Source organism: Colias eurytheme, chromosome 31 (assembly GCF_061535395.1).
Source record: "Colias eurytheme isolate Ceu_HAF_F1 chromosome 31, ilColEury1 Martin Lab GWU primary, whole genome shotgun sequence".
In the NCBI taxonomy this organism is placed as follows: domain Eukaryota; kingdom Metazoa; phylum Arthropoda; class Insecta; order Lepidoptera; family Pieridae; genus Colias; species Colias eurytheme.
The window spans coordinates 4,673,001-4,797,636 of record NC_143010.1 but is presented as its reverse complement, the minus strand read 5'-3'; the positions used below and the strand labels follow the sequence as shown (position 1 = coordinate 4,797,636).

The 124,636-nt window shown below is 33.7% G+C and overlaps 7 protein-coding genes and 1 long non-coding RNA gene across 9 annotated transcripts; 6 read left to right on the top strand and 2 right to left on the bottom strand.

Annotated features, from left to right (window-relative positions):
* Positions 1-4,001: 4,001 nt before the first annotated feature.
* On the top strand, positions 4,002-36,737 carry LOC149895580 (monocarboxylate transporter 12-like). The gene is made up of 18 exons (XM_090118932.1): positions 4,002-4,284; positions 12,378-12,482; positions 12,999-13,124; positions 15,073-15,206; positions 15,708-15,898; positions 19,168-19,311; positions 20,447-20,513; positions 20,833-20,948; positions 22,632-22,754; positions 24,154-24,299; positions 25,089-25,164; positions 25,541-25,667; positions 26,121-26,264; positions 27,059-27,201; positions 27,922-28,027; positions 33,965-34,038; positions 34,793-34,939; positions 36,426-36,737. Exons 1-18 carry the CDS (start codon positions 4,252-4,254, stop codon positions 36,548-36,550), a joined length of 2,127 nt encoding a protein of 708 aa, XP_089975058.1. The 5' UTR covers positions 4,002-4,251; the 3' UTR covers positions 36,551-36,737.
* Positions 31,054-32,486, top strand: LOC149895581 (uncharacterized). Its single transcript, XR_016458481.1, has 3 exons — positions 31,054-31,518; positions 31,668-31,841; positions 32,182-32,486. It is a non-coding gene; the product is annotated as an uncharacterized LOC149895581 (long non-coding RNA).
* Positions 36,738-48,401: 11,664 nt separating the features above from the next.
* LOC149895578 (solute carrier family 2, facilitated glucose transporter member 1-like) lies at positions 48,402-85,602 on the top strand. Its single transcript, XM_090118706.1, has 12 exons — positions 48,402-48,611; positions 57,284-57,379; positions 57,867-58,027; positions 58,513-58,623; positions 71,679-71,766; positions 72,452-72,665; positions 73,203-73,261; positions 73,810-74,011; positions 74,856-74,992; positions 83,640-83,742; positions 83,999-84,099; positions 84,507-85,602. The coding sequence occupies exons 1-12, from the start codon at positions 48,606-48,608 to the stop codon at positions 84,642-84,644; spliced, it is 1,416 nt and encodes a 471-aa protein (XP_089974832.1). The 5' UTR covers positions 48,402-48,605; the 3' UTR covers positions 84,645-85,602.
* LOC149895579 (uncharacterized) lies at positions 79,001-80,226 on the bottom strand. The gene has a single exon (XM_090118803.1). It carries the CDS (start codon positions 80,224-80,226, stop codon positions 79,228-79,230), a length of 999 nt encoding a protein of 332 aa, XP_089974929.1. The 3' UTR covers positions 79,001-79,227.
* A 1,643-nt stretch (positions 85,603-87,245) lies between the features above and the next one.
* Positions 87,246-93,031, bottom strand: pn (exopolyphosphatase prune). Its single transcript, XM_090118879.1, has 7 exons — positions 92,824-93,031; positions 91,277-91,554; positions 90,345-90,637; positions 89,844-89,964; positions 89,422-89,551; positions 88,269-88,418; positions 87,246-87,970 (listed from the first exon to the last, which is right to left on the bottom strand). The coding sequence occupies exons 1-7, from the start codon at positions 92,857-92,859 to the stop codon at positions 87,815-87,817; spliced, it is 1,164 nt and encodes a 387-aa protein (XP_089975005.1). The 5' UTR covers positions 92,860-93,031; the 3' UTR covers positions 87,246-87,814.
* A 474-nt stretch (positions 93,032-93,505) lies between these two features.
* Positions 93,506-103,409, top strand: LOC149895576 (uncharacterized). The gene is made up of 11 exons (XM_090118958.1): positions 93,506-93,533; positions 93,868-94,053; positions 94,727-94,804; positions 95,198-95,245; positions 96,371-96,466; positions 97,324-97,397; positions 97,939-98,140; positions 99,673-99,834; positions 101,559-101,705; positions 102,312-102,461; positions 103,325-103,409. The coding sequence occupies exons 1-11, from the start codon at positions 93,506-93,508 to the stop codon at positions 103,354-103,356; spliced, it is 1,203 nt and encodes a 400-aa protein (XP_089975084.1). The 3' UTR covers positions 103,357-103,409.
* A 4,184-nt stretch (positions 103,410-107,593) lies between these two features.
* On the top strand, positions 107,594-115,158 carry LOC149895575 (uncharacterized). Its single transcript, XM_090118950.1, has 5 exons — positions 107,594-107,945; positions 109,158-109,339; positions 109,900-110,948; positions 113,156-114,251; positions 114,933-115,158. The coding sequence occupies exons 2-4, from the start codon at positions 109,165-109,167 to the stop codon at positions 114,248-114,250; spliced, it is 2,319 nt and encodes a 772-aa protein (XP_089975076.1). The 5' UTR covers positions 107,594-107,945; positions 109,158-109,164; the 3' UTR covers position 114,251; positions 114,933-115,158.
* A 942-nt stretch (positions 115,159-116,100) lies between these two features.
* Positions 116,101-122,446, top strand: LOC149895574 (uncharacterized). 2 transcript variants are annotated; one of them, XM_090118944.1, is made up of 4 exons: positions 116,101-116,369; positions 118,770-118,951; positions 119,291-120,333; positions 120,699-122,446. In XM_090118944.1, the coding sequence occupies exons 2-4, from the start codon at positions 118,777-118,779 to the stop codon at positions 122,343-122,345; spliced, it is 2,865 nt and encodes a 954-aa protein (XP_089975070.1). In that variant the 5' UTR covers positions 116,101-116,369; positions 118,770-118,776; the 3' UTR covers positions 122,346-122,446. The 2 variants fall into 2 exon arrangements, with proteins under 2 accessions (XP_089975070.1, XP_089975071.1); XM_090118945.1 differs by having other exon boundaries at positions 116,101-116,373; positions 118,774-118,951.
* Positions 122,447-124,636: the final 2,190 nt, after the last annotated feature.

Below are 124,636 nucleotides of genomic sequence, written 5' to 3'. Positions count from 1 at the left end.
AAAAATTTTAATTTTTTCTATTGTTTTCACTATGTCACATTAAACGGACACTGCCAATTATATGTACATGTTCGAACCGTCACATATAACGGACATTGCACATTATTCCTGCAACCGTGGTACATGAATACAATGCACATTTTCAACTCTGTAATTCAAAATTATTATCAAATTATAATTATGGACGGTCTAGAATAAGCTTTTCAAACATCTGTCTTAAAATGTTGGTTAAAACTTTAACGATATCGTTAAAAATAATGGATTTTAAAAAACGACACTACCAAAAATCACAGCCTAAGAATATGCTAAGAATTGGAATATAAATAGTATTACATAGCCTAAGAACTTATCTAATACACCAAGAAAGTCCTCTTCCCATTCCTTATATTGTACAGATTGAAATGTGTTTGCTTCATCGTATGCAAAGAAGTCGTATACCATGCCTGAAGTACCAAAACAAACAGGAAATTTAAATCGCTTTTTTTTGGATTCTTTGGCATATATTATATCCATTTTCTGTCAGTTTTTTAATTTGTAAGGTATTATTATTTTAATTTTTCAACATTGGGTGGTATTTCTGGTAAGTAACATCATGCTGTGGCTGAAGAACTACTGAGAAGTAGGGAAGATTCATCTCGCACTGCATGTAATGGCTGTAATTCTGCAGCAATAATATTTTGTTGATGGTAAAAATTCTGACTTTTTGGGTCTTAATTGTGTCTCAAATCAATATGTCGTATAATTCCGAAGGTATGGTGCTGGGGGTAAATGATTGACACTGTTATCATAGTGAAATCACTCCCGTAGGTATACATTTCCTTCAAAATCGTCATCTCAACTCAACGCCAGACTCTTCAGCTTCCGCCAGAGATAGGTAGGGAATTTTTTATTGATTGCCAAGTCATGTTCCTCTAAAACATATTAAAAATAGAGAAAAATATATCAAAATGATGATGTTGAAAATGGATGGCCTTATTGGCAACGTCCGTTACATAGGACATGTGAAGAATACCCTAGTATATACTCCAAGTTGTCAACGTCCGTTTTATGGGACATCGTATATAAACTAAGATTTGTATTCCAAATATTGTAAAATATGTAAAAATTATGTCAAAATACTATACTTACAATTGTATTCTAACTAATAATATAACATTATAAGCAAAACAGCCAAAATACTTACAGTTAATATCAATTTTATCAGGAGAGTCAAGAGATCCGTTTTTTGCAATTTTCAAATGGTCACCATTCGCGATTGTACTTCGCTTTGGTAAAAAAACCTGCATATACGCGAAGGATATTGCTAGTACCTTCCAAATATACCGATTAGCAAAGCTTAGGTCTGCTATAACAGCGCCAGCATGTGTGTAAATACTATGTCCTTTAAAACGGACGAAATCAATTTAAGGGTTAGGTTCGTGTTTTTTACTGTTTTCCGAATCGGTGGTAAATGTAAAAAAATATGTAATGACGATTCAAAAGTGCTTCTAGAAGAAGTCTAATTGAATAAATAAATGTTTGAGTTTCAGTTTAAAAACTCGGGGAAAAACCGTAGTGCGGTCTCAGCTTAAAAGTTTTGCTTTCTCATCTCTTTTCGATTAAGTAGTTTAAATTTGCATGCTGTTTATTAACAGTTAAACATACTATAAATTGTAAGTTATAACACCTAAAAATACCATGTTTAAATACAAATAAAGAATTTATTTATTTAGGGCCGATTTTTCAATGCTTGGATAAAACTTATTCGTCGAATAATGTATAAAACTACCATTTTAAAAACGTATTCTAATTGCCCGTATTTGACAGTTTACGTGATATTTTAATATCATCGTGTAGTACTTTATTGGACACTGCCATTTATAAAATAAATTGAATTGAAATTACTTTATTGGACGGATAAGTTTTATCCAAGCATTAAAAATCGGCCCTTATTTAAAAAAAACGACATATGAGGTAGATTTTCTCTATCTTTTGGGAATTTTTACCTATGGGATAAACTGAAACACTGAGAATAAGCAAAGCCTCAGTTGAGCGAATAAATATTGGAATTTTAAACGTTAGTTTCAAAATTGGATTTATTTATTTATTTATTTACATTCACATTTCATAAACAATTTACACATATAGTTAACTAGCTTCCGCCCGCGGCTTCGCCCGCGATTTCAAAGAAAATCCCGCATAGTTCCCGTTCCCGTGGGATTTCCGGGATTGCGTCATTTTCCCGGGATAAAAAGTAGCCTATGTCCTTTCTCGGGTATCAAAATATCTCCATACCAAATTTCATGAAAATTGGTTCAGTAGTTCAGGCGTGATTGAGTAACAGACAGACACACAGAGTTACTTTCGCATTTATAATATTAGTATGGATATCATAAATTAATTTGAAAAATTATACAATAAAATAGGAGGAACTCCGGTATCTGTGGTAGTAGGTATAAACTGTGCTACAGATACCGCCCACCCCTAAAATTAAACTAGAAATTAAGTATGCTATTTTTTTAATTTAAGATTAAAATTAAAATTACAGATTTAGGTTTCAACTAAGGTAATTTTTTATCGTGGTATTGTATAGTTAATGAACAATTTGTCATCGGCCTCCTTCAATTGAAATAAGTATACCATTCAAAATAGCTACCCTCCCAAACCTCCCAAACCAGCCCCCCTAGACTAGTGGCTTTCTATTAGCGTAAAGTTCAATAGAATAGTTATGAATGTATGAGATTGACCGTTGACGTAATCAATCGTCGTCGTCGTCGTAATCAAACGTCAATCTCATACATTCATAATCTAAGGGCGTATTCAGAAAGAAAGCTTGAAACTTATAAGCGCTTATCGACGCTTGTCATGTTCATATATTTTCCTGCGCAGGTTACCAGCGCTGACAAGCGCCGATAAGCGTTTATAAGCGCTTATAAGTTTCAAGCTTTCTTTCTGAATACGCCCTATTCTATTATCTATTCTCTTATCTATTCTTATTCTATTGAACTTTTCTAGCCACTTGTCTAGGGGGGCTGGTTCGATACCAATATTACAATTACCTAAGAAAATTGTATTGACGAAAGTAGCAAAGCTCTTTGCGCAGGACGTAGCGTTTGTCATTTTTAAAAACAACTGAATATTTTTTGATTTGCCAAGATATGTGATGGAGATTTTTTAGTCTTTATCTCTATGTTTATGCTTCTTGTTTATATTTAACGACTTTTTTAAACTCGATTTTACCCACTTTAAATAGACAGATTTAATTCAAACTTTGTACACTTATTAAGGATCGGTGAAAATACAATAATTACATGAATTTATCTTATAAGTGTGTTTATTTGTTTATTTTTAAACGAAGCACATATTTATTTGATTATAGCCAATAATATTATATTACTAGCTTTCCACCCGCAGCTTCGCCCGCGTAGTCAAAGAAAAACCCGCATAGTTCCCGTTCCCGTGGGATTTCCGGGATAAAACCTATCCTATTTCCCGAGTGAAAAGTAGCCTATGTCCTTTCTCGGGTATCAAAATATCTCTATACCAAATTTCATGCAAATTGGTTCAGTAGTTAAGGCGTGATTGAGTAACAGACAGACAGACAGAGTTACTTTTTTTTTACGCTGCAATAGGGGAGCGCTTGGCCACGATCTCGCCTGATGGTAAGCTGAGATGTTGCGTAAGATGGAGCGCGCTTCCCTAGAATGTACCTGTTCACTCTCCTCTTGAAGACCCCCATATTGTACTCATCGGGGAACACAGATTCAGGAAGCATGTTCCAGTCCCTAGCGGTTCGAATGAAGAATGACGCATTTATAATATTAAAGTATGGTTTAATTCTGCATAGGTAATTTAACAATAGTTGACTTGCATGTCAAATTACGCTCCTAGTTTCCTTGCCTTGCCATAAAAAGAAGAAGCATTAAACAACAGCCTAGTCTAGACAAGAAATTCTAGATTTTGTGGGAATGGTAACATTGATATTGATTTCTGCGACGCATGCGTATTTAGTGCTAAAATAGTCACTCGAAAGACTGTTGCGAGGCGATACGCTAAAAATTTATACATTTTGATATACGACCGCGATGTGTCCGTAATTTTTTACGTGTTTATTTGGAAATTGTAAGGAAAATCAAGTGAAAAACCTTTGAACAGTGTTAGTATTGTAGAACCAATGTTTCATACGGTTTTCACCGTATTCGGTAGAAAATTAGAGTCGACGGAATCGGAAGATCATATTTGTACTACGCCAGCTCCTCCTGATATTGAGAAATGTCTTTGCCCCGGGAATTCGTGTATAATAAGGTTGGTTATCTAATTCTACTATGGATAAAACCATAGATAAGTAATAGTTATATCCAAGAAGGTTATATATTCTATATACTTCCGGGGTCACTTCAGTTCATTTGGGTTGTCTCTTTCTGTGGTCGTTTAGGAAATTGATTCTTTTCTATATATTCTATAATGTTCTTGCTAACTATATATTTAAGAGACGGAGGTGCATGTATGTTTTTATCTTTTAAAGATCACTTTTTAATTTTTATATCAAGGTAAAATTATGCACCTGTGATGGGTTTAACGACACAATTTAATATGCAAGCTCTAATCGCTTCCAAGCGCTCAAGCCTTCTTCTTGTCTTAAAAATACATTTAACGGAAAATAAACAAGACAGAAAAGAAAAAACATTCACAGATAATTAATAATCTGTGTCATGATGCTATTATATAAAAATACGCTACAAAGAAAGCTTTTAGGAATGTCGGTTTCAAGTCAAAACTATAGGAAGAGCTATTTTCTATTCGCTACGGAAGTAAAATATTCAGTTTTTTTTTAATAATTCATGTGGGACTAGCTGTGCCCCGCGATTTTACCCGTATTGTTCCGTTCCTTTGGGTCTTAGCGTGATGATATATAGCCTATAATAGCCTTTCTCGATAAATGGGCTAACTAACATGTTTAGTCAGATACCAGCTACATATCTACATTTACTGATTTTTTGAGAGTGTATTGTCTTGATGCATTGTTGTAAATGTAAACAATAATTAATTTATTACGAACTTAATTATCACTACATAATATAAAACAAAGTCGCTTTCTCTGTCCCTTTGTATGCTTAAATCTTTAAAACTACGCAACGGATTTTAATGCGGTTTTTTTTAATAGATAAAGTGATTCAAGAGGAAGATTTAATATATGTATAATTTATTAGGTTTTAGACAAAGCGAGCGAAGCCGCGGGCGATAAGCTAGTTACTTAATAAAATATTAGAATAAGGACCAATATACCGTTTATTTCCCATATTTAATGTTTAGATGATGGAATATAATATGATACTCAAAAAATATTACGAAATATTAAACAAATACTTATTTATTTTATTTTATTTTATTACACTTATGGCTGATTTTTCAATCCTTGGTTAAAACTTATTCGTCGAATAATGTATAAAACTACCATTTTAAAAACGTATTCTAATTGCCCGTATTTGACAGTTTACGTGACATTTTAATATTATCGTGTAATACTTTATTGGACAGATAAGTTTTATCCAAGCATTGAAAAATCGGCCCTTAATTGTAATACAACCATTAAATAACAAAAAACAATAAAAAAGATACTCGTACCATACGAGAAGGACGTATTACATTTGGCGGCCTAATCACTAAGCAGTGATCTCTGCCAGGCAACCAAGCGGCTAAAAAGCGAAATATTTAATAATAATTTTTAATTGAGCTGTAATTAGAAAAATCATAAAAATAAAAAAGATTTATACACTGGTTTAATGCTCTAAGAGACTAAATGAATATTATATGCAACTATGTTATCATCACAAAAATAACAACATTTTTAACCAGAATATTCCAGTAACATAGATATTTATTATTTAACTTCAGCCCACGCCTTCAGTTGACGTAGTTCTTTGTTAAAAATAACTGATCTATACTAATATTATAAAGCTGAAGATTTTGTTTGTTTGAACGCGCTAATCTCAGGAATTACTGGTCCGATTTGAAAAAATCTTTCAGTGTTAGATAGCCCATTAATCGAGGAAGGCTATAGGCTATATATCATTACGCTAAGATCAACAGAAGCGGAGCCACGTGGGTGAAACCGCGGAGCACAGCTAGTATTAGATACTTAACTTCTGCCCACGCCGTCACTTGACGCAGTTCTTTGTTAAAAATAACTAATGGACGTATATACGCAAACCATGACCTATTTGCATAGCAAATTTTCTACTATAATCAGTATTTTTTTACTTAATCGAGCATAATTTACTGAGGAGCAACTAAAAAGAGCAACAAGCCAAATATCATTAAAATTCACTTGCAAATATCACATGTTGTCGAATTTTTTAGTTCTATGACAGTTGACACGCTTGTTTCCGAACGATGTTTTCCTTCACCAATTACATGATAATACATATATACCTAGATGGTGATAGATGCTGTGCATAACGTGCAGAAAAGCTGAAATAACTTATTTATTTATTGCATGCTCGTCTTATTGCACGCCTCATAAGCGAAGCGTTGAGGTGGGTACTAGGTACTGTCACTTCGCGCAAAACATCTGATTTTTCAAACTTAAAATGTCTTTATGTATCATACATTGCACTTGTAAGATAATACATACACACACATATTAAGAAAAAACACTATTTTTAACGTTCATGATATTTTTGATGTCATTTTTGTTATTTAAACTATAGTCCATTGAATGAATCCTTCCAAGGGGGGTCTAGAGTGCGTGAGTTAGTAACGTAAGATGTTTCTTCGGAAACATGTCAAGAGTCCCTAGGTAATAAACATACTAAAATCCCGGGCCACTAGGAGGAGCCCCGGAGTGGGGGGAGGGGGGAAATGGGTCCATTTTTTCATTTTTCGCTTAAATCTCAAAAACGGTACATGTTAGAGAAAAACTTTCAAGGAAAAGTTGAAAGGCCATAGAATTATCTACAAGTTGTACCTACATCATTTTTTCCTATATCCTACCGTTTCTGAGTTATGCGCAGTAAAACATGATTTTGGCTCAAACAATTTCCACATCAATCGATCAAAAAATATTTCTTTCTTCCAAAAAACTCAAATGTGCAACTTGTGACCGGTACTGATAGATTGCTCTTAATTAGGTCTATAATTGGTAAAATAAACACATTCCTCCATGGAAGCCTTTAGGAGGAATCGATTGTCAAAATATTATATTAGGGCAGTTTGAGTTACTGAACATGATCTTTTTATTTTTTTCTTCCAAAAAACTCAAAAGTGCAACTTGTGACCGGTACAGATAGATTGCTCATAATTAGGTCTATCATTGCTAAAAATACCAGATTCCACCACGGAGGCGTTTACGGGAAATTGTATTTTATCAGGGTAGTTACGATACATGAACTTTTTATTTTTTTTCTTCCAAAAAGCTCAAAAGTGCAACTTGTGACCGGTACAGATAGATTGCTCATAATTAGGTCTATCATTGATAAAAATAACAGATTCCACCATGGAGGCGTTTACGGGGAATTGAATTTTATTAGGGTAGTTAGTTAAAAAGTTCATGTATCGTAACTACCCTAATAAAATTCAATACCTCCTAAACGCCTCCATGGTGGAATCTGGTTTTTTTATCAATGATAGACCTAATTATGAGCAATCTATCTGTACCGGTCACAAGTTGCACTTTTGAGTTTTTTTGGAAGAAAAAAAATATAAAGTTCAAGTATCGTATCTACCCTAATAAAATTCAATTCCCCGTAAACGCCTCCGTGGTGGAATCTAGTATTTTTATCAATGATAGACCTTATTATGAGCAATCTATCTGTACCGGTCACAAGTTGCACTTTTGAGTTTTTTGGAAGAAAAAAATAAAAAGATCAAGTTCAGTAACTCAAACTACCCTAATATAGTATTTTGACAATCGATTCCTCCTAAAGGCTTCCATGGAGGAATGTGTTTATTTTACCAATTATAGACCTAATTAAGAGCAATCTAACAGTACCGGTCACAAGTTGCACTTTTGAGTTTTTTGGAAGAAAAAAATAAAAAGATCAAGTTCAGTAACTCAAACTACCCTAATATAGTATTTTGACAATCGATTCCTCCTAAAGGCTTCCATGGAGGAATGTGTTTATTTTACCAATTATAGACCTAATTAAGAGCAATCTATCAGTATCGGTCACAAGTTGCATTTTTGAGTTTTTTTGGAGAAAAAAAATAAAAAGTTCAAGTATCGTAACTACCCTAATAAAATTCAATTCCCTGTAAACGCCTCCGTGGTGGAATCGTGTTTTTTATCAATGATAGACCCAATTATGAGCAATCTATCTGTACCGGTCACAAGTTGCACTTTTGAGTTTTTTGGAAGAAAAAAATAAAAAGATCAAGTTCAGTAACTCAAACTACCATAATATAATATTTTGACAATCGATTCCTCCTAAAGTCTTCCATGGAGGAATGTGTTTATTTTACCAATTATAGACCTAATTAAGAGCAATCTATCAGTTTCGGTCACAAGTTGCACATTTGAGTTTTTTGGAAGAAAGAAATATTTTTTGATCGATTGATGTGGAAATTGTTTGAGCCAAAATCATGTTTTACTGCGTATAACTCAGAAACGGTAGGATATAGGAAAAAATGATATAGGTACAACTTGTAGATAATTCTATGGCCTTTCAACTTTTTCTTGAAAGTTTTTCTCTAACATGTACCGTTTTTGAGATTTAAGCGAAAAATGAAAAAATGGACCCATTTCCCCCCTCCCCCCACTCCGGGGCTCCTCCTAGTGGCCCGGGGTTTTAGTATGTTTATTAACTAGGGACTCTTGACATGTTTCCGAAGAAACATCTTACGTTACTAACTCACGCACTCTAGAACTTTTTATTCAATGGACTATAGTTAAAAAACAGTTTAAAAAAGTTCTGTCTTGGACGTCCGTGTGTCTGTATGTGCGGATCCTTTTTCTTGTTAACACGATAGCGACCGAAATACTTTACTAATCGATCTTTTTTTTTCTCTTACGCTTGAGTATGCTCAGGAATAGAACCCTTTCATTTTTCAGGGTCTGATTCGATGTGGTTTAATTGTTATTAAATAAACAAAAATAATAATTAATAAATATTTATTAAAAAAAAATTATGAGGCGTGCACTTTTGGATTTTCCAAATTATTTATTTATTATTATCGGCATACGCCAAATTATATTCTGATTCTCCTCCATCCATTACATGTATATTCTGATTCGCATCCTCGAGCTTTTGATTGAAGTCTTTAAAAATTAGATATTCTACGGCTTAACCCTGACTCCGAAGCTCTCTAAAACACACAAGTTTAAGATATTTGGTCTAGTTATTTCGATATTTATTTGTCGCCCTATTGATTCATTATTTATATCATTTTATCATTGAAATATTTATTACTATCTGCGCTTCGCGGTTTCACCCGCATGGCTCCGCTCCTGTTGGTCTTAGCGTGATGATATATTATAGCCTATAGCCTTCCTCGATAAATGGGCTATCTAACACCGAAAGAATTTTTCAAATCGCACCAGTAGTTCCTGAGATTAGCGCGTTCAAACAAACTCTTCAGCTTTATAAAATTAGTGGGTATAGATAAATCGATTGTATTACAAAATGCAATATACAAAAGATCTCTTCCAGACAACATAAGGAAATTATTTATATATAGGGTAGTTTGATAAATTGTCTAGTGACAGTTCTAGGAATAGAATGACTCACTGTGACTCATCACTAACTTCGTAACTGCAGAACTGTCCAATCAATATAGTTAATGCATTAGTTGTATCGTTTCCTTTGTCTTCCATATCTTTGTATCCGGAAAATAGATACTTTAATTTCATGTAAAACTGTAACAAATTTTTATCTACACTAATATGTATATGTATTAATTATAAAGCTGAAGAGTTTGTTTGTTTGACCGCGCTAATCACGGGAACTACTGCCCCGATTTGAAACATTCTTTCGGTGTTAGATAGCCCATTTATCGAGGAAGGCTATAGGCTATATATCATCTCGCTAAGACCAACAGGAGCGGAGCACTGCGGATAAAACCGCGGAGCAGACTTTATTTTTAAAAATGTATTATGGCCGTACTTTCGATATCAGTTTAAAGTTTTTTGATATTTGCAATAATTACGGAATAATCGCCTGTGTACACTTAACGATTACACCCTGTATATCTATTGATGTAGGTAGGTATGTGTTAAAATTTTCAACATGATTCAAGTTTACAAGTGCCATTTTTATTATTATAAAGAGGAAATGGTTTGTATGTATGTATGTATGGTTTTCACGTATAAATTACTGGACCAATTTTGATGATATTTGGCACAGATAATCTATAGACCCTGAGAAAGAACATAGGCTGCCTTTTATTGCGAAATATGTATCATGGGCGACGCCAGGGCGGACCGCTAGTACGTAAATAAATTGGTGTAGGTAGTTACCTATATAGTTAAGTTTTAAAATGAAAAATCGGCTTTTAACATAAAAAGGTTTCGTGTTCGAATAATTTATGAGTTGATTAACACCTTTGTGTCGCAAATTACGTAATTCATTGACCTACCACAAGGCGGTTCCGCCCGCCCTGCGTATCGATTGCATGAGCAAGGATGTATTGCAGTATTGATCTAAACCGGTTTCAACTAGTTATACATTATTGAAGTGAAACTTCTTTTATATCGGGATTGGAAAAAAAATAGTGTAACATTTTTTCGTTACGCGTGACATTTTTCCGTTACGCGCCATCTTTTTCTTATCCCTACCACGCGTGATTCGACGTATTTCTGTAAAGTTGCATATAGTAAATTATTTTTTGAAAAATAGTAGTGATGATAGCGACTAGCTTTCTGCGCGTGGCTTCGCCCGCTGTCTCTTAACATACCTATGCTATGTAACATATTATTATTATTCTTAAACCTTCCTTGAGAACCACTCTGTGTATTAAAATAATAATAAGTACCTAACTAAATCCATACTAATATTATAAATGCGAAAGTAACTCTGTCTGTCTGTCTGTTACTCAATCACGCCTTAACTACTGAACCAATTTGCATGAAATTTGGTATAGAGATATTTTGATACCCGAGAAAGGACATAGGATAGGTTTTATCCCGGAAATCCTACGGGAACGGGTTTTTCTTTGAAAACGCGGGCGAAGCCGCGGGCGGAAAGCTAGTAATGTTATAAAAACACGCTTTAAATCATGTGATTATTGTATTGCCACCGATCCTTGATAAGTGTACAAGGCTTGAATTAAATCTGTTTGTTTAGTGGGTCAAATTCCAGTCTAAACGAATCAGAACTTCCTGAGATTAGTTCTTTCAAACAAAAAAACTGCGTAGCTTCATTATATTAGTAGGTATAATTACTAGTATATTATTTATTATCTACTAGCTTTCCGCCCGCGGCTTCGCCCGCGTTTTCAGAGAAAAACCCGTTCCCGTAGGATTTCAGGGATAAAACCTATCCTATGTCCTTTCTTGGGTATCAAAATATATCTTTACCAAATTTCATGCAAATTTGTCAGTAGTTCAGGCGTGATTGTGTAACAGACAGACAGACAGAGTTACTTTCGCATTTATAATATTAGTATGGATGGCATTATAGTCTTCTTAAATCGGTACCAGGCGAGTGCAGTCACGGGTTTCAGTATGGCATAACTATCGATTTATTAAATTCAAACATTTATTTATTCAATAAGACTTCTTCTAGAAGCACTTTTGAATTGTCATATTTTTAACCATTTACCACCGATTCAGAAAGCAGTATCTATGGAGACGAACCGGCAAGAAACTCCATAGTGGCTCTTATTATTATTAATCTTCTTACTAGCTTTCCGCCCGCGGCTTCGCCCGCTTTCTCTAATACCTAATAAATTATATATCTACTAAAACCTTCCTCTTGAATTACTCTGTCTATTAAAACAATTCGCATCGAAATCCGTTGCGTAGTTTTAATGATAGCAGGGACAGCATACATATAGGGACATAGGGACAGAGAAAGTGGCCTTGTTTTATACTATGTTAGTGATTATTAAATATTTTTACCCCGTTTATAATAAGTATAAACTTATGTAACATTTCAGAAGCCTTATAAATTAACTTTAAGTTACGCAATGTGTTCGTGATTTGTTAATCTCACTTGAGAGTTAAGTTATTCAAGCTAAATTGTTGTTTCTTGTTGAACATAATTAAAAAGAATTGAAACTTCTTTAGGCGCGTTGAGAGTAAAATTTAAAGGTCCGTAAATGCCGTCACATCATGGAAGGCGACGATTCTGGTATCTTTGAATCTTGCCAAAATAGTTTCACTTCTGACACGTGTGCTTGGCAAACATGCTCTTTTTTTCAATAAAGATTTATTTATTTATTTGAATAATGATTTATTTCAGGAGTTGTCAAAACTCGAAGGCGGCATCCTTGGGTCGTCTGCGCCGCCGACGTCCGTCGCGCCTGTCTCCTGCTCGATTGACCTCCCTGGTGATGACATTACAGAGGTCAGTTACAAGGAAGATAATCCCAACTACGAGTATATTATAACTAGCTGCGCTCCGCGGTTTCACCCGCGTGTCTCCGCTTCTTGGTCTTAGCGTGATGAGTATAGCCTATAGCGTTCCTCGATAAATGGGCTATCTAACACCGAAATAATTTTTCAAATCGGACCAGTAGTTCCTGAGATTAGCGCGTTCAAACAAACAAACTTCAAAATATTAAGTATAGATTGCAAAAGCAACTCTGTCTGTCTGTCTTTTCTTTTCGCCTCAACCACTTGATTTATTAATCTATACCAATAACTAGCTGCTCCGCGCGGTTTCACCCCCGTGGCTCCACTCCTGTTGTAGCGTGATGATAAATAGCCTATAACCTTCCTCGATAAATGGGCTATCTAACACCGAAAGAATTTTTCAAATCGGACCAGTAGTTCCTGAGATTAGCGCGTTCAAACAAACAAACAAACTCTTCAGCTTTATAATATTAGTATAGATAAAATTGGAGTGTCTGTCGTGTTCCAGGCGGTACTATCACCAGACAAAGCGGGTTCCCTGCTATCCATCCAGTCTGCTCCACCAGAACAAAGCGATAGAATGGAACAGCGAGAGAGGCCAGTTAGTCTGCTTCTAGAGCTGCCGCTTGCGTCTGTAAGTATTGATAAAAAAAAAGTGTTTTCACTTCTCCGGGAGTGCCGGCAGAAGTGAAAACTTGATTATTAACGTTCAGCATGTTTGATATTTTGGAATGGTATCCGTCTTACGCATGGAATATAAGGGCTTAAAAAAAATCCGTCTTACGCTTTTTCGATCAGGCCACGTGTTCTGACGCGAGTTTAAGATTTTATACCCAACGCCGCTAAAGAAGTTTTCACTTCAAAAATGTGTGCGTGTACTAGTATACACACGTAAGAAGTGAAACTTCTTTATGACCTTATTTTTCAAAAAATAATTTACTATATGCAACTTTACAGAAATACGTCAATTCACGCGTGGTTGGGATAAGAAAAAGATGGCGCGTAACGGAAAAATGTCACGCGTAACGAAAAAATGTTACTCTAAATTTTTTTCCAACCCCGATAAAGAAGTTTCACATCAATAAAACATAACTGTTTTATACTCAACCACATTTTATATGTGTAGACATATTTTCCTCTCGTTTGATCAAGTTTGTAAGCGAGTTTTTTCCTTTAAAATTGATCAAAACGATTGATGGAATCAATGGATGAAAACTATAGTCATTTATTTATTTATTTATCTTTGCTCTGTGTCTGGGTGTTAATTATCACTTATAATACAACAAGAGCTTCAAAATTATCGGGTATTTTCCGATAGGTTCGTTGCAAACAAATGAAGGAGTCAAGTTTTTAGTCAAGATTAAAAAATCACGAGCGCGAAGCGCGAGTGATTTTTCCTGAAAAACTTGACGACTTTATTTGTTTGCAGGGAACCTTGATAGTCCGGGATACATCGCCCATTTTTGCAAGTGATTACTATCAAGCTAATTTTTCGTGAGTAGCTTTATTTTGATGAGATGCGCAATAATTTCATGTACAAAACTCTCGATTGTGGTAGCTACCAGAGGAAACAAGGATAAAATATTTTGATTTGATGGTTCTCAAATATTTATTACTAACTGAATGTTTTTTTTTGTTCAATCTCAAGATAATTATCTAAATTATTCGAAAAAATACTTGTCCTACAAAATCTATGGTTTGATCAAAGAGTCCCCCTTTCCAATGTGTATCGATAACGAAGTCATCATAAATGATTACTAACCAGCTGATTTTTTTATTTTCACTTATTTAATACTTATATAATTCAACAGACATATTGTCCTACAAATTGCGTAATAAATATTTGAGAACCGTCAAATCAAAAATTTTTATCCTTGTTACCTCTGTAAGCTACCACAATCGAGAGTTTCGTACATGAAATTATTGGGCATCTCATCAAAATAAAGCTACTCACGAAAAATTAGCTTGATAGTAATCACTTGCAAAAATGGGCGATGTATCCCGGACTATGAGGGAAATGCCAGATAATTTTGAAGCTCGTGTGGTATTCGGGAGATTATTTTTCCGTCCCAAATGTTGGCCAATAATTTCACAATTGAATTGAACCTGTCAGTTTGACGTCAACGACCAGAGAAAATTTTCAAAAAATTATCAGTATAATACCATGTAGGTTGTACCACGTGACGTCGAATGGTGCAATTATATTGGTCGATATTTGGGTCGGAAAAATAATCTATATAAATACCTATGTATTTAAAATTATATATACGTATGTTTATTATTTGCCATCGTTTCCATAAAACAAGCGAAAGCTTAGTATGGGATCTGATCGTGCCGTGTGTGATAGGTAATTGTCCTGTAATATTTATTATTATTTATATTTTGTAAAATTAAATTCTAATACTGACATGATTTAAAAGAGCAACTATGGAGTATCTTGCCGGTTCTTCTCCATAGATACTGCTTTCCGAATCGGTAATAAAATAATACAATATGTTATGACGATTCGAAAGTGCTTCTCGAAGAAGTCTAATTGAATAAATAAACGTTTGAGTTAAACACAAATGTTTATTTTATTACAGCAAGTAGGTGCATATCTCTCGGCCATGTCGCCAACAGAGCAAGAGGAGGACTCGTTGCTAACACTCTCGTCGGTGACGGCTCGGCCGCTGCTCGCCGTGTCCAGGAAGTTACGGCCGCAGAGCGATTCCTCTGAGTTAGTATTCATTTTGTTTATTTGTTTCATAACACAGGGTACAATAAGCTTTGAATACAATAAAAAGAAATTGCATATGAATGGGCACTTTATAAAGATACACTAGTTCCCAAAACTAGTCGTGTCGTGGGTTCGATTCCCACCCGGGGCTAATATTTGTGTGATGAACATAGATAGCTCTGTGTCTGGATGTTAAATATCTATATATAAGTATTTATTTAAAATTATATATGTATGTTTATCAGCCATTTGATTTCCATAACACAAGCGAAAGCTTAGGATCAGATCGTGCCGTGTGTGAAAATTGTCCAGAAATATTTATTTATGTTAAAGTGAAACTTTTATTAGTTATTACATCGTCTCAAACTTTTTGGTCTGTGTAGCGCATGTCGCGTGACGGTCGAACCGTACGATAATTATCGTACAAATACGATAATTTTGTGCCTAAGTTTCACTTTTACCGTGGTTTCATAAAACCACACAACATTTTTTTTTCTATAGCACATCACCTCCAGACGGCGGCTATGGCTGGGTGGTGGTGTTCGGCGCTTTCATGGTCCAGTTCTGGGTGGCTGGCCTCTTCAAGTCCTATGGAGTGCTGTATGTGGAGATCATGGAAACGTTCCCGGATTCATCTGAGAGCGTGGCTAGTTGGATACCGGCTGCTTTGTCTACGCTATGTTTGGCGCTGGGTGAGTATAAGCTGTGAATCACAATAAATTATTTTGAATTCAAATTCGAGTATGTTTTTTGTTTACACACACACACACACCCGCACCCGGGCACACGCGTACATACACTTGGAAGAAATGGCTCTGTCGCCATTCTGAGGTCGCCTATTGTGCAATTTACTGTATTTCATTATTATTAATCTCTGTAATTTGGTCTGTAAAGTTCTCATTCTTTCATTCATTCATTTATTCATTCATACGTTCTAGCGTATAATGTCTACGTATAAAATACATCTAAAATAAGAGCTAGCGCGCACGAGCAACTTTGTCTCCGCAACTATTTTGTCTCGGCAACTATTTTGTCTCTCCCACCTGTGGGCTAGTATGAAAGTGCGCGCACGTAGCGACGCAACTCCCCATACAAATTGATGGGAGAGACAAAATAGTTGCGGAGACAAAGTTGCTCGTGCGCGCTAGCTCTAATAAAGACACATTCGGATTCCTTTCAGTAATGGTTAATATGAATATGCTGCTATTAGAAAAATTAATAGGAGAGAGAACTTTCTCTCTCCTTCTACGTATAAATATCAGAATAAGAAATTACACGCATCAATCATATTAATAATAATAAATACACTTTATTCAGCACCATGTAAATACACGTAAAAAAAGAAACAGACAATATGATTATAAAGCTAAAAAGGCGGCCTTATCGCTACTAAGCGATTTCTACCAGGCAACCTATGGGTAGGATTTTTAATTATAAGAAAGAGGTGAAAACAATAGGTGGTGCAGCAATGAAAATGAATTACAGTATATATTTTAAACCATACAACTACTTATATTATAAATACATAGTAATAAATATAATTTAAGAATACCTACTTATACATTTTATACATATTAATATATACGTACACATAATAAACAATACATACAATACATAATATATATACCTATACAATACAATTATTAAATATAAGGATACTAACAATTTATTTGGGAGAAGAAATGGTTGAAAACTAAATTTTTAAATATGTTCAGCGATTTCGCACGTCTGATTTCAATTGGCAGAGCGTTCCAAAGAAGTATCGACTGTATATGGAAGGATTTGTGGTAAAATTTTGATTTATGGGGAGGAATTTTCAATAGCAAATTGCCAGTGCAGCGCAGATTTAAATCAACATTCGAACGAAATTCAAATTTTTCTTTAAGGTAGACAGGGGCTTGAGGATAGAAAAGGATTTTGTACAAAGATGTAAGTATATGCATGTTGCGACGTAGACGTATGGGTAACCATTTGAGCCTCATACGGTATTCTGTGACGTGATCATACTTGCGGAGGCCAAATACGAATCTTATACAAACATTTTGCAGCCGTTCAAGTTTGTCCAATTGCAATTCAGTAAGGTCAGTATAGCAAATATCGGAATAATCGAGGATGGGAAGGAGGAGGGACTGTGCAAGAGAAATTTTTGTTGGAATGGGTAAGAAATTCCGAATACGTCTTAACGAATGTGATGCAGCAAATACCTTCTTACTCAGTTCGTTAATTTGTTTGTGCCAAGATAAAGTGCGATCAAACATAACACCAAGATTTTTAACCGAATCACTTACCGGTATAATTGTGTTATCTACAGTAATAGGAGGAAGAATTGACCAGTCAATCCTCGAAATGAAACTGGGACTCCCGATGATAATAGATTGAGTCTTTGATGGATTGACTCCCAAACCGTAGGATCTACTCCAAGCTACTATCGAGGCAAGATCCTTATTCATCAATCGAATAGCAGATGGTAAATCTTCGAGAGTTGAACGAGTATAGATTTGGAGATCATCTGCATACATATGTGAGAGCGAAGTAAGGGAAACAGTGATATTATTAATAAATATGGAAAAGAGGAGAGGAGAAAGGACGCCACCTTGTGGAACGCCAGCAGTGATGCTTGACCAAGTTGAGAAAGTACTATCAACTTTGATTCGTTGCTGACGCCCCAGCAAGTAACTTTGAAACCACGCAATCACCGTTGGAGATATGTTAATGGAGCGAAGCAAGCTCACTAGGATATCAAAGTCTACAGTGTTGAACGCGTTACTGAAATCCAGTAAGGTAAGAATAGTGAGCTGCTTGTCATCGATTCCCGCTCGAATATCGTCAGTGATCTTAGTGAGTGCAGTAGCCGTACTATGCCCAGGACGGAAGCCAGATTGACAAGGATTTAAGATGGAGTTTTTGTTGAGGAAACGGGTTAACTGTTCGTGGACTAAACGTTCCAGTGCTTTGGATAAGAAAGGGAGGATGGAGATTGGACGATAATCGGAAAAGGATGCAGGATGGATTTTTTTAGGTAAGGGTAGAACGTCTGCATTTTTCCAGGCATCCGGAAATATGCCAGAGGAGATGGAAGAGTTAAATATGAAAGTTATTACAGGTGTAAGGATATCAATAATAGGAAGGATCATCATATTATTCATAGGATCATCATATTAATAATAGGAAGGATCATCATATTATTATAAGTAAAAAGGTAGGTACTTTTTTATTTCTTATGGCGCCGTTTCATTAGTAGATAGAGCCCGCATGCGGGGTGCGAGAGATTTCTGGAACGCGTGCCACAGGGCCAGCATTCGGGGAACCGTTTTCATTAGTCGATAGGGCCCGCATGCGGGGTGTAGGGAGAACCTCCATTAACCAAGCTGTATATTGACCGATGAATTTCATTGGTCGATATCACGGTCGGTATTAAGCATGCGGGGAACTTGTTTTCATTGGTTGTTATCTCGCCTGCGGGGACTCCCCGTATGCTGTATACCGAACGAGTTAACGACTAATGAAACGGCGCCATTATAGCTGTATACGTGGAACCTCGAAGGAAGGAAGTAGAAAATTTTTAAGCAGTTTCGACTGACTGTGGAATCGCTATTAGAAGATAATAAATAAAACAAATGGATAGGGAAATGGAAATTTTATTAACTATCTTTTCCTGTAAAATATCACGCCACGAACCAAGACAAAACAAATTATCGATTGTAGAGCACTATAATGCTTCGCTAATCAGTCTTACAATATTTCAATTTGATTTCTTCACTACATAGTATAAAACAAAGTCGCTTTTTCTGTCCCTATGTATGCTTAAATCTTTAAAACTACGCAATGGACTTTGATGCGGTTTTTTGTAATAGATAGAGTGATTCAAGAGGAAGGTTTTAGTATATAATTTATTAGGTTTTAGACAAAGCGGGCGAAGCCGCGGGCGGAAAACTAGTTAAATTATATGTTTTTATTCCAGCGCCTCTATCATCAGCCCTCTGCGAGAAATACTCATGTCGTCTGGTCGTGTTCATTGGTGGACTGTTCTGTGCTACCGGTCTGGCGCTGTCGTATTTCAGTACTGGGTTGTTGCATTTGTTGTTGAGTTTTGGAGTTATGACTGGTGAGTTTTTTTGAAGTGAAAACTTCTTTAGCGGCGTTGAGCACTTTTTCTGTAATGGGTATAAAATGTTAAACTCGCGTCAGGACACGTGACCTGATCGAAAAAGCGTAAGACGGATACCATTCCAAAATATCAAACATGCTCAACGTTAATAATCGAGTTTTCACTTCTGCCGGCACTCCCCCAGTGCAACCCGGCTTTTTTTTATAATTTTGCATAAGTGAAGTGAGAAGTCCCATGTCCCCAAGTGGGGTAAGGGGCAGATGTATTATTCATACATCTGTTTCACTGATCGATTTTTCTTTAGGGACAAGTAGGTGATCAGTCTTCTGTGTCCTGCCAGACCGAGACATTTTTTTTTCTTCGTCTCCACCGGGAATCGAACCCAGGACCCCTCGGTTCTACGCTCACGCGTCAAACACTGTACCAAGGAGGCGGTCAATAATAATTATGCATTAGCGATTGGCAAAAACTTTTACCTAACTACTTATCAAATGTTGCATTCAAAATAAAAAAAAAATATTTGATGATGTGTGCGTTAAACTGTCTTACCACAAAAAACTTTAGACAGGGTTTGATTTTAAGCGCGGGTTCTCTTTCTGGTTTTGTCGTATTTCACATAGACAATTATTAAAGTGACAGATCCCTGGCTTAAAGTTAGACTGTGTTTAAATTGTTTTGTGCTAAAGCTTTTTATGAAAACTTTGACGTTATGAAAAAATAATTATTTTAAATCAGTTCATTTCAGAATCTGTTCTAATTGAAGTCAACGTTCTATAAGCGCGTTGAGAGTAAAATTTCAAGGTCGCGTCATGGCAATACCGTCACGGCATGGAGTAAAGCGGCTATTTTGATATCTTGAAGTTTCACTTCTGACACGTGTGCTCGGCACACATGCTCTTTTTTCTTAATCATAAAAACTTTTGCCTACGTCATCAAATATTGTTTTGAATTTGAAAATTAAAACTTTTATGACAACTTTGACGTTAGCAAAAAATCATTTTTTTAATCTGTCTCTGATTTCTGAATTGGTTCTAATATTTTATTCATCACATACTTGTAACTTGTTGTTGGAAAATAAGTCTTACCTATTTGTAATAACGTATAAATTTAAATTGAATAAATATTTTTTCAGGTATTGGTGGCGGCCTCTCTACTACCCCGGGCATTGTGATCGTATCACAATATTTCGACAAACACCGGTAAGAATTCATATAACCAACGAATTATCGTAAGGAAAGACTATACGAATAGTCTTTATAAAAAATAACTTTTCATTGTACTTATTCAATTTTAAAAATATTCATAATGCATCCTCTTCGATTGAATTAAAAAAAATAGGATGAGATATTATTTGGCGCGTAAAATCTACCTTTCGCATAAGCTTTAATATTAAAAAAAAAAACATTTTTTTTGAAATAAGAATTGATCATCATCATATTTTTGAAAAGAATTGACTTCTATATTTTTAAAAATTTGCATCTGATACTTTGACGCAAGCAATTATGTTGTCTCTTTCAGAGCATTGGCGAATGGTATATGTGTGAGCGGGACGGCAGCTGGTAGCTTCGTTTTTCCGATGCTGATTGAGAAATTAGTTGATATGTACGGTTTGCATGGAACTGTGTTGCTATTGGGTAAGTCTATTCAAATTATTGTTTTTATGTTCTTTTTTAAATGCTATAATAAAAATAACAAATCATTTAAATAAAAATAAAGTTGAGAGAGATGGAACGAAGTTCTATGAGGGAGAGAGAGAGAGACAGACTGAGAAACATGCGCACAGTTACGCGCCGTACAGTTAGCAAAAAGTGTCATAACAACTTTTGGTCTTAATTCCGTCTAGCCCCCTTTCGTAATGCGCGATAATGAACTTCATTCCAATAAAAAATTGACAACATATTAATTATTAATACTTATTTATAACAAGAAAGTACTTCATTATTAAAATAAACAAAAAAACCTGAATTTGCAGGTATACGATTACGGTCTAAATCATTGAGATAATAGTACTACGTATGGAGGAGACACCACGAACAAAATCTGTGCGCCATTTTTTTTCTCTAACTAGGTTTTAAAAATTATTATCTAGTTAGGTACTTACCAATGAAAGTTATTCCTTTGCACTTTTCCGTATTATTTGTATTATTTGTGCAATATCGTAACACACACGAAGGCATATTTGATGCGTTTCACTTTAAAACAAATAAAAAATGAGCGTGCAGTTACGCCATATGGCGTATGTTGAGCGGAACATAAGTGATGTAGGCGGTGTCGTCTCCATATGTATATCTCAATGGTCTAAATTCACCTTTTTTCAACTTTGAATATATCCATAAGTTTTTGAAATGATAAAACATGAATTGTAATTTAATATTTATTGTACAATATTCAGAATAAGATGCTGTAATAACGAACACTAGTAATATCGACACGTCCTATACTACGTATGTTTGTAGGATGTGTCGATATTTATTAAAGACCTATTCAAACTAGAGCGATAGCGGATACCGCTCTAATCTGCATAAGCCTTAATCGAAGGAAACTGTTAATTTTATATTGTTTTTATTGAAGTGAAACTTCTTTATCGGGGCTGGAAAAAAATTTAGTGTAACATTTTTTCGTTACGCGTGACATTTTTCCGTTACGCGCTATCTTTTTCTTATCCCTACCACGCGTGACGTATTTCTGTAAAGTTGCATATAGTAAATTATTTTTTGAAAAATAAGCTCATAAAGAAGTTTCACTTCTTACGTGTGTACACTAACTAGTACACGCACACATTTTTTTAACGTGATAAGTGATAACGTTTTTAAAATCGTTTTAGTCGGGTGACATGTTCAGAAACTTGTGTCACACCAAAACCTCACGAGCGCGATCGCAGGTATAACGAGAGAGAGACGGACCGATCTCCCGTCTCATCTCGAGCGCTGCCACTGCATTATGTTATCACGTAAACATCTCGATCGTAAACCTACTTTACAAACAACCAATTTTTTTTTAATTTTCATGAAAAATGTTAAAAATTAGGATTATAAGGAAAACTATAAATTTTGACTATAATTTGCACTTTGCCTAGACTTTGTTGATGTGTGTATTTATCTATTTACTAGCTGTTCCGCGCGGTTTCACCCGCATTGCTCCGCTCCTGTTGGTCTTAGCGTGATGATATATAGCCTATAGCCTTCCTCGATAATAGTGCTATCTAACACCGAAATAATTTTTCAAATCGGACCAGTAGTTCCTGAGATTAGCGCGTTCAAACAAACTCTTCAGCTTTATAATATTAGTATAGATTAGTATAGATTTATCGTATCCAGGCGGAGGCATGCTCCACGTGTGCGTGGCGGCCACACTGTACCGGCCGCCGCCAGTGCCGCGTGCTACCACGCCCCCCACCACCACCACGGAGAGCACCACGCTGCTGCACGACGTGCAGGACGGTGAGTTTGGGTGAAGATGGGGATGAGGATGAGGATGGGGATGAGGATGAGGATGAGGATGAGAATTCAGTGATATTTTTTTAGATTTATAGCATGATATTTTTGTTGTTTCTGTAATACAGGGTGTCAAATATATTTGGTGTGATTTTTTTAGGATGATTTTAGTGTTTTAATGGACATCCTTTTTTTTGTTATACAGCGTGGTCAGTTTTTTAGTGTGATTTTTTTAAGTAACACCTATTTCGCGTCATGGCAATACCGTCACGCCATGGAGTAAGGTGACGATTTTGGTAGCTTTGAATCTGCTCAAAGTAGTTTCACTTCTGACACGTGTGCTCAGCTTTTTAGTATCTTTATATGTTTTTTTATATATAAGTATGTATGGTAAGTACTATGGCCACGCTGTACCTCCCCCCACCACCACGGAGAGCACCACGCTGCTGCACGATGTGCAGGACGGTGAGTGTATAGGGTGTTTTGTTATAAATTGGTTATACAGGCATTGAGTTACTATGTACTACGTACTAGAGAGGGCATCTCTACTACACTATTTGTAACACGAGTTAGAGTCAATCGTCTCAAACCAATTTATTTTTGTTGATGAACAATTTTATTGATATTTTTTTAATAAGATAAACAATATTTATTAGGCAGAATATCTACAAAGTGTATGACTCACTAGCCGCCCCGCGCCGCCATCATATTTTGTTCGTGGTGCCCTCTCTATACGTAGTAATAATACCTCAATATATACAGGGTGTTAAATATTTGGTATTACAATTACAATTTATTACAATGTACAATTAATATTCATGCAAAAATATATAAATATAAAAAGGCTACTAAAACAATTTATACAAGCCAATGTTTCCCTAGCTAGGTTACTGGGCAACCTGTGTTTAGGAGAAACAGCTTGAAATAAATTCACAAAAAGCCTCTTAGCAAGTACTCAATTATAAATTAAAATTAAAATTGGTTACAATAGAAAGTAAGAGAAAAAAATATGTATAAATTTTAGGTGTATAAGAGAATGCGGGTGTGCCGTATGAAACTGTATCGTATGACTGTATATAATTATTAAATTTTTTAGGATACCTACTTAACTATACAAGATGGTTAAGTCGTAGTAATTTTTTTTATTACACAGGGTGTTCAATATATTGTGTTTATGTGTGTTTTTTTAAAGGTACAGGATGCTAGCCTGTACAGTGTACATGCTGTTTTTAGGACAATTTTTTTCTGACAGCGTGGTTAGTTTTTGGTCGTTGTTTCTTTTGTTTTTTTCCTTTTTTATACTAACTTATATGCTTGAACAATTTGAATTCCGTCAGTAACAAACTTGTGTTGTCAACTGTATTGATAACAAACTCGCGAAAAATAATAAAATTTCGATTTTCAGGTAAAGCAGTCCCACTCAAAGACAACAGACTACAGAACTTATTCCAACCCGAACCAGAGTTGACGCTTAACCAAAAGAACGCCATGATAAATGAGGACAAACGGACAAACTTGCTGACGGAGATTATACATCCTAGCTTAATTGAGGTATTGTTATTTAACACTGAAAGAATGAAAAGAAAAATAATCTAGAAAAGAAAAATATCTACAATATGGGGGTCTTCAAGCGTAAAGTGAACAGGTACCTTCTAGGGAAGCGCGTTCCAGCATAGACCAAATCATCAGGTGAGATTGTGGTCAAGCGCTTCCCTATCGACAATAAAAAAAAAGCTTTTATTATAAGTTTAACCATCTATTTATGCTGTCATTTTTCTTTGCTAATAGACATTCTTAAAATAACGTAATGTTTTAATATTATTAAGCTATTGCATAGCTTTTATCGCGGGCCTTGAGCGCGGGGACCGAATCCAGAAATCCCGTAACGAAAAAACCTCACGCTCCCCACGGGGACGGGCGGAGGTGTGGCTTGAAGGCATAGCATGCAATAGCTTTACCGCGGCAGTCCCCGAGTGACACACTTTTTTTTTAAGCCAGTGGTTCGATTCCCACCCGGGGCAAATATTTGTGTGATGAACATTAATGTTTGCTCTGTGTCTGGGTGTTAATTATCTATACATATATTATACCTAAGATTATAAATTTAAAATTATATATATGTATGTTTATCAGCCATCTGCAGGTTTCCATAACACAAGCGAAAGCTTAGTATGGGATCAGATCGTTCCGTTTGCGAAAATTGGCCTGAAATATTTACGGTTTAAGACATTTATTTCTCAAAAAGATTACATTTGAATCACTTACAGAGAAATAATAATATAAATTATAAACATTTTTGCTCTCATTTATTTATTTTATAGCTTTTTATTTCTGTTTCAGGTTGCTCGACCGCCATTACCATGTCAAATGTCTGACTCCGAAGATTCCGAGGGCTTAGACGTTTTGGGGGTAGTTGGTAAGTGTAATATACAGGACCGTGTAATCCCGTATGTATTACTTTACTCTTTGGTGTAATCGTTAAGTGTGCACAGGCTATAATTTCGAAACTATTACAGCTCCCCTAGACAAGTGGCTTTCTATTAGCGTAAAGTTCGATAGAATAGATAATGAATGTATGAGATTGACGTTTGATTACGACGACGACGACGATTGATTACGTCAATCTCATATATTCATAATCTATTCTATCGAACTTTACGCTAATAGAAAGCCATTTGTCTAGGGGGGCGATATTGAAAAACTTTAAACTGATATCGAAAGTACTTTAAAGTTAGACTGTGTTTAAATTGTTTTGTGGTAATACCATATATTTTATTGTAATATAATTTCAGGATTACCTCGTGAAGTGGCCCGTCTCCGTTTACGACCAACACGCTCGTCGTCCATCTTGCATTCCGTTGAAGATCTATCCACTGACAGTACTTGTGTTTATAAAGCCAGTCGACGAAAGCTTAGCAGGTTTGTATACAGAGTGGAAATTTTCGATGGGCCCTGCAGGGAAAGTAAAGTGAAATAATGAATGAAAATAGTGAATAAAAAATGAAAAATTCCCGATTTTCAAAAAGATGAATTCTTAAAACTCAAGTTATACAACACAGTTATGGGTGTGCCCATAATTACTCATAACAAGCAACCCGCCCAACTTTGCCACCAGCACGTGAGCTATCGTTTAAGATTATGTTTTCATAGACAAAATGCTCACATTAGAGAAGCGGTATACGCTTGCTGCGCGAAGCTAGAGAAGAAAACACGGATTTTCAGAAAAATTTTAGCAAAAAAATTTTGACGTAATTTTGTTGTTTAAGTATTTTTTTACCTGATCAGTGTATGTAAAACTAAAAGTCCCTTCGCGCTTAGTATACTTACCAATAGTGGGACACCCTGTATAAACTATATTAATATATTTTACAGATCTCTATACATAAAACCGCCGTTGCCAAGTAGAATAATTCCCAACAAAATAGTGGAGCCGGAAGTGAAGAAAGACATAGAAGAGAAGAAAGAAGAGAACGTAGAAGAAGAAGTTAAGAGTGGATGTGTTGGGACTATATCCAGGTAATTAAATAGCTGATAGCTCTGGCTTCGTCTGCGATATAGGCAAATTTTAGAAATGCTATTTGGAAATAATATACATATAGTCGAGCCAATTTAATAGGCAACATTTGACGTCTATCAATTTTATCTTCGAAGAGAGGTAACCTGCTTAAAAAAATCGATTGTAAATTAATCGATACGGACTTGAAACATTTGTCAATCGAACTTGAAACACATGTCAATTTTAAAATTCATCAGGCGAATCCCTGTCCCAGTAATATACTTTCTTTCATAAATTGAAGGAGCAAAATAAGACAAGTATTAGTTTTCTAAAGACAAATAAAATTTGTTTAGTCTGGTGGACTACAGATTTTTTAGTTCAGTTTGTTTAGTTAATTTAATCTACTATATAAAAATAAGTCGGGTTTTCCTTCCTGACGCTATAACTCCAGAACGCACGAACCGATTTCCACGGTTTTGCATTCGTTGGAAAGGTCTCGGGCTCCGTGAGGTTTATAGCAAAGAAAAGGTGTCTCTAGGGGCGAAACGGAGTTCGCCGGGTTTGCTAGTGATATTAAAAAAAATCTTAAATAAATTGTGGCAAAGTATTTATATGAATTATTGAACAAATGAACGAAAGACCGATAGAAATAAATGTAATACTACCATATACTACTAAATATTTAGTGAGAAAATACACTGTTTCTTTGATTATCATCATTGTTATCTGTTGTACTATCCACTGTTTTTAATGTTATTTATACTGCATTTAACACAATTCACTTTTAAAAATATGAATTTTAACTCTATTCCAGATATCTAGACGTGTCCCTACTAAAATCATGGCGGTTCGGACTGCTATGTACCTCCGTAGCACTTATGTCATGCGGTTCACCGTACGCATTGTACTATCTACCTGCTTATACTGTCGCCGCGGGACACAGTAAGGCGGCCGCTGGTGAGTTAGTGAGTGAGTGAGTGAGTTAGTGAGTGAGTGTGTTAATGATTGAAGGATAATTAATAAGGGGTTTCATTTTGTGTGTGTGAGGGAGTTCCTGAGTGAGGGAGAAATAAGGTTGTCGTTCTGTGTTCAAAACGTATATTAAAAGAGGTTATTTAGGACTTTTGAATGAGTGAATGAATGAACGATTGACTAATGAATTCGATATTGTAAGGTTATTCTTTCGAGTGTGATAATAGACTTTTACAAATAAATTTAATACAAGATGAATAATGTATGTAAGTATGAAAGAAAGACTGCGTAAAAGAAAGGTCGATAGAACATCCTTTTGCATTTATTTTATACTAGGTTTCCGCCCGCGGCTTCGCCCGCACATTCAAAGAAAAACCCGCATAGTTCCCGTTCCCGTGGGATTTCCGGGATTGCGTCATTTTCTCCGGATAAAAAGTAGCCTATGTCCTTTCTCGGATATCAAAATATCTCCATATCAAATTTCATGAAAATTGGTTCAGTATAGTTTAGGCGTGATTGAGTAACAGACAGACAGAGTTACTTTCGCATTTATAATATTAATAAAGTATGGATTATAAAGATTTCTTTCTTTTTTTATTTCCAATAAAGTATGGATATCCGAATTTATATTTTAATACATTACAAAATAATTACTCAAAAAACAATAAACCTAATTAATTAAAAATCTTGTTACATTTATTTCAGGTCGTCTAGTAGCAATCAGTGCTGTGTTGGATCTCTGCGGCAGACTGGGGCTCGGCTGGCTTTGTGACTTACATCTGTTTTGTAGACGAAAGGCGTATATCATCAGGTAATAAATCGAATTTTTTTATTCAAATTATTTTATTTATCTATTACTAGCGGTCCGCCCCGGCTTCGCCCGTGGTACATGTTTATGTTTTCTCTACATAAGAACCAACCTCGTACTTCAAGGAATATAATAAAAAAAGAATTATCGAAATCGGTTCAGCCGTTCTCGAGTTATGCGCTTACCAACACATTTTGCGATTCATTTTTATATATAAGAAGATAATTTTTGGTCCTTCTATTTGTTATATAGTCATATTAAAAAACCTAGCGGTTAAATCCTTCGATTTTAATAAAATATCTTAGGATTGAGTTTATTTATTATCGTGCGAAATAATCTACACTAATATTATAAAGAGGAAAACTTTGTTTGTTTGATTGTAATGAATAGGCTCATAAACTACAGGACCGATTTTGATGAAATTTGGTGCAGATAATCTTTAGACCCTCAGAAAGAACATTATAGGCTACCTTTTATTGCGAAATATGTACCACGTGCGAAGCCGGGGCGGACTGCTAGTCTGATATATACATATTTGCTGTATTTACTGTACCACGAAAAGTATAATATGAAAAATGATTAATATTAACCTCACCGCCTAATAATTAATATTGATAAAAAGAGCAGGGGGGTAACCGGCACCTTTAGAATAACAGTCTTATTATGGGTACGTTTTGTTGCGTTCACAAAATAATCTTACTTTTTTGGCACCGGGACCTTCTAAAACATATGGAAACCAATTGCAACAAGACTGTTTCGAACGGTTTCGAGACGTCAATCGAAAAATTGGAACCGGCACGCTCTCTTTGACATTTAGCATTCTTGTTATAATGTCAATAATGACAGTTTTAAGCAATTTTAGTGAAGTTGTAAATATGGAACTTTTATAACATTATTTTGAATATTATTAAAAGAATACACATCAAATTTAAGTGAAACGTATGTAGTTGGAAATCTATTTAATAAATGAAGCTTTTAAAGAAGATAATACATTTATTATATTAAAAATGCAAAATTAACATAACTACATCGGGTTGTTCCAAGAAAAGGCTTCAAACCTTTTGATTTAAGAAGAATCGTGTAAATAATTTATTACTGCGAAGTGCGCAATCATCACGAGTCTCTATGAGATATGGGGGCATCATATTATGAACAATCTTAAAATACAATTATAACCTACAGATTTATCTGTGTAAGATAAAAGTAATGTAAGTACCATACCCAATGCAAATCTTAAGAGTATATTTAAAAATACGTTTGTTTATGTACACATTCTCCACTTGTTATTTCTCTATATAATAAAATGCAACCCTACTTACTTATTCTCTAAACATTTTTATCTAATACCTACTTAATGTAAATCTATAAAAGATTGTTTATTATTTCTTCTTGATTCAATTTATTTTTTCATGTTATATTATTTATATAATAAAACACTTAAAAGTAAATCTACACTCAAATGCACTACCCATATTATACTTATGTTAGGGATCTCATTTAATTTTGAGAAATAATACCATTATTTATTTCCAGATTCTACAATCAATTCCGAGCACTAGGGATAAGATTACCCAGAGTAACCACATGGAAGCATTGATAGTATTCAAGAAGCTATAAAGTGCCAGCGCAACATATGAATATATTTTTTTCAATAGGAAGCAATATCATGCTTTAAATGTATTAGTGCAATTAAAAACATATTTTATAAATCCAAAATCTTTATTTAGTCCTTTTTATTTATTCATTGACAAAACATTTGCTCCTTTACTACTCTTGATAACATTTATATATAAAAAAATGTAATAAAACATGGAATTATTTGAAAATAGATTCAATTCTATTTTGATTAAATATTAATAATTAGGTATATTACTCAAATCCAAATTTGTAAGTAAATAGCATATTAAAAAGACCCTTGATTAAAAAAATAAAGTCTTATTTATAATACCAGCCTTTAAAACTTAAAATGCAATAAACAAAAACTTTATATTTACATCACAATGAATAATTCCTACACTAACAGTTTAATGGTATTTATATTAATTTTATTTTAAATTTAAGTCAATTATTGTATTTGCATAATATAGAGTAGATAAATAATTCAAAAACTTGCAGTACTTATGTATACTTTTAATTTCATTTTTATTAAACTTAAAAGTTAAAATGAAAACAATGTAGGTACTATATTAAGGTACAATTAAATTTTTACATTTTCTTTGAATATTTTAAGTGTAGACATGGTGGCGCCTCCCCCAACTTGAAGTTCTCACTACCACATGATCATCTCCCAAGCCGGTACTTCCTTTCCTTGTTCAATGTTTGGGCAAGCCTGCAATCAACACAACTGTGAAAGATAAATTGGATTTAAACTGATTCTTTGTTGCTTTAACATTTAATAAGTACATTTAATATGTTTACTTTTATTATTAAAGGGCTTGTCATGGTGTATGTAATTTAAGATGTTTTTTTAAACAATGTCAGTATAGTTTGTTAAATAATAAATACTTTTGTTTATCTTGCAATTCTTAATATCGTATTAAAAAAAAGTTAAATGTGTAGGTGTGTAATTCCCACAGGTAATTCCTTACAAAACTGTTAATATAAGTAGCTTCTAACCAAACATAGATAGGTTTGCTTATAAATTAATATAAATATTTACTTTTGACCAGCTGCTCTAGTTTTTGTGAACTCCCAAATCATTTGCACTTAAACTTTCAGCAGAGAATTCTATCAACTTCGTCTCATCATAACTTTTACCTCGTTGGGAGTTATTCATGTACCTATCTTTGTCTTTGTAATTTCGGGGTCAGGGAGCTTCGCGTACTCTGCACAATGTTCTGCTGTAAGTTATATAAAAATTACTTCAATTAAGTAACAATAATCAAAACAGACGAAATCATGCAAAAACCAAAACTTTATTCGTAAAAATATATCTCTGTAGTCTGTTATCATAAATCGTCCTTACTCGTACTTTATCTTACCTTGCTATTTCAATATTGCTTTTTCGCACTTTCTCATTTATCCAGAGATGAGATTCACATATTTAAGTTTATGTTTAACTGAAATTTTAGTTATTAATATGAATTATTAGGACAGTGACATGACATTTTGATTTTTGACGTTTAATGTTCGATACAAATCATTACGACTTGGCCTAAAAGCCTCGTAGCCAAGCCATTAATCTTAAAAAAATAGACAAAACTTCGGAATTCATTCGCTCTTTGGACATTGTAGGCAATCGTATAGTAATCATGTTGAAAAGGCTCCCGGTACCAAAATAAAGTAAGATTATTTTGTGAACTCAACAAAACAAGGTTGTTATTATAAAAATGGCGGTGATTGAAAATTAAACGTCAAAAATCCAAATGTCATAATCACTGTCCTCGTATTATTATCTAAAATTTGGATAAATCAAATTGAAAAATTGCGAAAGATAAGTAATATGCATTAAATAATGCATGAAAGAGGCATGAAAGAGCAATTGAAATAGCAAGGTAAGATAATATACGAGTAATAAATATATCTAAAACATTGGACGATTTATGATAACACAGATATATTTTTACGAATAAAGTATTGGTTTTTGCATGATTTCGTCTGTTTTGATTATTGTTAATTGAAGTAATTTTTATTTAACTTGCAGCAGAACATTGTGCAGAGTGCGCGAAGCTCCTTGACCCTGAAGTTACAAAGACAAAGGTACATAAATAACTCCCAACGAGTTAAAAGTTATGCTGAGACGAAGTTGATAGAATTCTCTGAAAGTATAAGTGCAAATGATTTGGGAGTTCACAAAAACTAGAGCAGCTGGTCAAAAGTAAATATTTATATTAATTTATAAGCAAACCTACTTATCTATGTTTGGTTAGAAGCTACTTATATTAAAAGTTTTCTAAGGCATTGTACCTACACATTTAAGTTTTTTTTAATACAATATTAAGAATTGCAAGATAAACAACTAAAACGTTGAAATACTTGAAAAATTATTAACAAATAAGGTATTTAACAAACCATACCGACATTGTTTAAAAAACTTCTTTTTAGACGTTTACATACACCATGACAAGCCCTTTAATAATAAAAGTAAACATATTAAATGTACTTATTAAATTTTAAAGCAACAAAGAATCAGTTTAAGTCCAATTTATCTTTCACAGTTGTGTTGATTGCCGGCTTGCCCAAACATTGAACAAGGAAGTACCGGCTTGGGAGATGATCATGTGGTAGTGAGAACTTCAAGTTGGGGGAGGCGCCACCATGTCTACACTTAAAATATTCATATTTGTATCATACATCTAAAAATGTAAAAATTTAATTGTACCTTAATATAGTACCTACATTGTTTTCATTTAAGTTTAATAAAAATGAAATTAAAAGTATACATAAGTGCTGCAAGTTTTTAAATTATTTATCTACTCTTTATTGTGCAAATACAATAATTGATTTAAATTTAAAATAAAAATATAAATACCATTAATCTATTAGTTTAGTAATTATTCATTGTGATGTAAATATAAAGTTTTTGTTAATTGCATTTTAAGTTTTAAAGGCTGGTACTATAATTAATAAAACTTAATTTTTTTTAATCAAGGGTGTTTTTAATATGCTATTTACTTACAAATTTGGATTTGAGTTATATATATCTACCTAATTGTTTTTAATAAATATTTAAGCTAAATAGAATTGAATCTAATTTCGAATACTTCCATGTTTTATCACTTTTTTTTATATAAATGATATCAAGAGAAGTAAAGGAGCAAATGATTTGTCAATAAATAAATAAAAAGGACTAAATAAAGATTTTGGATTTATAAATGTTTTTTATTGCACTTAAACATTTAAAGTATGATATTGCTTCCTATTGAAAAAAATATATTCATGTTGCGCTGGCACTATGGCTTCTTGAATACTATCAATGCTTCCATGTGGTTACTCTGGGTAATCTTATTCCTAGTGCTCGGAATTGATTGTAGAATCTGGAAATAAATAATGGTTTTATTTCTCAAAATTAAATGAGATCCTTAACAACAGATTACATAAGTATAATATGGGTAGTGTATTTGAGTGTAGATTTACTTTTATAGTCTTATATTCTATATAGGTAAATAATAACATGATGAAATATATTGAATCATGAAGAAATAATAAACAATCTTTTATAGATTTACATTAAGTATTAGATAAAATTTATGTTTAGGGAATAAACTGTAGAGTTGCATTTTATTATACAGAGAAATAACAAGTGGAGAATGTGTACATAAACAGACGTATTTTTAAATAGATTTGCATTGGGTATGGTACTTACACAGATAAATCTGTAGGTTATATTGTATTTTCAAATTGTTCATATGATGCCCCCATATCTCATAGGGACTCGTGATGATTACGCACTTGTTTACTATTTAGGTACACGATTCTTCTTAAATCAAAAGGTTTGAAGCCTTTTCTTCGAACAAGCCGATGTAAAGTTCTATTATTATCTGATAACTGTCAAATTGTCAAATAGATCGCAGTTCGCACCGGTCCCAATAATTGAGTGAACTATTACGAGTGACGTCATCAAAATTGCTAGAAAAACAAAATCAGTTTAACGCTGCAACAAGCTTGCGTTAAGGGTGTCACGGTACGAAAAGACATAGTAATGTTATAATAAGCTTGCTATAAGAGATGCCGGTTACCCCCCAGAACTTTAAAACAAAACAAAGATAAAATCCGGACGAAGTGAATTAAAATACAAATAAAAAAAGACGTGTGTCACTCGGGGACTGCCGCGGTAAAGCTATTGCATGCTTTGCCTTCAAGCCACACCTCCGCGCCCGTCCCCGTGGGGAGCGTGAGGTTTTTTCGTTACGCAATTTCTGGATTCGGTCCCCGCGCTCAAGGCCCACGATAGAAGCTATGCAATAGCTTAATTAAAAAAACATTTTCCTATTATTTCAGTATACTTGTTGCTGGTATCGCAGTACTGACATTACCCAGTTTATCATCGTGGTGGGCTCTTGCGATTGCTTCAGGTGTTATAATTTTTCTATATATTATTTAATGAATGAAAATTATAAATGTATGAAAGATAAGATGAAATTATGCTTTACTTTTTATTAATCGAACAACTACATAGATAAAAATCTAAGTATGTGAATAAACGAATGGTGACTAAAATAAATATTAAAAAAATATTAGTACGAATTTATTGTTCCAAAGAATATTGAATGAATTCTCGAATGAATCAATGAATGAGTTATTGAACGAACGAATGTATTAATGAACGAATATCCTTTACACTCTAGATACACATCTATACTAATATTATAAAGCTGAAGAGTTTGTTTGTTTGAACGCGCTAATCTCAGGAACTACTATTCCGATTTGAAAGATTCTTTCGGTATTAGATAGCCCATTTATCGAGGAAGGCTATAATATATCATCACGCTAAGACCGACAGGAGCGGAGCCACGCGGGTGAAACCAAGAAGCGCAGCTAGTCACTACATAGTATAAAACAAAGTCGCTTTCTCTGTCCCTATGTCCCTCTGTATGCTTAAATCTTTAAAACTACGCAACGGATTTTGATGCGGTTTTTTTAATAGATAGAGTGATTCAAGAGGAAGGTTTTAGTATATAATTTATTATGTTTTAGACAAAGCGGGCGAAGCCGCGGGCGGAAAGCTAGTAATGAATAAATCGCGTTTAAAATCCGTTAAAATCTTAAATTTCTACATTCATTCAAACTCACTCACTCACTCATTCCTCTATCCTTTTTATATTCCAGGAGCCTACGGCCTCTGCCTAGGCTGTTGGTTCCTCCTAGTCCCCGTATTACTAGCAGATGCATTTGGTACAGCTCGTATAGCGTCATCGTATGGTCTAGTTAGAATGTTCCAGAGTTTGGCGGCCGTTTCTGTACCGCCTACAGCCGGTGAGTTAAATAAATAAAAAAAAATGTATGCGTGTACACACGTAAGAAGTGAAACTTCTTTATGACCTTAAAAATGTCACAAGTATGGCGTAACGCAAAAATGTCACGCGTACGGCGTAACGCAAAAATGTCACGCGTACGGCGTAAGGCAAAAATGTTACACTAAATTTTTGTCCAACCCCGATAAAGAAGTTTCACTTCAAAAAAGCCGGGTTGCACTGGGGGAGTGCCGGCAGAAGTGAAAACTTGATTATTAACGTTGAGCATGTTTGATATTTTGGAATGGTATCCGTCTTACGCTTTTTCGATCAGGTCACGTGTCCTGACGCGAGTTTAAGATTTTATACCCATTACAGAAAAAGTGCTCAACGCCGCTAAAGAAGTTTTCACTTCAATAATAATATTATTGAATTTATTTTTGTGTAAGTAATTGATGTATATTAAGGATGCTTTTCCAGCAATAATGTTCGAGGATGTGTAGCGAGGAATGTATTTGTGAATAACCAATAGTATCGCTGCAAACTAAATGAAACGTTATGATTGGTTCTTTCAAACACATTCCTCGCTACACATCCTCGCACATTATTGGCGGAAAAGCACCCTGAATAAAAAAGACGTGTGTCACTCGGGGACTGCCGCGGTAAAGCTATTGCATGCTATGCCTTCAAGCCACACCTCCGCGCCCGTCCCCGTGGGGAGCGTGAGGTTTTTTCGTTACGGAATTTCCGGATTCGGTCCCCGCGCTCAAGGCCTGCGAAAGAAGCTATGCAATAGCTTAACAATATTCATTTTAACATATTTTAAATTTCCACTTGTTAACTTTTTAAAAATCTCAAATGATCCGTAACCCTTATAAACCTTATCGCTGAACGGTATATTCTTCCAAACAACCTAAGCAATCATTATTAAAATACCCTTGATATTTTTTTAGAAATATATATCACACTAGCGGCCCGCCCCGGCTTCGCCCGTGGTACATATGAAAAATAGATGTTGGCCGATTCTCAGACTTACCCGATATGCACAGAAAATTTCATGAGAATCGGTCCACCCGTTTCGGAGGAGTATGCAGACTAACATTGTGACACGAGAATTTTATATATAAGATTTACCGATTGACCGGTTGGCTTGGTTGGTGACCCTGCCTTCCAAGCCAGAGGTCGTGGGTTCGATTCCCACCCGGGCCAAATAATTGTGTGATGAACATAGATGTTTGCTCTGTGTCTGGGTGTTAATTATTATCTATATAAGTATTTATTTAAAATTTATGTATGTATGTTTATCAGACATCTGGTTTCCATAACACAAGCGAAAGCTTAGTATGGGATCAGATTGTGCCGTGTGTGAAAATTGTCCTGTAATATTTATTTATTATTTTTTTATTTATTTAAAATCCGATAATAATTCTTAAGTAAGTAATTTCTAAATGTATTCGCCTAAAATCAGACACAAGAAAATACCACTAATATTTTAATTGCATTTTCAGGTTTAATTCGTGACGTCACAGGCGGATACTCCTGGTGTTTCTATGGAATGGGTTCATGTATGGTGCTAGGCTCGATTCCCGTGATAGCATTCCACATTGCTACGAAGAATAAGGAAAAAGAGTGAAAAATTAAAAATAAAATATGTCTGTATCAATGTCACCCGAATTGGGTTTTGGCGCGAAAACATTTGACAAGTATAAATTATTGTCATGTAAAAAAAAAAAATTTCGCGCCTTTTTTAGATCATAGATAAAACTAGATAGTGTATCTGTCTGTATTATTGTTGTATCTAAACTAGTAGAATAATTGTGAATAAAAATACAGCCACAGATACAACCATTTCTTTATTTCTTTCTTTCATTTCAAATTCATTCTTCATTCTTTCATTTATGATTTAAAACAAGGTCATTTTAAGAGCTTTTGTAGATAGAGCAAAAAAAGGCTTCTAGAAATTAGAAAGAGAGAGAAGATCGCTTTACTCTGGCGGTCTCTTTCTCGCTCGTGTAAAAGAGGGAAAAGCTAAAAGGAACTTTAAAAACTTTTATTAGTTATTTGAATTAAAAGGAAATACATATAGGGTACCGCGATTGTGTCTCTTTCTAAATATTTTTCTAAATATGTTTTGTCCAACTCTGTCTTGAATATCCTCCTTATGTTACTATTTGACGACTGACCATAAAATATAGATGCATATTATTACTAATATAAAATATGTATGGTAAGATATTCACAATTGTTCTGCAGTTTTTAATCTGTGGTCTTTCTAGTGACATATCTAATCGTGTCTCCTTTCCTGTCAAAATTAAGCGCAAATCTCTAAATGTCAAATAATTTTAGTCCCAAATACACATTAAATTATGGGGCCTTATTCATAAATAAATTTGTGTTAGAAAAGCTTTTACAATTATTATTTAAATTATCTTAATCTTAATACTATTATAAAGGCGAAAGTTTGTATGGATGTATGGATGTATGGATGTTTGTTACTCTTTCACGTAAAAACTACTGAACCGATTACAATGAAATTTAGCACACATATAGAGGGTAACTTGGATTAACACATAGGATAGGTTTTATCCCGGAAATCCCACGGGAACGGGAACTATGCGGGTTTTCCTTTGAAAACGCGGGCGAAGCCGCGGGCGGAAATCTAGTAGAAATATAAATATACTAGATTGCAAAAAAAATGTATTTTGTGTGATGGAATTTACTCCATTGATAGCTTATAGCTAGGAATTGTTATTTAAATTGCTTTAATAGTAACTAGTAATGCAAAAAAATATTTGAAATTTCATTTCTGTATCAACTTCAGATGCGAATTTTTTTGTTTTAAGAATGAAAACATAAGGCCACCTGTCCATCTGCAAGAAAACTTCCGCAACTAATGTCCGACAGTCTGTCTGACAGCAACTTGCAAGTCTACTTGCAGGTGGAAACGCGGCCTTAGACTTGCAAGCTGCAGACAGACTGTCGGACATTTCTTGCGGAAGTTTTCTTGCAGATGGACAGGCGGCCTTAGTTTCACAAGTTTTAGATATTATGCTTATCTGTCAGTTAAAATGATAAATTTTCGAAGTGTAGCATATCCGTGGACCGGGACTTTATGAAGTCGCAACTTGCACGTTAAATTGCAACACTTTTGCAACAAATGCGTGTTTTACAAATTGTAATGTCAAAGTTTTGACATTGTAAAATTATTATATTACTAGCGGTCCGCCCCGGCTTCGCCCGTGGTACCTACATGTTTAAACTATCCTATCTCTCAAGTTGGATCGAACTGCACATGGTGTGCGAATTTTATTATAATCGGTTAAGTGGTTTAGGAGTCCATTGAGGACAAACATTGTGACACGAGATTTATATAATATATTAAGATGTGGTTAACTAGACAAACAACCCGTACGAATTATCTTGAGACCTAACCCGATGACGTTATTCTCAATGTAATTTTATAGGCAAAATAAATAAAATAATGGAATGTAATTCAAACTAAGTAAGTACCAGCGTATACGTAGTATATTATTATTAGTCTGTGGTACCAGTTTTACTTACTTTGGGTAGTAATATTTTAAAGGAAAAACTAATATATTGCATGTGTTGCATTTCAGCCGTGTCTTAAATTAACTCGTTCGGGTTATAGTTATATTGCGACAAATATGTGTTTTACAATTATTGACATTATTGCATAATTGCATTGAGCTATTATTACTACGTATAGAGAAGACACATAGAACAAAATCTGTGCTGCAAGCGTGGTGGCGCGGGGCGGTTAGTGAGTCATAGATTAAGCGATGTCATCGACTCACCGCTCTAGAGGCGACACTTTGTAAATATTCTGCCTATTACTTATTAATAAAAACAATCAATGTAACGAAAAAAAAATATATGTATATATAATTAATCTTATAAAGTAATTATTAATAAACTTATCAATTAAAATTTAAAACCAATCAATGTAATTGTCATTCTTTTCTAAATGTGTAAAATTATTATTTTACACTAAGTATAAAAATTATCTATACGTCATCTAATATTACTATCTAAACATCTTTCTTATCCGATGCCATTTCTTAAATTTTTGGCGGGCGCCATTTTGCGTCATTTGTCATAGACTAAAATATGACAAATGACGCAAAATGGCGCCCGCCAAAAATTTTCCTCGAACCAAGTTTTAAAAATGATTATCTAGTTAATTACCGATGAAAAGTTATTTTTAATTGCACTTTGCCGCATTACTTGAATTATTATTAGTTCAATATCGTGATACATTCGAGGGCATATTTGATTAGTTTCATGGTTTTTTTGCTTTAAAACAAACAAGACATGAACTGCATCGCGCTAAAGGGACTGAGTGCAGTGTGGCCGGTTGACCTCTGTTGAGCGGAACATAAGTGATGTAGGCGGTGTCTTCTCCATACGTAGTAATAGTATCTCAATGCATTATTGTAATGTCAAAGTTTAGAAACATTTTGACAATGTAAATTTATTATCTACTAGCGGTCCGCCCCGGCTTCGCCCGTGGTACATGTTTACGTTTTCTCTACATAAGAACCATCCTCGTACTTCAAGGAATATAATAAAAAAAGAATTATCGAAATCGGTTCAGCCGTTCTCGAGTTATGCGCTTACCGACACATTTTGCGATTCATTTTTATATATAAGAAAGATGGTGAATTAGACGTAATTATATTGTAGAGTAGAAGAATATGCTTTATTTGCAACACAGTTGTTAAGTTAACGTCGTATTTTTTTTTAACAATTTAGATAGCTTTATGAATAGGCCGTTATCTTATAGGCCGAGAGATACTGACAGAAAATATTCGCTCATTTGTACAAGTATGGCGGTTCTTCAGGCAATGACAATATTTTTTGTTAGTATCTCCTGGCCTATTATGTTATTTATTCCATGACTTAAATACATAAATAATTTGTAAAGTTTCTTCTTCAAGTAATATCGCCCTAGACGTTGTTTATTTTTAATACAATTTTTTTTCTTGTATGTTGTAGACAGACATCTTTGTATAAGGGCCTAGAAGAGAAATAATTCATGCAGTACTTTAAAATAAATAAAAAGTGCGTGTGCGCCGAGCACACCTGTCAGAAGTGAAACTTCTTTAGCAAGATTCAAACATACCAAAATCGTCGCCCTACTCCATGACCTGACGGTATTGCCATGACGCGACCTTGAAATTTTACTCTCAACGCGCCTAAAGAAGTTTCACTTCTATAAAATAAACAGACTTGATGTAGTAAATAAAACAAAATCACGCGTGTAGCTATGTTATTTTCTTAGCTTAGAACATTTCTAACATTTTTATTGAATGTTAAGAATGATATGTTATTGTTAAGTTAGATTCCACTTACTTAGTGATAAATGTCTATGGTTTGATTTTATAAACCACTAGCTGCTCCGCGCGGTTTCACCCCCGTGGCTCCACTCCTGTTGGTCGTAGCGTGATGATATATAGCCTATAACCTTCCTCGATAAATGGGCTATCTAACACGGAAAGAATTTTTCAAATCGGGCCAGTAGTTCCCGAGATTAGCGCGTTCAAACAAACAAACTCTTCAGCTTTATTATATTAGTAGGATAGAATTACTATATTTTATTTAAAGATATCCTCGAATTATGAAATTATGTTTTTGCGTATTAAGTTTAATTTGGAGTCTGATTGAAATAAGTTTTAATTGTATGTTTTATTTAATAAGCTTTTCATTCATTACTTATAAAATATAAAAAAATGTGTGCGTGTACTAGTGTACACACGTAAGAAGTGAAACTTCTTTATGACCTTATTTTTCAAAAAATAATTTACTATATGCAACTTTACAGAAATACGTCGAATCACGCGTGGTAGGGATAAGAAAAAGATGGCGCGTAGGTAACGGAAAAATGACACGAGTAACGAAAAAATGTTAACTTAATTTTTTTCAACCCCGATAAAGAAGTTTCACTTCAATAAAACGATCTCATATTATTATAAATAAGATCTTATTGACTGAAATATAATATAGTTAACTTTAGAAATGTACTGATCAAAATCATCTACTATGTAAGTAAAAATTTTACATTTTTTTTTTGCTTTTTAATATGCACTTATAGAAGTCGCAGAAAATTTTACGATAAAATTTATTTAGTCGAATTATGTTGACATATTTCATTCACTTAACATTATTTTATGTTAAAATTAATATATTGTTTTTATTTTATTATCTGTGTTTAATTTCATATTATTTCCCGAACCCGTCATTTTCTTTTACAATCAGAATCATATTTAAAACTAAATAATTCTTGCATTATCTGAATATATTGTGTTTATATTAATTACTAGCGGTCCGCCCCGGCTTTTCCCGTGGTACATATTTCACAATAAAAAGTAGCCTATGTTCTTTCTCGAGTATCAAAATATATCCATACCAAATTTCATGTAAATTGGTTCAGTAGTTTAGGCGTGATTGAGTAACAGACAGAGTTACTTTCGCATTTATAATATTAGTATGGATTTAAAAATTTATGTGATTATAATTATTATGATTATTATTTATTAAAGAATAAATACTATCGTTATGTCCAGCCCCCTAGTCAAGTGGCTTTCTGTTAGCGTAGCGTTCAATAGAATAGACTACGAATGTATGAGATTGACGTAACCTGTAGATACGTTTATCTACAGCCTACGTCAATCTCATACATTCGTAGTCTATTCTATTGAACGCTACGCTAACAGAAAGCCACTTGACTAGGGGGGCAGGTTTTTATTTAAATCCTTAGTTCTACAATATATTGAATGTTTAATTTTTCTGGAATATATTAGAGGAAAATAAAGTAGTTACAGCCTATTAACATTTTAAAAAAATATGAAAAACGTTTTTTTCGTGGTAGTTATAATAACACACTAAATTGAGGAAATGGAATAGATTTGTAAATTGTAAATACATAGTAACTATATGGGATATTAAATTTTATCTGCATTTTTTTAAGAGCCTAACTACATTGAGAACATTCGCCTTGTCTTGATTCATATTTCATATACTTACAGATGTATCATGTCAATGAATGATTTTACAAATTAGTAAAATAGATTACACGGAAAGTTATCTAAGTTTTCACTTTTCATACATTACGTAGTTTATCTTTTTATATGTATAGGAAAGATGCTTATAGATGTAGTGGTTTTTGGCTGTGTTATTTTAAAAATGTTCTTAAAAGGAATAGTTAGCGTACCTATTTGTTTATTAAAGTGAAACTTTTAGTACATCGTCTCAAACTGTTTGGTCTGTGTAGCGCATGTCGCGTGTATCGCGGCTGCCGAGTAGGTATACCTATATAGGTATAGGTATACCGACCGTCACGCGACATGCGCTACACAAAGCAGTGTTCGGAACCGTTCGACCAGTTTCACTTTTACCGTGGTTTCATAAAACCACACAACATTTTTAGATTTTAGGTTCTAGTCTCAATTAAGGGGGAGTCTCGTAAAATGTTACGGTGCGTTACAAGGGGGAATGTGTTATGTAATACCACAGAATAATAACTAGTAACTCGTTTGTAATACTTGAACGCTCCCTTGTTGTTGTTATCGGGTGTTTAGAAATGTAAAAATACTTGTAGATTATAGTATTATATTTTAGACAGTCATCGCTTGTACCTTAACATAATTCATTTTCACGCGTGGTAAGTACCAAAAATAGTTTAATTATATTAATTTATAAAATAAAAATAGCATATAAAATGCACTGATCTCTTATACTATGTTTTATTAATGACCAGATGCGCCCCGCGCTTTTACCCGCATTACTCCGCTCCTGTTGGTCTTAGCATGATGATATAAAGCCTATAGCTTTCCGATAAATGGGCTATCTAACACCGAATGAATTTTCCAAATCAGACAAGTAGTTCCTGGGATTAGCGCGTTCAAACAAATGCCTTGATCTATATTTGTTATTATCATAGCCAAAAAATATACATAGTGACCAAAATAAAATATTCCAATTGCCAAAAACATTGTAACTAATGTAACGCGATTAAATTTAAAGTTAACATTTAAAATACTGAATGTGTGTATATTTACTACATTTAAGTCATAATAAATTAAAAACTTAGGTAATTGATCATTATAGTATTTTCTTGTGTTTGATTTACGTGAGTATTAAACATTTAGAAATTAAACATTTTAACGTATTTTAAACGCGATTTATTCATTAATATAATAATATTATCCCAATGTTTCGCACTTCGCAGCGAGTGTGTATACGGGATAATAATATTACCTTAGATTACAAAATAAATATTACATATTAGTACAATGAATAAATCCGTTAAAATCTTTAATTTCTTAATAATTATTCTAAACTATAATGCCAGTAACAGACAATTTTGTAGAGATGATTTTTTTTGACATGTGTCAATTTTCATTGTTTTTGCAATTTAAGAAAATGGATGTGTTTATAGCACAGGTTTTTAGTATATATTTTGTAGATAGTAGGTACATTTAAGGTACATTTTATTAGCCTTAGTATCGTGTAATATTATAATTCATGTCAGTTAAGTAGGTTATAGTATATAAGCAGATTTTGTAAATCTTAATTTTATTTTAATTTCTATTGAATTTATCTATTCTATTGATTTTACCTTTATCTACGCATGCTTTGTTCGTTACATATTATTATATGTAATTGTATTAATTTATAAGTAAAATAATGCAGTTGGCCTTTTTAATCATAATTAAAAGTAATTAGCCGAACGTAATGTAAGCTAATAAAACTGGAAGACTTAAATAAATATCAAAGAATTTAAAATAAGTTTTAATTTACAAGGGACGCGACGTAGTGATTAAGAAAAAAAATTGTTCGTTATAATTTCGTTTTTTATTGCAGCGCCATCTATCCGTGAATATGAGCATAAACAATTTGCTTCGATGTCTTTTAACCGACTTTATTAAGAAAGGTCTTATATATACTTTATTCAGTCTATCATTGTCTAATACTTGCTAATAACTGCTACGTTACATATAATTCACTCATGTTTTATTTTGTTGAATTGTTTACCTTGGTAAAGTCGGTTAAATATATCTATTAGATACAAGAAATATTTAAAATAACGATCCATTTATAATATTCACACAAGTTTGATTGTTAACATCGTGGACGTGGACAAAAGATTTAGCTTTAGGATTCTTAATTAGAATTTTGACATAGTTTGACATATTAATGTCAAAAATTCGTGGCATTGTAATTGGAATGTATTTAACATTTGTTTTATTTGCAAAATCAGCATATAATTGTTCAGATTAAACTATTTCGACGGATTAAAAATTAAAATCGTCATAAATAACCGATTTAAATCCGTTAAATAGTTCAATCTCCATTATACTTATGTATGTTATAATGTATTTGATAATGAAATATATTGATGTGAGAATAAAGTAATTTAGTAAGTGCATTTATTGTTTATTTTTTCCCCAAACAATTTTGATTTTTTATTACTTAGTTCAGCCTTTCCCAACCTATTCCAAATGCGGATCCCTAGCGCCACCTTACCATGACCCGCGGACCCCCTAAAAACGTATTCTTATTAGACAATCTATATTATTTTAAAAATTGATTGATTTCTTGCAGTGTTTTTGTATGAAATAGCCTAGCCACCCATCACTTGACAGATTATCCATCTTAAAACTGAAAAATACAAAGTCAGGCCGTCAGAATAGTCTAGTCACTGCGTGTATAATTGTTTAGTGGCTTTCGTAATTTTCTTGATTTCTCTGCGGACCCCAGGTTGGGAAACGCTGCCTTAGGCATGACTGATCAAAATAGGTTCAGCTAATTTCGTGTGAGCTACAGGCACAATATTATGTCATATTCGGCAAGGCAAAAGACGCGGGTTCGAATCCCGCCTCGTGATTTACTTATTTCTATTTTTTTAATATTTCTCATTTTTAAAGCACTAGGCTTTCCGCCCGCGGCTTCGCTCGCGTTTTCAAAGAAAAACCCGCATAGTTCCCATTCCCGTGGGATTTCCGGGATAAAACCTATCCTATGTGTTAATCCAAGTTACCCTCTTTATGTGTGCTTAATTTCATTGTAATCGGTTCAGTAGTATTTGCGTGAAAGAGTAACAAACACACACACATCCTCACAAACTTAAGAATGTATAATATTAGTAGGATAGGATTTGAATGCTATGAAACTAGATATCAAATACAAGCCAAATATCTAGTCTAATAATATAAAGGCTAAAAATCGAAATATCCCTTATCAAACGTAAGACCACACGTCATGTAGAATGAATGTGTGTGTGCATTTTTTCCACAGCGTAAATACCTAATATGGGTTATACACCGCCGATATTGAAAGAACTATACTTTCTGCTACATTATTATTTATTAAGTACACAATTATTTTATAGGGAAAATTTCTATTTGTTACTTTGATTGAACGGGCTAATCTCAGGAACAACTTAACCGATTTCAGAAATTCTTTCACCGTTAGATAGTATACGTGCTCCTTTAGTCCTATACATAAAATGCTTACCACAGAACAAGTAATATAGGATGCTTACATATGCTATATATTATATAGAATAAACTAAAGCTGCTATAGGTACTGTAACCACGAAGTCGGGGCTAAAATCAAACCATTTTAACCATTTTATTTCATGTGCCCGTGACTTTCGCAAACAGGCCACACCTATAACATAAACTAGGTTTATTTCCACTAAAACTCGTTACATTATTAATAATCAATTAAAACGAATCAAGGTTATGAATAATTATTTCGGTCCGTATCAACATCCTGCCGTGACGCGATGACAAGCCCCCGCAGTTTACGCTTCAAGCGATACAGCGCTGTAAAATTGGCCGTCTAACCAAAACTTTTATAATAACTAGCTGTGCTCCGCGGTTTCACCCGCGTGCTCAGCTCCTGTTTGTGTTAGCATAATGATATACATATAATTATATATATATAGCCTATAATACCTTCCTCGATAAATGGGCTATCTAAAAGAATTTTTCAAATTGGACCAGCAGTTCCTAAGATTAGCGCGTTCAAACAAACAAATTCTTCAGCTTTATAGTATATATAGATTTCTTATCAACCAATAGCGACCCAGGGTTTCACCATGGATAATATTTTAATGCTAAGACCAATAGGAGCGGAGCAATGCGTGTGAAACCACGGAGCACAGCTAGTTAATACCTAATACATATGAATTTATGACTTGATAATTCCAGGATTAGTAATGCAGTTCAAAGTCCATTTATTACATAGGGTAAGGTAAGTTAATGATACGTCATGCAATGATCACATAATGCTCAGTGATACATGCTATATTAGTTTTTTACAAATATGTGCTGACACGTCATGCTTCAGGAAAAATATAACTATAACATTATTAATCTGGAGGTATCTGTCTGTTGAGTTTTAACTGCCGAACAACTGAAAGAATATCGATGCATTTTCATTTCTATATAGTTGTAAAAATAACCAATAAAATTAAAAATTCATTTTACTACATCATCAGCCCATTATGTTCTCAATGCTGGTACACAATCAGGCCGTAATCCACCACGCTGGCCAAGTGCGGGTGGCAGATGTCGTCGAACTTATTTGATCCAAACTCAAGCTCAAACTCAAACATTTATTTATTCAATTAGACTTCTTTTAGAAGCACTGTCGAATCGTCATACATATTTTAACAATTACCACCGATTCGGAAAGCAGTATCTATGAAGAAGAACCGGCAAGAAACTTCAACATGTCGGTTTCTCATTATGTTTTCCTTCACCGTTCAAGCAGTGTTATCAACATAATTTGAAATGAAATGAAATGAAATGATTTATTTTGTAATGAAATGATTTATTTGTATGAATTGTGGTTACAAAGCAAAGTTATAATAAATTTCACGTCCGCACAATTCGCCAACAATTGGCATACAAATATTTAAATTTTATAATTTAAACTAATTCACGTGAGTTATTATTTCAGCAATATATTATTTACATTAGTTCATTTTACATTATAAATTATAATATAGCAATATGACAATTTGATTATTACATTCTATTACATTATAATTGATTTCTTACGTCAATTTTGTCAAGCTAGGTTAACATTTTTATTATTTATACCCAAACATGACGTAGTTTTCCATAACAAATAGTTTGAAGACCATAATTAATATCCTTACTAATGTAGAGCTTATAGTGGCTTGATGAATAAGGAATTAAAGTTATTTCAACCGCCGCCTTGGTACCTCCTTGGTTGACGCGTGAGCGTAGAACCAAGGGGTCCTAGGTTCGATTCCCGGTGGAGACGTAGAAAAAAATGTCTCGGTCTGGCAGGACACAGAAGGCTGATCACCTACTTGTCCCTAAAGAAAATGGATCAGTGAAACAGATGTATGCATAATGCATCTGCCCCTTATCCCACTTGGGGACACGGGACTTCACTTTAAGTTAAACAAAAACATACCGGCCGAATTGATAACTTCCTCCTTTTTTTGTAGTCGGTAAAAAAAACCATAAAATGTGAGTCATTTAAAGTATGATAGAATCGTGTGCAACAAACACGCATGTTAATAGTGACCTTTGAAATTCTAGAGCTGTTATTAATTTCCTTAACAGTTTATAGGAAAATTGTTGTTGCGTAGGTGTGGCTTATTATGGTATTTCTATTTACGCAAACATATAATCATAATATATACCTGCATTTTCAAATATATTATTTTTTTGTAAATTACCGGTGGCTACGCCCACTTTGTCTAAAATCTAATAATTATTAACTAAACTGAACTACTTACAATCTTCCTTTGAACTACTACTTATTTTAAAGAAGATAATATTAAAATCAGATGCGAAGATCTAACCATTCATAGAGACCTAGACAAACAGCGGGAAGCGACTTTACATTGTAATGTAGTTAAGTAGTGATTATCTCAATATACTTTTATCATTCAGGGGCTTAAAAATCATTTTCGACCTAATAAGTAGCCATTGTCAGACTGAATATCAACAAAAAATAATAAAAAACTTTCAAGCCGTCCCAGCAGTCTAGCAGTTCGGTTACAAACCCTGAAACGAAGCCGCGTGTAAAAACTATAGCAAACAGTTAACCGTAAATTAAATAGTACATTAATATATTTATAGTAAGTACTTTATGTCAATGCAGCGTAAAGCGCTTAAGAGCGTGACCGCTTACTATTTTTTAAGCTACCGTAACAGCAGTTGTTGCGTGTAGTATTCCAGTTCACTAAGAAAACATGTCATCGCGCAATTTATTTTAGTCCCTAACCCTTACGAAATACGGAATATTTTCCTATGAATGCTAGTTACTATAAATTATAATTCTCTGCGAATGAAATTGCACCCTAATTTAATTATTATAAAGTTTATTATTCCTTGTGTAGGTACTGGAATGTATAGGACAACATCCTATCCATATCCACAACCGGTTCAATGACGTCACTGACCACACAGACCGCGACCACGCGACGTCCGCATCATTCCAAATTCGAATTTCGGCTGCCGCGCTGCTTACATGCAATATCGCACGTTTGCCGCCAAAAAGGATTAAATGTCATCTTGACATAATTTTTTTTTAATTTGTGCTGCACAAAGGTTTTAGTGGTTTTGTGTTTATTGAAGTGAATAGTGAAAGTTGAACTTGCAAGCTCCGGTTACAGAATGGCGGTAAATTTTTTTCAGCTTTTTTTTTAGCTATTCTGTTTATATGTTTACGTTACAGTTATAATATTCGTATTCAGTTTATTAATTTTTATTCATGATAGAGCGTATTGTTTCTTTAATACAATAGTAGCTCTACATAACAATATATGAATTATTAATACTTCGCTGACCTTTAAACTATAATAATGTCATTTTTATTCGTTCGATATAGAATAGATCTAAATCCTTACAATTATTAATCTATACTTATATTATAAAACTGAAGAGTTTGTTTGTTTGAACGCGCTAATCTCAGGAACTACTTAGTACTTACTGGTCCGATTTGAAAAATTATTTCGGTGTTAGTTCATTTATTATTGAGGAAGGCTATATGCTATAATATCATCACGCTAAGAACTAAGGAAAGATTTGACTTCTTATTTGTTACGATTTAAATAAAAACTACCTATTTTATTTACAAAATTCATTTACTATAAGAAAATTTTATAGGCTTTACATCTCTAACGAGTCACATTAGCTCTATGTTTAAATAGAGCTCTATATTATCTATATTAATATTAATTAGCTCTATAAAAATAAGTATAGAGTGTGAGTATTTGTGACTCGGTAGATCTCTACCGAGTCACAAATATAAAATTTATAGGCTCTACATCTGTAGAGCCTATAAATTTTCTTATTACAGGTCAATCATGACAAAGGCAGAGGCAGTGGCTATATATTATGTATATCTATACTTATACTTATCACTACATAGTATAAAACAAAGTCGCTTTCTCTGTCCCTATGTCCCTTTGTATGCAAATCTTTAAAACTACGCAACGGATTTTGATGCAGTTTTTTTTAATAGATAGAGTGATTCAAGAGGAAGGTTTTAATAATTTATTAGGTTTTAGATAAAGCGGGCGAAGCCGCGGGCGGTAAGCTAGTAATATTATAAAGCTGAAGAGTTTGTTTGTTTATTTTTCGCGCTAATCTCAGGAACTACTGGTCCGAGGTGAAACATTCTTTAAGTATTATATAGCCCATTTATCGAGGAAGGCTATAGGCTATATAGCATCACGCTAAGACCAACAGGAGTGGAGCAATGCGGGTAAAACCGCGGGGCACAGCTAGTCATAATAAACAAGTTTATTTCAGTGTTTTGAATTACAAACACATTTCGCATGTCATTTATGAATACAAAGAATGAATAATAATTAATGTCAACAAGTGAAATGATACTTATCATAAACATAACTATAGGTAAAAGATACCCGTATTTTTGTTACGTCACATGCTTTTGTTAATATTATTTTTATTTATATGGGGTTTATAAATTAAAAAGCTATTAAATCTTAAAAAAAATATTAAAAATAATATAGTGAAGCGGGAATCCAACCCGCGTCCATTGATTTTCCGGATCGAGACTCAGATTTTTAACATGCTTAGTTTTTTGCTCATACATATTCTCTATTCATACATATTATAAACTAGTGGTCCGCCCCGGCTTCGCCCGTGGTACCTACATGTTTAAACTATCCTATCTCTCAAGTTGGATCGAACTGCACATGGTGTGCGAATTTTATTATAATCGGTTTAGTGGTTTAGGAGTCCATTGAGGACAAACATTGTGACACGAGATTTATATAATATACTAGCAGTCCGCCCCGGCTTCGCCCGCGGTACATATTTACGTTTTCTCTACGTAAGAACCATCCTCGTACTTCAAGGAATATAATAAAAAAAGAATTAACGAAATCGGTGCAGCCGTTCTCAAGTTATGCGCTTATAACACATTTTGGGATTCAATTCGTTTCATATATCATTTTGAGTCGGTCCTACAAAATAAATGTCATTCCATAGAATTAAAACAGATAATTATAATAATGCATTTAAATTTTAAATAATCATTTGTATGAATACGGAAGTGAAACGATTGCAGGATGTTCTCATTGTTTTTTATTTACGCAAGTGATTTTGGGTGTAAAAATGTTTTATTTCAGTTGCACTCATTCGAAATGTAATCTACTAACACACATGTAAAAACTGGGGTTATATTACATTTTATTATGAACTAGTATACCGCCCGCGGCTTCGCCCGCTTTGTCTAAACCCAATAAATTATATACTAAAACCTTCCTCTCGAATAACTATATCTATTAAAAAAAACGGATCGAAATCCGTTGCGTAGTTTTAAAGATATAAGCATACATGGGGACAGAGAAAGCGACTTTGTTTTATACTGTGTAGTGATGATGATTACCGGTTTTTTAAGACAAAAATATAACGCGTTGATTTTGTTTTCTAATTTAATAATTAAAAAAATTGACATCTGTCAATTTCGCAAAATAAAAAAAATATCATCTTGGCGCGCTATTTCGTTCCAACAATATTTACGTTCCAAATTTAAAAGTGACGTAAAACGTACGCAGATGATATTTGCGCTACTCATATGGCTGCAAGGAGATTTATCTAATAAATTATAAGTTAATCTTAAACCAAATATTAGGTCATTGATACTATAGCTTGTTGTCCCTTTTAGTTTTAAATGATATTATCCTATCCTATCCTACTAATATTATAAATGCGAAACTTTGTGAGGATGGATGTATGTGTTTGATTGTTACTCCTTCACGCAAATACCTACTACTGAACCGATTACAATGAAATTTAGCACACATATAGAGGGTAACTTGGATTAACACATAGGATAGGTTTTATCCCGGAAATCCCACGGGAACGGGAACTATGCGGGTTTTTCTTTGAAAACGCGGGCGAAGCCGCGGGCGGAAAGCTAGTCTATGTACATATTACAATCAATGGTTTGTGTGTGAGCATTTTTGGTAGTTTTCCTATATTGTCATAATATGAATAAATGTTCATGCCACGTGACACTGTCGCGTCTACGAAGAATCAATAAGAAACTCGATATAGACCTATTAAATGTTTTTCTGTCCATAAAATACAATGTTCATAAAAAAAGAAATTACTTTCCTGTCCTCTATATTATATTTTACTAACTGCTCACCGCGGTTTCACCCCCGTGGCTCCGCTCCTGTTGGTAGTAGCGTGATGATATAATATAGCCTTCCTCAATAAATGAGCTATCTATAATCTAACACCGAAATAATTTTTCAAATCGGACCAGTAGTTCCTGAGATTAGCGCATTCAAACAAACTCTTCAGCTTTTTAATATTAGTATAGATTCGAATCCTACAAATAAAAAATAACCGAAGCAGCGGGCATCAATAGTTTGTCTTTTTGTTCAAGGCATGAGTAATAGTGATGTAACTTGTAAGAGTCAAGGTCTCTAAGGGTTTTTGAACTCAGTATTAAGTTTAATGGTTGGTACTATCATGATTTATACTTATTTTATTCATAAAATTGTTTTTTTATGGGTTTAGGGTACATTTTTGTATACTATATGAAAATATAAATAGGTACACAAATAAAAAAATAATACCTAATTACAGAAATGTATATACAGTACATTGTACGTGCGTAACTTCCAAACGTGAAACGACTCTACCTTATATTTACCTATGTTTTTTTTAAAGTGAAACTTTTATTACATCGTCTCAAACTTTTTGGTCTGTGTAGCGCATGTCGCGTGTATCGCGACTGCCGAGTAGGTATACCTACTCGGCAGCCGACCGTCACACGACATGCGCTACACAAAGCAGTGTTCGGAACCGTTCGAACAGTTTCACTTTTATCGTGGTTTCATAAAACCACACAACATTTTTTTTGGTTTTGTTTGTTCTTGTGAGAGCGTACGGTTAGTAAAGATTAAATTTAGTCAATTTTAACAAAAACTGTTACATTTTTCTTTTTAAAAATTCCTAGATAATAATGGTATTTAGTTACTTTGCCATTTTTTACTAAAAAAACAACAATTAAATAACTACGCAAAAACTAGATATGTATTTAAAAAAAGTTATAATAACTCTAGTTATCCAAAAAAAAATTTCTGTAAACTGCTAGCTTGGCCTTGTGTATAAAACTTTAAATACATATAAATAACAATATAGACTATTTAAAACTGACATGTTTTCTCCAAACATTATTGTGTCCATGGCCTTGAATTTAAAAAAGAAAAAGTTGACTCAACTGTCAAAAGCTCAGAGGAAATATTCCTCTGAGGTCAAAAGATAATGTCAAACTGTTCAAGGTCAACAGGTTATGTCATATATTACGCGGTTATGTAAATTGGCGGGTTTATGATAAAATCTTCAAATATGGATACTAGTTCGTTAAACATAACAATAATTTGATAGAATTTTGAATTCCTAGTTCCTAAATTGGCTTAAAATCGCTAAATATTATAAAACAAAGCTGTCAGTCCGTCTCTACTCCATATGTATGCTTTCTTGAAAACTTCACAACGGATTTTGAAGCGATTTTTTTTAATTTCTGGATATAGAACGGGCGAATCCGCGCGCGAAATGCTATAAGTATCTAATTTATAAAACGCCAAATTGACTGACTGACTGATCTATCGCGCACAACTCAAACTACTGGACCCTGTGACTGGACCTATCCTTCTGAAGTTTGAAATATTGCAGATTGCATTGAAATTAAAGATTTTAACCGATTTTAAACGCGATTTATTCATTGTATAATAATTCCCACGTTTCACACTAATACAGCCACATAAAATTAATAAATCGTGTTTAAAATCAGTTTAAATCTTAATTTCTAAATATTGCAGATATCCATTAGTGATGTAGGCATCGGCTTTTTATTAATTATTAATTTATTAATTAATTATATAATTAGCCGCATTGAAAAATCGGCCCTAAATTAATTATATAAATATATAATATCATAGTTTTCTTTAACTCGTTAAAAATGATGAATTGTGCATTTTAATTATTTATTTTCTAGAGTATTCCATTGCACGAATTATGCATTCCGATTTACGTGAAATATTTTAATTGTCAACTTTAACCCCTATGAATGACCTCGAGTTGGCTGTTTATTTTCATACGTTACATTTCTATTAATTATTGTACTAAATAACTAATACCATTTATATTAAACTAGCTTTCCGCCCGCGGCTTCGTCCGCTCTGTCTAAAACCTAATAAATTTTATACTAAAACCTTCCTCTTGAATCACTCTAAAAAACTATCTATTAAAAAACCGCACCAAAATCCGTTGCGTAGTTTAAAAGATTTAAAAGCATACATAGGGACATAGGGACAGAGATAAATATTAAAAGGTAATTAATAAGTCAAACTTAACTCAACACATTTTTCTTGTAAAAACAACTGAGTAGGATATAACTAATATAATTTATTACTTTAAAATAACCGTTAAAATAATAACGTATGCAACAAACAGAATATAACTAATAATATCTTTGTTTAAAAGTTCTCTACCAAGAATCGATATCACAGGAAATATATTATATGTATAACATAACAGTAGATCCCGTTACGAATAAATTGCCCTAGTAGTGTAGTGGTTAGCGACCTCATTTCGTGAAGGGCGTGGGTTCAAAATACAATATCTATTACTAGCTTTGCGCCCGCGGCTTCGTCCGCGTTTTCAAAGGAAAACCCGCATAGTTCCGTTTCCCGTGGGATTTCCGTGATAAAACCTATCCTATGTGTTAATCGGAGGAATGTGAGGACAAACATAACATTTGAAACTTGTTATCTTTGCTATAAATAAAGTCTTATCATAATAATTATAACTAAAAAAATATCAATGAAATAGTGTTAGGATAGCGCGATAAGAATACATTATTCATTTAAAAGTTTATCTTAATTTTACAAAACTGATACCTACAGAGTCTTGAAAATTAGTACAAAGTAACGTCTTATAGCAGAGATAAAGGAATAATTGCGAAAGACATGAATTTTGAAATACATCATACATATTTTTATTTTTTACCCCTTTACTCATGAACGCTTCAAAAACTCAGGTCTATAATACCTTGAAGCTGTAATAAAATCAAACTTCTATGTCAACGCAATAAGAATTCTGAAATTCGCCACAACTTGCAACTTGCAAGGGCATTAAAACCTACAAGGTACTTCCAGTGTATACAGGGTGTAATCGTTAAGTGTGCACAGGCGATTATTCCGTAACAATTGCAGATATCAAAAAACTTTAAACTGATATCGAAAGCCCTTTATCTAATGAGTAAAATGACAATAATAACTTTTTATAAATAAAACGGGAAGTAACCAAAAATTTTACACCAAACGCACCCATACATTTAGTATGAAATATGATATCCACAACATGTAATATGAAATGTTTTGGTTCATTCTTTTGGTTTTGTGCTTAAATTACTTCGAAAAATTTAATGAAAATTCATTTAGAAACTTTAAATAGAGCTCGATGTGGAATACAATGGTATTCCAAAACGTGGATGTCACTTCGAACATTTGCTTTGAATACAAAATGTATGGGATATTAAATGTATGGGCGTGTTACATGTAAATTTTTTGGATATTTAACGTTTTATTTTTAAAAAGTTATTATTACGATTTTACTCATTATGTTAAGTACTTTCGATATCAGTTTAGAGTTTTTTGACATCTGCAATTGTTACGGAATAATCGCCTGTGCACACTTAACGATTACACCCTGTATAGTCTTGCAATATGTCTTATAGCACAGATAAAGGAAAAATTGCTAGAATCATACATTTTAAAGTTACAATTTAATAAAAGATAGGTTTGTTCGGAGACCTCGGTGCGCGAGTCCGACTCGCATTTGGCCGGTTTTATTATATTTTTATTTATTTAATTTATAGATCGAATTCTCTCGTCAATTCATTAAGCCTTTAAAATAATAATATACCTACTGCTAAGTTTTCCCTTAACACGTTCGCTGCGAAACAGGGCTTGAAACACCCTGTCCGTGTCTCGTCGTTATAGCGGTAGGAAAAAACTTAAACTTCTCTGTCGTGCGGGAGGCATAACTTCCATCTGGTTCAGTGTAGGAAAGTGATATCTATATATCTGAGATGTGCTATTGATTCCTAGTTCAATGGTATACCGACCTTAATACCGGGTTTCTTAGACCTCGTGCCGCACTGAACAAATAAAAATTCTAACACAGTGCGGAACGAGGTTGCGAACACCTCGTACCACCGCGCACCTCGTACCGCACCCTAAGCTAGCTTCACGCGGTTAGTGTTGTGCAACGCATTCGAGACTATTTGTGGAACAACTTATTGAAGCTTTTACAAAGAAGGACTTGAATGTGGATACAGGTACCTAATTTTAAAACTACTCGTTATAATAAATATCGTTAATAGAAACGTGAATGTGACATGTTGAGTAACTTTCTTCAAATAGGTTGATAATCATGATTACTATTAGTGTGTTTGTTCATTGAATCAACTAGCGGCAAATCCAAAACACCCGGCAATCGGTGTATGGCTCATCAAAATTTAACTCTTGCCCAAGTCAACAAGCCAACAAACAAGGCACATCATCTCTTAAAGGGATCAAAGAAGAGGAGATGAGTAGGATGTTACGAAAAACTCCGCATCTTCTTAACAAGTCGTGAGGCCGGCAAAAAAAAGTAAAGGAAATTCTCACAGAATGCACTGGTTGCAAACAATATTCTGGTTTGGCCTCTTTTAATAAAAAACATCCATAAGTTTGATAAATAAATACAATTAAATAAAATCGATATTTCTTTTCCCATCACTAAATTATATGAAAAACTGCTATTGTTCAGTGCGGTATGGGGTACATCAGACCCCACATTTTATTTTACCCATAGAATCTAAACTAACTAATCTAACCACGGGCGGCGGTAGATTTAGGTTAATGAACTCATTGTTAATAATAATCACGACAAATGCCGCACACTTTGTCTTATTTGGCGCCAAAAAAAGGATTTTGGTCTCCTACGGGCGGTGGGGTTTAATATGCCTCGTGCCGCCACAATCTCTGGTATAGGACAAGGTTTAAAACGACCCGTAACGCAGTAATGGAAAGTACAGATATATCTGTGCCGCAGCGAACGTGTTAAATTACGAATTAACAGGAAACTTATACACATTTGTGTGTTATCATAAGGAAAATAGTGTTACAGTTAATTTCTCAATAATAAGTGCCCAAAATTCTAATTATTATGATCATCATTATCATAATATTAATTTTTTTTAGAGTCCATTACTAATAATTTTAGTAGGGTTTCGAAAAGGTAAAAAATGTTTTTTCGCGGGATCCGTTGCTCTGCCTTACTCACTTAGTGGTATGAAAAATAGATGTTGGCCGATTCTCAGATCTACAACACACACAAAATTTCACGAGAATCGGTCCAGCCGTTTCGGAGGAGTAAACACCGCGACACGATAATTTTATATATGTTACTTATAGTCAAACCCCGAAGCTCGGGCACTCGTAGGTTCGACTGGTCAAACCTCAGGTCTGGCATAATGACTTTGTCAAAGCCCAAATAAATGTAATATTACGGCCTTTTACTAAACAATTTTCGTCAGTCGTTGTCTTGCTGAAGCGTTAATGCACGTGTCATGCCTGTTGCTTTCGCCTCCGCCCGAGACTGCTGCTGACTTCAGTCAAAGGGCGAAATTCAAATGTATTTAGAGAATTGCCCGATGGCTTTTGGCCAACCTAAGATAAACCAGTCCTTCCGCGAAGAAATTGTGTTTCGGGATTTGATTATAATATATGTATAAGATAATATTATTTTATTTACAGGGAATGAATAGTCGTCTCGCCTTTGCAATATTGTGTGCGTCGTGGTCAGCATTTCAACATGGATACAATACGGGTGTCATGAACGCACCGCAAGGAGTAAGTTTATGTATTAATACTATATATATAAATTATAAAGCTGAAGAGTTTGTTTGTTTGAACGTATAAATCTCAAGAGCATTATAAATAACTAGCTTTCCACCAGCGGCTTCACCCGCGTAGTTAAAGATAAATCCGTATAGTTTTCGTTCCCGTAGGATTTCCTGGATTAAACTTATCCTATGTCCTTCCTCAGGTGTCAAGCTAGCTCTGAAACAAATTTTAAGTAAATGCATGCAATATTTTCTGAGTTTAGCCCGGACATACATACAGACAAATACATAAAAATTCTTAAAACTATGTATATTTTTGGCCACAGTATCTATAACTGTAGATCACGCCCCCAGTATACCTACTTAAAAAATTCAATGGCCTACAGTTTTTACTTTGATAAGATTTTATTATATGTATAGATTAGGGTTAATTAAAGTACTTAAACAGATGAATCATAGCACTTAATAACAACTAACACTTAATAACAATACAGGTAATGTCCGACTGGCTGCAAAAAGAAGTGCTGACGGGAACAAATATAACTCTACCATCAAAAGACGATCCTAAAGTGACAACAGTATGGTCCATTACTGTGGCCATTTACTGCGTGGGGGGGATGATAGGGGGAGTTATAACTGGCTTCGTGGCTGACCGGTAAGAATATAAAAATAGTTAAAAAAATTGGTTGTCTGTAAAGTCGGTTTACTGACGATAGTTGAACGTGACTACGTCTAGACTCTAGGCCGATTGTGCTTCTTTGTCGTTCCGCGCTCTCGCTTGCAAGTTGCACTATGGAACGCCTCAGAGCGAAGTAACGCCGCATGAGTCATGTTTTTTCGTGCTTGCAGCCGGCTCTATCGAATTATAAGACGTTGTCACGTCAAAAGAGCATGTGTGCCAACACGTGTCAGAAGTGAAACTTGTTTGGCAAGATTCTAATATAAAATACCAAAATTTTCGCCTTACTCCATGACGGTATTGCCATAACGCGAACTTGAAATTTTACCCTCAACGCGCCTGAAGATTCACTTTAAAACTAAAAACAGAAAGAGAATTAAAGTACCTACCTTTTTTCGTTTGAAAAACACAGATTAATCAAACTTAAAATATTATAACTTATATTTTGTTACAATTTTCAGATTCGGCAGAAAAGGCGGTCTTCTTTGGAACAATATATTGGTGTTTATAGCTACTGCTTTAGAAGGGCTGTCTAAACTAGCACAGTCGTCTGAAATGTTGATTGTTGGCAGGTAATTTATCTACACTAATATTATAAAGAGGAAAACTTTGTTTGTTTGATTGTAATGAATAGCCATAGGCTCATAAACTACTGGTACGGTTTTAAAAATTCTTTCACCATTCGAAAGCTACATTATCCACGAGTAATATAGGATAGGTTTTATCCCGGAAATTCCACGGGAACGGGAACTATGCGAGTTTTTCTTTGAAACTGCGGGCGGAGCCGCCGGCGGAAAGCTAGTTTACACATATTCATAGTATTATCCTATCCTATCTTATTAATACATATAATATATCCTACTAATATTATAAATGCGAAAGTTTGTGAGGATGGATGTAAGTAGGTATTAGTTAGTTCTTTAAAGAAACGAATCTTCAATGGCGGCGCTTATCATTCCCTCTCGCTCACACACGGACGTACGGTATGCAAAAAAAAATGGAAAAATAAAATCACTAAAATGTATTTGATTTTCCCTATAAGTAATAGTTTTTATCATAAATTTACAATGACAATTATGCATTTGCGAAAGTAAATAATGTTTTATTGGAATTTGACAAAATATGTTCTTTGGGAAAAGTTGTTCAGTTTTATGGGCTTATTACAAGTATTATGGGGATTTTATTACATTCTGTATACGTAAATATGATAATTCATATAAATACACAAATACAATAACAAAAAAGTTTGTCAACAAACAATTTAATTATTTTTTAATAAAATAATTATCAATTTACGTTATTTTTATTTTCTTTTTTGATGATCCTACCATCTGTCAAAGTCAGCTTTGGCCGCCATTGAAGATTCGTTTCTTTATTGAACTGACTAATATGTATGTTTGTGACTCTTTCACGGATTATCTTTAATGGATTAACACACAGGATAGATTTTGGCTGCATATTTGATTCGGCTAAACTGTACATTATAGGGCGTGGAGTTGAGAGTCGTAATTTTTTTTGTGGTTAGCTGTTGTCCTATGGAACCTAAATCTGAAATTTCACAGCGCGAAAACTTTTTGTTTTTGAGTCACGAATTTTTGAAAATCGGAAAATTTTACTCCATTTTATCTTTGAAACGCGAACTTACTGTTATGACATTGTCAAATTGACCTACAGCGATTGTCAAACGCGTTTCATTTCAGGTAAAACATTTCTATCTAACAAAAAAAATATTATAATTTAAATTTTATTTATGAAATTTGTATATTTTTTAACAACAACATTAAAAATAATTATTATTAAGTATAGTTTTTGTAAAATAGATTAAATAAAATAAAATTATTAATATTCGCAATTTATAATTTAACAAAAATATTAATCGAAGTGTCTAGTCGTCCGCTAAACGGATGAATATTCGGATTACTAGATAACCTTTTAACACTAAAGCTAGTTGGGTTGGACTAAAGCAAAGGGGGCGCAGGACTTTTGATGGAGTTGGTGTCATTTTAACACCTATTTATTATTGTTTTATCGTAAAGATAACGCTAATATAAGCATGTTTTATAGGAACAACTTTTCTCTAAAATCAAAAATGGCGGAGATATTCACCCTCAATTCGTTAGGTTAGGTTTAGGTTAGGTTAGCCTTTAGGTTAGGTTAGGTTAGGTTTCTTAAAAAAAAAACTACACAGAAATAGGAGCCCCGCAAAGCGGGGCTCCGTCGACGCGCAAAAAAAAATCAAGTTAGGTTAGGTTAGCCGTTAGGTTAGGTTAGGTTAGGTTTCTTAAAAAAAAAAACTACACAGAAATAGGAGCCCCGCGAAGCGGGGCTCCGTCGACGCGCAAAAAAAAATCTAGTTTAGGTTAGGTTAGCCGTTAGGTTAGGTTAGGTTAGGTTAGGTTTCTTTAAAAAAAAAACTACACAGAAATAGGAGCCCCGCGAAGCGGGGCTCCGTCGACGCGCAAAAAAAATCAAATACCTACGTGTGCCCTCCTCCCCCCACAAAAAACCTATAATACGTGCGGCAGTTCAGTGCCGCGGCAGCGGCCGGTGAGTGCCAGAAGCGACTTTAGGGCGATTCCCACTCAAACAAAAAAAAAAACTACAGGTCATACTAATGTCTATTACATTAAATCTGTCATATTTCAAATCAAAGAGCTAATGCAATATTACTAGTATTGAAAACTATTATTGTAAAGTAATAATTAATATTAATTGCTTCAGATCAATGTGGAACTGGAAAAAAATACCTAAAGCAAAGGGGGCGCAGGACTTAAAAAAATTTTGATGGAGTTGGTATCATTATAACACCTATTTATTATTGTTTTATCGTAAAGATTACGCTAATAAAAGCATGTTTTGTTGGGGCAACTTTTCTCTAAACTTGATAATTACCAAGATACATGACGGATTGTAAAATGTAAATTTTTTCAATGATGGAATATTATGTATTCAATATTAAGGTTGATGTTCCGACCGTCCCTCCATACATTTTTGATTACCTCTAAACACTTAACACAGACACTATTTCTTTAAAACTAATCATTTTATCACTTCTCTATAATGAAATGTGTGCGCGTTCGACCTTTTTAATCAATAATTTACAATATTTACTTAGAAAAACAACAGTAAAATACCGGAAAAATTTGACACTTCTACAGTAGTGTGCGTGACTTTTGCCAAGCGAAACACGACATAAAGCACGACATCTAGCGCATAGACTATATACTTATTACAGATCTAGCGCGTCAATGTCTAAACGAAAGGCGATGTTTAGACATTGACGCGCTAGATGTCGTGCATTCGCGTTCGTTATCTTATGCATAATGAGCATAATTCTAATAAATCAAAGTTCTGTGTAAAAATTGAGTAATTTCATTTCCAATCGTTCAAAGAAAATAACAATAAAATAAAATAAAACTAATGACCTTAGAAACTATGTTTTTTTTTATTTATTACTCATTATTGTTCGTCCGTCGTAGGTCTGTAAACTGTATTGTACACTGAAGGTAAATGGTACTGTAGGTACTTTAGTTCGGCGTCGTCGCTCGTCGGCTTGATATAAAATTACATTCTTGATTTCATTGACACGCGCTATGATTTGCGCGCGGAATTTCTTGTGTTGTGAATTTATTTTTGTATGCTATGCATTTTAATTGATTCAAATTGCAATGTTTCTCTAGTATGCATTTGAGACTATATTGTAAATTGTAATAATTGATCGTGGGTATAGTAATTAATTATTCTAATAACGCAATTAGTAATATATGTATTTTCGGTGGGATTCAAAACAAAAAATTGGCCCGTGATTTTTATGAAATTTCACAACATTGCAAATCACATCAATCATAGTTCATACACATGTATGACGAAAGTGATTAGTATTGTGGCTAACATTGACTCATCAGTTCATCACTGAAACCAGTGATAAATCAGTACCTATATCATATTGTGTTTGAATATTTTTAAACAATGATATAAGTATACAATTATTATAAATCGGTAAACTATCAAAGTAATCACAAACTTGCAAACATTGGTAAAATGTCCAGTAGTTTATGAGCCTATTCATTACAATCAAACAAACAAACAAAGTTTTCCTCTTTATAATATTAGTGTAGACAAACACTATGAATACGATCACGAATGCAAATTCGGGGATTTTCTAATTATTGCTAAATAATAATTGAATTCGTTTTGAAATACTCTATAATTTTTAGTGTATAAATAGACATTTATAATGTGGTGCTCATTTTTTTTGTACTGCTAACGCTATTGTAGGTACCTATTTTCGTTGTTTTATTTCAAGTGAACACGGCCATACAATTTTGTCACGAGCCGCCTATGATTGTAGGTACTTTTGTTAGGCTCCTTCGTCGTCCGCGTCGGCTCGAAAGTTCTTGATTTCATTGTCACGCGCTATGATTTGCGCGCGGATTTTCTTGTGTTGTGAATTTATTTTTGTATTATTATTATTTTTTATTTTTTTTTTTATTTTATTGATTCAAATAAAATATTTCACTAGTATGCATTTGAGACTATATTGTATTATGTATAATTTATCGTAGGTATAGTTATTCTTATAACGCAGTTATATTTTCGGTGGGACAATTTGACCCGTGATTTTTCTGAAATATCACCACGTTGCAAATCACATCAATCATACACACGTATGACGAAAGTATAGTGGCTATAATTGACTCATCAGTTCATCACTGAAACCAGTGATAAATCAGTATATCATATTTTATTGTGTTTGAATATTTTTTAAACAACGATATATACAATATTATTATAAATCGGTAAACTACCAAAGTACTTCCGAATTTTCAGACAGACAAACAAGTAGTTTGAACACGCAGTTTTCTTATACTAGTAGCAAAAATCAAAACCATAATATTATGTTTACCTACTATATTTTACTAAAAGTCGAGTGCGTCGAAATCGTAAATAATAATATGTTTTTCACCTTCCTGGTTATTTTCCCATAGTAAATAGTGTTTTAGGTTTGTTGTTGTAGGTAGGAATAATAATAATTATTCTTACATGTTGGTTATGAAATGTATATTGAAATAATTTACTTTTACAAATCATTAGTGATATAAGTTTTGAGTGAAAATGCTTGGATCAGCATAATATTATATGGTACTTCAAATACATGTTTTGATAAAAAAAACAATAGTGTAATAAAATAAAACTGCGTTTTATTGTAATCAATGTTGACAATTTTAAATTCCAAAATTATTGATCAATAAAATAGTTTACACCAACAAATATAACTTGTATTTTTATAACAATCGTTCATAATATAAACCGTAGCAGGTGGCGTTTTGAAGTTCTGTCTACTCATACAGAAAAATAGAAAACTTGTTTTTTTTGTAAACAATTTATTACTCATGTTGTTTGGCAATTCGAAGCGTGGTCGTCCGTCGTAGGTACTTTTGTTCGGCGTCGCGTCGTCGTCCGCGTCGGCTTGATATAAAACATTCTTGATTTCATTGACACGCGCTATGATTTGCGCGCGGAATTTCTTGTGTTGTGAATTTATTTTTGTATGCTATGCATTTTAATTGAATCAAATTGCAATATTTCTCTAGTATGCATTTGAGACTATATTGTAATAATTGATCGTGGGTAGGTATAGTAATTAATTATTCTAATAACGCAATTATATTTTCGGTGGGATTCAAAACAAAAAATTGGCCCGTGATTTTTATGAAATTTCACCACATTGCAAATTATATATTATACAATTACAAATTTTACAATTACATATTATAAATCGGTAAACTATCAAAGTAATTACAAACTTGCAAAATATGCTTTTCCGAATTTTCAGACAGACACACAATTTTATTAGTTTGTTTTAGCAAAGTAGGTACCTATACCTATACGCTTACGTCGCGCGTCGCGTCGTCGAAAACGGTGCGCCCAGAAACAAACATACCTAATTCAGTTACAATCCTTTTTTTGTTCCGTAATTTATTGTATTTATTCTAATACGATTTTTTTTATTCGTCGGCCAGTTCTACTAGGTATAAAAAGATAAAATTGAAATATAATTATTGTAGCGACAGCCATATTATGTTACTATGTTTTCGTAAATATGTTTTTCACCTTCCTGGTTATTTTCACATAATCTTATCTTCTTATATATAAAAATGAATCGCAAAATGTGTTGGTAAGCGCATAACTCGAGAACGGCTGAACCGATTTCGATCATTCTTTTTTTATTATATTCCTTGAAGTACGAGGATGGTTTTTATGTAGAGAAAACGTAAATATTATGTACCACGGGCGAAGCCGGGGCGGACCGCTAGTATATATATATAAATGAATCGCAAAATGTGTTACGCTTCACAGCAAGAAGAAATGTACCATATGTACCCGCACAAAGTCGATATTGTGTTGCCTACCGTTCGACTCAATGGCTAGGGTTGTAACTACCTTTAATAATTATTACCAAACTAATAAACCGAGTGATGCGAAATAACCATAATTCTTTTAGAGTTTGATAAAATGATCAGGCAGGTATTTTCTTTAATCCTCTGAATTCTCGGTTACTAAATTGTATCGTTGAAATTATTCTTAATCGCGTAAATTTAATAAATAATCATATGGAAAACACTTTTCATTTGTTTTTTTACTTTCACGCCCAACTACTATACAATAATTACGTTGTTTCGGTATTTTGACGAGAAAACGCAGGAAACATCCGTTGTATCATTTTAGATAGATTGTATATTTTGTATCTGTAGAATTGAAATCAAAGCTATGTATATGTTGTCTCCATTCTTTTCTTATCGGATTGTTGATCCCAATGCGAATGCGTCACTTAAATTTTATAAAAGACAATTAAGAACATCAAAAATAAAGTGATACGTAAATATTTCACAGTGCAATATATTATGTAATTAATAATAATTATATATTTATGAAAAAATAATTACATCAGATTTAATAATAGCAATTGTTTTGAATGTACATAATATGAATAAATGATTACATCATAATAGTAATAATCACAATTGTTTTATTTCCCATTTGTTGCAACCCTAGCATATTTTCATGTAGCAGCAGAAGTACCTACACTGGCGGCGCGGCGGCATCGTGCGACATCAAAGGCATTGCCTTACTAGGTAAGTTTATAATGACTCATTTCTTTTATTATATAATTTACGTTTTACTTTTACAGAATCCGATTCAATGGATTATGAAGACGAGTCACACAACGCCATACGATAGTGATGATGAATGAACATTTCAATAAATGCATGCGTGTTTTTTTATGTTGTTTTGTAATTGTTAATTGTTTCTTAAATAAAGAAATAAACTAAATATTTAAATGATGATTTGTTATTTGCAACACAACTTTATATTTGAGATTCTTTACAAATGTATATTTAGTTTTGTATCATCAAATTTATAAATTTTATTCCATAGTTTTCAAAATTAAATGTAAATGACCATAAAAACATTAATAAAGTAAATCATTGATGTAAGGTCAGGGAACGTAATACATATAACATCTGACCATGTAGAAGCTAAGTCTTGTTGACTGCTGAAGTCTGTAAAGTTTTGTTGTCTGCTGAAGTCTGTACGCAATGAAAATGTCTGCCGTTTCGAAAATAAGTTTTTAAGACCCTAATAAATAAAATATATGAATGGCAGATCTGGTCAAATACTTTCAAAATTGTATTTTTTTCAGCACTTTCATAAGTGTCTGCCAGAATGTTATCCGCGTGATAATGGTCTGCCATTGTTATTTTCCGATAGTAATAATAATCTATTTTCAAATATCAAAATGGCAGACGTGGTCAAATGGTTTCAAAGTTCGCCAAAAATTTCCACCTGTCTTACCTAAGCGCGCGCCCCGTCCACCACTCTGGGCTTAGTGACTCCTCATCTCATGAATAGTAGGTATAGGGGAATCAACACACAAAAATCCAGGTCTGGTCAAATACATACAGGTAGCTTTGCGCTAGCTCTCTAGCTATTACTTCTTATGGAGAGAAAACGTAAACATGTACCACGGGCGAAGCCGGGGCGGACCGCTAGTAAATAATAAAATAATAAATAGTGTATTAGATTTGTTATTGTATCTTGTATACCTACGAATAATTATTCTTACGTCTTGTTGGGAAATGTTCAAATACCTACCTATTGAAATAATTTACTGTTACAAATCATTAGTGTTATTAGTTTTGAGTGAATAGGCATGGATCAGAAATTCAGAATATAATATGCTACTAACTACTCAAATACAAACAAACACCACTGACCTCTATAACTATAAGTTATAGAGGTCAGTGACCGTCAGTGACAAACACTATGGATACCTACGCTCGCGAATGCAAATTCGGTGATTTACTAATTATTGATACCTAGTCATTGAATTCGTTTTGAAATAGCCTGTACTTTGTAATTTTTAGTGTTATAGACATTTATAAAATGTGGTGCTCATTTTTTTGTAATAAATCATCCCGAACGCTATTGTATTTTCGTTGTTTTATTTCAAGTGAACACCTATACAATTTTGTCACGAGCCGCCTCTGGCCTCTGGGTGAAATAAACAAGTCAAATGATTTTTGTTCTAATTGTATTTTGGTAGTAGTTTGTTTAGAATTTACATTACCATTGTTTAATTTTTACCTACTATATTTTACTAAAAGTCGAGTGCGTCGAAATCGTAAATATCTTTTTCACCTTCCTGGTTTTTTTCCATAGTAAATAGTGTTTTAGATTTGTTGTTGTATGAATAATTATTCTTAGCATAATATTATATCATAGGTATATGCTACTTCAAATACATGTTTTGATAAAAAAAAACAATAGTGTAATGTAATAAAATAAAACTGCGTTTTATTGTAATCAATTTTGACATTATTTATTTCCCAAAATTACAACAAAATAGTTTACGCCAACAAATATAACTTTTATTTTTATAACAATCCTACTTGTTTTACATTCACGCCATCTAGACTTAAATCTTTATCATTTTTGTATACGTCTGTGTGTGTAAACGACCCTGTATGCAATGACAGATGTTATAATGCATTTTTTTACCGAATTGGGTGGACTTTAAGGCAATGATATGACATATTTCAATAAAATATAATATTCAGTAACCGCCATGACTATTCCTACGACCTTAATCTTTTCCAATTACGCAAAAACTCAAATAAACTAGAAATGTAGAATTCAGCGCCATCTAGCGGGACATTGGCTGGGAACAGATCGTAGGAATCACCTTAAGCTGCGAAAGTCCGAATCTAGCTAAAAAACGTTACGCTAAAATAAGCATTGCATTATCATAAGACTTGCCACAGAACCGAAGCTGTCAACCCCGAATTCCACGTGGTCTGCCCTACCCCTAGAGTGTATGTAAAAAGCCGGAGGCGCGGAGGGAGAGCAGCCCTCGCCCGCCGTGACAAAGCTCGGGAGCCGTGCGGAGCGGAGCGGCTGAGGCTGGTCGCCGAAGGCGACCAATAAGCTGAAGCTGCGAAGTGGAGTACGGGCGACCGTGCTTTGTCACGCAAGGGCGGAAGGGCTGCACTTCCCGTAGCGCCGGAGCTAAGGCAGTGTCTGAGACAATATAAAAAAGACATGAGGAGATAGGGAAAGGGTTAGGTTAGGTTTTATCATCAATCTTTGAGGGCGAATATCTCGGCCATTTTATATTTTAGAGAAAAAGTTTTTTTTATAAAACATGCTTATTTTAGCGTTTTGAATAAAAATTATGTATTTTATGATTCCTATACAATTTTCACTTTAGATCAAAAATTTTCTAAGTCCTTACTTTGCGCCCCCTTTGCTTTAGGCGGACCAAAACTTAATTTGTAAATATCTCGAATACTATTAATTTTCGCGCCCCCCCCTTTACAGGGGAAGTTCCTAGTACCCACCCCCCCTCTCTCCACCCCCCACTACCCCCAAATTCCACGCCCTATAATGTACAGTTTTACCTTTGATTCGATGTCCCCGAATTTCATTATTTTGTGCTGTTTAATCGATAGCTGGTAGTGGATTTTCTTAACAAACTGCTTTTCTTTTCCAACAAAAATGCGTAGTTTTTGTGAAAATCGAAATTGAAAATGATATTTTTTAAGGTTATTTTTGTACTAAAAACGCAACTTAAACTAAAATCTTAAGCCATTATAGTATCAAAATGTCTAATTATCACACTCACACGCATTATTTTTAAATATATTTACGTACCTATTACTTTATTTACATATTACAATTTATTTTGTTAAAATAGTATTTTAACAATTTAGTATAGCCAAAAATCGTTCCATATTTTGTATTCACAACAAGCCACAGATAACACAGATTAGTTAATATGACGCAGATCACAGATTAGCAATACAAATATACTAGCTTATCATAGAGTATAAATGATACATTTTAATTTTTAATGTTTTTTTTATAGCTCACTTGCTTCAGTTTTTAAAATCGATTAACTTTTACTTTTAGTATTCAAATAGGTAGCGAGGAGCGAAGCGACGAGCGTGTTAGGTTAACTGTTGAACTGCCGCACGAGCCGAGCGAGCGAAGCGAGCGTGCCGCGGCAGCGGCCGGCGAGTGCCAGAAGCGACTTTAGGGCGATTCCCACTCAAACAAAAAAAAACTACGTAGGTTTAAACAACCTGTTTGTATTTTATTTATGTATCGTAAAATTTTTGTTATTATCAAATGCTATCTAAATTAAAATTACGAAGTGTCTAGTCGTCCGCTAAACGTATGAATAAAATAAATTAGTCGTCCGATTACCGGATGAATAAAATAATTTAATCGTCCGATTACCGGATGAATAAAATAATTTAATCGTCCGATTATTCGGATTACTAGATAACCTTTTAACACTAAAGCTAGTTGGGTTGGACTAAAGCAAAGGGGGCTCAAGACTTAGAAAATTTTTGATGGAGTTGGTGTCATTATAACACCTATTTATCGTAAAGATATTGTTTTATCGTAAAGATTACGCTAATATAAGCATGTTTTATAGGAACAACTTTTCTCTAAAATAAAAAATGGCCGAGATATTCGCCCTCAATTCGTTAGGTTAGGTTTAGGTTAGGTTAGCCTTTAGGTTAGGTTAGGTTAGGTTTCTTAACCCCTTACCGCATACAAAGCCATTTATGGACGACGAAGTTCATGAATTTTTTATAGGCTAACTATAAACAATATCTAAAAAAACTACCTTACATCTTAAACAGCATTTCATCGAGAATTGGAATGTAATTAATTTATACAGTGTAAATATTATCCATCAGATATATTATATAGATTTAGTCTAGCGCGTGCGACGGTTTGGGTGCGCAGAAAAAACCGTGATTTTCAAATTAAGATTTCAATATCAAAAAGGTGAGTAAAGCCATGAAAAAAAATATTACTTCATTCTTTAGTCTTTCTAAAATAAGGTAAAACATTTAGTTTGGTTGTTTTTTTGCTTTAATCATGTTTTTTTTGTACTTTTCCAAATCTGTCATATTTGGCTTCGTATGCATTCCGTCCAAAATATATTATGTCATATGTGGCTTGGTATGCATTTAAGGATACTTTCACTGATTGTTCCAGTATCGATCCTGGACACTTTTATCTCACTGCTAAGCATGTAAATATCATATCATCATCAATAAATACAGACTCATACTATATGCCACTGTATGATTTTTAATTAGCCGTTTCAGAGCAAATGCGAAAGTCAGGGAAAGCTCTTATTACCAAAAGACGTGGTCGTCTCTCAAAAACTTAGGAACATCGGCATCTCTGGAGTCTTCTCAGTATTCCTGACTCGTCAATTGCCGCAAAAAAGCTACGAAAAACTCCTGCAAGACATCTAGATTTTCACTTTGATTCTGTGCGATCTGATGGGATTAGTCATTACCCAGTTTGGAAGAAGAACGCCCGTCAGCTATGCCTATATTGTTCCAATTTCGTTCCTTCACGTTATGTGAAAAATATAACGTGTTTTTATGTTATAATGACAAACGTAGGTAATTGTTTTAAGCAATTTCACGAAGTATAAGTTGGCTGTGATTCTGGGTGTTATTTAGGTATCCATATAAAGTACTAACATTTCGCCCGCGGCCTCGCCCGCTTTTTCAAAGAAAACCCCGCATAGTTCCCGTTCCCGTGGGATTTCCGGGATAAAACCTATCCTATGTGTTAGTCCAAGTTACCCTCTATATTATGTGTGCTAAATTTCATTGAAGTCGGTTCAGTAGTATTTGCGTGAAAGAGTTACAAACAAAAACATACACATACATCCACCCTCACAAACTTTCGCATTTATAATATTAGTAGATAGGATTTATGTTAAATATATGTAGTATATCAGTTGACTTAGCATTCAGGATACAAGCCTAAGTTTAGTTTGGGGCTTAGCAACCATGTGTGTGAAATTAGTCCGGATTATATTTTTATTTTATTAATTAGTTACTTTTTTCTAATTGCATACGAAGCCATATATGACAGAAAAAATACAACAAACACTGCATACGAGTCCATATATGGCGCCGTTTCATATTTTCTATAATATAAGTAAATAATTTTTTTTCTCAATTTGATCTCATAATGTAAGGTCTAATAAACACTTTTTTGCAAAAAAATAATTTTTATTTCATCTCCTTAATAATTCATGCAATAAGGGGTTAAAAAAAAAAACTACACAGAAATAGGAGCCCCGCGAAGCGGGGCTCCGTCGACGCGCAAAAAAATCAAGTTTAGGTTATGTTAGCCGTTAGGTTAGGTTAGGTTAGGTTTCTTAAAAAAAAAATACACAGAAATAGGAGCCCCGCGAAGCGGGGCTCCGTCGACGCGCAAAAAAAATCAAATACCTACGTGTGCCCTCCTCCCCCCTCTCTTCCCCTTAAAAAAACCTATAATACGTGCGGCAGTTCTCTAAAGAATTATCGGACGATTAAATTATTTTATTCATCCGGTAATCGGACAACTAATTTATTTTATTCATCCGTTTAGCGGACGACTAGCGCTGTCCTTAAAATTATTTTTGACAAATTCATTTTAAAAATCACTTTCGAATTATATTTATTATCTACAATTGTGAACGCGTCATATAACATTTATTATCTATAATGGCATGTCGTAAATACGTGGTAAATACAAACTTACATTTTTCAGGTAATATAATTTAAGAAATTGTTATAAATAAATTAATAATACGGCAATATATTTAAAAATATTGCCTGTGTGCGAGATTACTAGAAGTTTTAATACGACAATGGTATAAAAGTGTCGTTTTTAGTACAAAAATAACCTTAAAAAAAATAATTTTCATTTTCGATTTTCACAAAAACTACGCATTTTTGTTGGAAAAGAAAAGCAGTTTGTTAAGAAAATGCACTACCAGCTATCGATTAAACAGCACAAAATAATGAAATTCGGGGACATCGAATCAAATATTTAACCTAGATTTTATCCCGGAATTCCCACAAAAACGGGAACTATGAACTATACGGGTTTTTCTTTGAAAACGCGGGCGAAGTCGCGGGTGGTAATCAAGTACCTAGTGGATTCAATGTTTTCTTTCTTTAAATTTTTATAGTATTGTTGATTAATAATTGGCATTTTATTTAGTTTCAATACTTAATTACTTTTTTTCCAGATTGGTAATTGGAATAAACAACGGATTGAACGCCGGTCTAACACCTATGTATTTGGCTGAAATATCACCTGTATCTCTTAGAGGCTCGGTAAGTATATATTATATTTTGATAACTAGAGTTTTTTTCATATTTAAGTCCGTAGGTTCTGTTTCAAATTCAAATCATTGAGCATACCAATACATTTAACATCTATATTACATATAATAAATCTGTAGAAGGGTCAATTCTGTACATTGAAAATATTGAAAAAATAAATAGCAGGGGGTGTTACTGTATCGATACCAAACCCAAATAACTATGTGATAAAAAAATTTTTTGTCTGTCTGTCTGTCTGTCTGTATGTGAAGGCATCACGTGAAAACTAACGGTTCGATTTCGATGAAACTTGGTATAATTATACCTTAGGTATTATCCAGGGCATAAAATAGAATACTTTTTATCCCGGAAAAATACGTAGAAAAAAATAAATCTTAATTTTTCCGCGCGGACGGTGTCGCGGGCGGAAGCTAGTACATAATATTAGCAACCTTATGCAGGTATTGCAATACAATAGGTTGTATTTAAATCACATCATATCATATACATTTAAATTTTACAATAATCAGATTATAATATACAATTTAGATCTGTCCGCAATTGAACATATAATATCTAAGTGGGTGCCATATTCAACAAATCATTCTTTATGGAATGTTCCACAGACCACGCTTATGCAATGTTCCAAAGCTAGTTTATACAATGTTCCACACATAATTTATGCATAATTCCACAGATCGGTACAGTATACCAGCTAGTGATTACAATAACTATCCTCCTCTCACAAATACTGGGTCTCGAGTCAGTACTGGGAACTCCAACCGGCTGGCCCTGGCTGCTATCAGTGACTGTGATCCCCGCTGTCATTCAGTGCTGTACACTGCCGCTGTGCCCGGAGTCACCTAAGTTTTTGCTGCTGAACAGAGGCGCTGAGTTGAAAGCTCAAAGAGGTATGTTTGTATTAAAACATTATGTTAATTACTTACTGTATTAACTTATAAATCATATTATAATTATCCCTACTTAATATTATAAATGCGAAAGTAACTCTGTCTGTCTGTTACGCTTTCCCGCTTAAACCTCTCAACCGATTTTGATGAAATTTGGCACAGACAATCTTTAGAACCTGAGCAAGAACATAGGCTCTCTTATCAAAACACCACGCGGGCGGAAGCTAGTTAAGTATAAAATATAGAAATAGCTAATTACGTACGTACTAATTACTGTGTACTGACAGGTTGATTAAAATTAGATTTAAGTTGCTTAAATAAAAAAAAATAGTATAATATTATTACAGTCTGTTATAGAGAGGATTGTCTGCGTGAAAACAAACTAGTTTTTTACATTTTTAAAGATCTAATGTATGTAAAATAATTAAATAAAAAATAAGAATAATTTATGTGACTTCGTCCCCCAAAATAAACTGCATTAAAATTCAATAAATATGGTAATTTATCTCTTTCAATTTTTGAATATTATTTTTACAGCTCTCAATTGGCTCCGAGGTGATGTAGCTGTGCATGGTGAGATGGAAGAAATGCACCAGGTAAATCCTTATTTCATTTGATGATACTTGGTAAGTTATAGAACGATATAGTGTAAAAAAGATAATACATATAATATAATATCTATAATTTAAGGATATAATATAGTAACATATGTTTTACTAGCGGTTCGCCCCGGCTTACCGTGCTGCCCGTGGTACCTACATGTTTACGTTTTTTTTTCATAAAAACTATCCTATCTCTCAAGTTGGATCGAACTGCACATTGTGTGCGAATTTTATTATAATCGGTTAAGTGGTTTAGGAGTCCATTGAGGACAAACATTGTGACACGTGATTTAAGCGTGATTTATATAATATATTTTGATTAAGATTAGAAAGAGCATAGCTTGCATGCTAGCATGACTTGGTGAGCATTGAGCATGGTGACTTCACAAACTAAGCTTCTTTTGGGCCTTTCTTCCTTCCTTCTTTGATCTTAGTAAAATTGCGTCGTCTAAAAATGCAATATTCGACTTAAAATAGATTTAGTTTTCCTGCACAGTAGGCTCGGCTCACAAGACTATTTTGATGACTTATTTTTTTTTCAGGAAGCAGAAAAAAATAAAATCAGCAAAAAGGTCACATTACGGGAACTTTTCGGCAATCGTCAGTTGCGTCAACCACTGCTTATAGCAATGGTGGTCATGGTTGCACAACAATTATCTGGAATAAATGCAGTTATATTTTACTCAACTGACATTTTTAAAGGCGCCAATTTGGATACTGCACAGAGTCAGTATGCTACGCTGGGTAAGTAATTTATTTATTTATTTATAACCCTTTATTGCACAAACAAAATAAGGACAAAAATAACATTAAAATACAAATGGAAGGCATAGTTTGTACAAGAGGCGGCCTTATTGCTAAGCAGCAATCTCTACCAGGCAACCGCAGGCAGGTATTATTAGATACTACATATTATAAAGAGGAAATGTTTGTAGTTATGTATGTATGTATGTATGGTTTTCACGCATAAACTACTGGACCGATTTTGATGAAATTTGGCACAGAGAATCTTTAGACCCTGAGAAAGAACACAGGCTACCTTTTATTGCGAAATATGTACGACGGGCGAAACCGGGGCGGACCGCTAGTTTTATTAGATTTTGAATAAAATACTTACGTATTGTAACCCTCTTGAGTTAATAAGTCATGGTTTGAAGATATAATTGTATAACTAACCGGTTGGCTTGGTTGGTACTTGGTAGTGACCAGCCTTCCAAGTCAGTTCGTGGGTTCGATTCCCACCCGGGGTAAATATTTGAGTGATGAACATAGATGTTTGCTTTGTGTCTGGGTGTTAATTATCTATATCAGCCATCTGGTTTCCTCACAAGCGAAAGTTTAGTATGGGATCAGATCGTGCCGTGTGTGGAAAATGTCCTGATATATTTATTGTAACGAAGTTCCATATCGCGCGTTGTGAAAGGGGGCGAGACGGAAAAAATTGTTACGAAAAGTTGTCACGACACTTTTTGCTAGAGTTGTGCGGCGTGCGCGTGGTTCTCTGTCTGTCTCTCTCTAACTTAACACTTCGTTCCATCCGGATGTCCCTTGACATCGCTCAAGTTATATTTATTTATAATGTTTACAGGTATGGGCGCAATGAACGTGGTAATGACTGTAATAAGTCTACTACTAGTGGAGGTGGCTGGCAGAAAGACGTTACTTTTAGTTGGTTTTAGCGGCATGATGGCGTGCACTATTGGGCTGTGTGTGGCTTACATTTATGTAAGTATATTATTTCTATAATATAAACTTGTATCGGTTTTAATTTTATATATAAGTTAATAATATCTAAAAATTGAAAGAAAGAAAGAAAGAAAAACATTTATTTGACAACACAGCGTGACACATCAAAAAGTAGACAATAAAGAAAAGAATACATACAAATAACACAAAAAAAAAAATTCAACACGAAAAAAATAAGAAATACTAAAACAAATTGTGCCCGCAGTACCGCCAAAAAGGACCTAGTTCAGCTTGTGCCAGGCATGAGCCTAGCGCTGGTTTTCAACTAGAACCTAGTTTCGACTCACGGATGTGAAGCGACGCAATAATAATAATTAATTAAAAATAATGTGATAAATATACATACATACATATATATCATCATACATATATATACATTACATACATATATATCATATCGTGAAAAAACGTACCCACATAAATATCCAAATAAAAAGTTCTATAAAATAAATAGACTTAAGATAGGATTGACCCATACCAATAGATAAAAAAAAACAAAAACGAAAAAATAAGCATTGGACATTAATCTAACCTTCGCTGTTCATCGATTAAGTAGTTCTTAAGATGTTTTTTGAATGTATTAATGTTTAACAATAACCTAATCGGTGGCGGCAAGTCATTCCATATTTTCGATGCTGCATAGCGGAAGCTGCCTCTAAAAGTGGAAGTACTATGTTGAGGAATGATAAGTGGCTGAGCACAGCTTCTGCATGCAACATCTCGACTGCTCGTTGTCCAGCTGAGCTTTTCGTACAGATATATAGGCATACGGGTCTTGGCAATACCGAACATGAGACAGGCCAGATGTAGTTGGCGTCTTGCTTGAAGCTTAAGAACACCCTGCTTATTTAGGAAAGGTGTGACATGTCTACGTGGTGGTATAGTGTAGCAGTACCGTGCACACGCATTCTGTACTCTTTGTATCAGCCGATCTGTTCTGGCCAGGAGACGTGGACCATAAACAGTATCAGCGTAATTAAGTTTTGAAAGAACTAGAGACTCCACCAGACGTACTCGAAGATCCTCAGACAAGTATGGACGCACTCTATATAAGGTTCTCAACCGGAAAAAACAATTACGAACCACATCGGTTACGTGCTTTTCGTACCTTAATGAGCTATCGACATACAAGCCCAGATTTCGTGCCTCGTCAACTTTTTGGATTGCCTTACCCATGAGCTTGACGTCAAAAGATGGTAGAGATTTAATATGCTTTTTTGAACCGAATAACATATACTTCGTCTTGTCAGGATTCAGCACTAATGCATTGGTCTCAGCCCATTCTGCAATACTTGCGAGGTCATCGTTCAAGTATTTAACGGCATTGTGTAAATCAGTGGGGAAGAATGAAATGTATACCTGAGTGTCATCGGCATAAATATGAAACTTACAATTTTTAATAGAATTTATTATATCAGCTGAGTAAAGAATAAATAAAATAGGGCCCAAAATAGAGCCTTGGGGCACACCTCTTTCAAGTAGGCTAAAACTTGACAATTGGATACTGCCATCATCCGACCGAATTTCAACCCTCTGTTGTCGATTAGATAGATAACTATGAAACCAGAGCACTGTACTCTGGCTAAAACCATAATAATGTAGTTTCGACAAAAGCAGGGGAATATTAATACAGTCGAAAGCTCGGGAAAAATCAAGCAATACAAGGAGAGTGCACATGCCCTTGTCCTGAGCGGCCAATATATTGTCAGTGACGTCCAACAAAGTTGTTGTAGTGCTATGGCACTTTCTGAACCCTGACTGAAACACGGGGAGCAAGTCATTTTTCTCAATAAAGTCTGTGAGTTGCCTACAAACAACTCTTTCTAGTAATTTAGACATACATGGTAAAATACTTATCGGCCTCAAGTCCTTGTAAGAAGTTAGGCTACTTGTTTTAGGTAATGGTCGAACTAATGCCATTTTCCATAAACTAGGAAATATTGACTTTTGTATTGAACTATTTATGATATGGGTTATAGGTTCCAAGGTATAAGGGAGTGTTAGTATCAACATATTCAAATTAATTTTATCGTGACCCTCAGCGTTCGATTTAAGTTTAAGCAAGAACCTAGATACAATGTCTTGAGAAACCGTTGCTAATTCGAAAACCGCCTCGCCATGTAGGTGCGATTCGAAATATGTTATGGTCGTCAAATTAACAATAGCCCTACCTGGGACTTGTAGAAAATGTTGGTTAATATTATTGGGACAGGACAAATGAGGTGGAAGTACATTTAATTGTTTCCTAGGCAAAACATGAGATTTTATATTGTTCCAAAGAATTTGTGGTTTATCTATTTTATTATTTATATTATGACGAAAAAAGGCAACTTTTTCACTATGCAAGGAGGACATAACAAGAGATTTCAATTCATGGTAATATTTTTTTTTAGAATCTGTTCTATTTTTACGATACTTAAGTAATGCATCATCACGTAACTTCATGATGATTTTTATTGTATCAGTTAACCAAGGATGTGGGGGCTCTCTGATTATACTTGTCTTAGTAGGCGCATGTAAATCGAACAATGTAATCATGCACTTTGAAAACGACTCGACCATTGCATTGACAGAATCTAGAGACATGAAACTACTCCAATCTATTTTACCCAGGTCCCTGTTCAAACTTTCCCGACATATATTTTTGAGAGGACGGAATGTAGTGACGTATGGTTTAATTTTATTACGCTTTATGTTGAATTCGCACACAATAACGGAATGACCAAGGGAACATCTATATGGCTCGACTGCAACTCTCTTTGCCTGTAAATCAGTGCAAACCAAATCGATTAATGTCTGACTATTGTCGGTAAAGTGGGTAGGTACAGTAACAAGCTGGGTGAGGCTAAGAGAGGAAAGAAATTCGTTTATTTTTAAAGTTTTAGATTCGTGGCATTCTATCATGTTAACATTGAAATCACCCAGTAATAGACAGTGATCAAATTTATCAAGGCTACTTATAGTATCAGTCATTGTGTCCAGAAATAGGTCCAAATTAAGCCACGGAGGGCGATAGGCTGTTCCGACCGCAATATGCCTACCATTTACTACTAACCGCAACCACATTTGTTCAACAGATTCACATGTGGAATTAATTGGTATCACTCTAACATTTAAGCCACGCTTGACATAGAAGCCTACACCCCCACCACGGCCCGAACGCACCGTCGCGGGCCGCGGGACATGCCGTAGTCGGTATCCGGGAACAACCGGAGCGCGACCGACATCTTCTGCCCGTAACCACGTTTCATTGATGGCAAAAATATCAAAATTATATCGCACAACCATCGCAATAAAGTCATCATGAAATGTGCCCAGTGAACCCACATTATGCAATCCAACTATAAGGTTATTCAACACCATTGTTAATATTATTCACTAACGGTAGTAATAATAATAACATCAAATTAAATAAAAAATATAATAAGTATAATAAAGAGTAAAATGTTGTACATAAAACGATAATATGGTAATAGTAAATATGTATTTTATATAAATATCCATTTAAATTGTTATATCTCGATATCATCAATTGCACTACAATAATAAAAACAGCTGTTAAAAAATAAAGGTTCAGTTTGTGGTGGAAAGTGTAATGTGTAAAATATATACAAATGTACTTATGCGATTCAATACGTTTAAACATTAAATTATCTGTTACTAATAATTCAAAATACAACAACAATTCAAATATTAGAAAAATAACATAATTATTCACAACAATTTTCAACATAACAATACAATAAAAGCACATTGAGTCAGAACTTAGAAAAGGATGATCGTTAAGATATTTCATATTATAATGTCTTAATAACAACGGCAAAAAATATTTTAATTCCTTATAATACGAGTGACACAAAAGTAGTAACAAGTAATAAATAAACAAACCAATATACAAAAAATAAATGAAATGTTCATAGTAATTATCACATGAACAATTATAATGGAGGCGTTTTATATAGGTGTATGTATGAAAATGTAAATTAATATTAGGCAAGGCACTGCGGGGCACACACATTATTGATACTGATTCCATTAAGATAATAATAATCTGAAGGTATATAAGCACTAACGAGTATAATTTGATAACATAACAAGAATACAATACGAAGATTGCGTAGCGGTTAAAAACAAGGATGAAACGTAAAATTCTATGAATTATTGTTAAATTTGTACTAAAAACTTTAATAATTGATTTAATGATAAACTCTATATTATGCTCCGCCAAATATACGTTGTATATCGTCTTCGCAACGGATAAAGCATACAGAATCGTCTGGTTTGTTTCTAGCGAATATGCGACCCCGCTTTGACCAGACATAACGCCAACCACGACTAGTGCCCGCTTCGCGCGCCATCCGAAACAACTGGCGATTAAATTTAGTGAGACGTTCGTTAATATAGAAGCGCCTGGGAGGACCCGTCATATCCAAGTCCGCAGTGGTGGCGCCGCGGCGCACGCGTGCACTCCTCAGCAGATCGTCGCGCAGCTGGCGGCGCGCGAGCCGCACGACTAGCCGCCGCGGACGGGGCGCCGCGGCCGCCGCGCCCTCTGCCGGCCGCGCTCCGACACGCTCAGCGCACACGATATCGTGCGGTTCTATTTGGATTCCAATTTTCGAAGCAATTAAGATAGTCGTGTGTATTGGGTTTTCTCCACTGGTCTCGGGCAAGTTAGAAATCTCTATGTCATTCGCCAATAGCTCCTGATCTCTGTCGTTAATGTCGCTTTTTAATTGTTTTATAATATTATTGAAACTCTGGGATGCGCTTTCGGAAGACGTCTGCGTATGCATATTTTCGAGGACGGTCATACGTTCCTCTAGGGCACCGATACGACAGCCGTACTCTAACATGCTGGACCTAAATTCCGTCAACTCATCATGCAGTGTCTTAAATTCAGAACGAACTTCGCGCAATATCTCATCTTTGATTTTTTTTAGTTCCAGACAAAAGTTCACAGAAGCATCCCGACCGGCTGTGCTATTGGGCGAGGGAGAGGTGTTCTGCACATGATCATGTCGCCTCACCGGGGTGTCAGATGAATTATCACGTGCAATATTTTTTTTACATTCGGGACACTGCCATAACGTCGGAGTTATTCCCGTAGTAGATAAACCCACACATGCACGGTGATAGACGCCTTTACATTTATCACATTTAGCGGCATCTGACGGCGATAAGAATTTACCGCATCCACCACACTTAGGCATAATTAATTATTTTTAAGGTGATGAATTAATTTTTCTAACATTTACGGCCCTTTTTAAACCTTCGTAATTTTTATATTATTAAAGTTGTCGTGATGAAAATTCTTGACAAGAAAGTTCAATAGTAACACAATACGTCTACCGTTTTAGAAACATGATTCCATGATATTTTCTCGATAGAAAAAAAATACAAAGTTCTCATTGTTATTTTTTTATAATCTCTGGCATCTTCAAAATAACAAACGTAAAGTTACGACTTTTTGGATATTAACTATAAAATATACAACCTATACGTCTACCGATTTAGAATTTTGAAATATGCGATGGTTTTGAAATAAACAAGAAATACTTGAAATTAGCGCGCGACCAGCCAATATAGCGAGAGCCGCCCTGTACCTTCCTACCCCGATCGCTGCACGAGTCATTCCCGCTACGGCCGTCACACGGGGAACATGTGTCGCTCGCGCAATCGTAAAAAAGGGTGACAACACGATAAGACAAAATGAGACAAATGGGGACAATAAAGAAAATAAGAAGAAGAAACATAAAGGTTGGAGGAAAAAGAATGCTTACAATTGGAACAAATTAATGAAGTAAGTTGGTTTTATTTTAAATTTGATGATAATTGTATTATAGACGATGTTTGATATGTACCCCTGTTTTAAGTACATAACGAATGTGTAAGATTTTTTCATTTATAGCATAGATAATATTTTCAGAAATCCGGAATCCAGAAGGAAAATAAACCCACTGATTGTTCACAATGTGAACCCACTCCTTCGTAAGTACCTTTATTCAGTCAAAAATGTATGTTATCAACGTTCTACTGGTTTTATCGCATGATTCCATTTTTAGCAAAAAGCAACAAAGTGCAAAGAAATAAAAAATCATGGTGAACTTAGTGGAAGTATGGTGGCCGTAATATGGAACAGGAGCTCATTGGAGTAGTGTTATATTTAAAAAAATACGAAAAAATTTCAAGAATTACATTTCTTAGTAGGTGGTAGATAAGTATGTTGTATAAAGAATTTGATGTTGATATTTATTTCATTTATACTTACTACACCTGTGCGGGAAATTGCTTAGTACTAAAACAGGTTTATATTCATATTTACATAGTAATGTGAGTTTTAATTTCGAAAAATTTTGTGTAAGTATATTAAATTGAGTTCCTGGGTGATCTGGAAACACAATTGGGCCCGGAAGATGGCGCTGCAGTTACTCCTCCTAATCACATGAACCGATTTGGATGAATATTTGTGTGCACATTTCATTGTTGTGGGATGATTGGTTGATTCGTTTTCACATTAGCTAATATTATGTATTTTTGTTGTAAACTTAATTTAATGTTTATAATACATTATTATTGGTATAAATAAGCCAGTGTTCGTCTCACATTGCTGTACCTGCCTACCTACCCTACCAGGGCCTAACTTTGTTCTGGCTATTTTATTTTGATTATTTGTAATGAATAATTACAATTATAATAGAGTGCAAAAAATAAATACAAGCGTCAATATATTTTGTGTTTTTTTAAACAATTTTTTTATTTAAAAAAATATCATTCCGACCGCGGCTTTGCCCGCGTGGAATTAGGTTATATCGTGAATCCTGTTTTATCCCACAGAAGTGTTCAGTTCGGATAAAAAGTATCCTATGTGTAAATCCAGGCAATTAGCTATATTTTATCAAAATTGGTAATGTAGTCTTGACGTGATTAAGTAACAACTAACAAAAAAATATACAAATTAACATCCAAAGTTTCGCATCAGTTTTACTGTATTAGTGATAATATCTTCCACTCTTGACTTTGACTGAGAAGAATTAGGGTTTATAACTTCTTTCAGAAATAGTACCTTTCATTTCTGGGCATGATGTAATATCTACGTCAGCATCAAATTCTATCTAAATCAATTCAGTAGTCCGCGTTATTGAGTACCATTTCATTTTTTCAGAGTAACAATATTTTTTGTTATTTTAAAGATTATTTATAACCTGTATTATTTTGTTATAAAGTAAACATTACGAAATAATAATAATTATTAATAATGTCTAAGTAGTTGTTGGAAAGAAGATTATTTGTTTATAAGCAAGAAAATAAAACCAATAAATCAACAATTGAATAAATGTATAACAATATTATAACTGTATGACGACTCCATACATGTTTGTCCCGAGTCGGCCAGCGGCAGCGCGGCGAGTTTGCAAGAATGACTTCGCGCACACCCGCGTTCGCGATAGCGAGCTATTAGACTCCGCCCGCCAAGCAGTGGATTTTTTTTTGTGTATCGTCTTAAGTAGTTCTGTACAGTATCGATAGATGTCGATATTTTAGAAGCCGGTCAGTACCAACAGATGGAGCTAGTGTTGATTATAATCAGCTGATCAGTGTTTATTTACTTTTTTCATACGAAGATATAATTAATACTATGTTTCAGTTGTATGTTTCAGAAAATCAAGATTACAGACCTTCCTGATTACTGATGCATAAATTTGGGCTATATTCTTACTTTATTCCTTCAAACACGTACCACATTTAGTTGAGGGGTAGTTTTAATTCAGCTGATCCGTTACACAGTTATAATTTAATGATTTTACGTATTTCCACTGAACACTCAACTTTGCCTACAGTATATATGAAGATTTATAAAAAGCACTTCAACATAACACTAAGACTAAAACTTTTAAACTGTTTACACTATTTTTATTGTTATTATAACAGTAGACGTATGCGCACAGTTTGACATCCGTGACGTCGATCTAAAAATTGCTAAAAATTAAAGATTTTAACGGATTTTAAACGCGATGTATTCATATCAGCTGCGCTCCGCGGTTTTACCCGCGTGGCTCCGTCTCTGTTGGACTTAGCGTGATGATAGCCTGTAGCCTGTAGCCTTCCTAATGGGCTATCCAATTACACTGAAAGAATTTTTCAAATCCGACCAGTAGTTCTTGATATTAGCGCGTTCAAACAAACAAACTCTTCAGCTTTATAATATTAGTATAGATATTATTATCCCATGTTTTCTAGTCGCGTAAAATCAAACTATCATTCTCAACGCGCAGAAGTTTCACTTCAAAAATTGATTCTTGTACACAATTTACAAACCAAAAGACATTTTTTGCTGCCAACAAAAATATATTGCATAATGCATTGCAAAGTTTAGATTTACAAGGTTTCACGCGAATACTACTGAACCGATTACAATGAAATTTAGCACACATATGACTTGGATTAACACAAAGGATAGGTTTTATCCCGGAAATCCCATGGAAACGGGTAGGTACTATGCGGGTTTTTCTTTGAAAGCGCGGGCGGAATATGTAAATGAGAATTAGAATGTGTAAATTAGTATCGTTCTTCTCTGTTTTATATTTTACTTTGAGTTTTAGTTATATTTTAATTTTATTTTCAGACGGATTACGCGTGGGTGTCATATCTTTGCATTGCATTAGTAATTCTCTTCGTCGTGATGTTCGCTGTTGGTCCTGGATCTATTCCCTGGTTCCTTGTTACTGGTGAGTTTATATTCTTAAATATTTAATTATACTAGTTGTGCCGCGTGGCTCCGCTCCTGTTGGTCTTAGCGTGATGATCTATAGCCTTCCTCGATATGATCGATTCCTTGGCTATCTAACACCGAAATAATTTTTCAAATTCAATTTTTATTCCAGGCGATTTTTTAAAACTGTTTTTTTCTGTCTTTTGCACCGCGAAACGGTTAGCATCGCGCTTTAATCAGAGCTTAGGGCTAAAATTTTTATTAAATTTCAGAATTATTCAACCAAGCGGCTAGGCCCGCGGCTTCGTCTGTAGCTGTGACTGTGAACTGGACAGCTAACTTTATTGTGGCACAGAGTTTCTTACCGCTATCCGTAAGTATTTGTTTTTCATTTGCTTACTAAAGTTTTGCCCGCGGTTTCGCCCGCGTTTTCAAAGAAAAACCCGCATAGTTTAATCCCACGGAAACGGGAACTATGCAGGTTTTTCTTTGAAAACGTAACGAATTGTGAAAATCAGTTTCTCAATTCAACTGTATTTTTTTTGTATATTCGTTACCTTACGACTGGGTGAACCGATTTTGATGATTCTTCTCTGATAAAGAATTATTGATATGTAGATACCTATACTACAAAAGTTACGACTTGTTCAATTTAGATTTTTTTAATAGAGATTTGATCCAAAAGAACCATTTTTATCGAACGGAAAATAGAAACGAAATCCCACGTCAATCAAAACATCATTATTAATAATAATAAATTAAAATTTTCTTCTTTTGCAGTTAATACTTGGCACCAACGTGTTCCTCATATTCGCAGCTCTACAATTCATATTTATATTATTTATTACCTTCAAAATACCAGAAACGAAGAATAAAACTGTCGAAGAAATCACGGCTATGTTCAGGCAACAACTGTGATTTTATAACCGTTATTTTTAGTTATTTAACTGTTATTTTTTATAACGGTACGTTATAACTGTTATTTTATAACGGTTTTCGATATATGTACTTACAGATGAAATATTTTTTATACTCTGTAGAGCTTTATACACTGAAAATTAATAAAAAGGTAATATTAAGAAAAGATCAAAAATAAATTATTTGTGAATCAAAAGCTGCCAAATTTATACAATTTTACATATTTTTTATAATGAGAAGTAGGTATACTCATAAATATCATAAACATATGCAAACATTTACTATAACACCAATTTCTCCATTTTATAATATTATTGTAATGTTCAAATTGAGTAGTGTTAACATTAAAAAAATAATTGAATTTAGAAAAAGCAACAAAATTCTGTTAAAAAGTCCGTTATTTCTAAGTTCAAAGTCAAAAAAATTACAGCATTTTGAGTTTGAGTTAAATACTCGAGTAAACTAAAGCATTTAATGTAAGGTATTTTAAGATGTGTTCAATAATGAAAGACTACCCTGTGCTATATATATATATATGTGTATAGATAATTAAAATATGAATAAAGTGTAGCTTTGTATTTATTCCGAAACCGATTATAAATCGTTAAAAAAACAGGTTAAAACATTGTTAAAAAGGTTAAAATACTCTTTAAGTAGATCTGAGTTTAATTTATGGTAGCGTATTATAATCTATGTGTACTTATGAATCTGTGAAAGCTGATTAAAATGTCTGTGTATGTAACCATCTGAGAGTCTTTATACAATTAATGTAATGAGTAAAATTTTGTAGATAAGTTATTAAGCTATTGCATAGCTTCTATCGCGGGCCTTGAGCGTGGGGACCGAATCTAGAAATTCCGTAACGAAAAAACCTCACGCTCCCCACTCCGACGGGCGGAGGTGTGGCTTGAAGGCATAGCATGCAATAGCTTTACCGCGGCAGTCCCCGAGTGCCACACGTCTTAAATTTAGACATGGGTAGGTAATGCGTGTAATAGTACAAAAGTAATATCACTTTGACACGTAATGCAACATCACGCATTACGCATCAGTTACAAACATCACTCGCATCACTCACTTTTTTTTATTTTGTTTTACATTTGCTTGCGTTCATTACAATTATTAACAAACAACATAAAGTACGTGGCCAAGTATGAAGGAAAATCAACTACATTTTTTAAATATTTACTTAAATTGTAATTTTACGATATGTAATCACTAATAAGTATTATATACACTAATAAGTATTGCAGTTATTATTGCTATTTTTCAATATTATGATCTATAATACTTCAGATATCACCATTAATATAATATAAACATTATAATATTATTAATGTCATCATTTCATTAAAAATCGACCGGGTAATGTGTGATGTTACGGAGTAATATCACTTCCGTGGAAGAGATGCGTGATGTTGCATTACTATTTGACGTACTGTTTTGCGCATGTCTAACGTCTTTGTTATTGATGCTCCAGTTGGTACGACGAGCGTGGCTAATTAGCCTGTAGCCACATTTCACATAACTTTTCTCTTTTTCACGAGAGTTGTATCACTTTGACGTGTATTTTGACCATTCAACTTTGAACATCATTGTTAAAATATTATTTTTTTATGAAATTGTCTCTATAGAGATGTTAATCTGTATTTTAAGTTTTTACTATTGTTTCATACGTATGTACATTAGTTAAAAAAATGAGCTTTTTCTTAAATATTAATTCTGAGTAGGTATGCTTGATTGTATTCGTTGGGCTATTTTGTGACGTGATTGTATTTTATTTATATTAGTGATAATGTTGAAAAACTAGAATAGAAATGTTACTTTTATTTACATAGGTATTCGTATTTTACTACTTTTTACGTACTTAACCTGAAAATTACATTGAATATGTATTTTATTACACACATTCCAAACGAAATATAGAATACTTTCTCCCATATTATACTAAAAACTACCAATTTTTACCATAGACTAAAAAATTAAATTGGCGCCAAATGTCATTGCGATTTTTTTTATATTAGTATAGTTTAAACATCACAGCATTTTTAATTTTAAGTTGTTATGGATGTAATAAATTTAAATTAAGTCTAAAAATGAGTTTTATTTTTTTCCTTTTACTTACTTAATAAAACACAATTTTCAAAAATCACGCTCAAAATAATTTTTCCGTAGCATATGAGGCAGAGTTTTCTAATGAGCGATACAATAGACTTTGAACATTACTGCCACGGAATAAGGTGGTAATTTCAATTGATGTTATATACATGGACGTATAAAAAAAGACGGACGCCGGTATTGGTCCATGGTTATATATATAATATAAATATGCCTCTAAAACACCATTTGACATTTTTAACCAACTTTTAATAGGCGATTGTGAGTGTAGTTGTTTATAGTATAGTACTAGCGGTCCGCCCCGGCTTCGCCCGTGGTACCTACATGTTTAAACTATCCTATCTCTCAAGTTGGATCGAACTGCACATGGTGTGCGAATTTTATTATAATCGGTTAATTGGTTTAGGAGTCCATTGAGGACAAACATTGTGACACGAGATTTATATAATATATTAAGATTAAGATAGTAAGAAATAAAACAAATTCAACAATAACAATTTATTCCATTTAAGTACCTATTTAAAACATAATATAAAAATCTTGCAAAATGGCAGTAGAGAATAAACTATAATATTTAAGATTTACAAACACTTGGTTGTTGATATAATATACTAGCTGCGCTTCTAAGAAACATAATACTATAACTAGCTGTGCCCCGCGGTTTTACCTGCATTTCTACGCTCCTTTTAGTCTTAGCGTGATGATACATAGCCTTCTTCGAAAAATGAACTACCTAACAGTGAAATATTTTTTCAAATCGGACCCGTGGTTCCTGAGATTAACGCGTTCAAGCAAACAAACAAACCCATCAACTTTATAATATTAATTAAAGTCACTCTAACTCTGTTTCTCTGTAACCTTTCAAGCCTAAACTAAATTAAATTCGATTAAATTTGGAATAGAAATAGGCTAAACACTGGTTAAGGAACCATATAGGCTACAGTTTTAAAGAAAGCTTCATTCAAATAAGATATAGTAATAAGTATGTATCTGTATATATTATAACATATTTACGCGAGTAAAGACGCAGGTAAAAACTAGTTTTTGATCTATTATTCTTTATAATTCTTCAAGAATTCATTAATTGGGGAAATATATTGCTTTCTTGAAGCTGATAAATTCAACTGTTTGAAATAAAGACAGCCGTTCATTTTTTCCGGCGACAACTGCAGGCACGGGCTTGACCATTCTTGGAGTAATTTTAGTAGCTGTAACAGAATATAATATATTACATTCATATAATTTAATAGATAAAAACATAGAAATTATCGACAGAATATTTTTATATGGTTAACTAATTTGAACGTTATAATAAGTAAAATAATAGGTAGGTTCAAATGTTAGTACTTTCTCAATTATACACAAAAGCACTTTTTAATTTAATAGGCTACCTTATCACTTAGCAGAGATCTCTTCCAGGCAACCGGGGCATAATTTAACATCTACAACATAAAAAAGCACATTCAAAACATAACTCTCTCTTCGCAAAGTCGGTTAAATACTTACAGCTTCTATTTTATTCTCTTCGCCAAATAAAGCGCCATCCCTTCTAAGCCCTTGTTTTAGATCCATACCGAGTAATACGGCTAAAGAACACCCTTTAAGCCCTAGGGCTTCGCTCACTGCCTCCAGCGCTTTGGGCTTCTTGAGGAATTCCTAGAAAATTAATTTTTAATAATATATGTTTATTTCAGACACATCCTACTAAATAAATGCGAAAGTTTGTGAGGATGGATGTATGTTTGCAACTCTTTCACGAAAATACTACTGAACCGATTACAATGAAATTTGATATACAGGATGTCCCACTATTGGTATACTAAGCGCGAAGGGACTTGTAGTTTTGCATACACTGATCACGTAAAAAATACTTAAACAACAAAATTACATCAAAAAATTTTTGCTAAATTATTCCTGATAATCCATGTTTTCTTCTCTAACTTGAGCTAATGTGAGCATTTTGTCTATGAAAACATAATCTTAAACGATAGGTCATGTGCTGGTGGCAAAAATGGGCGGGTTGCTTGTTGGGGGTATACACATAAAGTTTTTAGAATTCATCTATTAAAAAAAACTGCGTCTGGAATTTTATAAGTATTTTTTACGTACTCAGCGTGCAAATCTATAACCTCCTTTGAGCTTAGTATACCAACAGTGGGACACCCTGTATAGGTAGCTAAAGATCCAGAATAAGACAAAGGCTATTTTTATCCCGGAAATCCCGCAGGAACGGGAACTATGCTTGTTTTTCTTTGAAATCGCGAGTGAAGCGGTGGGCGGAAATTTAGTAATATGTATCCATATTTATATTACTAACTATTAATTAATACGTATTGCTCCGCTCCTGTTGGTCTTAGCGTGATGATATATAGCCTATAGCCTTCCTCGATAAATGGACTATCTAACAGTTAAATCATTTTTTAAATCGGATCCGTAGTTCCTGAGATGAGCGCGTTCATGCAAACAAACAAACTTCAGTTTTATAATATTAGTATAGATGATATATTTATCATTTCGTATATTTTTTAAAAATACCTCGTTAAAAACACAGATTAAAATCTAAAATGTCGTTGTAATACTGAAAAGTGAAAATTATAGGCTGTAGTGCTGAAACGTGGGCGAAACCGCGAGGCACAGCTAGTATCAAATAAAATCTCACCTCAACAAGAATGGGAAAGCTCGGTATAAAAACGTCGCCGACTATTTTCATATCTTTTCTCAGTAACTGCTCAGCATTTAGCGATGAAACATCGCACCTTGATGCTACAAGACAGTCTAACTTCAATTTTCTGAAAAATAAATTAATATAATGTTTCTTATGTAATAATGTTTCTTAATAAAATAGTTGTTCAGATAAAAAACACATTATACCTACTGCTTCATAATTTGGCCTATCTTTTAGTGAAAATCCGATTTAAATCGATCTAGGCGTACGTATACTACTATCTAACACCGAAAGAACTCAGATCAACTTTAAATCGGACCAGTAGATCCTGAGATTAGCGCGTTCAAACATACAAACAAACTCTTTATAATATTAAGTATATAGATAATTTATTTCTATATTAATAGCGCTCTCACCTTTCCAATTCGAAATCTTTCGGTATCAATATACCCTCCAAAAATTTAACAATTTCCTCGTCATGTGGGGTCGCCTTCTTTATATCCTTTGAAAAGTTCACTGTATCTAATATTATTACACCTATAAATAAAATATAATTAGTTCACACTTAAAAAAAATTTATTTTGCTAATTAGAAAACTTAACACTTTTGTTACAAGCATGTTAACAAAATAACCAAATTCATTTATTTATTTCAGCGCCATCTAGTGTCAAACTAAACAAAGCTTGTTCTTCCTTTATCTATGGTATGTATACTATGTACGGTAGTAATAGGAGGTAATTATATGAGTGACGGTGGATAAGTAGAAAAAATATCCAGATTTAACTATAAATAGTAGTTCCGATAGTGTGAGATTTTCTCGCCTGAAGAGAAATAGCATACCCGATCTTGCGATAAGATTCGCGGACAAATGATGAGCTTTGCAAACAGCTTGTATAAATATAAGATTTCCCACTCACCATGCAGCATATCGGTACACACGCTAAATTCTTCAAAAAACCCCTCCTTCCCCATGAGTCCGCACAAATCCCGTATCCTCTGTGCAACTAGCGTGCAACAAGACCCGACCGTCTCTATGGTCGAGCGAACGTCGTCTCTATACCGCCAATTACTATTGTCAATGGGCCGGTGGTCTATAATCTCTGTCACGTGTGGCGCCAAAAATTCAAACTTCCTCGATAGAACGTGATGGTCGACGAGGACTATTTTCGTTTTTTCGTCTGACACGAGCGACTTTATGTCAATGTCATCGCTGTAAAAAAATAAATAAAAAAAATGTAATCTCGAAATTATTCTAATACTAAAAAGTTATACGAATATTTCTAATTGAGTTTGATATTTAAGCGAAAGACGATGTCAAATACAGAAATAATTAACAACAATATTGCATTTTAAAACAGTAACGGCATTTTATAAGCCGCGCCCTGTCACATTTACGCATGAAACAGATTATATCTCAGCCCCCCTAGTCAAGTGGCTTTCTGTTAGCGTAGCGTTCAATAGAATAGACTACGAATGTATGAGATTGACGTAACCTGTAGATACTACGTCAATCTCATACATTCGTATCTATTCTATTGAACGCTACGCTAACAGAAAGCCACTTGACTAGGGGGGCTGGCCTCTGCCTGACTGACTCCGACTCGCCTACAGAGCAGTTACATAGGTAATACTTATAATGAAGTAGGTAATAATGTATTGCTATTTTGGAGTGTGTACAAAATTAGTATAAATCGTCTTATGTATGAGTAGCTTAAGACATTGAACTGCTGTTCTTATCCCAATTAAATAAATAGAAAATAGAAAAAATATTTATTGAAAAAGTTTTAAAATAATACAGTTCAATTGACGATCAACTTTTTCTTCACTATTCAATCTGTATTCAACTCACCGAAACAGCAACAGCTTCTCATTAACACCATGTTCTTTAAAACAAAACGCCACCTCCGTTTTCAGCGCATAGTCCTTCCGGTCAACATCGAACATGGCAACAAATATATCGTCCTTATATGAACTGTCATCACGTTTGGTCCTAGTGCACACTCTACATTTCATGTTCTGATGCTGCCAGTGTAAAAAACTCGCGTAAACTAACGCGCTGACGGCTGAATCTAGGTCGCAACTCTCATTTCCCAGCACTATCGTTAGGTTTACGTAATTTTTGGATTTCTGTAAATTAGAATGAATGAATGAACACTTTATTTGCACCAGTTACAAAATAACAAGCAATAGAAATACGTAAAAAAGGTGGCCTTATCGCTAATACAGCTATCTGTTCCAGGCAACTTTAGGTCAAGGATCATGAGAATTACTTCGTAAATTAGGAAAAGGATATAATGTTTGTAGTTCAGCTAATGTGATCCCTAGACTGTTATTTCATTGAACTTGATATTTTATTTTTAATATGAATAATTTTTTTTAAAGAGTAAAAAAAATTGATTCCGCATCTACGTCTTCCTCCATTCCATGGCGGCGTCTTTGACCACTCAGCCACCCGGCGATTTCACTGTTAGATAGCCCATTTATCGAGGAAGGCTATAGGCTATATATCATCATGTTAAGACAGATAGGAACTTAGCAATGCAGCATGACTAAATGTAGTGTCATGCATAAAATATGATCGTTTGAAATAAATGACATGCTAACTATAACATGGTGTGGTAGCTGATTGGTGAACCTATGTATTATATGTTATATACGTATACTATATATAATTATATTGGTTATAAAGCTGAAGAGTTTGTTTGTTTCTTTGAATGCGCTATTATCTCAGGAACTACTGGTCAGACTTGAAAAAATTCTTTCGGTGTTAGATAACCCATTTATCGAGGAAAGCTATAGGCTATATTATATCATCACGCTAAGACCAACACGAGCAGAGCAATGCGGGTAAAACCGCGGGGTACAGCAAGTATTTTATATCTTGCAACTATGACTTGCACGCATGATAATTTAGATGAGTGGAGTCATGAAAGAACTTGAAAGAAAGAAGAAGAAAAGAGTGTTCATGTACTACCACAAATCGAGGCTTGTAAAATACAAGATAAGATATCCTATGGCAACGGGGACTATGCGGGATTTATTATCCATACGTAATATAATATTATAAATGCAAAAGTAACTCTGTCTGTCTGTCTTTTACTCAATCACGCCTTAACTACTGAACCAATTTGCATGAAATTTGGAATAGAGATATTTTGATACCCGAAAAAGGACATAGGATAGGTTTTATCCCGGAAATTCCACAGGAACGGGAACTATGCGGGTTTTTCTTTCTTCTGCGCGGGCGATGTCGCGGGTGGAAAGCTAGTTTTGGTTGCCCAACTCGATGGCCCTTAAGGTACATTTTAGCCGCTAGTTTTAATATATGGGCATATTTAAAGGATTAAAAGAAAGACACAATTAGAATTTAACAAAAATATATTTAAAAAAACTTACCAGCAAATTTAACGTAGTGGTTAGGTAGTCCTCCATGTCGGCTAATGTAGGTTTGAATAATTCTCACTATCATTAATCGAATCTCACATAATTCTTTCTAATTTAATTAATATAGTGGAATCCAATTACAATTCATTTGCACCACTTTTATAAGTATAAACCGCAGGTGTAAACAAACTTTTACATTTTGACATTTGGCATAAAACATCTGGAGCCTGGAGGACTGTCACTTGTCAAAAATGGCACTGTCATGTAAATTGATGGCTGTATACATAAAATCCTTCGCCTAATGCGTAGAATGAAGTGCAAGCGCTATATCGCTTTATACTATTATTAAAGGGGATTTACCTATTATAAAATGAATACTGTGTAGGGTACTGTGTGGTACATACATAAAAACATAGTTTGTTAAATATGGTTGAGATGTGCGGTATTAGATAGGTACTAGATATGTGCGGCTCTTCGCTCGTGAACGATTTCTTCCACGAAAATTTAATTTTATATAAAATTGCACTAAATCAAAACAATTATTTAAATTTAAATTTTATTTCTAGTTATTCTCCTTTAAAATCAAGAAAAGAAAATAATTATTTATTTATGTATCGCGCTTTAACCATGCATGTAATAAAACTTTTACGACTGCTGTGATATCAAAGTAGTATTGATTCAGTCATATGGAGTCATGTTTCGTTTTGCGTATTTTGTATTAGGTATGGTTTTCTACAACTCACTTAAACTAATATTTTATAGATGAAGAATTTATTTGTTTGCTTGACGCTAATCTCAGGAACCACGGGCCCAATTTGTAAAATTATTTGACTATTCGATAATAATCCATTTATTCACACATCTTTTGAAACATTGTTTTACGTTAAATCACGAGAAACACAGACATATATATAAAAATAAATATTTGAAAATATAATACTGTACAATATAATAAATCTATGGTATTTTAAGATTAAATATATATACAGTACTATATCTATATATCTAGGTATATCCATTTTTTATTTTAGATTTCAATTTAATTTGAAATTTCAGTGTTACCCCTATTTCTAGCGACACAAATAAATTTTAATAATGGTTTAGATTGTAAAAAAATTAAATGTCCGCTAAAAGAAGATCCAGTGTGTGTAAAAGTTTATTATAAAAAAGCAAATAAAACAAAAACGTATCATGTTATTGCATTTAATGAGTGTGAAGTTGGATATATGAAGTGTCATGCAGGTATTTTAATTTTTTTTACTGCTACTACTATTTTTTTATTTCTTTTTTATAGTCAATAGCAAAGTGCTTAGCCAAAATGTCACCTATATGTAAGATTATTTATTTATGTTTTACGTAATTAAAAGATTCTAAGTAGTACACGCATCGACCCGCATATGTATTTATATCAGAAACTGGTGAGAATTGAGATTATTTAATAACTTTCCGCCCACAGTTTCGCCTGCATACTCAAAAGAAAGCCCTCATTCCTGTTCCCGTGGGATTTCAGGAATAAAAACTATCCTATGTCCTTTCTCTGATCTCGCAACTGTCTCTGTACCAAATTTAATTCAATGGGTTCAGGAGTGAACGGGCAGAGTTACTTTCGCATATTTTATAATATTAGTTAAGATATCGGGTTAGAATCTTCTTAATATATATAATTTATCTCGTGTCACAATGTTTGTCCTCCTAAACCACTTAACCGATTATAATAAAATTCGCACAGCATGTGCAGTTCGATCCAACTTGAGAGATAGGATAGTTTAAACATGTAGGTACCACGGGCGAAGCCGGGGCGGACCGCTAGTAGTCATATAAAAAGCTATATGAATAACGAAGTACGAAAGACGAAAAACGAAGAACGAAGGAGTAGGTAGTTATAATTTCTAACAGAGTGTCATGTCTATTTTAGATTTAAAATCTTCGATCGTGCCAATGAGAAACTGTGACCATTCCATTCAACATTCAAACAATATTACAAAGTCAAAATGTAAGTTAATCTCTATAAATATCACTTCTCTTTAGCTCTTTTTGTATGTACATAAAATTCTCGTGTACACTTACTTATAAATTTAGGGTGTTCCCATTTGATGATGCATTTTTCACAGTAGTTTTACACTCTGTGGTTATATCAGCCGAACTTGGAACCGAATTAGGTATTTACTTCTGTGATCACAACAGCGGGTAAAAGGCATAGAGAAGAGAGCATCGATTGGAAAAGAATGAAAATTTGGCGCCAATTCCGTAAAATATATAAATATTAAATTTAATATCTAAAAGTGTGCCCACTCTTAATTTTATCATATTTCAATTTATTAATCTTAATCAAAAATAATTTCATACTTGCTATTTAAAAATAATAACATTTTGTATTGTTTTCCAGTTAGAAAACGTGCTAAACGGCACGTTACAACAATGAAATTTATACAGAGTAAGGAGAAACAATTATTTATTATTATGTTTGACTTCCGTAGTGGACTATGAAATATAGATAAGTCCATGCGTTCCGTGGAGCCGCGGCCGGGGCCGCTTCCATTGACGAGATCGGGTGTTGTGTAGAATTCATCCGTTATTATGCAAATTTACTTCGAGTTTATATATTTTTAGAAAACAGAGTAGAATAATGTATCATTTTAAATTAGTAATTTATTAATTGCACCGTTGTACGGCCTGAATGACTGAAATATTATATTATGGAACACAGGACTTTATCCTATTACAGACTAAAAAAAAATAATTTGGAAAATCCAAAAGTGCACGCCTCATAATTTTTTTTTAATAAATATTTATTAATTATTATTTTTGTTTATTTAATAACAATTAAACCACATCGAATCAGACCCTGAAAAATGAAAGGGTTCTATTCCTGAGCATACTCAAGCGTAAGAGAAAAAAAAAGACTCGATTAGTAAAGTATTTCGGTCGCTATCGTGTTAACAAGAAAAAGGATCCGCACATACAGACACACGGACGTCCAAGACAGAACTTTTTTAAACTGTTTTTTAACTAGTTTAAATAACAAAAATGACATCAAAAATATCATGAACGTTAAAAATAGTGTTTTTTCTTAATATGTGTGTGTATGTATTATCTTACAAGTGCAATGTATGATACATAAAGACATTTTAAGTTTGAAAAATCAGATGTTTTGCGCGAAGTGACAGTAGTACCCACCTCAACGCTTCGCTTATGAGGCGTGCAATAATTCAATTAGACTTCCTTCAAAAGAACTTATTTAGAATCGTATGATAATTGAAGTGAAACTTCTTTATCGGGGTTGGAAAAAATTTAGTGTAACATTTTTTCGTTACGCGTGACATTTTTCTGTTACGCGTCTTTTTCTTATCCCTACCGCGCGTGATTCGACATATTTCTGTAAAGTTGCATATAGTTAATTATTTTTTGAAAAATAAGGTCATAAAGAAGTTTCACTTCTTACGTGTGTACACAATTATAGTACACGCACACATTTTTTAATATTAACCTCCTGTACCGGTTTGGAAAGCAGTTTCTACAAAGTATAGCCGGCAAATGTCGTTACTCTTAACTATCACAGGTACACATAAGGCACATAAGATAGCTGGCAGAGCTGATTATCATTATGGTGATAGAGTTTCCTCGTCTGATGAAGACACGCCTACCGAAGGTAGAGGTAATGAATGAACAATAAATAAATAAACAAATCATTTATTTTCACATAACAATTTTACAAATCAAAGTGACCCAGGCTCCTAAGATAGTAAGAACTGTTTTTCAGGAGCCTGTGTCTTCCATTTAGAATTACACTGACACGAAGTTATCAAAGACAATTTAAATAAAACCAAAATTCAAATTTTAGTTACCTACGACATAATATGTATTTTTTCAATCCTTGGATACAAGTTATTCGTCGAATAATGTATAAAACTACCATTTTAAAAACATATTCTAATTACCCGTAGTTGACAGTTTACGTGACATTTTAATATTATCGTGTAATACTTTATTGGACGGATAAGTTTTAACCAAGGTTTTAACCAAGCATTGAAAAATCGGCCCTTAAACTAGGATTTATACAAGAAGCTATTTTAGCAAGGATTTTATAATACACCGAGCTATGAACGAACTGACGATAGATGACTAAAATATCAACAAATTGTTAATAGACAATAATTAAAAAAGAATGATAATAATCGATCACAGTTGGCGGAAATATCACCTAATTTTTAGATAGAGATCTATTTACAGCATGCGTAGCCACAGTCCACAGATAGATTTTCAATTGCCTACAATCTACATTATATTCGACTATCAATTAATTACATCAAAAGCGAAATATTTGAGATAATTCATAACGGTAACTATTTAAATTGAAACCATAGACAAACAAGAAATAAGAAACGAGTGGTCAAAGGCGTCTCCCTGGAATGGCGAAAGTTTGAATCCTGCCTCGTGTTGGAATTTTACTAAATATTCTTTAAAATAACTAAAATATCAAATTCAATAAAAATAAATTGCTTTTCGTTTCAGTGAATCAGAAATTGACGATGAAACATGACGTTGCTAGCCACGAGGTTGTGAACATCGGGCACAATGATCCCACTGTAAATACGATAAATATATTACCTATTTTATTATTGAATAATATTTAGAAATATATAAAATGTACATCTGTTAGCATTTATAATATCGAATATACTACTGAATTGACCGGTATTATACATTATTCAATCATTAGAAAACATTTTTACTCGGTAACCAGTTACCGAGTAAAAATGTATAACTAAATATTATTTCTACTTTTATTTCTGGAATTATATTAACTAGCTAAAGCCGAAGAGTGTTTCTGAAAGAGCTAAATTCAAGAATTACTGATTCGAATCAAAAAATGTCTGGGATGTTTAATTCATGTATCAAGGAAAGGCTATTGGGTGCTATTGGCATGCTTGATAGCTCTTTACCACGATTAGGAGCAGAATCTTAGAAAATTATAGGTAGTGCATTTTACTAAAAGATAAAAACTTTAATTACCTACTATTCCAGATAGGAAGAACACAATTCATAAGAAATATATCTGTAACACAAATAATATAACACAGTAAACTAAAAAGTAACCTAAAATAAAATATTTTATTTCTTCTCAAGGAACAAAATGTGGAAAATGATAACATAGAAAAAGAAGGTGATATAACTAATGCATCTGACGAAACAGTTGCGAACACACACGAAAACAAACAAGATGAATTAGATCAGCCAAATGATAGCAAAAACGCGATGGTAGAATTAGAATCTAATAGCGTTGAGAAAACTGAAAAGCCAAAGAAATTAGATGAAATGGCTGATAATGGTATGTTTTATTTTAACTTTAATTTGTGTGAACACTTACACAAGGCATACTAATGTTAGAAATGCGTCCATCCATCCATTCAGCCCGGATAAGTCCACTGTTGGACGAAGGCCTCCCCCATAATGTGCCACAGTTGCCGATTTTGGCTTTGGTTAACCATCTGCGTCCAGCTGTCTTGACAGATTTTGTGTCAGCTTATAAATGCGTGTCTGTATTTCACGACTATCATCATCAGCCCATATACAGTTCCCACTGCTGGGACACGACCCTCCCATGAGGGTACAGGCCATAATCTACCACGCTGGCCAAGTGCGGGCAGATATCACATGTCGAACTTTTAATTTTTCGACAAGTCGGTTTCCTCTAAAAAAAACTAAACGTAAAGGATTCGAATGAATTACAAAATTAGTCTTATGTAATATGTAGTTAACTAAGTATTTATATCCTTGCTTATAAACTAACTAGCTGCTCCGCGCGTCACCCCCGTGGCTCCACTCCTGTTGGTCGTAGTGTGATGATATACAATATATTCTCGACTTTCCTCGATAAATGAGCTATCTAACAACGAAATAATTTTTCAAATCGTTCCCAAGATTAACGCGTTCAAACAAACAAACAAACTCTTCAGCTTTATAGGTAATATTAGTATAGATGGCTTGCTTTCTATGAGAGACAGACAGAACAAGTCAATAACTGCGTTAAAAACAACCGACTTCAAACTTGCACTTGCAACATTTACAAATACAGACAAAAATGCTCATAAAATAAAAACTACTGGGCCTATCCGAATAAAATTTTTATGGGACCAATTCGACACCATCCCGCATCGAACAAAAAAAGAATCACGTAAATCGGTTCAGAAACCACGGAGTAATCGGTGTACATACATAAAAAAAAAAAAAAAAAACATACCGGCCGAATTGATAACCTCCTCCTTTTTTTGAAGTCGGTTAAAAACACGCCGCACGGCATACAACTATGTATAGCAGTGTCGTTACAACTTTTGGTCTAAGATTTTCCACCAGAGATGGAGGATGCGTAGCGAGGATTGTGTTTGTTAATAACCAATCATATCGCTTCATTTAGTTTGAAGCGATACTATTGGTTATTTTCAAACACATTCCTCGCTACACATCATCGCACATTATTGGTGGAAAAGCACCCTTATTATACTGTCGTACATAATTAATGGACAAATAAATTTATTTCATACTAGATTTCCGCCCGCGGCTTCGCCCGCGTTTTCAAAGGAAAACCCGCATCGTTCCCGTTCCCGTGGGATTTCCGGGATAAAACCTATCCTATGTGTTAATCCAAGTTACCCTCTATATGTGTGCTAAATTTCATTGTAATCGGTTCAGTAGTTTTTACGTGAAAGAGTAACAAACATCCATACATCCATACATCCTTACAAACTTTCGCCTTTATAATATTAATAGGATTCCATTATTTCATTTATTTCATTTCATTTCATTTCATTATGGTATGTAAAGTGAAATTTTTCTTGTTTCTTAATTTCTACAATATTTAAGTTGAAAAAACAAAAGAAGAGAAACAAGAGATACAATCAATTAAATCAAAAGAGAAACACGAAGACCATAGATACTACACGTCTGAAGAAACTAAGTTGGGTCATAATGACAAAGTCGTGAAAGACGTACCGGATGATTATGATAAAATTAAAGAAACAAATGGTATGTTAGTTCAGTTGTAAGATATTTCACTGTACTCTTGAATAAAAATTAAGAAAAAAGTGGACAATAACATTTAACTACATGTAGATAAAATTGGACTGTTTGTAAAATTGAAATAAGCACTTTTTACTAAATAAGTGTTATGCAGGAAGATGTACTCAAAATAACAATTTCAACAAAAAAAGCGTGTATACTGCGTACACGTGTCAGAAGTGAAACTTCTTTGGCAATATTCAAAGATACCAAAATCATCGCCTTACGGTATTACTCAAAGCGCCAGCGCCGCAGCGCAGAAGTTTCACTAATCACTTCACTATAAATTAAGAAAGAAAGAAAGAAAGAAAGAAATTACTATTCCGTCTGTCTGATTGTTGGCCTTATTTTGGTGAAACTTTCAAGGCTGGTAGCTAATGTATAAAAAAGTAACTAAGGTTACACGTAGGGTTGCCAACCGTACTATAATATATAGTATTGTACTATATTTCGGGTCTGCGTACTATATACTGTTGAAAACATATATAGTACGCAAAAATACTATATTTTCAACACCGACAAATGTAACAAACAAATCCTTCATTAAAAAAAAAAAAATAAGAACGCGCCTTTTAATTGTTAAGATGGCTAAGTCATATAACCTATTGCGCATATACAGGGTGTACCTAATCGTTAAGTGTGCACAGGCGATTATTCCGTAACTATTACAGATATCAAAAAACTTTTAACTGATATCGAAAGTACATAACCTAATGAGTAAAATGGCCATAATACATTTTTAAAAATAAAACTAGAAAAATCTAAAACAATTACTTTAAACCCTCCCATACATTTAGTATGAGATATGAATATCCCATGTACATATTTTAATATGAAAGATTATATTTTTTTCTTTATTTTTTTTTTAATTTTCTGCTTTAATTACTTCGCTTTGAAGGGAAGTTCATTTAGAAACTGTAAATAGACCTCCTCATTGTATTGCAAAATGAGGACGTCACTTCGAAAATCTGCTATGAATTACAAAATGTATGGGAAATAAATTGTATGGGAGCGTTTAATGTATCATTTTTGGATATTTCTCGTTTTATTTTTAAAAATATATTATGGCCATTTTTTTCATTAGGTTAAGTACTTTCGATGTCAGTTTTAAGTTTTTTGATATCTGCAATAGTTGCGGAATAATCGCTTGTGCACACTTAACGATTATACCCTGTATACCAGTGGCGAGAAGAAAGAAACAGAAGTAGTGTATCATTGATAAAAAATGAGCTTTTGATTTATAATTAATCTAAAAATTGAATGTGACAAAGCATATGACACTTTTATTTTAAACAAAAAGCTGTTACACAGTGCAAGAAGTGCAAAAAATATAGTTTTTATAAAAATAAATAATTAACAAATATATATTTGTCTATTTTTTTGTTTTTCCTATAAAATACTATATTTTTTTAAATGTACTATATTTTTTACACCTTATTTTGGAAAATACTATATTTTGATGATGAAGTGTTGGCAACCCTAGTTACACGTGGACGAAGTCGCGGGAACAGCTAGTTTATTTGTAATACGTTAGTCTTGTATTTAAATTAATTTGTAATTTCTCTCCGTACGTTTGGTTGCCTGAAAGAAATCGATATATAGCGATAAGACCGCCATTTGCTTTAATAATTTATAATTGGATTAATTCATATTTAGAGCAATAAAGTACTTATAAATAAATAAATTTTCAGTGGACATGGACGAATATAACAAAGACTGTCCTACCATCTGTCCGTCTAGAGACATAATGCTATGTGCACGATGTAACCATGGTGTATACCGTACGTTTATGAGCGTATGCCATTTGAGGGTATTCGCATGCAAACATAGTGATGAAAGTAAGTCCTATTTATCTTAAGAATTGTCCAATAACTTAAAAAAATCAAGCAATCATTAATAAATTTTATTAGTGGCGTAAATAATGTGTGTGTGTGTGTAAAATGTAAGATTGTGAGAATATATTTTTATACATTGTTTCTAAAAATATTATCGTTCTCGGATCCTTTTCTATGTAAAGTTTCACTTTACAAATATGTTATTACAGAGGAGACTCCGCAATTTTCGTATAAAGCGGAACTTAAATAGTTTATAAGAAATAACATACATATACATACTGACCTGACCGGTTGGCTTGGTTGGTAGTGGCCCTGCCTTCCAAGCCAGAGGTCGTGGGTTCGATTCCCACCTGGGGCAAATATTTGTGTGATGAACATAGATGTTTGCTCTGTGTCTGGGTGTTAATTATCTATATAAGTATTTATTTAAAATTATATATGTATGCTTATTAGCCATCTGGTTTCCATAACACAAGCGAAAGCTTAGTATGGGATCAGATTGTGCCGTGTGTGAAAATTGTCCTGAAATATATTTATTTATTATTTATACTTCAAGTGTGTCTTTTAAAATACTTTATATGATATTCAAAATGTGTACTTCTTTTCTAGAATTGACCCTAGTATCCCGGAAACCCTGTGTCCAATCCGCACCCTTTCTCACCGACATGCCGGACCCAGAAGGTCGAATCTCGGAACCCGGGGACCGGGATCCCGTGTTACAATTCATTGTATGCAGGGCGAAGGGTTTATTGAAGAAAGGTTAGAGAATAATGATAAAAACAGCGTGTGTACCGAGCACACGTGTCAGAAGTAAGACTTTGGTAAGATTCAAAGATACCAAAATCGTCACCTCCATGACGTGACGGTATTGTCATGGCGCAACTGAAATTTTGCTCTCAACGCGAGCATGTGTGCCGAGCACATGTGTCAGAAATGAAATTTCTTTGGCAAGATACCAAAATCGTCGCTTTACTCCATGACGTGACGGTATATCCATGACGCGACGTTAAAATTTTCCACAAACGCGTCTAAAGTTTCACTTCAAATGCCTACTTCAAAGCTACACAAGTCACAACACAAAACAGAAAAATCAACAACATATATCTCGATGAATCAACACCATATTATAACACAATACGATTATAATTTACAAAAAGATTGTAATAAAACATTTGTATGTTGTTTGCTATAAAGTTAAATCTAATATCACTACATAGTATAAAACAAAGTCGCTTTCTCTGTCCCTATGTCCCTTTGTACGCTTAAATCTTTAAAACTACGCAACGGATTTTGATGCGGTTTTTTTTAATAGATAGTGATTCAAGAGGAAGGTTTTAGTATATTATGTATGTATAATTTATTATGTTTTAGACAAAGCGGGCGAAGCCGCGGGCGGAAAGCTAGTAGGTATATAAAAATGAAACCCGTTTTCCTTGGTCACGGCATCACGCGTGAACGGGTGGCCCGATTTCGATACTTCTTTTTTTATTATATTCCTTGATTCCTTGAAGTACGAGGATCGTTCTTATATTATGTAGAGAAAACGTAAATATGTACCACGGGCGAAGCCGGGGCGGACCGCTAGTATTAAATAAGATAATTTTATAAGCTTTTTGTTGCAGGTGATCCAAAGTGCACTTTTGATGATGTTTAATTTCAAGGAATTACAATCTTATTTTTACCAAAAATAAATTTAATGGAAATTTTCTTTGTTGTTTTCCTAAATGTTTTAGAAATTAATGATTCACTTAATTATTTTAACTAGGTACCACTTAATTCCGACCGCATCCTTGGTACAGTGGTTGACGCGTGAGCGTAGAACCGAGGTGTCCTGGGTTCGATTCCCGGTGGAGACGAAGAAAAAAAAATGTCTCGGTCTGGCAGGACACAGAAGGCCTACTTGTACCTATAGAGAATCGATCAGTGAAACAGATGTATGCATAATGCATCTGCCCCTTACCCCACTTGGGGACATGGGACTTCACTCACCACTTAATTATTTATGCTTCTTATAAGAAAGGATATTATAAAAACAACAGGCAAATCTGTACATTTTATTTCCCTTTTTCATTAAAATTGTAATCTCATCGAAATCAGTGCTTTGACTATAACGAAAATCGAAAACTAAAACTCAAATAGACAGTCTAATATATATATGTATAATTAGAAATTAGTATAAATTTAATTTATTGGAATGAACAAAAGTCATTAATTGTAGGTATATTTTCCAAAGCATTGTTAACCCGTGACGCGTCCGGCGCACAGCCGGCACCGATCCCGATAGTGTCAAGGGAGTTCACGAAATCTAGCTTTTTTATGACTACCGAGTTTGAAAATTTTATTTACCCTATTGTTCTATAATTATATGCCATGTATGATATATTTTTGGAAAGAGGAAGAAACTAGTTATAGCATAAAAATGTAATCATGACGATATATTTTTTCTATAAAATTATAAAAAATTGATTTTCTTTTGTTTTAATTTTAATTGCTTACATACTAACACTTACATGATAATGCTGAGTCATCAAATGATCATATTCACGTTTTCATATCACTACACGATTGCCAAATACATTCACTTATATTTTCACACATTTAACACAACGTATTTCACTATGAATAATAACAAATCTCCATTATTCACAAACAAGAAAAAAAGCGCCATTTTGCGTCTTCCGCACTGAAAAGTTGAGACACTTTTTCACTGAGTATTCTTCAAATATCCCTAAAACCAATATCATAAACGTATTCTACGTAAAATTTCCAGTAATATACGTCTCAATTATCACTCATCTAATTATTCCTCTCGGCATAATTCACAATCCAAATATTCGTTGAACAAGACAAATGTCACAAACTATGGCCGATGACGCAACTCAATCAATGATTCACTTTTTTTTTTTATTTTGTGGTTTTAGTCTTTATTGCCAGCGTCGGAGTCGTACCGATTCGAATTAAAAATGTATAAGGCATAGACAAATATTTTTTATACTGGAAACATTCACTTGTAAGCAGCTACAGGTGACCTTCAAAGTCATTGGCCGCGTTATGAACAGTCGTTGTTACGCAGGACGCTACAGTACAGTTTTAGTTATGAGCAACCGCCTGTACATAGGACGCGTCACGGGTTAAATATTTTTTTATAAAAAACATTGCCTGTCAAATGGGTGAAGCGGGAACAATTATTATATAAAGAACTATGTAGGCGAAAAATATGAATGGAATGTAAGAATTTTTATTTTTTGAAATTCGGGGATTTACAATTCATAGACAATTTTTACGTAGGTACAAATTTTGTCAATCATATGACGTCATTGGACGTCAAACATCGAACGATCAGTGCTGCCATTTTCTTGCAATGAAAATAATCCCATCTAAGGGGAAATAAAAACACTTAAGGTCAGGTGGGGTAAGAGGAACATATTTCATTTTCAGTAAAATATTTTGACTGCTAGGAACAACATTTATAGCTTTTTAAGATGTTTGAAACACACAGAACTTACCTTTATGTATTAGCTTCCCGTAGGCTAAATGTCATTACTCTAATAACAGTTCTTACGAAGATATTGACGTTAATGTCAAGATTGAGTAATCGTTCCTCTTCCCCCTTACAAGGGGTAAGAGGGACAGTCATTGTATTTCCTAAGATTGGAGTTTGAATTAAAATATTCGTTGCTAAATGTTCGTTAATTTGTAGATAGAATGTCTTTGGTCAATATTAGATCTTAATGTCGATGAAATAAGGTATAATTTGGAATAAAAAACAAGAATACATCAATTCGGGGTAAGAGGGACATACAGGTTCGATCAGGGGTGGCAAACTAAAAAGAAGTCGACTAGTTATAATTCTATTTTTATTTAATCATACATAGTAATGGTAAACAGTCTGTCCCTAACTAGTTTTCCTAGTTAGTTACTCTTTAAAAATAACAATGGCACTATGTGATGAGATCAATATTGCGAATCAGTATTTTAATTCATCTATTAAGAACCTTCTCCTTTTTAAGAAGTCAGTTAAAAATATAAATGATCTTCTTGATCCAAAAGAAATTCTTTGGAATTTCTGGAATTTTGAGACAGGCGAACTTAGCGAAACTTGGCGAATAGTGGTGCTTGCATCACTGTGTTCCGGTTTGGTGGTGAGATGAGGCCCTGAAGTAATTACTGGCACAGGAGGCATAATCCTTTAGGCCGGCAACGCACTTGTGACTCCTCTGGAGTTGCGAATGTCCATGGGCGGCGGAAATCGCTTAACATCAGGTGATCCGTATGCTCGTTTGCCCGCCTATTAAATAAAAAAAAAATATAAAAAAAACACATGAGCGAGAAATTTTTAGTTATAATTTAAAATTGTAATAGGTACAGAACAGTCAGTCACTTCTTTTCATTTTATCCACATATAATTATAAATTAATCAAAATGTTGGTCACCCCTTACACGGGGGAAGAGAAACATATGTTCCTCTTTCACCGTCCATAGTGAGCCTCTTACCCCAGCTATTGTTTTTGAAGTCTAGGATTTTCAAGCGAAAGAAACTCACAATATTTAGTTGTTTCTTAACTAAAATGATTAATAAAAGAAATACTTACAGTTTTCTCCGTGTTATAGGATATTTAAAATATTTCTAGCACACTTTTATCACTAAAATATGGGTTCGCAAAAAAACGAGCCAACTTGGTGTTAGCCGAATTCGCAACTGTCAAATTTGTTTACATTTTTTGTGATGTCTGTGCTACGTAGCGACATCTACTCAAAACCGCTCAAACTAATTCGCCTTCACTTTTTTATCGACGGAAAGTACATAGTCATAAACGCTTCGGTTTACTAGTTATGGTCTCTAGGCCCTCTTCCCCCAGTGACCCTCTTACCCCACCTGACCTTACACAGTATGTACATGCACATAATATCATTGTTATTGATTTTTAAATTATATGTACGAATATTATAAACATGAAATCCTATAAAATATTTTAGAAATAATTTACAGATGTAATCTTGTGAATTGAATCAATTTTAATTTTTGAGCGGATTTTCTTTATTTAACACATAAATAATAATCAGTACTTATCAGGTTGTGATGATTTTATATTAAAATAATTATTCGGTAATTTATCTTTACCTGTCATTTAAACAGCTGTCGCCCACAGTATTACCACAGTATTACCATCCTACAGTATGGCGACGAATGTACTTGTGCAGAGAAACGGAGGGGAACTGGCGGGGGGTCGGGCGACGCGGGCCGCTTAATGCAATCACGCTGAGTTTGCATTAACTATCGCGAAAGGATGACGCAGTCGTATTTTTTGTGTAATAATTTTATTATACATAGGTACTTACATATTCTATTATGACGCGCAAAAACTGTTCCGTTTACGGATGTAAATCTACATTGAAATCCCAGAAGGAAACAATATTTCAGAAAGATTGTATTAATTGTATCTGTTGAATTAAAATCAAAGCTATGTATATGTTGTCCTCATTATTTTCTAATCAGATTGTACATCCCAATGCGAATGCATTACTTAGTTAAATGGTATAATATACAATTAAGAACATCCAAAAATAAAGTGTCCACGTAAATAATATTTAGCAGTGCAATATTTGTAATTATATATTTATGAACAAATAATTACATCAGATTTAATAATCGCAATTATTTTGAATGTACATATGAATAAATGATTTCATCATAATATTAATAATCAAAATTGTTTTATTTCCCATTTGTTGCAACCCTAGCGTATTTTCGTGTGGCAGCGTAAGTACCTACGCTGGCGGCGGCATCGCGCGACATCAAAGGCGATTCCTTACTGTAGGAAATAATATTGTAATACTGTGGTATTACTTTACTCTATGCTGTCGCCTGTCCCTGTGCAACCGTGAGCCGAGTGCCGACACATGTTTTCTTACTTGATATCTGCCTTCGTTTATGAAAATTGTCCACCATCTGCTAGGCACCGTTAGTACAATTCTATAAAATGTTAAATAAACACATAAAAAAATGTAAAATGCATATAAGCTATGAAAAAAAAGGGGAAAATTTTTGAAGAATGTTGCAACACAGATATTATGTCAATACGGTTCTTGGAATTTTGTAAGTTGTAAACTTGTAAGTTGTAACTGTGTTTTGTAATTTAAAATACGTTGATCACACTTGCTCTGTGTTGATCACACAGTCTTTGTATTACTTGCTCAGTGGTTTTTGTTATTTGCTCTTTTGGAAATATTCCTGCGAAGTGGGTAAGTATAAAATTATCTCTAAAATGCAGTAAAATCGAAATACATGCTTTATGTATGCGAATATAATATATACTTAGAACAAAGCGAAATGCGACATAGAGTTGTAAAAGAAATATTTATTTAATATACTTATTTTACACAAAAGATCTGGTCAGATACTGTAGCTAAATAATATATTATCAGCGTAATTCGTAAAGCAAACAGATAAATAGATTAAATACCAAGAACAAATAAATATTGTGAATGCAACCTGTTGATCATGTTGAGTATTGGTTACACTAGCGGTCCGCCCCGGCTTCGCCTGTGGTACATGTTTACGATTTCTCTCCATAAGAATCATCCTCGTGCTTCAAGGAATATTATAAAAAAGAATTAACGAAATCGGTTCAGCCATTCCTGAGTTTTGCATAGCATTATATACCTAGCTAATAAGGTAATATGTTGCTGCCAAGCACCAAAATAAGTCATCTAGTTTAAAGTCTAGCATGTTTATTTAAACTACACTGTGTAATAAACTAATAGACAGCCTAAATTAAATTTAGGATCTTTATAAATTTAAATTAACCCACCCTCATGTTAAATTTTGCAATTCTTACACTAATTTTACTATTTTCAACTGTCTAAAAAAACCTCAGAACTTTTTTTTTCTATAAAAGCTAGTCCATTAAAATCTATAAATAATAAATATCCAAAAACTAAGATATCTATACTATCATAATAATAATCTACTATATAAAATAAGTCGGGTTTTCCTTCCTGACGCTATAACTCCAGAATGCACGAACCGATTTCCACGGTTTTGCATTAGTTGGAAAGGTCTCGGGCTCCGTGAGGTTTATAGCAAAGAAAAGGTGTCTCTGGTGGCAAAACAGAGTTCGCTGGGTTTTGCTAGTGCTTAATAAATGAGACGTTTTTAAAGAATACGTAGACAAAATTCAATGGTTTATTTTTGAAGTGAAATTTCTTGAGGCACGTTCAGAGTGAAATTTAATGTTACATATTTATTCTCATTAAGACATGATGTCATGTAGAAACTTAATTTCAATGTCGCGTCATAGCAACACCATCACGTCATGGAGTAAGGCAACGATTTCGGTATCGTTTAAATCTTGCCAAAGAAGTTTCACTTCTGACACGTCACATATGTTCAGCACCTAGTTACCTAGTTACCTAGTGTCGGCACTTTTTTTTGATAATTATTCTTGTTTACAGGTACAAAATGGACTCAAGTGTATTTATTGCACAAACCAAAATGTTTCCAATAGATAATTATTTACCGTTGACGTTTAAAAGGAATTATTCCAGAACAGTTCCTGTTTATATGAGCCGTTGGGATACATGTGATGAGTTCTTTGAATTTGAAGTTAAAAATACGTTGGATCCAAATAACAATGGTAAGTAAAGTAAAAAAAAAATATTTATTCAAGAATCAAGCATACAGAAAATTATACTATATATAATACTAGCTTTCCGCCTGCGGCTTCGCCCGCGTTTTCAAAGAAAAACCCGCATAGTTCCCGTTCCCGTGGGATTTCCGGGATAAAACCTATCCTATGTTACTCGTGGATAATGTAGCTTTCGAATGGTGAAAGAATTTTTAAAATCGGTCCAGTAGTTTATGAGCCTATTCATTACAATCAAACAAACAAACAAAGTTTTCCTCTTTATAATATTAGTGTAGATCTAGCTTGCCGCCCGCGGTTTCGCCCGCTTTGTCTAAAACCTAATAAATTATATACTAAAACCTTCCTCTTGAATCACTCTATCTATTAAAAAAAACCGCATCAAAATCCGTTGCGTAGTTTTAAAGATTTAAGCATACAAAGGGACATAGGGACAGAGAAAGCGACTTTGTTTTATACTATGTAGTGAAACAATTATCAGGGATCAGTGACAATACAATAACTTCATCCTATATAGAGTGTTTTAAGTTTGTTTTAACTATATTTTTCAGAAGGTATCCAGTATGAAATGAAGACATGTCACATATGTAACATTGATGTGCCTAAACTGTTTATAAAAGAGCACTGTCAGAGTAACAAGCATCTTATGTTCAAAAAAATTACAAACACAGCTCTTAAACGTATGAGGAATCATATAAACGACGTTGACGAAAGCACACCGGACTACATACCTAATGTTTATTTCTGTTCAACATGTGTGGCTGTGGTTAAAATAAGTGACAAAGATTATCACACTCGTCAACAGTCACATAAGAACTCTCTCATCGCTGATAAACTTCTCAACGATTTCCTCTCGTTGTATATACATTATAACGATGACAACGATAAAGAGAATCTAGATAGTGCAGAAGATTCGAATGTTCAGGATGATTCCAACAATACCATCAAGTTAGATAAATATTCTCAATTGAAAGATAATAAAATTCAAGATTCAAAGGAGAATATGATTGATGTGAACAAACCAGGAAATCGAAGTAAGGCGGTATCAAAAGTACAGGAAATAAATGAAGGAAATGATAGTGATGAAACAAATGAAGAATTAACTTTAACAAATAAAGAAGAAACACAAAAAAATAAAGATGAATTAAAAACAGATTCAGACACAGAACAAAACAATTCACAATCAAGTGAAACAAAAGATTTAAAAATAAAAGACGAAAAGCATAGCCGAAACAGAGACACAAATAAAATTACTATCACACAACAACTTCCAGACTTGAATACTAGTTCTGAAAATTTCATAATCGGCGATACATTTGCTGAAGATCTTTTCGAGAGCCATAACGATGAATTGAAAGAAATTAATGCGCATAAAATTAAAATTATAAGTGAGTATTACATGGAAATTCAGTGTACTGACGGTGCTAAAGTCTGTGTATGCAGCGATAATTATTTCTGTGTCAAAGTTGAATCAGAGGAGAGTATTTACTGTGAAATTTGCACAGTATCATTTGCTCCTGAAAAACAATTGGAACACATAACAACAGAACACATGGACGATTTAATCGCTCCTTTGGAAAACGAACACTGTATAAGAAATGTGAGTTTAACATCCACTAATATTAGTCAAATTATTTCAGTGTAAACAGGCGTAGAGCATTCTTTCGTTGTTCTTAGTGCATTCTAAGAGATTCTATGCAATGTTCGGTATTTCTTTAGAAATTTGCGGCACGAATTAAGGGGGGGGAGGGGAGGGAAAGGGAGGGGGAGGTAAGGGGAGACCCCCTATAAAGTGGGGGGGGGGTGCGGAAACCCCCCCTTCTATTTTTTTTTTAATTTTTTCTTGAGATTATATTTATAAATGTAGTTAGAAATATATCGAAGATTATGGGCTTTCTTGACTGCTCCGGCGCTGCAGAACGTGGCGCTTGCCCCCGTGTACCTTGTTGCAGGCAGGAGTCTTCACTCGCCTTCGCAGCTTCGGCTTTTTGGTCGCCTTTGGTGACCAGCCTCAGCCACTCCGGCTCGCTTGACTCTGCCTGCTCCTCAGCACACGCGGGCGCCACGCTCCTCCGCGCCTCCGACTTTTTTAATACACTCTAGTCACTAGAGTCTAGTGTATGACAGACAAGTACCACGTGGATTCGGGGTGGACAGATTCGGTTCTGTTACTAACAATTTGTGTGCAATATACCTACATACAATAAAAAAAAAATAATAATAATTATATATTCAAATATTGTGTACATGTTTGATACAATTTACAAGGGCAATGAATGGATCCATTTTATTTTTTTCCACCCAACGTCTCCACATATTATATATTTAATAATAATTAATATCATCGAAGTTTGGGTGGTTATAGTTCTTTTCTAAAAAATCTTTTTAAAAAAATCTTTTTACAACTCGCCACTGGGACTCAATTCTTTGAGTATGAGTCCCATCAGGGGCAACAATTGGGTTGTCTAGGTCTGAGTGATTAACTTTTTTATGAACATACCCATGTTGCCCCAATCATATACTACTCGCCAATAATCCGGATGAATTGTTGTCCCTCAGCAACATGCTTTTGAATGAACTATGAAGGAACTATGGTTTTTAATGTACATTTTGACATTTGTTATCTCTTTCAAACACAATTCTTGTAGTTTTGTCAATGTAACTCTAAACCATAGAAATCTAAATAACAAGACACATAGAAGTGCTATAATGTAATAATTCGTATGAAAACCGCTGTCGCCAAAATCAACACATTCAAACCGAAAGCTAAACAGTACACACAAGTAAACTATGCCTTTTATTGGACAGCTTGAGTTTAGTGAAAACTAACTTATCTATTAAATTAAGCTTTTGAATATGTATCCTAACGCACGAATTTACGGTTTATTTTAGAATAACATCCCTAAGTATATGAGACTTTTTGCTCCAATACGAACAAACGTGATAATAAGAATGGTCGACTGTGTCATTCATTGTTATTTCGATTACTATGGTGACACTCGTAATACTTGTAAATATTCTATAATTTTAAGGAAAAACGGCATTATTTCTAAAAAAAAATATTTTCCGATGAAATATTATTCCTTTATAAGTATAATTACAACTTGTGGAAGAATTTCCGCAATGGGAATTGCTGAAACACACCATGTATACACTCATACGTCTCCAGAGCAACTGAACAGTGACAAATGCACTGGTGATGTGAAAATCACCTGAGTGGCGACAAGGTCACGCACGCTTACGACTTCTAGTGTCTTGTTATTTAGATTTCTATGCTCTAAACAATTTTGAACATAACCTCAACAATTAAAATTAAGATTTCTCTGTAATTACACGTTTCCGCACGAAAAGCCGCTAATGTATGTTTTGGGGCATTATTATCGATCGAAAAAAATTAAAATCACGCCGAAATTCGTGCCGCAAATTTCTAAAGTCATCCCGTATGTTCGTTTGATGTAAATGCACAGTAATACTATCTTTCTGTCAATGGCTTCGCCTGCGTAGTTAAACAAAAACCCGCATAGTTTCTGTTCTCGTGGGATTTCTGGGATAAAACCTATCCTATCCTTTGTCCTTTCTCAGGTCTCGAGCTATATCTATACCAAATTTGAAGTAAATCTATATAGTACTTTCTGAGTTTAGCCCGGACATACAGACATACAGACAAAAATTCTAAAAACTTTATTTTTGGCTTCGGCATTTATCACGCCCCAAGTATTGTGTTCTTTCAATATTCAGTAGATTATTGATTATTCAATAGATAGGAAGATTAATTTTACTTATTTATACAACAATATTTCATTTCAGCTTGGTGAAAATATTTACCATTGCGTTGTATGCAATGATGTTAGCGATGATCCAAACATACACATTAACACGAAATATCACGAGAGACACTTGGAAAAGGCTCTAATTAAAAAAGGCAATACAAATACTGAAATAGAAATAAAAGATGAACCATGGGACGTGATATTTTATGATGAATTAGATTCCCCAGCAATGGAAAGATCTGAAGTCGACGATGGAGACGATAATGTCATAGATAACATAAAAATAAGTTCAGAAACAATAAGCCTGCAAAAAAACAACAAATATTACTGTGATAATTGCAAAACGCATATTCACGTCAACGATATTAAACTACACGTGAACAGTTCAAGACATAAAATGAATAAAATATCCAACGTTCACTATATGATGAAAGATATGGACGTAAATCTGTTGTGCAAAGTCTGTCAAGAGCTTATACACAATGAGCGGACGTCCATAACGTACCACGTTAAAAAAATAAGCCATAAAAATGCCTATAACAAGTTATTATACGAGAATTGGATTGAAAAGTTTTACAGGCAACTCCACTGTAGAGTGTGCATGGAGTATATACATGAAAAGAACGTACTACTGCATATTTACACGGAGAAACACATCAAAATGAAAAATGAAAATGAATCGAACGATCAGGAGGACAAAGAAATGCCATATTATTGTGATATCTGCGAAATATACCTACCAAAGTCTCAATTTAATATCAAAGAACATGAAAATGATGAATCTCATAAAACTAAAGCCAAATTAGTATCTGAAGATACTGATTTGATGCCTACAAACACTCGGCCAAATAAGGCAAACAATATAGAAACACATATAGGAATAAAAAAAGATAATAAAAATTATACTGAAGAAAAACCAAACCATTTGAACAATGTTCGTGAGCATAACACGAGTAGATCACCTCTAAAGATGTTGGAATCTAAAAAAAAAAGGCTGTCTAATGATTATCTATATTACTGCCAACATTGCAACGTCAGTGTATGGAATAATCCAAAAAGTATCGATGAACATCTAAAGGGGGTAAAACATGCGTGTAATGTTCCATTCGGGCATTATTTTGAAGATGAGTAAGGTTAGTAGGTATTTATATTGTATATAACACATGTAGTACGCATATGTGAAACCACTTCATTGAGAATAATAAAAAAAAGAGATTTTATTTTGGCTATGGCAACATTGCAAAAATAAAATAGGAAATTCAAATTTTTAACCCCCCCCCCCCTCCGGCCGTTACCCGCTCGTTGACACTGGCGGGACCTAGCTTCATTTAGTTTAGAGTCTAGAGACCTGAGATATTTCCTATTTCCTAGGGCAATTCAGGGTGGGTGGGTGTTACTAATATTTTCAGACAAAGCGCTTCATATAGGTAATTATGATTGAACTTCACGTACACGTAAGTTCGTTTAATCATTAAATATTAAGGGTGAAACTGCAAGAACACAAACTGTAATAAACCAAAATGATAAGACCTATTTAGACACATATACAACACTAGCTGCTCCGCGCGGTTTCACCCCCGTGGCTCCACTCCTGTTGGTCGTAGCATGATGATACATAGCCTATAACCTTCCTCGATAAATGAGCTATCTAACAGCGAAAGAATTTTTCAAATCGGATCAGTAGTTCCCGAGATTAGCGCGTTCAAACAAACAAACAAACTCTTCAGCTTTATAAGATTAGTATAGATTTGTATGTTGTTTGATATAAAGTTAAATATTAAAATAAGATAATTGTTTTATGCTTTTTGTTGCAGGTGATCCAAAGTGCACTTTTGATGACGTTTAATTTCAAGGAATTACTATCTTAGTTACATATTTTATCAAAAATAAATTTAACCCATTGAGCCCCAAGCGGCTCGATCGGTCCCAGACACAATAGATTTTCTATTGTGCCTGTGGTTCCGGGGCCTGAGTTATTAATGGAAATTTAAAAATTTTCTTTGTTGTTTTCCTAAATGTTTAAGAAATTAAAGACATATATATAAAATGGTTTGAGTTTAATTATTTTACCATCTAAGTATCACTTAATTATTTAAGCTATACCGATAAAAAAAAAACAATAGGCGAATCTGTATATTTTATTAAATTAAAACTCTTTTCATACAAAATCTCATCTAAATCAGTGCTTTGGTTACACATTTGGTTAGCTGTGAAAACGAAAATCTAAAACTAAAAACATAGAGAGAATAATTAGTATGAATTTAATTGGAATGAACAAAAGTTAAATTCTTTCCAAAGCATTGTTTAATATTTTTATACAAAACGTTGATTTATATAGAATTAAGTAGGCGAAAAACATGTATGAATGTTTAAATTTTGTAATTTTCTGAAATCTGGGGATTTACAATTCATAGACTATGTTTACGTAGGTACAAATTTTGTCAATTCTATGACGTCAAACATCGAACGATCAGTGTTGCCACTTTCTTACAATGAAAATTATCCCAGATAAGGGGAAATAAAGACAAGCACAGTATATCATTTTCATACATTTTTGTAATTATATCATACGCATAAACATGAAATCCTAAACTCATAAATAATATTTTAGAAATAATTTGAATTCACAATTTTAATCAATTTTAATTTTTGAGCAGCTTTTCTTTATTCAACACATAGATAATATTCAGTAGTTATCAGGTTGTGATTACATGTTTATTATTTTAAATAATCATTTGGTAATAATTTATCTGTCATTAACTGCTATCCCTGTGCGCTGTGCAACCGTGAGCCGACACAATATGTTTTGTTACGCGTCAGCTACCTTTGTTTAAGAAAAATGTCCACAATTTGCTTGGCGCTTTTAGTAGAATTCTATAAAATTTATCCACGCTGATGAAAATGTAAAATACGTATAATATTATGAAAAAATGGGGAAAATTTTGGAAGAAGGTTGCAATACAGATATGTCAATACGGTTCATGGAATTTTGTAAATTTGTAATCTAGAAGACTAGAATACGTTGATCACACAGCTACTTAGTAAACCTTGTTGTTTGTTCTTTGTTAAATCTCACATTGTTCTGACATTGTTCGAATAGTTTTTTATTGTAAGGAATCGTTGTTACTATGTTGTTACTTATTATCGCAAGCCAGTGTTCTTAGCGAGTGATATTGCATTGTGATGTTAGAGTTAATTTCAAAATATTACGATGATTTAAAAACTGAATAATAAATATCCCTGCGAAGTGGGTAAGTTTAAAATTATCTCTAAATGCAGTAAAATCGAAATACATGCTTTATGTATGCGAATATATATAGAACATTAGTCCAGGAGGAATCGGCGCATGAGTACCGAAAACTATTCCACCTCAATTTTTTTACGTGATCCTCTTCAAATTGCCCTACTGATGATATAAATGCATGTTGCCATGGGGCAACCCGGTGCCATATTGTTTAAACCGAAATTGTTTAAACAATTGCAAGGAATTGTTATTTTTCAACCGGACAAATTTTTTTTATATTTTTTATCGAAATACCAATAAAAAAGGTCCAATTACTTTTCACGATAAAGTTAATATTTTCAAAGATATGAATTTTTTAAGGTTTGAAAAATCTCAAATTTGGGTACTTTCGACCCATGAAAAATATATTTAAAAAAAAAATAATATATAAGTAATATTTTTTTTTCAATTCTCTATACAATAGTTAATAATATTGTTAATAGAGATTTAAGAAAATTTCATTGTTTATATCTGTTTTTTAATTGTTAACTTCGCGCGCTCACAAGTACGCGCCGCTTACCTTTAAGTATCGCCGTCTCTCTCTTACTCATGCGCTGCATCGGCCTCTCTGTGTCTTGAATCATTATTTATCATTTATCTTAAAAACTATCAACTTTATCAAGATTTCTAAAGAGAGCAATCTTATTAATAATTAAATTGTCTACAATTTGTTTCTTATATATTTTTTTCTGAAATCAATTTTTTTAAAGTTATTTAAGCATAAATTGAAACATGTAATTAAAATTACTTTTTTGTCAGTTTATATTACTTTTTTGTTATTGAAACAGCAAGTAAGGTAAAAGACCCAGTTATTGACACTGGCCTAGTTGTTTGACACTCGCAATTTGATTTTAATTAAAAGAATGAAATGTTCTCAAAAAACCAAAGATCTTAAAATTTTTAATTCAAAAATTATATTTATTAATTTATTAGAATTGATTTGTTTTTTTTTTAACTAAAATAAAATTTAAAGTGTCAATAACTAGGTCTTTTACCTTATTAATTACATTGAATAACTTCTTCAAACGAAAGTTATAGATGGAGAAGTATGAAATAATAAAACAAGATTTAAAAATAAGTATTTATTTATTATCAATATTATTTTTATATATTATATTCTTACAGTCTTCTGAATCACAACCACATAGAAGTATGCAACTTATATTATTTGTGAGCGCGCGAAGTTAACAATTAAAAAACAGATATAAACAATGAAATTTTCTTAAATCTCTATTAACAATATTATTAACTATTGTATAGAGAATTGAAAAAAAAATATTACTTATATATTATTTTTTTTTTAAATATATTTTTCATGGGTCGAAAGTACCCAAATTTGAGATTTTTCAAACCTTAAAAAATTCATATCTTTGAAAATATTAACTTTATCGTGAAAAGTAATTGGACCTTTTTTATTGGTATTTCGATAAAAAATATAAAAAAAATTTGTCCGGTTGAAAAATAACAATTCCTTGCAATTGTTTAAACAATTTCGGTTTAAACAATATGGCACCGGGTTGCCCCATGGCAACATGCATTTATATCATCAGTAGGGCAATTTGAAGAGGATCACGTAAAAAAATTGAGGTGGAATAGTTTTCGGTACTCATGCGCCGATTCCTCCTGGACTACATAGCTAAATGCGATATAGAGTTGTAAAAGAAATATTTATTAAATACCTATACTTATTTTACACAAAAGACCTGGTCAGATACTGTAGCTAAATAATATATTATCAGCGTAATTCGTAAAGCAAACAGATAAATAGATTAAATACCAAGATAACAAATATATATTGTGAATACAACCTGTTGATCATGTTGAGTATTGGTTATACACTCGCGGTCCGCCCCGGCTTTGCCCGTGGTACATGTTTACGTTTATTAGCTATATAATATAATGCTATGCAAAACTCAGTAATGGCTGAACCGATTTCAATAATTCTTTTTTTATAATATTCCTTGAAGTACGAGGATGGTTCTTATGGAGAGAAAACGTTAACATGTACCACGAGCGAAGCCGGGGCGGGCCGCTAGTAAATAATAAATATCTAAAAACTTGGATATCTATACTATCATAATAATAATGCTTAATAAATTAGATATTTTTAAAGAATAACAAGAAGAAACTTCATGAGGCACGTTGAGAGTGAAATTTAAGGTTTAAAGATATTTATTCTCATTAAGACTTAATTTCAAGGTCGCGTCATAGCAACACCGTCACGTCATGGAGTAAGGCAACAATTTTGGTATTGTTTAAATCTTGCCAAAGAATTTTCACTTCTGACACATCACATATGTTCAGCACACACACTTTATTTTGTTACATAGTGTCGGCACTTTTTTTAATATTCATTCTTGTTTCACAGGTAGAAAATGGACTCAAGTGTATTTATTGCACAAACCAAAATGTTCCCAATAGATAATTATTTACCGTTGACGTTTAAAAGGAGTTATTCCAGAACAGTTCCTCTTTATATGAGCAGTTGGGATACATGTGATGAGTTCTTTGAATTTGAAGTTAAAAATACATTGGATCCAAATAACAATGGTGAGTAAAGTAAAAAAAAATATTTATTCAAGAATCAAGCATATATAAAATTATACTATATATAATAACTAGCTTGCCGCCCGCGGCTTCGCCCGCTTTGTCTAAAACCTAATAAATTATATACTAAAACCTTCCTCTTGAATCACTCTATCTATTAAAAAAAACCGCATCAAAATCCGTTGCGTAGTTTTAAAGATTTAAGCATACAAAGGGACATAGGGACAGAGAAAGCGACTTTGTTTTATACTATGTAGTGAAACAATTATCAGGGATCAGTGACAATACAATAACTTCATCCTATATAGAGTGTTTTAAGTTTGTTTTAACTATATTTTTCAGAAGGTATCCAGTATGAAATGAAGACATGTCACATTTGTAACATTGATGTGCCTAAATTGTTTATAAAAGAGCACTGTCAGAGTAACAAGCATCTTATGTTCAAAAAAATTACAAACACAGCTCTTAAACGTATGAGGAATCATATAAACGACGTTGACGAAAGCCCACCAGATTATATACCTAATGTTTATTTCTGTTCAACATGTGTGGCTGTGGTTAAAATAAGTGACAAAGATTATCACACTCGTCAACAGTCACATAAGAACTCTCTCATCGCTGATAAACTTCTCAACGATTTCCTCTCATTGTATACACATTATAACGATGACAACGATAAAGAGAATTTAGATAGTGCAGAAGATTCGAATGTTCAGGATGATTCCAACAATACCATCAAGTTAGATAAATATTCTCAATTGAAAGATAATAAAATTCAAGATTCAAAGGAGAATATGATTGGTGCGAACAAACCAGGAAATCGAAGTAAGGCGGTATCAAAAGTACAGGAAATAAATGAAGAAAATGATAGTGATGAAACAAATGAAGAATTAACTTTAATAAAAGAAGAAGCACAAAAAAATAAAGATGAATTAAAAACAGATGACACAGAACAAAACAATTCACAATCAAGTGAAACAAAAGATTTAAAAATAAAAGACGAAAAGCATAGCCGAAACAGAGACACAAATAAAATTACTATCACACAACAACTCCCAGACTTGAAAACTAGTTCTGATAATTTCAAAATCGGCAATACAATTGCTAAAGATCTTTTCGAGAGCCATAACAATGAATTAAGAGATCTTAATGCCCATAAAATTAAAATTATAAGTGAGAATTACATGGAAATTCAGTGTATTGACGGCTCTAAAGTCTGTGTATGCAGCGATAATTATTTTTGTGTCGGAGTTGAATCGGAGGAGAATATTTACTGTGAACTTTGCACAGACACATTTGTTCCTGAAAAACAATTGGAACACATAACAACAGAACACATGCACGATTTAATCGCTCCTTTGGAAAACAAACACTGTATAAGAAACGTGAGTTTAACATCCACTAATATTACTAACGGTGCATTTACAAACAAGTGAATGTTCATTCTAACCCCACTATGTCAAATTCTATTAGTGTAAACAGGCGTAGAGCATTCTTTCGTTGTTCTTAAAAAAAAAACCTATCCTTTGTCCTTTCTCAAATCTCAAGCTATCTCTATACCAAATTTGAAGTAAATATATACAGTACTTTCTGAATTTAGCCTGGATATACAGACATACAGACAAAAATTCAAAAGTATTGTGTTCTATAAATATTGTGACAAAGTATTGTGTTCTTTAAATATTCAGTAGAATATTCAAAAGATAGGAAGATTAATTTCACTTATTTATACAACTATATTTTATTTCAGCTTGGTGGAAATATTTACCATTGCGTCCTATGCAATGATGTTAGCGATGATCCAAACAGACACATTAACACGAAATATCACGAGAGACACTTGGAAAAGGCTCTAATTAAAAGAGGCAATACAAATACTGAAATAGAAATAAAAGATGAACCATGGGACGTGATATTTTACGATGAATTAGATTCCCCAGCAATGGAAAGATCTGAAGTCGATGACGATGAAAATGTCATAGATAACATAAAAATAAGTTCAGAAAGAATAAGTCTACAAGAAGACAACAAATATCACTGTGATGCTTGCAAAACGGATATTCACGTCAACGATATTAAACTACACGTCAACAGTTCAAGACATAAAATGAATAAGATATCCAACGTTCATTACATGATGAAAGATATGGACATAAATTTGCTGTGCAAAGTCTGTCAAGAGCTTATACACAATGAGCGGACGTCTATAGCATACCATGTGAACAAACTGAGCCATAGAAATGCCTATAACAAGTTATTATATGAGAATTGGATTGAAAAGTATTACGGTCAACTTCACTGTAGAGTGTGCATGGAGTATATACAGGAAAAGAACGAACTACTGCATATTTACTCGAAGAAACACATGAAAATGAAAAATGAAAACGAATTGACCAATCAGGAGGACAAAAAAATGCCATATTATTGTGATATCTGTGAAATATACCTACCAAAGTCTCAATTTAATATCAAAGAACATGAAAATCATGAATCTCATAAAACTAAAGCCAAATTAATATCTAAAGATACTGATGTGATGCCTACAAACACTCAGCCTAATAATGCAAACAATATAGAAACACGTACAGGAATAGAAAAAGATAATAAAAATGATACTGAAGAGGAATCAGTATCATACTATTATTGCCCGATTTGTAAAGTTAAAATACCAAACCGTTTGAACAATGTTCGTGAGCATAACAACGGTAGATCACATCTAAAGAAGTTGGAATCTAAAAAAATAAGTCCCAGTACTTCCGTGATTAGTCTATCTAACGCTAAAACAAAGAATCCATATTACTGCGAACAGTGTAACGTCAATGTAACAAATAATCCGAAAAATATTGATGAACATATAAAGGGGGCAACACATAGAAGTAATGTTGAAATTAAGGGTGAAACTGCAAGAACACAAACTATAATAAACCAAAATGACACATATAAATCAGTTTTGATGCGTGATAAAATGAACGATAAAAACGCTAAAAACAAGAATTCTGGCTTTGTAAAAACACCAGAAAGTATAGAGGCAATGGAAACTATAGACACTAAAATACAAGCCTTAGACGAAATTTTCGATAGAATTCAGAATGAATTATTGTCTTATCATGCTATTGAAGACCCTAACACGGCAGGTCAATCTATAAAAGTGGAGGAGATGCCGTTTTTGAAAGATACAGGCAATCCCAATGAATTGTTATGTGCTATATGCGAAAAAAAAGTGCCGAATACGGAATACAATATAACTACGCACATTCGTGGCGCTAAACATAGGAATAATCATCAAAAATTCAGTATGTTGCTTGAACAATGGCGGGAGCTTCGCAGTAAGATGACCCGACCAGATATGATTTATGAAGCGTTTACGGAATTGTTACAATGGTTGGAGGAACTATAATTGTTTATTTTTTTTTTAATAAATGTGTGTCAATTATTGTACCTGTAAGAATGTCTGTAAGTCTGTCAGTTAAAATTAAATCGATTTTTGGGAAAGTTCAACATGTTTTTTATTGAATATCGTTTTTTTTACTATTAATATCTAGTCCGAAATATCCTATTATTCAATCAAGTAAAATTAAATATTGAATTTCCTCCTTTTTGCAAGTTGGTTAAAAAATTATCGCTTATTCCTTCATTCAACGAAGTTCACAAAACTGTTTTTTTTTTTATTTAATTAAATTTAAAGCCTCATTGTTTTTGTAGCCAACACACTTTGATATTTCACGTGTGCGAACCACGGGCGGAAAGCTACTCATTTCAAATTGTCTAAATGGTTAAATCATAAAAAAATAAATAAAATACCGATAACCGATTATTATATGCACCGCATTTAAACAATTCAATTGTGTAAGTTTAAAGATAGTATAATAAATGGCATCCCTACTAATAATAATAATAATAATAAATTCATTTATTTCTTTCCAGTACATGTACAGTAACATAATAACATTAAACAGGCAACAGGTGTGGAAAGCTGGTGCCCATGGTAGGTGTAAAACCTGTAATATAGGTCACCAGCCCCCCTAGTCAAGTGGCTTTCTGTTAGCGTAGCGTTCAATAGAATAGACTACGAATGTATGAGATTGACGTAGGCTGTAGATAAACGTATCTATAGGTTACGTCAATCTCATACATTCGTAGTCTATTCTATTGAACGCTACGCTAACAGAAAGCCACTTGACTAGGGGGGCTGGTCTCCACCACTCGGATGAACAGAACATTATAGTTTAGACAAATATGTATGTAACTTAAAAATCAAATTACTTTAGTTACATTATCAAAAGAAAAAAATATATATATAATAAAATAATACAAAGAAAAACTAAAATTAAACATGCAAAAGTGTACCCGGATGAAGTGTGAGTGATTGTGAAGATTGAGTGAGTGTGAAGTGTGAGTGAGTGTGAGTGAGTTTGAGTGCGTGTGCATCTGAAATCTTAATGTGAACAAATTAGATAAATGAATCTAAAAAGGTCTCAGTCTCTGCATATGAAAGTCCCTTTAGCCAGCTATCAAGTAATATTTTCAGTTTGTGATAATTTAATGAATGTACAGATAGAATATTTTGGAGTTTATTATAAATGTAAGGGCCAAGAAATAAAAAGAATCTGTGACTGAACGATGTATTTAATCTAATTGTCGGAGCTATTATATAATTGCGACGCTCAGTAAGGGGATTATAAGGAGTGGAACTGTGTTGTTTTAAAGCGGTTTTAAGAATAAACAATTGGCGAACTGTTAGTACTTGAGATAATTTGTATAATTCTGCTGTTGGATATAATCGAGGCTTATGAAAGCAAACCTTCAAAGCTGCCCTTTGGGCACGTTCAAGCTGAATTAGATAAGATTTATATGTACCACCCCAAGATTCAATTCCATACAAAATAACAGACTGGCACAGCGCTATATATACCATTTTCATAATTGAATTGTCAGCTGATGAGCGTAGTTGCCTAAAAATATACATAAGTTTTCGTATCCTAGTCCCAACAGTTTCTATATGCTCCTTAAAAGCTAGCGAGGAGTCAACAATGATGCCGAGATATTTGATAGATGATACTCTTTCAATAACAGCTGGATTCGATGGATTCGTGATAGAAGGAACCAAAATTTGGAGGTGATTAGTATCAGATATGTCATTGCGTATTGAAAAAGTTACCAATTTTGTCTTTTTAACATTTAAGGTCAGCAAGTTGTTATCTAGCCAATGTAAAACGGAGTTGAAACCTTGCTGTGCAAGATTATAAGTTTCGAGCCATGATTTAGACGAGAAAGCCAAAGCCGTATCATCTGCATAAGAGAATATTACACCATTTTGCAATCTAATATCACACAAATCGTTCACATAAATTAAAAATAGGCTCGGGCCGAGGATGCTGCCTTGTGGCACGCCATAAGAAATAAGGTGCTCGGAGCTTGTAAGAGATCCAATTTTAACACATTGAGTTCTGTTAGTGAGGTATGACTCAAACAGCGATAATTGAAGATCTCTTATTCCAAGGGCCTCCAGTTTAGACAGTAAGATTGGGATCGAAACTGTGTCGAAAGCTTTAGCAAGATCCAAAAACAACACCATACATTTTTTTTTTGTCCATTTGTGAAACAAGGTGATTTACTAAGTTGTTAACGGCGTCTGTGGAAGACCGATTTTTACGAAAACCATATTGATTAGTCGAAAGAAGTTTGCGA

Bases quoted from the DNA above. Each gene is read 5' to 3' on its own strand.
- pn (XM_090118879.1), bottom strand. From the start codon at position 92,859: ATGGAGGACTACCTAACCACTACGTTAAATTTGCTG. The intron at 91,555-92,823 runs GTAAGTTTTTTT...TCTAATTTACAG, and splicing joins CCACTACGTTAAATTTGCTG to AAATCCAAAAATTACGTAAA. The intron at 89,552-89,843 runs GTGAGAGCGCTA...TTTATTTTTCAG, and splicing joins AAAGATTTCGAATTGGAAAG to AAAATTGAAGTTAGACTGTC.
- LOC149895576 (XM_090118958.1), top strand. From the start codon at position 93,506: ATGTTTCGTTTTGCGTATTTTGTATTAG. The intron at 93,534-93,867 runs GTATGGTTTTCT...TTGAAATTTCAG, and splicing joins TTTTGCGTATTTTGTATTAG to TGTTACCCCTATTTCTAGCG. The intron at 101,706-102,311 runs GTAAGTCCTATT...CTTCTTTTCTAG, and splicing joins ATGCAAACATAGTGATGAAA to AATTGACCCTAGTATCCCGG.
- LOC149895575 (XM_090118950.1), top strand. From the start codon at position 109,165: ATGGACTCAAGTGTATTTATTGCACAAACCAAAATGTTTCCAATAGAT. The intron at 109,340-109,899 runs GTAAGTAAAGTA...TATATTTTTCAG, and splicing joins GTTGGATCCAAATAACAATG to AAGGTATCCAGTATGAAATG. The intron at 110,949-113,155 runs GTGAGTTTAACA...ATTTCATTTCAG, and splicing joins ACGAACACTGTATAAGAAAT to CTTGGTGAAAATATTTACCA.
- LOC149895579 (XM_090118803.1), bottom strand. From the start codon at position 80,226: ATGCCTAAGTGTGGTGGATGCGGTAAATTCTTATCGCCGTCAGATGCC.
- LOC149895578 (XM_090118706.1), top strand. The intron at 83,743-83,998 runs GTGAGTTTATAT...ATTAAATTTCAG, and splicing joins TCCCTGGTTCCTTGTTACTG to AATTATTCAACCAAGCGGCT. The intron at 84,100-84,506 runs GTAAGTATTTGT...CTTCTTTTGCAG, and splicing joins AGAGTTTCTTACCGCTATCC to TTAATACTTGGCACCAACGT.
- LOC149895574 (XM_090118944.1), top strand. From the start codon at position 118,777: ATGGACTCAAGTGTATTTATTGCACAAACCAAAATGTTCCCAATAGAT. The intron at 118,952-119,290 runs GTGAGTAAAGTA...TATATTTTTCAG, and splicing joins ATTGGATCCAAATAACAATG to AAGGTATCCAGTATGAAATG. The intron at 120,334-120,698 runs GTGAGTTTAACA...ATTTTATTTCAG, and splicing joins ACAAACACTGTATAAGAAAC to CTTGGTGGAAATATTTACCA.
- LOC149895580 (XM_090118932.1), top strand. From the start codon at position 4,252: ATGTCTTTGCCCCGGGAATTCGTGTATAATAAG. The intron at 15,207-15,707 runs GTTAGTATTCAT...TTTTTTCTATAG, and splicing joins CCGCAGAGCGATTCCTCTGA to CACATCACCTCCAGACGGCG. The intron at 34,039-34,792 runs GTGTTATAATTT...TTTATATTCCAG, and splicing joins GGCTCTTGCGATTGCTTCAG to GAGCCTACGGCCTCTGCCTA.